General features: G+C 44.3%; 2 protein-coding genes across 4 annotated transcripts; both read right to left on the bottom strand.

Annotated features, from left to right (window-relative positions):
• Positions 1-1999: 1999 nt before the first annotated feature.
• AMOT (angiomotin) lies at positions 2000-90336 on the bottom strand. Of its 3 annotated transcripts, none has more exons than XM_045030562.1 (13): positions 90159-90336; positions 52312-52473; positions 49821-50721; positions 42376-42832; positions 35681-35825; positions 33736-33828; positions 30276-30421; positions 13620-13769; positions 9838-10028; positions 7204-7326; positions 6237-6469; positions 5398-5622; positions 2000-4882 (listed from the first exon to the last, which is right to left on the bottom strand). In XM_045030562.1, the coding sequence occupies exons 3-13, from the start codon at positions 50672-50674 to the stop codon at positions 4782-4784; spliced, it is 2718 nt and encodes a 905-aa protein (XP_044886497.1). In that variant the 5' UTR covers positions 50675-50721; positions 52312-52473; positions 90159-90336; the 3' UTR covers positions 2000-4781. The 3 variants fall into 3 exon arrangements, with proteins under 3 accessions (XP_044886497.1, XP_044886495.1, XP_044886494.1); XM_045030560.1 differs by lacking the exon at positions 90159-90336 and adding an exon at positions 66899-67843; XM_045030559.1 differs by lacking the exon at positions 90159-90336 and adding an exon at positions 66895-67843.
• Positions 90337-95441: 5105 nt separating this feature from the next.
• Positions 95442-116054, bottom strand: PGK1 (phosphoglycerate kinase 1). Its single transcript, XM_045031220.1, has 11 exons — positions 115883-116054; positions 110063-110113; positions 107955-108110; positions 107699-107843; positions 105649-105752; positions 102715-102834; positions 100545-100659; positions 99226-99405; positions 98141-98318; positions 97750-97848; positions 95442-95910 (listed from the first exon to the last, which is right to left on the bottom strand). The coding sequence occupies exons 1-11, from the start codon at positions 115945-115947 to the stop codon at positions 95870-95872; spliced, it is 1254 nt and encodes a 417-aa protein (XP_044887155.1). The 5' UTR covers positions 115948-116054; the 3' UTR covers positions 95442-95869.
• Between the last annotated feature and the right edge of the window lie 4361 nt (positions 116055-120415).

The raw sequence follows: 120415 nt of genomic DNA on the forward strand, positions 1-120415 counted from the left end.
CACACTTATCGTATTTCCATTCATGGTTTGATATTTTGGACCCTAAAGATAAGCAGCACATTGGTCAGTTTCTTCTGGCTCTTCCCTGTAGGTCACAACTCCAGGGAAAGGAAAACCAAGAGAGTATAAAATGGTAACCCATCTAACAATTACTATTCTATAAATGGAGAACTAGAATCCTGGAGAATCTCTCAGAACCACTGACGTCAATGGGAGTTTTACCATTGACTCTATGGAGAGGCAAACCTCTAAAGGTTCTGATCAGAATCGAGTTGACCTGTGGATGTTGAGTGGAACCCCAAGGGACAAGTCACCTAAGATTTATTTCAACAGTTCTGCTTCTGGTCCCAGCCAGAAAGCGGATGTGACTGAAAACTTATTTAAACATTTGAGAACTAAAACAAAAGCCCCAAAGGCTCTGCTTGAGTTAGGAGAGGGAAGGGCCTGTTATTTTAATCTAAACTCCTTAGCTCAGCACTTGTTTTACATTTACACAATAGTGCAAACAAGACGGGTTTCAATGCTTTCATGAAAGCCTAAGAAACATTACTAGAAATCAAAAACTAAAACCACCCTAGAGTAAAATCTTTTTGGGGGAGGAAAAGAAGTATTTTCTTCATAAATACAGTAGTACAATTATATTTACTGTCTTTTACTTTCTAGACATAAAATTGCTAGCTTTTAAAAAAGTTCCTATATGAATATATGAAAAGAAAACCCCCAGGCACATTCGACACGGTGTGGAGAATTACAGTAAATCCTGTGCTGGCGCTCACCAGTCCTAATGGGTGTTAAAATAAGGCCAAAAAAAGTCTGTCCATACTAAATGTGCAGCGTTACACTGCCACCATTGTAATGACCAGATAAACAACCGTCTCTTTGGTGGCTACTAGTAATAGGATTCACTGGACAAATGTCTAGAGAGACTATTGCAACACATAATTTGAGCAATGGGCTCCTGGAGCATGCAGAGTTCTTGGTAACTTTTGGGTGAATCCTGCAAACCAGCCACATGGATAGCTCTTAGGAAAACCCACTAACTCATTTAATCAACAAACAGCTGTTAGATGGGAACTATTTAAAGTCACTAGTGACATGGGGCCAGATTTGAACCAATCATCTAGTGATGAAAGTCTCTGTCTCCTATTACTCAGTCCCCTGGGCCATCAAATCTCAAGGGAGTTCCCCATGGAAAGCATTTGTGGGATTGGACACTACGTGAGCATTTAAGGGGAAGAGAAAGAGATGAAAAATGTATGCTTGTTCTGCTCTACAAAGAGGAATATGAGGTTTTCCTTACAAAAGCTGCAACTCTGCTTCTAATACCCGAGTTTAAGACAAACTCTTAGTCCAAAGTTTGGTTTGAGATTTAAGGTCATTGCAATTACTTTGAATTACAATCTTACTTCAGTAGAAAGTAGACTACAGAAAGAAAAGGACCAGGTGTGCAGTTTGACTTCTTTAAGTAGCTTCTGTTTAAAAACAAATCTGAAAAATCTGTACAGCGAAAGACTGAAAACTATATTACATGTCTCCCCCAAAGAAAGCAGCGTATTTGGATTCACATCAGGATCACTCAGGGAAGGCTTAGGGGAAAGCACATATTCCTGATGGCTCCTAGTTTGTCAGCCCAGCAAAAGGACCTCAGATCTCCAGATCACACAAGAATAATACACTTTTTTTTGCTTGCTTCCTTTTTTAAATGGCTGACTGTAATAAAAACTTAACTCATGTCATCAATGCTAGAAAACAGGGAAATTAACTAAAGCAATATGAAACTGCAGGAAATGTTTCCTTCCAAACTCATTCATGTTTGCACAGAACTGCCAAAGCCACCATGTAATACTGAAGTTTTGCATTACTTGAAACTTCTAGCCTGCATTTTTAGGAGGAGACCATTGCTGTGCAACTTTTGTGTTTCATTCAGAAAGCTTAACCCCCTATTTCTTTTCTTCATTAGAATAATTACAATGGAATTTTGTTATAAGGAATAACAAAAGGAATAACCAGTGTTGACTGGTCCATCCTAATCATCAACACACACGGACCTAGGCAAATTGGAGTTTACCCAATCAGACATATGTGCATAATTGATCCATACATTTTAGTACCAATGCAGGTCAATTGAGTTAGAATGGACTAATGGGCACAGGATGTAACATTCCTTACCTGCCTCTGAGTAGCACTCAAGAAGGTACAGTTTTTCCAACCTTTGAAAGACTAACAAAAAGACTTACCCTTCTCACACTGAATCTCTCTCACAGCTATGTTCTCAATCTCCCTAGCTGGTCACTGTATTAAACCTAGCCCACAAAATGTACAACGGGAACAATCCTATGGCAGGAATATGGATACGGTCACACAATGCTTCCAATGACTACAGAGGAGGAGAGGCATTATTTATAATCATCCAGGGTAGGCATTACTTGATGTCATGGGATGAAATGAAGCAAAAGAGAACATTAGTTATTTCCAACAGTGAGAGCTATGAGGCTGTGATGGGTATCCCCCATGGAAAGGGGTAGAACACTTGCCTGGACAAAATATAACAGAATGAACTTTAAGGAACAATTCTGCACAGGCCAAGAGGAAAGAGGAGGACCTACGTGGTAGAGATGGGCCAACTCTTAAAGTACAGCTCGGAATTACCCCACACATTGTGGGTGTCCAGTTTGGGGGGTGGATTCAGGCTGTTAGAGAAAGAGGTCAGTGGCAAAGTCACGGTATTTGCACTGGGGCCATCTCTGACCAACATACTTTGCCATCTCTAACTTTTATGGTTCTAAGATTTCTCAATGATTAAAATTAGCAAGTGGTAAACCCAACAGGACCAAGAGGAACTGACTTCCAAGAGTAAAGCGTGATCCATTCCGCTGAATGATCGCTTCGAGTAAAATACAATCTCTCTCTGAGCTGATATTCAGGCATTACAGTGTTAATTTTGGGACAGGAGGAAAATCAAGAAAGGTATCTGAGGCCTACTAATGGGAGACACCTTTCTGGGTTTTCTTCTCCCCTGTAAAATCCAGGCTGCTTCCACTGATCTGTTAAGGCCAATTACTTTGACCCTTTTAAAAGCTGATAAGCCAGAGGCTAGAAGACATAGTACCAATAGGTGATAGTGCTGCAGCCTTCCTACGCCCACTGCAATTTAGGGCCTAATGCACTAAGGTGCCAAGTGCTTTCTACTCAGTGGGAGTTAAGGGTACTAAGCCCATTGCAGGATAAGGCTTGGTGCTTTAACATGAAGCTACCTCGCTCCATGGCAAGTTTTGGCTGCTACAATGCTGTAGTGGAATTTTGGGATCAGCTGAGATGCTTTAGCAGCACTGTCTGGTAAAGACATCAAATTTAAGTAAACCAAGTGTTTTAAAACAAACTAATATTAATACAAGTGTTTTCATAAAATTAAAAAGAAAAAAAACTCAAAACAAGCCTTTTTTAAAATGTGTCTGAACATCCCCCTGCAGGATTTGCAACCCAAGCACTGCAGCATTTGGGCTAGTTCCTAAAAACCTGAAAGTGAAACTGATGATGAACAGATGTGAAACTTGCTCCCTTAAATACTTTAAAACATAGAAATGCTGCTCTCTCCAGTTAGAAGAGGGAAATATTTTGGAAGGACACAGAATTTGCCACGTGGAACTTTTGACAATAACCAACTGTACCCTTTACCTTGTGTAAGGTACTAACTTGGACACTTGCTATATGAAAAGAGAATCCATTATTTCATGGAATGAGGGACATACAAACTAGAAAGAGATTTGAAATAGAGGGAAATATACCAAAAATAATTCTCTATCAAGGTCTAATGCAGCAGATCAAGTTGCTAATATTCAAATACTACAGGGCTCAACACCTACACCGGTGGAAATTCAGAGTAATTTCGGTGAAGACAGTGGAGCTACAATGGTGAAAAACAGATGTTATTGAGATCAGGATTAGGCCCACAGTTTCTTCATATTTATTAACTTAAAACCTGAATGCAATATATTATTTTATTATCTACTGTATAAATTACTCAAAATTATATATGTATAAAGTACTGGGGACCCTCTGACACTGCTGAAAATGACAAACATGACAATCTCTGGAGCTATTAAAAACAATGTGACTGCGATAGAGTACAAAAAAACAAAAAAGTGCATGAGCACATTGTGAAAATTGAAATCATTCCAGCCCTGGAATATTGGATATCCATGTTGACTTCGTACTACTGAGGGTAATAGAGAAAAAAAGCTCCCTTGATCATCTCCTACAAATTTTACAAAGCTACTCAGAATACCTGTACTCTGGAGCCTTCAGTGACATTCGGAACAAAGCACCCCAATCTAGTTGTGATGTTACGTGGTCATTGTGTGACCTGGTGCTCAATAAATTTGCAGAGTCATTACGCCCATCTTGGCAGTGTTCAAATGAAGTTAACCAACTGCTGTGAAAGTAAGTACTACTTTTTTTTAAATACAAGGTTTTAAAAATACTGAAATTAAAAATAGAATTTAGTGCATTTAAGACCTTGGTTTTATCCAGACATTACCAGATCCAGTATTAATAACAAGCTTGGGGAAGAAGAGAGAGGAGGAAACGGCTTTCAAAGAACAAGTATTTTATAATTTAGAATAAATCATAAATTAACCTGTCCACATTTTTAAGACCTAATATACAAGAGCGAAGAGCTGAGTGTTCCTTTATTACTCAGGTACTATATTTTTTCCAATAAAAATGTCTTTTTAAAAAAAATTCTTGCTATTGTGTCCCAGCTTTGATACAAGTTCAGCCTTTCAGATAAGGTATTCCACCATTTCTGCATCAGTGAGGTCCTGCCCCAAGCTGTGAACAGGCGGTTTTCTTTCCAAAGTGCTGGAGTGGAAAACTGGCCCATCTATATCAAGAGGAGGAAACAAAACAGAAAGAATCAAGCTGTAACTCCAGTTGCCAACTACAGCTACAGTGGGGATAGGACTGGAACAAGGGAGTTTCCTGCTTATTCATAAAGGCAGTTTGTGATGGTGGCGGAAGACTGATGGCAGCTTTTTTAATTTAAAAATTCAGATTTTCTCTCTCTTTCTTTACTTTCTCTCTTTCATAGTTATGCAGTGATGTATAAATCTGCAGTGACTGCGTTAAAACCAGTATAGACACTCTGGCTATACTAACCAGTATAGTCACACCAACGTAATGGAGATCAGAATCTGTCCCTTTAGCATTAACGTTTCACCAAAGGGCTCTCTGAGACCCGGCCTTTACTGTGATAACCATCTAACTCATATCACCCTACCAACAACTAAACCCATACAATTGGCAACCCCAAAAGGCTCTGCATGACTAGCACCCTGGGAGAGCAATTACACTGACCTCGTACCAATGCCCCACTGGAGACCAGTTGGGTCTAGTTACCTGTTTTGTCTGAATTGTAGGGCACACTGGTAGTGGGGAGTCGCCCTGGTACAAGGGCCACGGCAGAGGAAGCAGCTTTATTTTGTTCACTTCCCCTATCTGTCTGCGTGCTGCAGTCTCGGCTGCCTGTTTTCGAGTGTGCAGACAGCAGCGGGGTGGAGGGAAGGACCGGTGAGGGAGTTGAAGGAATGGATTCCGAGCGACATTCTGGACCCAGCAGAACACCTTTGTGGACAGAAAGGGAAGCAGATTTGAAAGCACTTACGTATAAGGAGCACTGCAGCACTAGTTCTGCCCAGTTCACAGTTTTGCACTCCACCCACCACCCCCCTGCCACCCCTTTCAACTGCCAATCTCAAAGTGCTTTATGAAGGACTGCATTATCCCCATTTTACAGACGGGGAAAGTGAGGCACAGAGGTTGGGAAAACCAAGGTCATTCAGCACTATAAAGGTAATGTTGGAATATGTTTCATCTCCCATGCCCTATCTCCAACCACTAGACAATGCTGCTTCCCCTCTACGGCCCACTACTGTGCAGTCCTGCTCACCCTGAAGTTAATTGCAAAAAATTCCCATTTATAGCAATGGGAGTAGGTTTGGGCCCCAAGCCATCTACAGAAAAAATAACTAATAACTTGGACCAATTACAACACATTTTCTCCAAATAAAGGCTGCGAGCCCTTCAGGCCAGTGACCACATCTTTGTATCTGTTTGTAGCGCACCTAGCGCCCTCGGTCAGTTCATCGTCCTTCCATTGCTCGCACTCCCCCCGAGTGGTTTTAGACCACGCTCCCTTAACAAAGCTGGCAGTGCTTTTGTTAGGGTTACAATGTTACCTAAACTGCCCTTCCAGCTTTTGTCCTCCCTCTTCTCTTCCAATATGGGAGTGCTGCTCAGGGTTGAAGAGTGGGACAGCAAGCCTGATCCAGCATTAGAAATTGACATCAGGGACTTAGCTGGTCTCATTGAAGACAGCTGATCTGTCTTACTGGTCTCTTTCCGGGAGCGCTGCTGGAGGACTTTAATCATGGCATCCTTTTCAATGATCTGAGCATGGAGAGTCTTTATCCTGAGAGGATAACAAAAAGAACAGTATCTTCAGACTGATGCTTCAAAAGTCCACTGTGCTCTTGTAATTATCCTTGCTTTTTAGGCATTCGGGGAATTAGTGCAGCTCTTTGTTAAAGAGAATGCAACTGAACTAACTGGCTTGAATAATGGGTGCTCACTGGCTCACCGTGCCATAGGGCCAGATCATGGACAAGACTTTCTACACTTGAGAGATCTTCACTGAGCTGCCCATCTCAGGCTACTGGACACAACAACTGCAGAGGCCGTTTGAGATCCAAGAGCTGTGGCCAGACAGCAAAGGGATAAGGAAGAGGAGGGATTAATGCTCTTCAGTGAACCTGCACTGTGCCAAACACCAAGACCAACACCCCCATGGAACCACACTGTTAAGACATGATCCAAATTTCTCTGAGCTTGGTGTTAGAGGCACATGTGTGGATGAAGGTGCTGAAGAGGAACAAGAAGAGCAGACAAATAGGGACAGAACATTAAAAAAATAAATAGAATCAAAAGTCTGAGGGGCATTTTACTTATGAATCCAAACCATATCAATAGTGAAAGAAAATGCAATTGTTTTGTTCAACCAAGTGAGCACAACCTGGTATCTCTCATATTTCATTGCTATAATTGAGGCTACCATACCCCGACGGGATGATTCGCAATAGCCTGCCCCAGCCATCAACTTAAAATTACAATGCGCAAGAAGCTGTCTGAGAACGAATTGCATTTTACCTGCCCTCCATGTCAAGACACCGCCTATTGGCCATCAGGATCTCCTCTTCTTCCTTCTGAATGCGAGCTTCCAAGGAGGTGTCGTAGCTAGCATTAGGCGAATGGCTGATCACAGTTGTGTCCCTGAGAATGAGCAGCATAGCAGATAAAGGACCATACGAATCCACTGTCCTCATCCCAACAGCACACAATAATCTCTCAAAACTATTTAACAAAGATATCCACTTCTTTGAGTAAAGGCTTGTTCAAGGTCTCCATTTCTGGCTATGGACCTCGAACCAGGAAAATCCATCTCCCAGCACTAAAGAAACAACAGAGATGCCTTAAGTCACTAAAAACAAGGTCCTACTCTACACACAATCCTGCTCATCTAAAGGTGTGTTTTTAAACTGATTTAGTTAAACCCAGGCACGTTTGTGTGTAGTCAAGGACAAGGATGTAGGGGAAATGGCACTCCAGGATGAGAGGCTAGACACGTATGTTCTCTTTTAAGCTAGAATAGAGTGAATTTATGTCTGATGATTTTAGATATATAGTCCTCTCTCCTACAGGCTAGTGCTCAAATGTGTTGGGTACTGGTTGGATATGGAGCATAAACAGCCCTCTTTCACTTTAACTTCTATGCCATGCACTTAGGGTTCCCCCACTGCAGTGTTCTCAACCTACTTACCATTAGTGTGTTATGTGGGCCACATCCAATACTATCTTATGGCCCTGAGGATGTCACATGGGCCACAGCTCTGTGCTGATTGGGCCGCAGGTTGAGAACCACTGCCCCACTGCAATCTTTGCATAGTCTACTAAACCCACACCAAGCATTTAATGCTGCTATACACTTACATTTCAGATAGATTTAAAAAAAACAAACAAACACGTCCTAGGAACACAGCCTGCCATTTAGGTTAAAAACACCACACACCAAACACTCAGGCTGAGATTTTCAAAATCAGCTAGGGGATAGGGACACCAAATAGGAACTGGGCATCCAAACCCCTTAGGTGGTTTTGACAGTCTCAGTCCGAATGTTAGAGTAGGATAAGAAGAGAGTTTATGTGGATACTTTGTAGCATCCCATATTTTAAACAATGTGATGCAGGCTAATAAAACTAATACGGTAATATAACATCCCATGTTCACTTCAATACCAGTCATCACGCTATGCCATTATACCACCATGTGGGTCCTAACAATTAGAAGGCCCCGTACAACATAAATGCACATTCAAATAATGTTAAGACTGCAGCAGCCTGAGACAGGATGAGAGCTACCAAATCATTATAATGTGCCAATTTTACTTCCCACGTCTGGCAGGGTTAAGAGTGGAGTGGCCAGCATACCTCTCACTCTGCCAAGGCACGAACGGGGATGCAGTGAATGGCAAAACCCCAAAATAAGGAACACAAAGAGACTATTCAGGCAGGAAACTTAAAAATGGTGTCGCCTTGAAATGAGGAACATTTGGGAGGAATGGTGGCCAATCTTAACTTGGAATTAACTTTCTGACCGTCAGATGCTAGTGCAGTAACAGATCTGTCTCTTTAAGGACCAGCAGTTAGAAGGAAACAGGAAACTAAAATGTGGAAATGGGAGCTTTCCTGACTCTGGAAACCTTCCTTGCTTGTTTATTTAAATACAATGTCAACTGGCTTAATGTGTCCTCTCCCCATATGTGACAACCAACAGACCACACTCCTAGTCATCAGCGTGGGCTGAAAATACAACATGTCCCCTGGATACACTTTAAAGAAGCCATTTAGAGAAGCTGGAAAACACTGCACAAGAAGCATTAATACCTTGAGGTAACAGGCTGCTTCTGGAATGAGAGAAGATAACCCTTTAAATGCTAACACTGCAGATGTTGCAACTCTCCTCGCTGAACTTGGGCAAAAGTAGCAAAGGTGCAACATCTGCACTTGAATCTGGTTTACAAAATGGCCAAAAAAACCTCTTCTGTCAGGAGCCAGGCACCAGTTAGCAATAAAATCACATGTAAGCACTACCCAATTGCACCCCCTTAGCAGCACTTGCTCACCAGCTAACTGAAGCCTATTTACAGCCTATTTAGTTCTGGATAGTCGTCTTGGAATCTAAGCTGGATACCAAATTTCAGACACCATTCCCTCCCTGCCCCCACAAACGATGTCATCTCTACGCCGCCGAGCGGAATTTCTGTGTATGTGTCTCTGGTTAGCAGCCATATTGTGGACAAGACCATAAAGTAATTTGCAAAAACAGTCTGGTGAACAAGTGTGGCATTCAGGCCGAACGATGTGAATCACCAAGCTTCCCCCATCTCACGTGACGGCAGCAAGGACAGATGCTTGTAAATCTTTTTCTGCTCTACCATCTATTTTTGAGTCAGCAGCTTCCAGGAGCCATTCAGATGAATACTTGTATGAAAACACAGTTATTTCATTTGATGGAACAGTCCCTTCAAAGTTTCTAAATGCTGGCAACTACGCAGGAATCCCAGCAAAAGCAGCCAAGCTCCACCTCTATTCCAGGAGTTTTAGCTGATGATGTGTGGAGGGCAAGGGGAGGAGTCATGGAAAAGCGAGACTCAGGGTATCATTCATCGGTAGGAAATACGACATTCTACTGGAAAAATACCCTGCTATGAATAGTTTCATTTACCTCTGAGCAGCCACCGTAGCTGCCGCATCCAAAGCAAACTGTCTCATCACGCTCTCCTCCAGGTACTTCTGTTCCCATTTAGTCATGTCGGCTTCCAGGGCAAGAATTCTCTCCTCCTTCTCCCGCAGGAGTTCCATAAGTGCTGTGGCGCTGTACTCCGAGGCGCTGGCAGTCTGAGATGTACCTTGACGCTGATTTTCAAAAGAACAAAATGCATCAGAAGAGATTTGGAAGAGCCTGTTTTCACATGTGGGATGAGGAGGCTGGATTAGTTATCAGCTTAATGGAGCAATCACTGGGCAGAATTCTATGGCCTGCGTTAGGCAGGTCAGACCAGATGATCGTAATGGTCCCTTCAAGCTTTAAAATCCATAAATCACCAGTTGGGCAAATCAGCTGAGCTCCACTGAAGCCATTGAAGATATGCTGATTTACCCCAGCTAAGAGAATGTGGCCCATGAATGATTCTTTTCATGAACACTGTGACCCAATTAAAATATTAGATAATACTCCCCCCCACACACCCACCAACACTACTCTCTCTCTATACACACATACACCCCTTTACCCCAATATAACGCTGTCCTCGGGAGACAAAAAATCTCACCGCGTTATAGGTGAGACCGCGTTATATCAAACTTGCTTTGGCCCCCCCCGTCCCTTGTTCCCTGACCACCCCTTTCAGAGACCCCCATCCCTAATCACCCCCAGAACCTCACCCCCTACCCTGTCCCCAGACTGCTCCGACCCCTATCCACCACCCCGCCCCACCCCCTGACAGGCACTCACCGGCAGTGGCAGGAAGCGGAGCAGCCCGGCCCCAGCCCGCTCCACTCCGCCACCTCCCAGCCGCGGCTCTCCGCTTCCTGCTGCCGGTGAGTGCGGGGAGGTTGGGGAAAGGACGTCCCCCTGCACTCACCTGCGGCAGGAAGCGGGGTGACGCGGCCCCAGCCTGCTCTGCTTTCCTTGCCCCAGCCCCAGCTGTGTCGCTGGGGGGCGGCTGGGGAAAGGTCCTGCACTCACCTGCCTGGCGGGAAGTGGAGCGCCGCGGCTGGGAGCTGGTGGAGTGGAGCTGGCTGAGGCTCAGCCGCTCCGCTTCCCGCTGCCGGTGAGTGCGGGGAGGTTGGGGAAAGGACGCCCCCCACACTCACCTGCGGCGGGAAGCGGAGCGCTGCGGCTGGCGGACTGGAGCAGGCTGGGGCCGGGCTGCTCCGCTTCCGCTGCTGCTGGTGAGCGCGGGGGGAATCCCTTCCCCCGAGCGACACAGCTGGGGCCGGGGCGAGGGAAGCAGAACCGGCTGCTCCCGGCCCTCCGCTAATCCCCTGGGCCACTCTGAGACTCCGGGGCCCCCAAAAGTGCCCTCCCACAGCTCCTGCCCCCCAGACCCTGGGAGGGGGGGAGCCCCTGACCGCCCTCAAAACCCTCTGCCCCTTATCGAACCTCTTGGTCCCAGCCTGGCCTGGCACCCTTAACACACTGCTCAGAGCAGTGTGTCAGAGCTTTACCGCCTTGTATGCGAACCCACCTTATATCAGGTCGCATTATATTGGGGTAGAGATGTGTGTGTGTGTGTGTGTATATATATATATATATTCTGGAAAGCTGTATCATGTTACTCAGATGTGGTGCCTAAAGCCCATCCACACAGCCAAAATAATAGGGGTCCCAATTCCAGATTTACACTAATGTAAGTAATGCCTCTACCTTAAACGGAGTTACACCAGAGTAAGCAAGATCTGAATCAGGCTAAAGAGTTTAACAATCATTGGTAACGTTGTTGTGCCCACACTGAGTTATGAACAAGCTATGTGGATAAAGCCCAAGCCACATCATAACCAGGTTAAACAAATGCTTTTGCCTCTATTGAGCAGATTTCCAACACAGCTCCAATCACAAGATGCAGCATGTGATATCATTCACTTATTACGAGAAGGAATATAATTAGTTAGAAAAGCAAGCTTTGTTTATAATGCAAAGATGGAGTGTGTCTGGCCCAATGGCAAAAAGCCACTAGAGGCAAGGGAACTAGAACTAGGAGGAGACAATGTATGAGACCCCTTGTAATTTTTGCAAAATTAATCCCGGGTATTAGAAAAGAGGCTGAGATTAGACATTGTCACATATAAAGTGGGATCACATGCTATACTTGGGAACTGAGGGAGGAAAAGTAATTAAATTCTAAGAGGAGGTTTGGAACATAGATACATTTATTCCATTTGGCGCCAATAAGCCAAACAGAGGCATACCGGAAAATACAAAAAGATGTTTGAGATTTTCTATGCTAAAAGCTCAAAGAATAATATTAAACAGGAAAGTATTACAAGGAGATCTTTTCTTGGAGTGCAAGATCTTGTGCCCAGAAAGCTAGTTATGAAAAGCTCATTTATAAGAGAAGGAATCAAGCAGACAATCTAATATGTGTGGCTCAGGATTCAGGATTATTTTACATTTTCTGTTTCCTTAAGAGGAACCATGGTTTAAAGCAGAAATCTTGTTACGTCCACTTACAAGTTGTTGGTTTTAAATAACATTGGAATTTGTACACTTCAAATAATTCTAAATTATGTCAATTCAATATATTTTCTATACTAGATAGGAAGAATTTTTTAAGATCTAGAATAACATTTATATCTAGACCCATTACAGAATGTGTTAAATCTGGTCTTCTTTCAAGACAGTTTCATCAATAATATAACTTATTTCTTCCTTCATATATTTATGTTCAAACTTTTTTTTATTAATCCTATCATTAGAGTCAATCATATATCATATAATTTCTAGTAAAAAAATGGAAGTAGTTTACCATTTAATTTACTGTCTATTAGATCGTGGCATATGTTTCAGTCAACTGGATTTTTAATTGTAATCTGAGACAGCCCCCACTGTCCCCAAAAAACAGTTAACTGCAAACTATCATATTGTAGTAATTCTTCTCCCTCACTTTGGCATGTCTGCATTTGCATTGTTAGTCCTCCTTTATCTTGTGTTAATTAAAACAATTGTTAATTCTAGAGCAAATGTTTGTTCTAGGGTTTAAACATTTGTTCCTAGTCACATTTAACTCTATGTTGCAGTTAGGGCTGAACACAACTAGGAACAAATGTCTGAATCCTACTTACACCAGAATTTACAATCACATTAGTTAACGTTTGTTAACATGAGTTCAAACAGGACTAAAAATGCAAATTCAATTCATAGTATCCCCAGAAAAAATGTTTTCCTTTCTTCCCACTGTAAAAACGGGCTTGATACAAATTGTTAGAGCATATTGTATATTAGCGGTTACAAATTTCCATCAACAGCATTTATGTTATCAGGCTTCAAAAGCCTTCCAAAGAGCCTTCTGTCTGCAGGCCAATGTTTGAGGCTGTGTGAACAGATGTGACCACCCAAAAAATTGTGTGTGTGTGTGAGTGTGTGTGTGAGAGAGATTAGGGGTGTCTTAAAACCTTATTACAAATTAAAATGCAAAGCAGGATTCATTAAGAGTCCAGAACAATTTCTAGATATATGCCTGCAGCCTCCCAGATGAGGAATCAGCTATTATTTTTAATTTAAAAACTTTGGGATAGATTTAAAAGTTTACTCAATTAAGTGAAACCAATACCAACCTAGCAAGGTAATGGCAACATTTTGCAAAAGAATAGTTTTGCTATAGTTCTATACAAAAGAGGGGAAAGATCATGCTCTGCTGCATGTTTTGTGCATGGTTAGACAGGAAAACCTTACAAGAAATATATTTACATGAAAAACTGCTCAGTGCATGGACTAATCCTGGTTACCTGCTGCATCCGGAGAGACTCCAGTTCTCTCTCCAGGCGAGTTCGGAGCCGGTGCTCCAACTGTTCTCGCTTCTCACACGCTGCCTGCAGCTGAACCAATGCCTGCTGCATCTTCTCCACCTTCTCGACATAAACCTGCTTCTTTTTCAGCTGAAACAAGAGAGGACAATGATCATAATGTTAGTTCCCACCTGCTCCATGTACTTCTTTCCTCTTCTCTCATTCCCAGTCACAGGCCCTATCTAGATGCCCTCCCCATCCCATTGCCTTAGTATCGGAGCATTCACAGGCATTAACGAACATATCCTCACCACCTCCCTGTGAGGCAGGAAAGGATTATCTCCATTTTACAGATGGGGATCTGAGGCACAAAGAGGTTACGTGACTTGCCCAAAGTCGCACAGGCGGCTTATGTCAGAGCCAGGAATTACAGCTTGTCAAAAAATGCAGAAAAAGTTTTGAAAACATGGAAGTTTTTGACCAGCTCTACAAAGAATTACACCCAGAACTCCCGCGCCCCAATCCGAGGCCATAACCTTCCGAGCATGAAGAGGACCAAAAACACATTATAACTAGGTTAAGGACTCGTATTCTCTCCACACTGCAGACAGAACAGTGCTAGCAACAACTGTGTGTGGTTCTAGGCATTGTTCCTGCGGCCAGAGCGACCTAGGAAGTTCCACTCTATTCTTCTCTCTCGCTGCCCCCAAAGACTTATGCTAGCCAAACCACATTAACCTGACCTATCAAACCCATCAGGCTGGGAGACTCATTTATGAAACATTAGGGCCCCAACAGGGTTAAATCATAATTCAGACTTGTGTGATTTTGTAACCTCAATTTGGTGCTATCTCCACAAGCAAGCCCAATCTGGATGAGGGTACTACCAGGTCACAGCAGACTCCCCCAGTATGGTAGTGTTCACAGTAATGAGATGTTAAAGACTACTTTGGGGAATCAGACTATAGTCCCATCTCCAGTCTGAGATCTACCACATTTAAATACCATACTATAAACACACCCAAGGGCCGTGCTAGAATATGGTTTGGCCTTTCTCATATGGAGAGGCCCAAACCATGTGTTATCCGTGTTAAGGAACCATGGCCCAAATCTGTTTGAAGTGTTTAAACACAGTGGATACTGCAGTCCAAATGAGGCCTACAACACAGCTATAAAGAGGTTGCCAGAGGGGTAAAATACAAACACAATTATTGTTAGCTGGGTTTGGGCATCAAGAGCTGGGCAGGACCCTAAGTTATAACAACCCACTGACTACCCCTGGGAGAATTCTGCGCCCCTGCAGCACAGCAGAAAAATGCCCCCCCCCCCTCCTCCCCCGCAGATTCTCTTTGTTTCCTTGCAGAACATGGTTTCTGTGAGGAAGAAAAGAGAAGCTACGCCAGAGCTCACTCACCTCTCCCCCTAGGGGGCTTTGGGCATGGGGGGGGGGGGGTCCAGATGCACAGGGGTTGGGCGGATGGGGGAACAAGTCCCTGTACAGTGACCCTTCCCCCCTCATGCACCCCCTTTCCTTCTCTGCACCCAGAACCCCACACCAAGTCCCTGTGCATATAGATTCGCCCCCCTCAAATTGCACCCCACAGAACCCGGGTACTCTTGAGGGAATTGTGCGCCAAACAATTAAAAATTTTAATATTCTGCAAAGTTCTGCATATTTTATTTGTTAAAATAACGCAACAGAATCAGACCATTTTCAATTATTTTAGTAATTTATTTCAAAATACTTGTCAGAAAATAATTGAAAACGGTGTGATTCTATTGTGTTATTTTGACAAATAAATATGCAGAATTTTAAAATATTGTGCACAGAATTTTTAATTTTTGTACAGAATCTTTAATTTTTGGTGCAGAATTCCCTCAGGAGTAACTGACACAATAATGGCTGAAGAAGGTGGTACTTCCCGGGAGAGTCATAATCCAATTTGCAGGGAATCCTGTGTTGCAAAATTTAGATTCTCTTGATTTCACCATGTCATCCCTTCAAAAAATTCTCATCATATGCTCCTCAGTCCCTCTGCATCAAGCCACTATAGACAGTGCTTAATTTGTAATGAAAGAGATGCCGAGGCTCAAGCAATTTTTTTTACTTTCGTAACTGATGTGGCAAGCCCAGAGGTGCTGGGGCTATGAACTGCCAAGCCTAGTGGTGCAGGGGCTCAGCACTGGCACAAATTAAGTACTGACTATCGAGAACCCAGTGTGAGTAATACAGTAGGTAAGCTCCAAACAGCAACATCTTATTTTCCACCAGTCCCAAGTCTGGTATCATTTATTCCCAAACTCAGCAGACACCTAGGCCTGGTCTACACTACAATTTTAGGTCGAATTTAGCAGCGTTACCTCGATTTAACCCTGCACCCATCCACACGACAAAGCCCTTTTTTTTTACTTAAAGGGCTCTTTAAATGTGCTATGTAATGTTACCAGCAAGGTTTACCATGAAAGAGTGGTATAGACACATTGTTCTATAAAATGTGTCTTTTTAACTACCATTCTCCCTTTTTTTCCTCCACCAGATGCATATGTTTCTCCTTCCCAGAGGCTAGCAAAGATTAGAAGGCGAAAAAAAAGCACTCAGGATGAAATGTTCTCTGAGCTCATTCTGTCCCCCCACACTGACAGAGCACAGCAGAATGCATGGAGGCAGACAATGTCAGAGTGCAGGAAAGCACAATATGAACACGAGGAGAGGAGGTGGGCTGAAGAGACTAAGTTGCGGGCTGAAGAGAGTAAGTGGCAGGCTGAAGATGATAGGTGGTGTCAGCTTGCTGACAGAAGGCAGGAGTCAATGCTCAGGCTGCTGGAGCATCAAACTCATATGCTCCAGTGTATGGTTGAGCTGCAGGTGTCTGGTTGCACGTAATCAGCGGCCAGGCAATTTGCCTCAACGTCCCACCCCGCCATAAATGTCTCCCCCTTACTCTCACAGATATTGTGGAGCGCACAGCAAGCAGTAATAACAATGGTAATATTGGTTTCGCTGAGGTCTATCTGAGTCGGTAAACTGCGCCAGCGTGCTTTTAAACGTCCAAATGCACATTCTACCACCATTCTGCACTTGCTCAGCCTATAGTTGAACAGCTCCTAACTACTGTCCAGGCTGCCTGTGTACGGCTTCATGAGCCATGGGATTAAGGGGTAGGCTGGGTCCCCAAGGATTACTATAGGCATTTCAACATCCCCAATGATTATTTTCTGGTCTGGGAAGAAAGTCCCAGCTTTTGAAACAGACCAGAGTTCCTGAAGATGCGAATGTCATGTACCTTTCCTGGCCATCCCACGTTGATGTTGGTGAAATGTCCCTTGTGATCCACCAGTGCTTGCAGCACCATTGAAAAGTACCCCTTTCGGTTTATGTACTTGCTGGCTTGGTGCTCCAGTGCCAAGATAGGGGGATGGGTTCCGTCTATCGCCCCACCACAGTTAGGGAATCCCATTGCAGCAAAGCCATCCACTATGGCCTGCACATTTCCCAGAGTCACTACCCTTGATATCAGCAGCTCTTTGATTGCATTGGCTACTTGGATCACAGCAGCCCACACAGTAGATTTGCCCACTCCAAATTGATGCCCGACTGACCGGTAGCTGTCTAGCGTTGCAAGCTTCCACAGAGCTATTGCCACTCACTTCTCCACTGTGAGGGGTGCTCTCATCTTGGTATTCTGGCGCTTCAGGGCAGGGGAAAGCAAGTCACAAAGTTCCATGAAAGTGCCCTTACGCATGCGAAAGTTTCACAGCCACTAGGAATCATCCCAGACCTGCAACACTATGCGGTTCCACCAGTCTGTGCTTGTTTCCCAGGCCCAGAATCGGCGTTCCACGGCATGAACTTGCCCCATTAACACCACGATGTGCACACTGCCAGGGTCCGTACTTTGTGAGAAGTCTATGTCCACGTCTATGTCCTCATCACTCTTGTCACCGTGCTGCCGTTGCCTCCTTGTCTGGTTTCGCTTTTGTAGGTTCTGGTTCTGCATATACTGCAGGATAACGTGCGTGGTGTTTACAGTGCTCATAATTGCCGCAGTGATCTGAGTGGGCTCCATGTTCCCAGTGCTATGGCGTCTGTGCTGAAAAAAGGCGCAAAACGATTGTCTGCCGTTGCTCTGACGGAGGGAGGGGCGACTGACGACACGGCTTACAGGGAATTAAAATCAACAAAGCGGGTGGCTTTGCATCAAGGAGAAACACAAACAACTGTCACACAAAATGGCTCCCCTCAAGGATTGAACTCAAAACCCTGGGTTTAGCAGGCTGTTGATTTCATGGAGGGAGGGGGGAGCAACTGAATACAAAACAAATCTGGTCTATTTCTTGTTTTGATCCACTCCATCTATCTTATACATCTTAGGCTGGCGGCAGACAGCACAGTACGACTGCTAGCCATTGTCATCTCCTGGGTGCTCGGCAGAAGATGCTGCATTACGATTGCTAGCCATTGTCATCTCCTGGGTGCTCGGCAGAAGATGCTGCATTACGATTGCTAGCCATTGTCATCTCCTGGGTGCTCGCCAGAAGATGGTGCAGTACGACTGCTAGCCATTGTCATCTCCTGGGTGCTGGTCAAAAGACGGTGCAGTACAACTGGGGAATGACCTGTCTGAGTCACTCCCATGTCTGCTCAGGCGCCCCTGACCGACCTCACTGAGGTCGGCTAAAAGAGCACCCAGGAGAACGACAACAACAGCTACCAGTCATAATGCACCGTCTGCTGCCAAAAGGCAATGAGCTGCTGCTGTGCAGCAATGCAGTCCCACGTCTGCCAGCACCCAGGAGACGTATGGTGACGGTGAGCTGAGCGGGCTCCATGCTTGCCGTGGTATGGCTTCTGCACAGGTAACCCAGAAAAAAAGGCACGAAATGATTGTCTGCCGTTGCTTTCACGGAGGGAGGGAGGGAGAGGGGGGCCTGAAGACATGTACCCAGAACCACCTGCGACACTGTTTTTGCCCCATCAGGCATTGGGATCTCAATCCAAAATTCCATTGGGGGCGGAGACTGCAGGAACTGTGGGATAGCTACCACAGTACAACACTCCGGAAGTCGACGCTAGCCTTGGTACTGTGGACGCAGTCCGCTGAGTTAATGCACTTAAGAGCATTTGTGTGGGGACACACACAATCAACTGTATAAAAACGATTTCTAAAAAACCAACTTCTATAAATTCGATCTAATTTCGTAGTGTAGACATACCCCTAATCTCACAGCATGATGCAGAGCTGCTGCCCTAGAGGATTTTCCAGAGACAGGTATTTTATTATAAAGGTACGATAAACGGTGAGTAACCCAACCAAAGATTTCCCAAACAGGGCAGGTACAGTAAGTAGGTATTTTTACCTCTCCATTGCTCAAGATTTCACATTTATTTGGATCTGGAGATGCAAGAACATTTGAATGCAATTTTACATTAAACTCTTGCTATTGAAAAGATTGATTTAAAAAAAATGATGATAGGAAGATAGCGCTATTCATCCAACGATCTCAAAGTGCTTTACAAAGATTAAACTAACCCTTTTAATTCCCCAGTAAGGTGGATATTACTGTGCCCGTTCTACAGTTGAGTTAATGGAGGCTTAGAGCAGTTAAGTGACTGCCAAAGCTCATATGCAGTGCGTCAGCAGTAGAGCCAAGAAGAGAACCCAGGAGTTTCTGGTTTCTAGTCCCTTGTTTTTGCACAGAGGTCACACTTCCTGTACAAATGCAGGGTACAACATGATAAAGTGCTTGGGAAAATGCAAAAAGAGTAATTCATGCAGGAAAATTAGCAATGATCAGGATCTCTCTAACTCTCTTATGCATGAAATAAACCAAGGATCTTGGGGCTCCCAGTGCTATCCAATGAGTTACTATATTTCCAAAATTTTATAAAGCACAATTAAAAAAAAAAAAAAAAGCAGCTGATCACCTGCTAAAAGAAAAAACATTGACTAGTTTTATAATGAAATAAATGCGAGAATGTGTGTGGATTATGTTTTTGGCCTACAGACAACAAATACCAAAAGCCCAGACAAAAAAAGAATTAGGCCACAGAAATTCAACTGAAATTTTCACTTTGAAAATGCTCCCAGCAGCCGAACCTGCAGGTGAAATGTTGTAACACAGGTGATTGCCCAACATAGTAGCACTGCCTGCACATGTTTAACTAAATGTACCAAACCTAAGGTACAGGCATGGCTTGTTCAGTGGCTTTTCGTAAAGTCAGATTTATTTTTCTCTAAAAAAACCCTGGTTATCCTTTCCATGTCAAGCAGCATTAGGTACATAAAAAATAAGTTTAAAAGGGGCTTTAGTACAGAAGCACTTTAACTCATCTTTGTTCAACTAAATTAAAAGATGGGTAAATTTAACATCCCTTTGGGTACGTCTGCACTGCAAGCAAAGCACAGCGTGGGGTAAGCATACACCCATGCTAACTTTAATCTAGCTAGCATAGGTAACAATAATACAAAGTTGTGACAACACTGGTCAGCAGTGGCTACCAACCTGACTATAGAATCTAGAAATGTAGGGTTGGAAAGGACTTCAAGAAGTCATCAGGTCCAGCCCCTTGCGCTGAGGCAGGGCCAAGTACACCTAGACCATCCCTGACGGGTGTTTGTCCCTGTTTTTAAAAATCTCCAATGACAGGGATTCCCAAACCTCCCTTGGAAGCCTGTTCCTGATCTTAAATACCCTTATAGTTAGAAACTCTTTCCTACTACCTAAACTAAATCTCCCTTGCTGCAGATTAAGCCCATTACTTCTTGTCCTACCTTCAGTGAACATGGAGAATAATTGATCACAGTCCTCTTTATAAGAGCCCTTAACGTATCTGAAGACTATTATCAGAGATGGGAAAAATACCACTTCATTGTATAACTTTGCCATATAGAATATACTGTGTGTGGATTGAGTACAATAATTGTAAGAGGTAACGTGGTATCTTGGAGGTACTTCAGGGAAATCAAATTTTCTGACTTCTTCACTACTATGACGATCAGCTTGGAGGAATAAACTGTGAACCTGGATTCATCAGCTGAAGTCTTATTGCAGAAGTTTAGTTCTATTTTATCTTCTGGATGGATTTGTCCTCAATATAAAAAGGCCCAGGAATATTGCAGCCAAGCACAGAGGGATTTTATTAACATAAATCAAGAATATGAGTATGTTTTCCTAAGACTGGAATTGGAAACAGCGTTTCTTGAACACTGCCAACATGCTGCAGGCAAAATAGAAAAAAAGAAAGCAGCAAGCTGAGGCTTGTTCTTTGTTAACTGTCATGGTTCCCCCCCAACAAGAAAACAAAACTGGCTGCTCCACGCTGATGGCCATAACAACATCTGCCAGTTGGAGAGGCGGCAGCAGTGGATGCTTGAGTCCTTCTGTAACTGGCCTCTCAGTCAACAGGTGTTCCACTTAACTGCTCTCTCTTGCTCATTTATGAAGATGTAGAGAGCAGTATCTGTCTCCTGTTCCTTCCCTTCCAGCAAGATCTGGAAACTCTGGCGACTAAGCGGCTGCAACTTTGGACCAGTAACACCTGCAAGTCAAGAAGAGCCTGCAGGGAACCACTGTATGTTCAACATGCCCTTTCCCATCCCCAACAGCCTGACGGTTCCAATTTCTGCTCCAACCACGCCTGGCTTCTAGACTATTTCTTAACATTTTCCCCAAGACCACCGAACTATTTAACTCCCAGATGCAAATTCTAACCGATTTGGATGCTTTGGTTGCTAGCTTCATTCTATTTCTTTGCATTATGATATGCATTTATCCAACATAAACCCATATGTTAATCTTTTTTCTTAGCATGGTATCAAATTAAGTTTAAATCCTGTGTGCTTTACTGTGATTTATTTGTAAAAAACAGATTGAGAACGATATTTTTTTAAAAACACAAACATAACAAAATGGCAGATTTTTAAATGATACTGAATGTAATTGGGTAATAAATTAATGTTCACATTACTTATAGTAACATCTTTTTGGGGCATGCTTTGACGTTGCAAAGTACTCTATCCTATTAATATTCTTACATTAATATAGCACCTTTTAAAATCCAAAGATCCCAAAAGACTTCAACTATGCTCATTCATGGCTGGGAGGCTGCCAGCTATTGCACAGCATTCCAGCACAACCATGCTGGGGGACAGAACATTTTCTACAGTACCTGGTGCAATTCTAACAGCACAGGGCTACATACATACATACACATCCTTTTAACTTCACTGCCTGGCTACTTTGCAAAGTTCGTTTCCAGATACCTAGGGTGTCGTTTTAATTCTGTCAGACACGTTAATTGTAGCAACAATACTGAATTTAACCATTTAAAAGAGATGCTGTCATTTTTCCAGGAAAAATTCCACTCTCCCTTCTAAAATATTCCTCCCGAAGTCCTGCCACACAGTTTTACACAGATATCAAAGTGTGACATAATGGGTAATGGGAATAATTTGCACAACATTAAAATCAGTCAGTGAAGTGCCCCAAAAAGATTCCTTGGTCTCCTGATCAAGTAGTTAGTTCATTCTTCTTCTTTTACTGTGACGACCGTTTCTGCAGTCAAGAGATTTCTGGTAGGTTTCAGTGCAATAAAGAGCAGCAAGACAGGGAAGGGATTCTAAGGCTACATTGTTCAAGAGAGTTCTGGCTGACCTGAGCAGTTCTTTGTTTCCAAGTTAGTCAGAAAGGTTTTATTGCTTAAAAACGACTGCACATTGAAATCCATGAACTGCAAGGCTCCCAGCAAATGGAAATAAATCCATCTCTCTAAGTACATAGGAATGAAATAATTAAACAAATACATTCACTGAGCTGTGGCGAGCAGGAACTAGCTCTTTACAGGGGAACATACTTAAAACACCCACTTCCCAGAACAATGCAGAGAATTCCGTAGCAATTCGAACCACCAGGCTACCTGAGATATTCTTTACCACATGGAGCATCTGATCAGACGTGCAGAACTACTGGTCCAAAAATCAGTTATAGCAAAGAACAACGTGTTCCCATCTAGATACGGGCAGCTGAATAGTATTACGTTGCTCACCAAAAGAGACTGATTGGTAAAACTCCAAGAGCCAAAATAATACAGTTCATCCATTTTATTAAGCTCTTTAGAGACAAATCCTGCAATATCCTCCCGGGCTCCAGAATTCTTGTAGTTAAACTAGTGCCATTCTGTGGGGCAAGGCAGTGGGGTGCGGAAAGACAGAGGAGGTCACACCCATCCAGTGAGGAGCCCTGCTCTGCCAGGGGTTTCAGGTGGGGGGAACAAAGGCAGTCAGGGCAGAAGACCCTTCCCTATACAGGTCCTTAGCAGCAAGGGGAGCACTATGGACACAGAGGCTGCTGCAGCCTTCAGGCTGGAGTAGCCTCCATGGAGCAAATTCAGCCCAGAAAGCAATGACAGGAGAAAAGGGGGGAAATTCCTCCCCTTCCAAGAGGTGTATAGCTCCAAATGAGTTACTCAGCAAGGATTTTTGGGAGAGGACATCTTGCGTAACCAGCAATGATTCAGAAACCCTCCCAGCCATTATCCTCTTTGTTTTGGATAGCACTATTGCAGCAAATTGGTAACACTTGTCAGCCTCTGCCTCCCACCCGCCACTTTTTGAGATCGTCAGCGTATTTTTTTAAATCTATCTAGTGTGTTTTGATTCTATAATGGGTTTATCCTAAATCTGAATCAGTTCAGACGCAGCTGAAAATGTATTTCCCCACAGGGATTTGCTCACTATTGCCGAAACATACTAAGAAAAGAGTGCAAGCACATTTAACCCGTATTTAATGTATATAACTGTCTCTCTGCTGTTGGAATATATTCCTGTAAAATTCCTGTGAACCCTCAGTTTGATTAATTCAGTTCCAGTAAGACGCCACTGGCCTCAGCAAGAGCTCATGCTGAAGCAATTTGGTAATACTATCCTCTTACTAGGGAGCAGGGTTTGCTGCATGGGAAGGTCATAATATTGTCTCTCCATTTGTTTGGGTTAGAGCCTCAAAGCCACCTCTGGAAAATTACTAACAGGCAGAAACAGAGTTGGAAATGCAGCAGTAAAAAAAGCCATTTCTGCATCATTACAGAACAACGGGTCATTAAAGACGTGCATACACTACTTAGGGGGAAAAAATGTAAAAGCACCTTCCTCTCCTCCCATTGCCATACACAGATGCATGAACAATGTTTGCAAATAAAATATTTCCTTTAAAAGTGATTGTTATGAATGACATCTCGGATACAGCATATAAGATACAGTAGACACCATTAAGAAGTCAACATTTCAACATCTGCCTACAGATAAACCTCATAGTGTAACCAGAAATATCACATTATTCCCCTACACTGTAGATAAACCAGAAAAAAATGCACTACCTTAGCTCTGGTAGCTGGTTTATGTTCACATTTTATGGCTGTAATGTCTTATGTCTTCTAGAAGCTTCCTTTGCAAAGAATATTTCCTTCAAAATTTCTTTCCAGGGTTTTTCCCAATGTGCTTTATACATGTGGGAGGAGGTCGTTTTCCTTTACATTGTGAGTTGCACGTGTGATATCTATTAATCTGTACTTTTAGTGGCAATTGCTTTACTTTGAGACTGTGGTACCTGGAACGCTTGGGCGGCACCAAAAGGATGAAAGGTATACTCAGATAAAGTTGCATTTTGGGGAAAATGCGGCAGCCTGGTTGAAGTTCGGCCCTCCATCAAGAAGATGTTAAGAGTCGACTGGCTTAAGGAGAAATTGAGTTTAAAATCGTCTTTTTAAAATACGACTTCTAAAAGCAGTGCTGATGACCCTTTCCTCCATTATCACCTGCTGTGGCTGGGTACTGCACTAGGCACCCATGACAAATTCCTTTGCCATATGGAAAGCCTGGTATTCAGAGTCAATGGGTCTGGTCAGTATGGCCAGTTCTGTAGATTCTGCAACTCCATTAACATTAACTTAGCCAGATTAGTATGTGCTACCTACAGACACAGTGTCTTGCCCACTGTAGACTCTTAAAACCTGTTAGTTAGCATGTAACCCAACACATGCTAATCTTACCATTTTAAATCCTAGGCCAGACAAGACCTATATTGGAACAAATCCTAGAACCCTAGCATCTTCCTGCATGCTGTACACCAAGACCACTCAAACCGTTGCAATGCAATTGAGGACAGAAGGGCAATCCATGCTCCAAAACTACTGGCTCCTACAACAGGGGCTGAAGAAAAGTCTGCATTAGTTGCCAGGAGTATTAAGGAGTCAGGAGTTGCCAGGAGTCCATAGCACACAATTAACCAGTTGGGATTGCAAGATATTTTACAGCCAGCATGTATTTTAGTTCTGGTATATAGAATTCATGTAAACTATGTTTTAGTTATATAGACAATCAGGGTTTTTAACTGAGGAGGAAAAGGCTAAATATTGCCCTAGAAATGGATTTGGTATGACACTGTCATCACTCAACTGTTACTGTGAAGCTGTGGCACTTAGTAATGAGACCTAAAGTAGAAGGGAGACGGAAACTGACTAGACATGTATTACCTACTTTATATAAAAATGTTGCCCCTACATATGCAGCATACATGAAGTCAACCCATGCTAACGCTAAAATACTTGCACTTCAATAGCACCTTTTAACTCAAAGAGCTTTAAACCACTCAAGCCCACAACACTTCTATGAGATGGTAAGTACTATACCAGTGGTTCTCAGGCTTTCGTACTGGGGACCCCTTTCACACAGCAAGCCTCTGAGTGTGACCCTCCCCTTATAAATTAAAAACACTTTATAATATAATTAACACCATTATAAATGCTGGAGGCAAACCAGGTTTGGGGTGTAGGCTGACAGCTTGCGACCCTCCATGTAATAACCTCATGACCCCCTGAGAGGTCCTGACCCCCAGTTTGAGAACCCCTGTACTACACCCTACTTTGCTCAGATGAGAAATCGATGCAATGGGGGAAATTTAAGTACTTGGCCCAAGGTCACACAAAGTCAGTGGCACAGCCAGTAGCAGAACCCAGGAGTCCAGGCGCCTGCTCCAATTGCCAGACCAAATTGTCTCCCTGTCTGACCTACACTGTGCATTCCTGACATGCTAGAAAAAATAATACAGCATAGCAATGGTTAACAATTCCCTCAGCAGCCTCTCGGATACTCATTCAAGCAAAGGAAAGAACTAGACTAAGAGGCATATGCCAGCTATTCTGCAGCCAGCCCATTCTTCTTTAAATTCAACATCTCAAAAAAGCCAGCAATTTTTCCCATGATCCCAGAGGCAGCCACCAAAATAGCTGTCCTCTTGATCAGCCTGAGCCAACATGAGGAAGAAGATTCATTGGCCTGGATTGTTGGCATTAGTGCCAGCCATTTCCTTAACTACATTAAGTAAATTTTCTCCTTAATGAGACTGCCATGGCCACAGGAAAACACAGAGGTTCTTTGATCGGGAGTTTAACAAGTGGTTACTAATTTGCACCTACAGCCTAAACAAGACACATTTTGCTGCAAACTATAAGCCAGGTTTCCAAAGAGCTCAGCTCCCATTCAGGCACCTCAATGAAGAGGACAGAATTTCAAGTGATCTGCACCCAGCAGCTCCCACTGAGAACCAGCAAGAGCTGAACTCATCTCAAAACTTGCCCTGGTGAGTCAATTGGTCTTCTCTTACCATGGATTGCTAAGCAGGAGTCCCCACTGAAATCAATGAGGTATGATATGAGGCAAAAACAGCATGATGTGGTCCTAATACAACAAGATTTCTCCCAGATACATTCTTGAGTAGTAACATTTTATTTTTAAATGCACATAGTCCTTAACTACCAATGAGTAGTTATAAACACCTAAGATAAACACACAGAAAGATGGGGTTCTGTTTTTTCTCCTCGGGTTACTGATCTTGTTATATACATGCCCCTGGCCTACTGCATGTTGAGAAACATAAGTGCAGGGCTTCTAGTCAGGCCTGCATCTCATACATAGCAGTGCAGAGCTACTGCTGGCTCAGCTGTTGGTGAGCATCAGGAGGTAAAGCCGCAGTTCACATTACAGCTTCAAGCTGCTACTCAGCTCCTCCCTCAAGATCTTACCAAGGCCCCCTGGCAAAGGGAGGACAACAAAACCCTCATTATTTCTGAAGAGGAAAAAAACATATGGATGATAAACACCACCTGAAATCATTTTTAAAGCACAGATAAACAGTTAAGGGCAAACATTATATGATACACACAGACATATACTGGGTACCTGTAGACATATTTGCTTTGAGTTCCCTTCAAGTATCCATGATCATGCCCCTACTATTGCCCAGAAATAAACCAACCTCATCTAATTTTAATTTCAATTGCACCTTATATTTTACACTTTTATTTAAAGAAACATTTAATCTATTAACAGTGTAGGAAAATACTCGGTGAGCGTCCCTTTCTCCTACTCGAGCAGGAGAATGCCACAATGTTTGGAGAACTCCAAGGAGGCTGCTTTCTCAGTATTACTAGTACTTATATAACCCTTTCACCTGCCACCAAGACCTCAGAATACAGAATATTAATTAGGACTCAGAACATTCCGACGAGATAGGCAAGAAGTTTTATCCCCAGGTTTTAGAAGAGGAATATACAGGCTCAGAAAGTTAGGTGACTTGCCGAAGTCTGTGAGTCAGTAACAGAGCTGAGAAAAGAATCCCTTCATCCTGATTACAAATCAAATCTTTAAGTTCAGTGTGACGAAGTGGGACTGGTCTTACTGGGGGCTGGGTACAGAAACTAAGTTCCAGCAGCACAAATGCCTGACACTCTGTCTCCTAGCAACTGATGGCCGGGCCCCTCCCTGCAAAGGTGCATCTAAAGGTGTGGGAGACAAAGGGGTCAGGTGACCTCCTGGCCCGGGAAGGAAGCGGAGGAGAGAGGAGGGGCCGGAGGGGGTGTTGCAGACTTTGGTTGGCTGGGGAAACAGGGGAGCAGGGAGAAAGGGCTCTGATCCCCGAGGGGGGCTGTAAGGCGCCCAAAATGGACCTAACCGGGGGGCTCCTGTTATCTGTGCCTGCAAAACCTGTGTTGGACTGTGTTCCTGTCGTCTAAATAAACCTCCTGCTTTACTGGCTGGCTGAGAGTCCTGGTGAATCGGCAGGGAGCCTGGGGGTGCAGGACCTGACTCCCCTACACTTTCAGCGGCACATCATTTCTAGCTCTGATATAAACTAGAATAAATTCTGTTTTTTTAAAGGATCTGCTAGATATCAAACAGGATGAGAATCTGCTGAGTAGGAAGTCAAAGAGGAAGAAAAAAAACCCCAACCACACAATACAGGATGCAACAACTGAAATACACATATATACACAGAGCATCCCTCAGGCCTTGAACCAGGGACACTGCCAAGTGTTAACATAACTAACTCCACCCTCTTCTTCAGCACTAATTTGGAAATTCCTGACAATTAAGGGGACTGCCTATTCGGGTAAAGCACGCAGGAATCAAAGAAATCATTGACAAATTGTTCAGATATCTTGGTCACTGGATACCACTAAATCATAGCCTGACATTTAGAGTCCTTTTCAAATTGTTACTCTGAGCACTGAACTGTTTCCTGTGCCTTCTTTTGGAAACTTACCGAAAGAGCAGATCAAGGATTTGAGAAGCCCTCACAGTTTAGTGCCAATGAGGCAACAAATCCTTCATGATCTTAAATATTTTAATGAAAAGTGATTTGGGAGACCTGGAAAGACTGGTCATTTTTTCTCCATTCTCCCCATGCCTCCATTAATGACTGCAACCCTGACAGTTAATTTCTGCTCACTCGCTGAGAAGTGTCCGTATTTATCTGCAACAGGAAAGGTGGCACTTCCTGTGGGCCCTAGATTCAAGTAACGGCTGGATAAGAACCACCACAATCATACACTATAGTGCATTTGACCTAAGAACAGGGATTATTAAGTATAGCCCATGTTTTATTTAAAAACATAAGTCTATTGGCAGAATATTTATAAGACCGCAGCATACCACAAATCTCTTACTAGTACAAGATGGACTTTTAGAAATACAACATGTGGATGTTTATATATTACTAATCTTCAGGAATTCAGATGCTACAGTGATGGAAGCAGTGTCAGAATCTAAATAGGAGCTCAAACCTGCCAGGACTATACACATGCTTAAAGTTAAGCACGTGCTGAAGTGCTTTGCTGGATCAGGGCCAAAGCGATCGAGTCCTAGAATAGTCTGCGTCATAAAACTGCATTACCTCTCATTTTAAAAGCCTACACCTGACAACTCTTTACTCTCCTGAGCATACACAAGGCCCAGTTCAGCCTAGGCATAAACTGCTGCAGCTCTTCTGAAGTCAATGGAGTTGTGTCAGCTGCAACCAGGGCTGAACTTGCCTCCTGGTCTTCAACAACCTCTCAGTCCTCCAGCTTCAGAAAGTCCCCACCCCCTCTCAGGCCCACTTCCTCTGGTATCTTGAGGAGCAAAGTCAAGTCTCCCACACAGCTGTGCCCAGCATTATACCTGGAGCAGCTCAAATATTCTGCAGCATTAGTGTGACACTGTGCTGGTGAAAGATGCTAAAGGTCAACAGGTGAACTCTGCTTACCTCCAGAACAGGCAGCAGCAGGGCCAGCTCCCCGCACACAGGCACTTCCACCCTAACGTGCAAGAACCCCTCGTGTGTTCAGAGGGGAGTTCATAATCCATATCCACTCAATCCTTAACCTCTCTAATTCGGTGTAAAGCTGACGTTCCATTTCTCCAAATGACTCCTCATCCATCTCTCTCTCAGCCCTCTTCTCCTCCCACAACTCTAGAATTTGCGAAAGTCTTTCCCCAGACATCCCACTTTGATTGCTTAAACTACTTGCATCTTCATACCTTCTGTCTCAGACATGTCAATCCTCTCCTCTGAGAAGAGCCTGAAAACCCTCCCATTCCACTGCAACAACCACATAGCACGTGCATGGCTCCTGTTTATATTGTACTTTAGTCTGTAGTTCCTTTTGGCTGGCACACACACAAATGATAAGGGGATGTACACCGACCAAGCAGCACTGTATAAATGGGATTGTAACAGTCTGCAAAGACTGCCATTTGCCAATCATCATGGGGGGTTTTAATAACACGGGCGTGTTTCCACTGGGAAACAGAATGTCGATTCTTTGCTTATTAAAAAAAAATTGTTAATTCAAATTATGCTTTAAAAACTGTTTGCCTTTATTAACTCCTCTTCAACTCCACCCAGTGCAATATGAGTAAGGAATACAAAGTGATCAGCATAGCTCTGTACCAGAACACCACCATAGAGTTAGTGGACAATGGGGTGAGCGGAGTTTCTTCACTATTAGTTAAAAGCCCATCCTGACTTGAGTTCCCCCAAAATTCTGGGGGTGTTTGGATTTGAGGTTTCAGTTCAAGCCCATCTTTATCATCATTTAAAACAGGAGGAAAATGAAATGTTGCTGCTCAAAGGATGAAAGCCCTTAAAGGAAATGCAGGCTTATGACTTATATACACTCTGTTTTTGCACCAATTTAATTAACCGACACAAGCTGAACAGATACAAACAGCTTTAAAGATAGCAGATTTCCTACCTAGTTTGTAAAAGGCAAATCACTGCCACATTCACTTTTGTTAACAAGTACCTGGAGCTACTCCAATTTCTCTCTACCACTGACCTTACCTCTTCCTCCAGTTTCACCACCTTGGCCTGAGCATTGTTTAAGGCCTGATCACGGATCTCAATGTGCCTTCGCTGATCCTCATTGTTGGAGCGTGCAGCAGCTAGTTCTATTTCCAGTTTCTCCTTCTCCCTCTGTGTTTCTTTATCTATAGAAATAAAGTGGGAAATGTAAAATGGATGGAGCTTTCCTTGACAGACTTCCAGGAGTGGGGCATTCCCCTAAATTCTACCAGTGATCAAGAAGGAGGGGGTCTTTGCTGACAGCTGCTTGCTCTCCAAAGACGGCAAAGGGCAGACATCTGTCTATATACAGAGGGACAGAAATAATGGATTGCCGAGAAAAATATGTTAAATTAGGTCGTTGATCTTACCCTGATTAAATAGATGGCTAAGAGGACGGAGCACCTTTTATGTCTAGCTCACTGGTTTAAAATCAGAAAACAAGCTAACCTGGTAACATCACTGCTTGCTGGCTGGGTGATGGCAGGGGTGCAAAGGGGAGCTGTCCGGCTTAGGGCCAGAATGTAACCTTTGCTTTTGTGACTCCCTGTTCTGTGATGAGCACATTTTAAAATTTATCTGTAAATACAGAAATATAAATAAATACCGTGGCAGCTCACGGACCTCAGTTCAGTTCCTGAAGGGCAAGTGTCTTCACTATTGAAGCCCCACCCCAGCAGCCCCCTTTTTTGCTGGCATTTTCAGAGGGGCCAGGAAATGAATGAGCAATGAATGCTCATCTCTTCTCTGTCACCCTTAAAAGGGACACCCCTGGTGGGGACTGGGGCACGTTGGCCTGCACTGTCGCTGGTCCAATTGTACCCGTGCTTTGGTTACATAAGGAATTCACCCTGTAAGGCATCACCTGGCACCATTTGCCAGCACTGTATGCACCTGCCAGTTGTTTACATTGGATGAAGAACTGATGCTTGATGCAGGAATTACTGGGTGAGGTTCTAAAGCCTGTGTTGCACAGGAGGTCAGACTAGAAGATCATAATGATCCTTTCTGGCCTTAAAATCTATTAAATTGTTTGGATTTCATATTTACCGTTGCTATTTGATGGTGTCTCATCTCTTGATGCAGGGATTAGTTGGCTCAGATAACGCTGCTAGCGATGAGGCACACAGATGGCAAGCTTGGACTTCAGGTTTTTAAATCTTTTCCGGAAGCAGATTCACTTGGGCTATTGGTATAATTTTTTACACGTTTGCTTCCTCTGCCCTCTAAAGTGTTTGTTTCAGTCCTGACTGTATTTCCCTTCGCAGTCAATTCTAACCTCAGCAGGTCCAATTCATACGGTGAGAACCCAAGCCAAGCTACTGGTGTCTCAGCTGGACAATGGGTGGTGTCCAGATTTACACACCCCCACAAATGCCAGAAGCAAACGCACACACTGTCATCCTACCATGGAAACAGCCAAGTCAAGACAAGATCGACTGGAATCTACTCCGTGCTCACTGACTGCTCCAGTTAGGTTGCCATCCATCAAGAGCTGAACTTCACGAATGCCTCAGAATCCGTGCAGTTACACTGCATGTTCATTCACAGAAGTAGTAAACAGGACAAAATCAGGGCCAGGGGAAATATAATGCAAGTGTGTAAAGCAACCCTATAAATGAGCAAAGCAAGAGTGCTGAGTGGATGTGCTTTCTGCAGAGTCACTGAAGTCCTCAGCAGAAGCCAATTACTTGCACCGGTAACATTAATTCAACTTCAGAATGCATCCCTGCAGCAATCTACATTCGGCACTGAGGACCCCAGAGAAACTGCATTCCAAAAACTAATATCCCACGCAAAGGAATGAGGACAAGCGGTGGATGTTTTTGAAAAACAGATGCCAGCCCTTAGCTGTTAGTATAGACAGTGTGTGGTGTACACCAGCGTATAAATATATCTACAGGTGCAGAGCGGTTCCCATTCTTCCACCAGAAAAGAGCCAAGTGTGGAGTGTTAGCAGCACAGAGCGGCTACAAACTCCCTTCTGTGAGGGGACCAGAGCAGCCCAAAAAATGGTTGCTGTGGCAGGGAGGGAGCATGGCCAGGGCAGCCAAGAAGCAGCATGCCAATGCAGCACATTCCCCGTGGGCGCAGCCTCTAAAGTGAGGCTGTTATGGATCTCCGATTGCAACCTTAAGCGGGCTTCTGCAGGCAGAAACAAGTGGGACAATAGGTGGCAGCAACACCACCTGCCCTTCCATAGGTAATTCTTTCCTACAGCCCAAGGATCGCACCAGCCGGTACTGCAGGTTTAAATCACAGCCTGGAGGATTGTAACCTACATATTCACACATACAGGGCCCAATTCTGCTCCCAAAGTCAATGGCAGTTTTGCTGCTGACTTCAGTGAGAACAGGATCCAGCCTGTACAATTTATGCAGACCAGACATCTCACATGACCTACACCTCTATATATCAAGCAATAAAACACAGCATTTCTCTTCTCTTGTACTTTTATCTCAACATCTATTAATCTAGTTTAGTTTGTTTTTTAAACTGATCTCACAACTAAGTAGACTTCCCAATACCATCTTCAGGGATTTACATGGACAGCTAAGCCCTGTGACTTCAAAGCCGCATACTCACAACATGAATGGCTAAGTGAACAGAGGTAGACTGAGGACAGCACAAGGGAGGGATTTCAACTCCGCAAAGAAGGAGAAGCAGAGTGGATTGCACCACAGCAAATCCTCTTTATTTTGCAATTTTATCTCTCTCTCTTTTTTTTTTTTTTTTAAATGCATTATATAACACAACTGGAAAGAAGCAAGCATTGTCAGAAGGGTGGAGTGCACCATGGAATTAGGAGGAAAGTTGACTCACTGCCATAAGCCTCAAGATATTTCAGTACGGGGAAAAGGCAAAATTTCACACCTGCAATTTTGGTTTGCCCTGTGATGGATCCACTGCTCTGGACATAAGTCATGACCCTTGGGTATCTCTGCCCAGCCCAGCAAAATAAAGGCAGAGCTCGTCTTTTTTATTCTTTTAGACTGAAAGTTCTCCCTGCCAGCGTCTTTGCTAAACTGATCATGCCAATGACCAACTGTCTGGGAAACAGCTGGGGGATCCACAGCCCTGGATCTCAACTTAGCTCCTCGTCTGCCCTCACCTCCTTCCAAGCCCTTGCCCATGTGAGGTATCAGAATTCCACCCTTTGCATGGAAGCACACTGATGTTAAGGACCCTCACCACCCAGTTGATAGGATTTACCCTGTAAGCAGGTTGCTTTGTGTTTGTAGGTTAGCAGATGTATTTTATGTGCTGACAGGAGAAACCTGAATTCAACAACTTCTTGCACTGGTAGTTTCAGAGACTCTCTAATGTGCCCTACATCACACTAATATCTGAGTGCATGACAAGACAGACTGATATGGAGTACATGACACCGCCTGAGTGGAGGATTTTTCCCAGCCTGAATGGCACATTTTTCCTAGACCACAGTAAACCACTGACTCACTTTGTGCAAAGAGCTGAGAGATGGTTTTCCGATTGTCCTCAGATCCCTCAAATTCCTTCTCTGCAAGCTGCTTGTTGGCTGTCTCCATACGCTCTGCAGAATTTTTTTTTGAAGAGGAGAAACAACAAGAGAATGAAAAACGTTCAGAAATGCTCTTAGAATCACTAAGTGAGTTGCAGCTACTCTGGACATGTGTAAAAACAAGTTCTATGCAAAGGACTCCTGGTTCTAAACAATCTGAAACAAAAGGCTGGATCAGAAACTGAAGGGGCAGTTGCTTTTGCAACACGTACAGATGCTGATGAAATATTTCTATCTACAACACTCTTGGGGAATATTTTAGAGAATTCAATGGGGGATGAAGCTAACAGAATTCTATAGAAATTACTCTAAAAATCTATGCTGCACTGCAGTGTTGGTCCCAGGATATTAGAGAGACTGGGTGGGTGAGATAATATCTTTTATTGGACCAACTTCTGTTGGGGAGAGAGATAACTTTCAAGCTTACACTGAGCTCCTCCTCAGGTCTCTCTCTCAGATCACCTCACCCACCTTGTCTCACTAAAGATCTATAACATGTAAGAGTTTAGAAAAGTTAAAAAAAAAATCACAAGTGTGTTGAACCATCCTATGGAATTTTATCCCAGGGATATAGTTTTCTTTTAAGTAACACAGGATGACTCCAAACACCTATAAGAAAGGATATCATTTTTTAAAATTAACTTCCGCAATGCTATGTAATTCTCTCGCAATCCTCCACTAAATCTTCTGGGCAGAAGTTGGAAAACTATAAGCTCTAGTGGCCTGATCTCTGATTACCCGACTTTCCAGAAAAATGAACAGCCCTAATAGTAAGTGTATCAACATTTGTCTCTTGAAACAGCAGAGCAGACAAAAGGCTGTATCATTCTTAGGACAAGTATATTAATTGCTTATGATGTCTGATTTGCTGGGAAAAGAGGTTAGTTTATTTATTACAAGCTTCTGTATGTCACCCTCCGCTGTGGTACTGGGCACTATGCATTTTAAAACCTACACCGATGAGTCTCAGTCTCGTGCTACAGCACTAAAACCAGCCGTGTAGAGGTTTGAGCTCGGGTTCCGAAGCCTAGGGAAGCCTTCAGAACCCAAGCTCCAGCTCGAGATGCAACCCAGGCTCTGATGTGGGTTTTTAAAACAACAGTGTAGACATACCCTCCGTGACTTTAGACCGAGACAAACTATTTCCCATTCTCTCAAGTTGCCTGGCTTTAAATGGTTAGAGACCATGAGGACAGCGACAGCAGATAACACACAGGGGAACCAGAAAGCTTTTATAGAAAAGGCTGAACTAGTTAAAACTATTCAGAGTTTATGTTTCTAAAACCACAAGCCGTTTTCTCCCTTTGAAAATTAAATGCTTAACCATTGCCAATCTAGGCTTGAACACCATTTGCTGACAGCCTCGATTCCAGCCACGGTACTGCTGCAACTTCTTACCAAGAGCCAGACACTACTAAGGAAACACAGACAAAATCTTGCCCTGGAAGGGAAAGGGGAGTCTGCAGGAAGAGCTGCCTGGATTGATAAGGAATGTTAAGTGCAAAGGGGTCACTGGACAGGACATGAATGTCAGCATCCACAGTTTCACACTGGCACTTGAATAAAATGTTTTTAGAATACAACGTGAGAAATAGCCCCAGAATTATATCCTGGGATAGAGTTTTGGCTTGTCCCTATCTTTCTGTTTCCTTAATGATTAACAGGCTGGAAGTTGGATATTGCAGTAATCAACCGAACCTCACCTTTCTACACTCCCAGCACTCTGCTGACAACACTAGACAGTTGAGAATACCTGGAGTATCACGTCATGCTCCGTAAGCGGATCAGCCATAACAAGGGAATCACAAAGGAAAACAGACCGGTATAAAAGAATTTATTTAAATAGACATTTTTAATGTTTTACCTCTCAAATCCCTGTTGAAATCATGAAGCCTACGAATTTCTCCTTCCAGCTTATTTCTCATAGCCTTTTCCAGGGCATCCCGCTTAGAGGAGGACTTCTCCAGGTTTTTATATGCTTCCGAAACTTGCTGAATTTCTGTTTCCAGCTGCAGAGCAAATGAAAGCATCCATCTCCTTTAGCATTAACAATGCCTGGCACTTAGGTAGCATCTTTCTTCTGAGGTTCTCAAAGAGCTTTATTGAACAAAGATTTATTAAGCCTCGAGTGCAGGAAAGTATTACAGCCATGGTACAGGTGGGTAAAAGTGCGACACAAAGTAGTTGTGACGTACCACAGGTCACACAGGGAGTCAGTAGCTCAGCTAGACATAAAGAGCTGGAGTCCTGTCTTCCAGGCCCTTGCTCTTGATTACAACAGTCAGTGTGTGTGGAAACAGTTACTTGAAAAGACAGAAACGCCCTTTTGCAGGTGTTGATGCTGGAGCCTGGGACCAGGGGCACAACTACCCACCATGAGCTTGGTCAAAAAGCAATTTCACAGAAGGACTTTGATGCAGACGGGAAAAAAAATAAAGCCAAAGAACAAGCAAAATGGATAAATAAAATTATATTTAAAAATATTAATACCAAACTGTAAATTACTGATGTGCTTTGCAGATTTGTATTTATTTACGGGATAACAATCCACAGCAGGTACTAAACCCTTCTATTTTGTATGTTCTACTTACAAATCTTCAACCTAATTAATAAACAACAACAATACCCAACTCATAGATAGTGTTTTCATCAGTAGATCTCCAAGAGATTGACAATGGAGATCAGTATCCTTATCCGCATTTTACAGATGGGGAAATGGAGGCACAGAGCGGTGACGTGACTTGCCCAAGGTCCCCCAGCAAGCCAGTGGCAGAGCAGAGAACACAGTCCAGGTCTCCTGAATCCCAGTCTAGTATCCTATCCGCTAAGGACATGTCTACAGTGGCACTTTGTCCGCAAAACTTTTGTTGTTCAGGCGTGTTAAAAAAAAAAAAAAAAATCACTCTCCGGACGACAAAAATTTTACTGATGAAATGCATCGGTATATACAGCACTTTGTTGGCAGGAGCACCTGCCGACAAAGTCGCTGCCACTCATGGGGGGTGGAAGGTTTTTGTTGACAGGAGAGCGCTCTCCTGCCGACAAACAGCAGCTACACTGTGGCTTTTAGCGGAACAGGGGTGGGCAAACTATGGCCCACGGGCCACATCCGCCCACAAGCCATTTTAACCAGCCCACTCCGGCTGGGGCGCTGAGTTGGGGGCCAGACCATACAGCTAGGCCCTGCCCCAGCTGGGGTGCTGGGTCGAGGGCCAGACCACGCAGCTCAGCCCTGCTCCGGCCAGGCCGCTGGGTCCAGGGCTGCCCCGTTCTGGTGCTCCAGCTGGGGTGCTGGGTTGAGGGCTGGACCATGAGGCTTGGCCCCGCTCTGGCTGGGGTGCTTGGTCCAGGGTGGCCCTGCTCTGGCCAGGACGCTGGGTCCGGGACCGCACCACACGACTCGGCCCCACTCCAGACAGGGTGCAGGGTCAGAGGCCGCACCACGCAGCTCCTGGAAGCCTTGGCATGGCCCCGCTCTGGCTCCTATGTGCTCCAATGGGAGCTGCAGGGGTGGTGCCTGCGGACGGGGCAGCATGCAGAGCCGCCTGGCCGCGCCTTCACATAGGAGCCGGAGAAGGGACATGCCGCTGCTTCCGGGAGCTGCTTCAGGTAAGCGCCGCTCAGTACCTGCACCCCTGAGCCTTTCCCCATGTCCCTACCCCCTGCCCCAGCCCTGATCCCCCTCCCACTCTCCAAACCCCTTGATCCCAGCCCCACCCCAGAGCCCGCACCCCCAGCCAGAACCTGCACCCCTTCCAACACCCCTGCCGCAGCCGTGATCCCCCTCCTGCCCTCCAAACCCCTCAGTCCCAGCCCAGAGCAGCCTCCTACACCCCAAACTCCTCATCCCTAGCCCCACTCCAGAGCCCGCACCCCAACCCTAATTTTGTGAGCATTCATGGTCCGCCATACAGTTTCTAATCCCAGATGTGGCCTTCAGGCCAAAAAGTTTGCCAACCCCTGTGCTAAAAGTTGTGTAGTGTAGCCACAGCCTAGGAGACAGAGCTCTGAGAAGAAACCAGACTATTTGGTTAGTCGCCACTTAATTTCAATGTACAGTGTCTTGAAGCCACAGTCATTTAAACAGTAAAATATGGCTTTCCCCATCCCCTCTCACTGTACAGCCTCTTGGTTTGATGTCTAAGCAGGGAACTGCTCACCAGAGACAGAAGCCAATGCATTTCCAGTTCTCCAAAGCAGGCAGGACATGTTAATCTCACTTTGGCATTAACAATCCACCAAACCGCAGACCTCACCAGACCTCCCTGGGCAAGAAGTTGATTGGAGGGATGGGGGAGGGGAGGAAAGAGAATTCCTTTATCCCTTGTTATCAGGAAGCTGTCAAACACTTCACTAAAACACTTCCCTCACTGGAACCTCCCTAAAACCGAACAACCCAACCTGGGCAGAAGTCATGTTGGGAATAAGCAGCTGTGGGCAGAAACAGCAAACACAGGAACTCAGACATGGTGCAAGAAACAAGAACTAGGTAAGAGTTACAACAGCCAGACACTTCAAGGGCCTTGCAGGCTGTTCAGGGGCCAAAGTGCAGTTCACGGCCCAAAAAGAGGTTTGCAGAGTCCTGAACTGCAGCCAGTGCTCACCTTCTCTCTACATCTGCAGGGTAAAGGGAGAGCTGACTGACCAGCTGCAGGTTCTAACCGCTGGGGAATTCAGTAACCAACAAGCAATTTATCTTTGTTTGTCTATCAGGCGAGCACAATTACAAACACACACTACCGACACTTCTTTTAGGAATTATAAAATCCATACGTGGCAGTGTGATGGCGAGGGCTGTCTCTCATACTCTGCCAATCCCTGCTGTATAAAGCAACAGTGAGGCTACTAGAATTCCACGTGACTTGTGTTATGTTGGGGATTTAAGCGGATTTATAGTGGCAGAGAGAAGAGCTGGCTTGACAGCCCTGTAGGTCCAAACTTCTTTATTTACCCACAGCTCGGGGTATACACAGCATGGATAGCAGCTGTGCAAGCTTCTCTCACAAAGCCTGTCAGGTAGTTTTGGTGGGACCATTTCCAGGGGCAAAAAGGTAGTTCAGTCCCCTTGACTGACTTAGTCTCTGGCCTATGTAATCTCAGGTATTTCTGGAGAACCCACCATTATAATTCCTAAGCCTTCTCCACATCTAACAGGAAGATCATACCAGCTGCAGCCTCCATGTTATTAGCACTGGCTTTAAGTAACTGAGCTAATCAGTCAAGCAACCCGCCTCTCTGAGATTCGCACCCTTATTGGCAACTGGAACAGGCACAATCGTTTGCTAGGTGCAGAAATAAGGCCACCAACTCATCACACGTAGATCAACAAAACGCCAGCAGACGATAATGCATAGGCACTACCAACATGGGCAGGTTCCAAACTGGGTATGGAGATGAAAGGCTACAGAACAGATAACCAATCCCCGGAACCACGAGCAGTGGATCTAATGGGCCAGAACCCTCAGTTGCCGGTTTCCACAGGAGGATGTTTTTATTACGTGCTATGCAGGTTCTGGGGTGGCTGAGGCGGCCCCGGAAGCTGCATAGTGCATATGAAGCTGAGAGGCAGCTCCAACCTGCCCACCGCTGCCTGGCTGCTCTTCTCCTCCCCAGTGGCCTCCCCGCCGCCAGTGACAGTACCCCTTCCCCAGGATCTGGACACCTTTCTGTCCTCAGACAGGTACACTGGCCTCTGTGCACCATGCTCCCTTAATGTGGGGAGATGAAGCTGCCCCTGCCCAGAGGACGTGGCGCCCCCAAGGGGCAGGTTCCAGGGCAGGGGGGCTGCAGTGCAATGGGACTGGCACCTCGCTAGGACCCAGGAGGAGCTGGTTGGGAAGAATGGCTGGACTCCCTGCCTCCGGGCAGCAGTAGCAGGAAGTGATTGTGAATCGCACTCCCACCCTGTTGTGTGCAGTGACTCGGGATCACAGGCTCCTTGCCAGGTCCCTGAGCCTTGGAGCTGCCCCTGCTGGGGACCCCTGAGCCATGGCTGCAGCTGGTAGAGGTGAATCTTGAGCAGTAACATTCCTGTTGCTCCTCAGGAGCCTCTCCCAGTGCAGAGACCTCAGCCTACCTAGGGGGGTGTCCTAGGGCCCAACCCCTGCCCCCAGGGAGGGCACCGCTTGGATGGAAGGTAAAGGAGACAGACACACACACACACACACACACACACCACCCCCTGGTTCTACCCTGGCTGCAGGGGGAGGGTTTGGCCCCAGGCTGCTCCGAGCTGGGCTCACTGTGATTCCCTCCCTTGTGGCCAGGAAAGCTGCCTCCGGGCCAGCTCCCATTCTCTGCAGGGTGCGTGAAGCCAGCCCGCGGTGAGCTGAGGGCTGGGACAGTGACATGTGCGGGAACAAAGAAGGGAGAGCGTGCAGCTGCAAGGGAGCACTGTGCGCCTTCTGCGCACACATGGGGTTACTTGCATGCCCCTCGCCTCGCAGCCTCAGCTATACCTGCAGACGTGCATGCCGCTCCTCTGCAGTCAGCGCAGTCTTGCACATGCCTGCCCGCCTCCCTACCATCTGAGCGGTCCTCATTACTTGCTACGAGATCAGAGCACTAACGGCTTGGACAGCGCAGTGCAGTATTTGTGCACAATTACCCTTCCTGTGCCATTTAAAGCAAGAAACCAATAATGTTCCTTTCTCACAGTTTTACCGCCCCGCCCAACACCCCCCATATCTATTAGGACAGTGGCTTTATTGGGTTAGGGGAGGAGACTCTAACTGAAGAGATTACTCCTAGGTATCAGTTTTCCTGAGGAGACTTTAATTTCCTCCACCAAACCCCCTTGCTCTGAATCTAAAGGAAAAGTTGCTGCTGCTTTTCTAAGTGGTATTCTTGAGTGCAATATAAGCCCCATAAACGGAGAAGGCTCAAGTGTGCTTGGAAGCAGGGCAGCCCCGTTTATCTCTTGCAGGTGCAATCCGCACAGCAGCTGTTCGGGGGTGTGGGCAAGAGAGGATTGTGACAGTGTACCCCATAAGGCTTTATGGGGGGAGGGTGCTCATAAATGTATGTATGATATAACTGGAATAGGGTTTTGCTACATATGCCATTGTAACATACCTGTGTAAAGGTTATGACCTACTGGTTATGTTCATCCCAGTTGTATGCAGGCACCATTTGTGTGTTCAAAGTTATGAACATTGGCTGTATAATTGCTTGATTTCTAAGTAGCCTTAATTAGAACAGTTGGTCAGTTCTTGGGAAAGGAATGTGCAAATTAAGTGCTCAATCAGGAAGCACTTAATAGACAAAAGAGCTTTGCAGACTCCAATCCACATAAGAAGTCTACCTGAGGACGTTCAAAGTAGCATGTGGGTAATGGCTGCTACCTGCAAGTCCTGAGTCATGCATGGGCATGTGACTTGCCCATGTGATTCCGAATCTCCATTTTGTGAGTGGATTCTACAGCAGGTGAGGAGGACAAGAGAAAGTGTATTTAAGCCCCTGGGAGACCCCTCCATTTTGTCTTCAGCTGGCTAAAGAAGGAGGGAACACGAACACACACACACACACTCTCTCTCTCTCTCTCTCCTTGAAAGAAACTAGAACAAAGGACAGTATCTACAGGGGGTGTGAGTGGAGCATTCTGGAACTGGTAAGGATCTTATCTGTATTTCGTTTGATTACACTTAGATTTGCGCATTTTATTTTATTTTGCTTGGCCACTTACCTTGTTCTATCTCTTACTGCTTGGGACAAATTAAATCCTACTTTCTATATTTGATAAAATCACTTTTTACTTATTAATTAACTCAGAGTATGTATTAATACCTGGGGGAGCAAACAACTGTGTATCTCTCTCTATCAGTGTTATAGTGGGCAAACAATTTATGAGTTTACCCTGCATAAGCTTTATACAGGGTAAAACAGATTTATTTGGGTTTAGACCCCATTGGGAGTTGGGCATCTGGGTGTTAAAGACAAGCACACTTCTGTGAGCTGTTTTCAGGTAAACCTGCAGCTTTGGGGCAAGTAATTCAGACCCTGGGTCTTTGTTGGAGCAGACGGGAGTGTCTGGCTCAGCAAGACAGGGTGCTGGAGTCCTGAGCTGGCAGGAAAAGCAAGGGGCAGAGGTAGTCTTGGCACATCAGGTGGCTGCTCCCAAGGGGGTTTCTGTGATCCAACCCGTCACAGGGATTGAAAGGGAAACAGGGATGTGTGAAGGGACAGGAGGCAGGTGGAGGGAGATGCAGGGAGCAAGATGGAATGGGCATGGGGGCAATGGGTGCACTGCATGGAGGATGGGGCAATACAGGGGAATCGGGGAGAATTGTGGAGCTCTGGTAGGAGGAGGAATGCGGGGAGGGGGTGCGAGCAGAGGTGGGGAAGGAGAGGAGGGACCAGTGAGTGGGGACGGGGTGGGGCCTGAGGCAGAGCGTGGGCGGGACCATAGGTGGAGGAGGTGGGAAAGAGCACTAGCCTCCCCAAAGGGAAGCGTCATGCACCGCCCATGTCCTGAACCATCCAGCCCACATTTGTTTTGCTGTCATTTTAACTACAGAGAATATTAGACAAGGGAGAAGGTCAGTTCCATTCAACACCCACCTTCTGTAACCTTGCCACTTTCTCATAGCACCCATCCAACTCCTGTCGTAAGGATCGGTTCTCCTCTGACAGGATCTCCACCATCTGCTGGGCCCTGGAAACAATAGCAAAAGGATCTACTTGCATCTGCTGATAAGGAGATGGTATCTGCTGAGCTCTTGGCATTAACATGTAGGAATCTCCTTGCTGCTGTTGCTGCTGGCCTAGACCGGGCTGGCATAGTCGGTAGAAATCTCCCTGATGGACCTGGTTTGACAGGAACAGCTGCTGGGTCCGCGGTAGAAAGCATGGGTCTCCCTGATTTGGAGTCAGGGGTTGCTGATGCTGGGAAGGAGACAATCTGGATGGTGGTGGAGACTGCAGTAAGGTCAAAGATCCCAAGGACGTTAAGGAGGAAGTTGGGCTGTGATGGTGAGGGGGTCTCTGCTGTAACTGCAGGTGTAGATCAGGGTTTTGCCTGTAAAACAATAAGAGCAAATTCAGCTGAAGTTCTGCAGAGCATCACACATCAACCAAACCGTACGGCAAGGTGCTGAATGCGAGTACATGTAACAGCTGCTACTGGCAGGATGTTCCATGCATAAGACTTTAATGCAAATATGTTAAGTATGAAAAATCATGTAAAGAAGCACTTCAAAACCACTTACCAGCTGTGTGGAAAAAATCCCAAACATAACGACTGTCCTAAGCTCATGAGTATGTTTGTACAGAGATGGCATAACTACCTTGAGATCCACTCTGTCAACCACTCCAGAATAGGGCTATTGTAATTCAGAATACACTGGCAATATATTTATTAAAAATCAAATCTGCACTGTTGAAAGAGGAGAACTATTTCACGTGTTTACACTTTTACTAACTTTACATGGGTAAAATATTAAACTAAGGACAGTTGAGCCAGTCCTGTACTGAATTGCATAGGCTCTGTTGCAAAGGTCCTGCCAACAAAGAATATCCTTGTGCAATTCAGGATACAGATTTAAAAAGGAACAGGCTATGGTCTCGTTTATTACTGTGCCAGCTGCAGTTGGCTCAAGTACACTGAAATACCTACTAATGAGCCACAGCACTGCCAGTGGAGAGAGTTAAAAGGAGGTGATAGCCAACTTGACAGTTGGGATCAGAATTTGGGTCTAGAGGCTTCCTCAGTCCCAGCACAACAGGTATTTTACAGATCATCTCTGTACCCGATATGCAGAGGATAAGAGTCTGTTACAGACCCGTCTAAACAACTTTAACTCAAGCTGTAGCAGCTCATGCATGCAGCTCTGGAGGTCCCCAGCTCACATCCCAGTGTATTGGTCAAGATGGCGGCTGTCACTTGAGCACTTCACACATCTAATAGACTGTTCAGCCTTAGGGGAAGGAGTGTCAGAGCTCTTCCCTCCAGAGACTCCCTCTGGTTGATGTGTGGAACAGCACTGTCAGCCTGCTTGGGGAGCCATGGCCAGCCCTGGAGGGAAAAAACTCTCATACTGTTGTGGGAAGGAGCAAAAGATGAGGAACCTTGAGGATCTCTCTCTCCCCATCCCACCATACATTTCCCACGCACATATGCCCACCTCCTTTAAAAAAAAGTTCAGTTTGGTGAAGTTCTGAGGACATATTTTATTTAACAGTCTAGTTCTCTAAACAGTGTCCAATCCCTTCTTAAAAGTTATCCTGGTACAGGGCAAATTTGGTATTTCTCATTCTGTAAAACATTCCTGTTCTGCTGCTGTAACTTCTTACCCTTTGGCTGCTGCTCAAATTCACAGGTGGAATGCACTCGCAACCCTGTATCAGGTATGGCCAGGAGGAATGACACCTATTGTGCTGCTCGGCACTGCTGAACGTACCAAGTACATCCAGTGGAATACACCTACTGGGCTTCTCTGCGGAACGTACCAGGGACGTTAGGTGGAACACACCTGCTGCGCTGCAGAATTCCCCAGGTACATCCTTCCATTCCATCCAGTGAAACATTAATTAATGATTGCAAGTGCTTAGGTGGATTAGTAGCTAAAGGGTTACATGAAATATTTGTCAGAGGATGTTTGAGCACTTAGAATCGCCTTCCTGTACTGTACAACGCTCATGCATCAATTTTTCATACACATCCAAAGAGGAAACATCTGCGTTAATCACATCTTGTTACCAAGATATTTTAGAGGTCATATATTCTGAGCTTCTGCATGGGATATACTACCTCGGGTTACATGTCCTATGCCTTATTTAACATAAATGCATGCCACTGTATCCAACATGTGGTTGTTACTTTTAACTGGCCTTCTTCTGGTCAAAGCCACCCCTGTTTACATGGAACAAGTTACATCTGTTGTCTCTCATTACTAGGAACATAGGGTAGAAATCCCCACTCTAGCTCTCACGTTCCCTAGCAGGCTAACAAACGCAGCCAGAGAGGCAACTCACTGTCACTAAGTACTGGTCTGATTATTGTCCATATCATTACTACCCTCTAATGACTGTGGTCCTTACCGTTTGCTAGCAACATTATTTCAATGAATGCATTTCCCTAGGAAAGATCAGATGCAGCATGTGGTTTTCAGGGATTGGGGAAAGAAAGAGAAGATGTGCAATTAATTTCCTCAGCAATGTTCAGCTCAGATGTAACATCTGGTTATTTCTCTACTGGGAGGTCACTGCTTTATACCCTTTTTTTTTAAAGCCAATATTGGAGACTGAGGCAAAAAGGTCAAGAGACTTGCTCAAGGTCAATGCTTCAACCAGGAGAGGAATCCTGAGTCTTCCTGACACCCAACCCTTTCCTCTAACCATAAACCCTAAAAGAGAACTTGCCCCTAACATTCCACCTTAAATGGCCCCAAATGCCTCACAGAAACCTCTGAAAAAATATCCCAATTAGAAAAAATTCTGCAGATGAAGCTAATCTTGAGCTATTTTATTAAATCATCAAGGAAAGTTAGAAGAAAAGTTAGACTTTTGCTTCTTCAGAATTCACTGGCTCCTGGAGTTTATTCCAAAGTGACATCATAATCCTCTGTGTGATGTCAATCATTTCCATAATAACCTGACCATGATGTCAAACACTGCACTATGTTGACCGACGTTGGTCCCATCAGTTTCTGCATGAATTTACATTTTAAATAAATAAGTTTCCAACCCTTATGTTTCCAAGAAAACCTTCCAGACATGAACTGATGTACTCTCTGTCCGAGTATGCAGTAGACAGCCTGAAGCAATAACCAACACAGGTCAAATGCCTCCATTAATCTAAATGGTTTGTTAACAAACACTGTAAGCCTAAGAAGGATCATTTAAACGTCAACATTATTTACTACTTCAATACAGATCATTTTAGTGGAAGTATTTTGTTACTCTGCAATGGTGAGTAAAGTTTGGGAAGAGTATTATTCTCTCCACCTCTTCACCTGATTGCAGGTGAAGAAAAAGCAGAAGGAGCAGGTAAGTATTGAAGGGAGGTATCAGGAATACATGCACGAAAATGCTAACAGTAATAATTTAAAAAAAATTTTAGTGGAAAAAAAAGTAGATATTGAAAAACCACAGCTGAGCTATTGCTAAACAGAATACATTTCCCAGATTGCCAAGAGACCCAGAGTCTCAGAGCTCACCTACACTGCATCTCACCTTTTACAATTAGTCGGTTCCAGCACTGACCTGAGAACCAGGACTCCTTAGTGCTACTGCCAGTTCTGACACTAGCTAGATGTCTGATCTTGGGCAAGCCACAAATTCTAAATGCCTTTACTTTCCCCACTTGTAAAATGGGGGTAATACCATCACCTTTTAAAAACACCCTGAAATCTTCAATTTGCAAAGTTCAATATACGAGTTCAAATTGTTATTCAGTGTTGTTAACTCCTGGAATTTTCTCGTGTGGTAGTTGGTGGTTCTCTCAAAGCCCCAGCTCCTGGATTCTTCTGATAATGAGAGAATTACAACTGTCACCTTATTTTAATATAGCATGTTTCTAACCCTCATAGGTATGGAGAAGAGCTTGAGAATATGACCTTAGTGAACCACAGAGACTCAGAAACCAGAAGACAAATAAAATGAACCCAAAACGTTTTGTGATTTTTGTTTTGTTTGTTTGTATTTGACTTCAGGATTTTTAAGCCAATCTCATTATGTTTGAGGCCCAACTCATTATTTTTGAGCAAATGGGTTTGGCAAGTTACTAACCAATTCAACAAATCCTTCACTCTGTGAAAGACAATGGCTATCCATAACTTGACATTTTATGCACAGTTTAAAAATACATATTTTTTATTTACAGTTCTGCTCACTACGTGCTAGACATTATCCAAACACACAAGAAAAAGCTCACCATCTATGTAAAATAAATATATATATTATCTATTAAATCTGTTCCAGTGTACAACTGAGCAACAAGCTATACTGGATGGGGACATCAGAAATTCTAACTGCAGAAGAAATTAGAGCAATAATTTTAATTCGAGTGTTTCCCAAATTGGGAACACCAACTCCTAAGGGGCCTCTTCACTTTCAAGACTGCATCTTGAGAGAATTCCTGCTTCCTTTCCTCTCCCTGGTGCATCTCTGTGCAGCATACAACATGGAGCGGTGCAGATTACGTACTTGGATTTGTGGTTTTGCCCACTAAAACAGAAAGTAGGTATTTTAGCTGTGAGGGCAGAGACATTGGAAAATACTACATGGTAATAAGAACACCAAGCAAAACAATGTAGATTCCTGCATTAGAAGCCCTGAATGTTGCATGCACTGCACACATCACATAATGCACAAAATCACCAGGTGGAAATAAAAAGAGCAGAGAAGGTGCCTGGTTTATTAAAAACTCTCAGTCTCCCCTTCATGCTCAAGCAGTTATACTTCCCCTTTCTCCTACAAACTTCTCCCGTCCCAAACTTGGAAACATTAACCACCAAAGTGAGCAGTCTTCACATGATCAAACAGACAGCTGAAATCTAACTGAAGAATTTTCATTCTGCTTCCTATTCATACCTGATTATCATCTATTTTGACACAGCTCAGGCTGCAGAGGGGAAAACAGTATGCCAAAAAAATACTAATTATGGGCCTAATTCTGCAGCACTCATACACAAGTGCAGTCCCACTGCAGGCAACAGAAGTATTCCCCCACGCACGAGCTGATGGATCAGGCCCTAAATGGGGCTGGAACTTGAACTATTCATCATGAACACTGAAGTGCAACAGGCAGATACTAGGGAGAGAATCAGGCCTGTGAAGCTTCACACTCATCTTACTCGTATTAAATTATTTTTAAAATTTCTAAAAGTGCCAAGTAATAACATGGATGTGTCAGCCTGAATCCCTGGCTGGCCTGATATTTCCATGAATCCAATGTCATTATGAACATACACATGTTCCCAAACTACCACCATCTAGAAGCAGGTGAGGCAGACAGTTTGCAGTTGGTGGGTTAAACTTACTCCACCAACCATTCTTTTCCCAGACTCAGAAGAGTGAATCATGAGAATGCAGTGAATTCCCTAGTGTTTATCTTGCTCAACCAGTTTTCATTTAACTGGGTTGTTAGGTCACCCTCAAATTCCACTGAACAATGAGGGGGAAAAACCCTCAGAAGTGGGTGTGGTTTCAACAGCAGAAAAGAAAGGTCTTTATTTCCTTTATGTGCAGTTAAAAAAAATTATTTATCAGGATTCGTTTGGGTTTTCAAATATAAACAGCCCCAGTGCATGGACAAGAGAGAATTTTGAAGATTTTTAGCATTCCAGACGAGGCTGCAAAGCCATTCACTGCCCTTCCCTGACTCTCAGAAAGTGTCCCCCTTTTAAAAGTTGTGTACTTTTAAAATGCTCAGTCCATTACCCAGCTGCACCTTTAGCAGCACAGAAGGTTTATTGTTTTAATGACAGTAGGTTTAAGGAGGGAGGGGGGATGGGTTTTGCTATGCTGCTCTGTAATTTATGGATTAGGAGTTAACAGTTTAGTCTTCTAATTGTTCCACCATTTCAGCAGTTGCTTCCAAAGGAAACCTCTGCCCTGTACATCTATGCAGGTTAAAAAATAACCTCGGTAGATGCACAATGCTTTGAAGACAAATTTAAGTTGCTTCCCGACACCTGAAAACTTGCCAGCTGAATCTCCTTCTCTCTGAATACATTCTAGTGCCCAGGCTCCACCAATACAGACAAATAGGCTGTTGGTGTGGTTTCAAATGCCTCTCTTTGTACACAGAAAACTGGCTAAGTCTCTGATACAAACAATATTCCCAATGAGGGATAATCGTTAAAGGTCTCTTGCCATTTTCAGCTTGCATAGCAATTTGTGGCCTTGCCTATGGATTTTGTGAACCATTTGCAACCAACTTCTGCAGTCATTAGTCACATTGGGGAAAAAAACAAACAAAAAAACCCGCCTCCTCCTTTCCTGGCTTATATATTATTTATGTAGATAGATCAAAGGGCCTTCTCACCAGGCCCGTTTGCTGCAGAAAGCATTTCGGATCATGAACAATGGCGAATGAAGCCTGAAAATAGCTTCCAATAGGGCTGGAAAGGATCCACATAGATTCAGATTCTCCAGAGCTCTGAATCTATTCCAAAAACATTGGTTCTCCTCTTTCTCCCACCCCACTCTTTAGACACAAATACACACAACCTCCCCCGCCTACGTTCGTAATACTTCACTGACCTCATGTTTCTGCTTTAGAGCATTTTCCAGCCACAAAACAAGGCAGAAATTATTACACTGATGTCCACTATCTTGAAACATTTTAAGTGGGTTTCCACTTGGTTTAAGAGAGAAATCTGATCCACCCGGGGCTGGGTCGTAAAGTTAGGTAGGACAAAAGAAAATGTAGGTTAGAGCCAGGTTGCATTCCAGTTTAATAAACTTGATCTGATTCACCCACCCAGGATTCAGTATTGACCCCAGATCAGATCCAGCTCCTGAACTAGAGCAAACTAGAACCGGTCAGGATCTCAGTTAATTCAAGGAAAAAAATAATGGCTGCTAAACAAACAAGTCTGGGATGGTGCACTTTCCCCTTTCCTAAGTGATCTCATATAAAAACATTTAGGTGTGGTTTATACCCTAATAATCTATTGTCCTGGCAGATCCAATTAAAGCCTGGCTTAGCCTTGCAGCAAGAGACTGCATGTTTCAACAGTGAATCATGCTACAGCTTTGGCTTTTTAGCAGAGTGGTAGCATGGCTCAGGAACCTGGATAAAACTCAGTATGGACCCATCTATGCTGCAAGATCAAACTTTATTTTTTAAACAGCGTTAGGCCACTACGACAAGGAATTTGGCCCCTAACACCTGGGATACAGTCCTACCATACTACAGCTATAGCCTAACAAAACAGAGACGGGATCTTCGTTCAAACACAACCGGCATTGGGAAGCTGAGTTTTGCCCCTTCTTTGCTTCCTACAAAGATAAAAACCACCGAGTCGGGAAGGTGACTAAGCAGTTAAGGGGCTGCTTACCTGACTGATCCATACTCAGGAGGATGCTGATATCTCATCATAGGCCCATCAGATCTACTCTGCTGGCTCATGCGATGATCACCATAGAAATGTCCAGGGTCCTGAGGTTTGCAGTTCATGGGTGGGGTGGACATGTTTTTGTAAGGGTACTCTGGCGGAGGGCCCCGGTGCTCTATCGCTTTCATATTCGGCTGGGGAGGCGTGGGCACTGAGTTTTTATAGAAATCATTGGAACCGGAGTTTTTGTAAAGGTCATTTGGCTGCTGGGGGGAAAGTGGAGCACTCGTGACGGGTGCGTGGGCCTTGACACCACTAGTGGCCAACGACAGCTGCATCAGCCTCTCACTAAGAGAGCGAACATGTCCTTGCTTGAGGTCCTTAAGTCCTTCATCCTGATGGACTTTCCCAGGGTTCACTCGCTGAACCGTAGGCCGCCCTTCAGTCCTCATCTTTTGATTGGTTACCCCCGTCACATAAAACGCTGCCCCAACGCTAGCATGCGGCTGGCCCCTGAAATACTGCGACTGGACTTTGGCTTCTTCGTACGTTGGGAGGTCTTCACTGTTCTGAAGTCTTGGAGAGAGCTGCTTCTCCATGATGCTATTGTCCACTTGAATCTCCTGGCCCTGGGGCTCTTGGCGGGCAGCATGAGTCACAAGCTGATGGTCCTGGGTGCTCAGCCCTTCGTTCTGAGACCCTGGACTCCCACTGCTGTTGAAAGGGGGTGCATTTCCTGTGGCTTGTTGATGTAAGGCAAGGAGGTTGCGGTTGTCATTTGGGTTTCCGTATCGGAGCTGCTCCTGCAGCAGACGCTGTAAAACTGTCGTAGCTGTTTGCTCTTCTGAATTCCTCATCTCAAACTGTGGTGCCTTTGGGGTGGAATGCAAAAGCTGCCGTTGACCTAAGGAGAGGAGACATGGTTAGCAACTCTTCATTGGCCACGGAAGGGACCGTTTAGGACCAATGGCTTGAAACTGAGGAAAAATATAAGTTAGATATAAAGGATTACAATGAGGGTCATTAAGATTGTCCAACACTGGAAGGACCAGCCTAAAACGGTGGCGAAGACTCCATTGGCTGCAGGCGGCAGGGCTATGGACGGGAAGGCTGATCACTGGCAAAAAGGAGACCTACAATTCACAACACGGTGGTAAAAATGACTGAGCCCTGTCTACACTGTACCCATCCCTGCCAATGGTGAATTACAGTTCCCATTTTTGCCACGTAAACAAGGACCAAGACGAAAATAGGGAACTCAGCACATAATCTGTTAAATTTAAGAAGAAAACAAGAGATACACCAAATAAGTTATATGCTTAGAGTGAAAAAGGAGAATCCCCATCACTTGGGTCATTTAAAGTAAACTAATGAACACCTGACTAAATGGTTATTTTTTAGAGTAGCTGTAGTTTTGGGGGCAGATTTTTAAAGCCCAGTCTCCCTTTTTCACCCACTACTATATACTGGTTTAAGTGATGTCATTTAGACATCTAACTTCCTGACATCCAGGCATAGTAAAGTATTTAGACATCTAAATGACATCAGTTGCAACCACACAACTACAGGGGAGGGAGGGCGCACTGGAGAAGAGGAGGAATCATCAGATTGAGGCCCACAAAATCCAGACTCTGAGTTCGAGTTTGAGTTTGAAAGGAAAAACATTGTGAACGTCATTTCCGAAGTTCATAGATTAATGTTGAGTACATAACTAAGGCCTTGTCTACACTAAAGGGAAAAGTCAATCTAAGCTACGCAATTTGAGTCACGTGAATAGTGTAACTCAAATTGACGTCACTTAGATCTACTTAGTGCGGGGTCCACACTATACGAGATTGACAGGAGACACTCTCCCGTCAACTCCCCTTACTCTTCTTGATCAGGTGGAGTACAGGAGTGGAAGGGGGAGCGATCAGCAGTAGATTTAGCAAGTCTTCACTAGACCCGCTAAATCAACCGCTGATGCATCAATGTAGACAAGCCCTAAGTAAGGGCTCGATGGTCAGTGAGCCAAAGTTGTCAGACAGGGGACTAAGCCACTGAGTTGCCCATTAGAGTTGCAAGTACTCAGCACTTTTGAAAACCAGGCCCAACACGTCCCTTATTGGGCATGCAATGCAAAATGACCCAAAATCTAGAGTCGTTTTTGAAAGTGTGAGCAAAAATAGTTTGCCCCAAGTGACAGACTGTGGCAGAGTCCAGGATAGAATCCAGGTCTCCTGACTCTTCTGAAGTCTTCTTCATTATGTGTCTTAATTGCACGTCCATCCAGCCTTCTCTACTCTGTCATGACAACTTACAGTGTAGATATATCAGCCACAAACTACTGCCTATGATGTACTGTCAAGAGAGAAGGCTCTTCTTCAGAGTCTGCTAGAGAAAAAATTAGAACACACCCTATTCCACAAAGCCTTTTCAACAATCTGGGAATTCAGATACTGAACCATGCCCTGGAATTTCACTTCTTTGAAATCATATCTACTATGGCATGTACCTTATTTCCGTCACTTTGACTTCCTCAGTCAGGAGGAGCAGTACTGATACATGAGGGGACACCTGGCCTTCCGCCTGCAAGTCCAAAATCTCCACTCAGAAATGGTTTCAGTCCCTTCAGTAATTGGGATCACTTGATGCTCTCTTCACTCCTCAACAAATTCTGAAAAAGAGAAAACATTTTAACCAGCAGTTAGGAGGACACCAGGAGTTACAAAATTTGGTCAATATTTCATGCTCCCTAACCCTTCACCTACTCCCCACTTTTCCCGAACTTAAGGATTTCAGTTCCTATGAGATGAACAAATCCTACTGCCCAACGTCCAACTCCAGGCACTTCTTAGCCATTACAGTTTTCTGCCTTGAGAACAACTGTTGCCAAATCATGCTCTGTCTTATTTGTGCCTCCAAGAGAAACAGTGATAAAAACTCCCTAATTCTTTAAATCCATTGGTTTCCTTTTTGGTAGCAATGAAAGCTGCACTGCTGAAGATGCCTGACGGCTGCCTTTCAATGATACCATGTATATACACATCACTAATAAATATAGTACCTTCCATCAGAAGATCTCAAAGCACTTTACAAACATCAATAAATTAGGCATCATAACATCCCTGTGAGGCAAGTATGAATTATCCCAATATTTAGATGGCAAAAATGAGGAACAGTTGCCACAGGTCTTGCAGAAGTACAGTCGAACCCATTTATCTCGACCTCGGTTAACTTGCCAATCCTATTAAGTCGACGTTTTACAAGTGGAACCGCCAAACTCCCTCTTTGTCTTATGGGTTTCTCATCCGTTATGTCGATCCTGGTCGCTTTGCCTGCCGCCCGCCCGGCTCCGCTTCGCCGGTCCCCGCTTCGCCGCCCGCCCAGCTCCGCTTCGCCGCCTGGCCCCGCATACCCGGTCCCTGCCCGTCCCCGCCCGGCCTCGCATCCCCGCTCCCGGCCCGGCCCCGCCCGGCCCCGCATACCTGGTCCCCGCCTTGCCTGCCGCCCGCCCGGCTCCGCTTCGCCGGTCCCCGCTTCGCCGCCCGCCCATCCGCCTGGCTCCGCTTCGCCGCCCGCCCGCCCCCGCATACCCGGTCCCTGCCCGTCCCCGCCCGCCCGCCCGGCCCCGCATACCTGGTCCCCGCTTCGCCTGCCGCCCGGCCCGCTTACCGGGTCCCGCTTCGCCTGCCGCCCGGCCCGCTTACCGGGTCCCGCTTCTTTGGCTGCCTGGCTCCGGGTCCCCGTCCACGGCCGCCCGGCCCCGCTTCCCCGTCCCGCTTCGCCGGATCCTGCCACGTGCAGGCACCGCGGTAAGGGGGCAGGGAGGGGGTGTTGGAGAGAGGGCAGGGGAGTTCAGGGGTGGGGGGGTGGATAGGGGTTTATCTCGATCATCGGTTATCTCGACGCTTTTTGGCAAACCCCTAGGCCGGCGACATAACAGGGTTCAACTGTATATTGCAGAGCCCAGATCTACCTCCCAAATCCTGTTCTTTAGCATCCTCCTTTGCCCTTTAGGATGAAAAGCACTACAGCAATTTAAAATAATATTTTAATATCTTTGAAACTAGAGGGAGACAAATCAGATCAAACTTCTACATCTATATAAAAATCCCCCTATCTATAAACAAATTCCTAGGTGTGTTCTTGACTCTCTCAAACAGAGATGTTAAATCTACTACTAAACTAGGTTCTCTGAAGAGGGAGTGAATCATGCAAAGGAAGTGGAACATACTAATATATACAGCACTTACGCATTTTAAGAACAGACAATTATAACAAAACAAATAAAGCAAGCAAAAAAACCCAAAATTAGTCACTGAGGTGTATAATTTAACATGATTTCCTGGAATGTTGCAAAAAATAAAGTCAACAGATGCAGTGAAGGAATGCAGACATGAATGCTTCTGTCTCAGTCTTATTACGGCACACATCCACACCCAAAGAAATGATCTCAGGTCTGCAAGTTAACTACTTAGGGTGTCATCAGCAATTTCAATACACATGAACAATATCTAACTATGGAACAAGCCTGTGTTGTGTGGTGCGCTATATGCAAGATGGTGGCTAAGAACTAACACCTAATGTCAAATTCTTAACAAGTGACTTAACTTGAGAGGGATATATTGAAAACAGCTGCCAAAAATATGCAGCAAGAGATCTTTTAAACCCAGGCTTTAAGATAGCAGATAACTAGAGTAATTTCCAGCCTCTTTTCCCAATATTGCACAACTTAAGTTCAAGGATCCTTAGTACCACTCGTATCAATATCGTTTATTCACTTTTTACAAAGTTGCCCAAAACAACCTTTTTTATGAAAGCACAAAAACGCTTTAATCATATAATATGATATTGTCTTTCCACCCAACTAACTTCTTTGGTGTCAAGTGGGCAAATGAGGATTGTATCTTCCTGTTAAAATGCAAAGTCATTTGAGGGAGAATTCCATAAATCCTCAGTTTAAAAGATATCTCAACAGAGCAATTCAATCTGTGTGTGTGTCTAACACCCTCTAATATTCCTAAAACAGTAAAGAAGCACTAAGTATCACCGCAGTTATTTCACACATTCTTTTACATCAACACAGCACTAACTTCTTGCATTGATCCAATAGAAGAAAAGACCACATCCCACTGCAAAAAAAACTACCAGCTGTGATTAAGGAACACTAAATAATCCACCTGTACTTTCGGCCCAAATTAGGAACCATCCCTGGAAAACTGGGACAAGAGGCGAATCCAGTTATACTATGGGAATGCTCTAGCCAATGGATCCTGCTTTCTTGAAACTCCAGTTGTTAGCTATGTTATTGCTAACTCAACTTTGTTAGCTACGCCTTATTTAATTATCACTCACAAAGACGGCCTTGTGCAACTTGCTTCTGTGGCAAGATCCTTGTATTCTGCAGCGCTCTTGTGCAGAATGCTGGAAATTCTACGGCAGATTCATTTAAATGGAGGTTTTTATGTAATTAAACATGAAAATGATCCATACAATCAGTACTGCAGCTTATGTGTTATTTATTTGGATACTAAGTTCTATTTATGCTCTCCCAATATTTTTAGTTTTCAATGTGCCAAAGATTTCTCCATTGAAAACATAGAAGTGCATTGCCAGTTGTCATGGGGAGGTTGGAGGTTTTGGCACCTGGAAAGGCATGGGAGGCTGGGCATAATCACATTATATGGTACCTATGCCAAAATGATTGGCAGTGAACTAGTTCATGCTGCCACTTAAATGGTCAACTTTAGGTTTCAGGCTTAACCATTAAGATGAATGGGGCCACTCAGCTCTACTGTTTCAGACAGCCTGCAAAGTCGTTTTCTTCCCAACCACAAAGGCTAGAAACCCTTTTTACAAAGAAAGATTCAATTCTAGAGTACAATTCTGCGGCAAGGGGCCAATCAGAGGTGAACTTCATGGGCTGCATCTATGCTGACAATTTTTAGCAGTTCTCTCACCACAGTCCAGCACCAGTGAAAGCCCTAGTGTAGGAATTTAAACACCATGGTGACATCTAACCATGCTCAGACACACATTCATGATAAAGCAACAGTGGGAGGAAAATATTAAAAATTCTCAATGAAGACAAAGCCCATGTGTGCCTGGCACTTTGCAGACACACAAAAACAAAGCTCCCCCACCTCAAAGACCAAACAATTATACCATAGGAGTCCCTTGTCAGTCACTCATTTCACTCGGATTTAGAGAAGAATTTAAAATGATCAAATGGGTTGGCTATCAGAAAACATAGCAGTACATTTCTGTGCATCACACACATTTGCCTGCATTATGAAAATAAACTAACAAATGAAATACTCACCACTCTTGATGAATGACTATGATGATATAGCTAATTACCCTGCATGGAGTGACTGCAGCAGGAAGAAGAACACAGGTGAAAGGACACATCTCTTTTCTGCTTGTGAAAGTAAGTGGAATGTAAGATTCCCGGTGAATGCAGCCTGTACATACTTGCCCTGAAATACTGCTTAGCCAAGAAGCTAATTAGCTAACACATCAGGTGGGATAAGAACAGGTTCACCTCCTCCTCCTCAGAAGGGCTGAAGTACAGTTAAGCACGTTCAGCTTTAATACTCAGTCCTGTACCATCCATACAAATAAAATATAATCCAATGGCTTTATGGACTCACAAGCTCCATACTTCCAGCCACTTCGAAGTGGAGAATAACAGCATTCCCAAGTAGCTTAATGGCTTTGCTGGCTGGTGCTATGGTCTATTTCTTTAGAAATGTAGATATGATCCAGACCCTCCCCCAGGCTGGCAGGAGCAGATACAGTTTGGCTCTCTGTCAAACACACTTTAATAGGCAGCTGAAAAGTTCTGCGGCATCAGAGGTCTTTGTTTGCCCTTGTCGGGCTCCAGGAGAATGGTGAGGAGATGCTTAGTGTGAAGGTGACGGTCTTGGACCGTGTCAGAAATTAAAAGGTATCTCTAGAAGTGCTTAGATAAAGGGGAGACCATGAAGCATAATCGATACCTTAGACAGGACTGGGTAAAAGCACAGAGACTAGCTCACATTCTGAGTGATCTGTAGCGAAGAAAGCAAGCTTCCCCCTACCATACAGCCTAGATATGGCCCCAATCCTGCAATCGCTTATTCACGTGAGTAGCCCTCACAATCTTCAGGCCACTTGGAAATGCAGCTGCTGCGCACGCGTACACACACAAACACACTCTTTGAAGTGGCTGGAAAGTATGGGTTCATGAGGGTGAGGACACAGAGTCATTTAATGACTGATGCAGGTCAGGGTGCCAGAACAGGGGGGGCCACGGCCCCCCACTTTTTAACATGGGCATCCTTTGGGGGTAGGGAGCCACGTTGCCCACCCCAATCTGCAAGCCTTGGGCAGGCACAGAGCGGTGCAGTCAGGGGGTGCTGCGTTTAGTGCTGGAGGAGCTGATCAGGTCCCCTGCCGCAAAGCGCTGTCCCTGCCCACAGCGCCAGCCTCCTCCTGGTGCAGGCCCCTCCCAGTGGCCCCACTCCTGCTCCTCTTAGCCCCAAGGCCCCACCCACTGGCCAGGTCAGAAAGCCCGGGACGCTGCGGGGAGCCCTGGACCTTCCACCTGTCCTGGACGGCACACTCTGGGTCCAGGTGGCAGGGACAAGGGCTGGGGGCTGCTCTCGGGGCCCCGGCCCAGGACAACTGGAGGGTCCCCAAGATTACCACCACCTGGCTCCAGCTTTTTTCAGCCTGGCCAGGGAGCAGGGCCTCTGGGGGAAGAGGAGGAGCAGGAAATGGGACCACGGAGAAGGCGGGGCCACAGGGCAGGGTCTCAAGCCCCGCTCCTCTCACTTCTACCAAGGTTCCAGCACTCCTGATGCCATTTATAACTAAGCATTCTTAATTGTACTCCAACCCTTCCCAAGGAGGAGAGAGGAGACTATATGGAAGGATCGCCCTTGAGAATAAAGGTTTTGGAGGTGTGCATGCCCTTTGGCTCCAACACCCAAAACCCCAGGGGCATGCACGCACAAGTCCCCAGAGTTCTGATAATACTTTACCATCTGCATCTGTTCCCAATTAAATTTCAAAGTACAGAGCCCACAGGTAAACGCCATCAAAGCCAATTTGTTGCCTCATATGTGCTTCCCTAGCTTAGATTCAATTATCCCTTTCACAGTTACTTGTGTTTGCTGACTGTGTCTCAGGTGATCTTGCAGGTGTGGCACCCAGCAGGTGCATGTCTCAGTGCCAGCATTACACATCTTCATACCAAAGAGATAGAGTCATCACATGAAAGAGGAAAACTTCCTCCTTTTTGCTAAAACTAAGTAGCGCCACTTGGAATCATGCAAATTGCACACATGCTTTTAGCATTAGATCATCAGGCACTCTACTGCAGTGAGGGGCTCAGGAACCTAGGTAGATCGATCATAGTTCTAGTAACTGATACTACTCTCGGGTACCATCCTGGCAAGGATCATACAGTGGCTAAATACCCTCCCGACCTGCTCACCATATTGGAAGCGGATCAGAGGGAAATAAAGGAAAGCTTGGCAAGCCTGAACTGAAAGCACTGAATGAAAACCTTACTTGCACTGACCTAATAAAAGTTGAGTCATATCATCAGTAAGGGTAAAAGAATCCTCAGGAGCCTGAAGGAGAGGTGAAAAGACCTTGCCCATACTTCCAACTCCTGTTCTTCCATCATAATGAAAGTATCCGTTTCTTTATGAGCACCCTATCAAGTAATTTTAGCCCAATATAATTTAGGTTTTTTATTGCAAAAAGGACGCAGGAAATGCTTTACAAAATCCAGTATAAATGGAAATGTTTCCTGGGCTTGTTTTTAAATATTTCAGTAAAAAGAGGTGTTAAGGGATTTAAAGGTTCTCCAGCAGTACTGTACTGGAAACCCAAATTCAACAGTGTTGATTAAATGGGTAAGGCGCATTATTCCTGATATCTTGGTCAAATTGCAAGATCTACTGACTTAAAATTTATCCAGCTGTTTTAGGACAAGACGTGAAGAATATCACATCCACTGGAACTATTATACAAAGTTGGTGTGTGCTCTTACACAGCTGCTGCAATGGACTTCAGAGGAGACTATTGTTTAGCAAGAGACATAGTAATTCCTGGACATTTAGGGTGAAATCCTGACTCCACTGAAGTCAATGGGAATTTTACTGTTGACTTGCATAGGGCCAGGATTTGACCATAGATGTTTGCATGATATAACTAGATCAATTTTGAATAGACTTAGTTATACTAGAATGTGCGAGTTTTCTAATACAGACCAGGCCTTACACCACATTAAGGTCATTGGTGAATTTTTATCAATATATATTAGGCCAAATTCATTCTTGCTGAACTTCACTGACTTCAACAATTCTTCAGTTTTTTAGAGCAGCTTTGTGAATTGTCAAACCCAAACAGCCTTTTGAATTCAACATTCAGTTTTGTTTTTACAGACACTTGACTCCTTACTGCTGCTAGTACTCAGGCAGCGCTGGGCTTCTGTTGTCAGCAGCCCCATCCCACAAATATCCCAAGTATGCGTCAGCCGCATTTTCATTTCATTGTGTGGTTTCTCCATTCCTTTGCTGATTTAGTCCAGGCCTCTCTTTTGCATTCTCAGATAATGAAAACCATGTGAGGTTAAAATAAAATCTTCAAACATGTAAATCAGTTTCATCTGCATTATCGAGACTGAGCAAAATGTTTAGGGCGGTTCATTTGTCCCTATAAATAGGATCAAAATGTTAAGCTGTGCATTAGATAAAAAGGTCAGACTCAACTTCTACATTTTAAAAAGCAGAATTAATTCCTACAGCATAAGACATAGTGACCATGGAAATGCATTACCTAGCCAGAGATTTATGTTACATGTTATTCTTAGGTAGTTTTTGCTGATATGTCAGTTATGACATACCAAAAAAATTCACTTAGTGCAGATCTCTAATATTAATAAAAACTGGCAGTGGATAAGGGGGAAAAAAAACAAATCTTTACCATGGCCTGATGTTAGCATAGAATTAATTCCCTGGATTTTGCCCATATATCTCAGCTCTAACCTTGTTTAGGGTCAGATTCTAAAAGCCCTTTTCAGGCGGAGAGGCACTTTATTCCACAAACAGTCACGAAGTGAAATGGCTACTGGCAGAGTGTGGGTATCAGAATCTGGCCCTTCATTTTTTCAGGTTTTTATTTGTAGAAAGAAGCCAAGTCAATACATATTTTTCTATCCACTGGCTAAGTATAGACAACTTTTTAATTATTCATGAGCCTCACAGACTATAAATATCTCCTTCTGAGCAACTATGACCCAATCCTCCTCCTGAGGGACTATGCCCAGGCTCGGTTGTGGTAGTATTGAGGCAATCCTATGTCACAGACAGGCCTATTATGTGGTACCAGTGGTATGAGATGAACTGCAAAGCTTTTTTTTTTTAAATGAAAGCTGGCTCAAGATCCTGTGTAATTAATGTTTAAAAAGTCAGAGCCGTTTAAAACTGATATGCATTATTCTTTCATCATAATGACGTGTGATTTGCATTTTTAAGTACTTTATGAATATTAAGTCTCAAAACCCCTGGGAAAGGGAATATTATTGAACCTATTTTACAGATGGGTAAACAGCAGTACTGAGTGGTTAGGGCTGATCTACACTTAAATATTTTGCCAGCATAGCTGTGCCAGTTAGGGGAGTCATTTTTTTTTTTAAACAATATATAGCTATGCTGGCAAAAGCCCTAGAGAGGATACAGTTATACCAGCAAAAACTTGCTTTTGCTTGTATACTTATTTTGCTCAGGGAACTGATATAAGCTATGTTGGCAAAAGGATTTGTTTGTTGGTTTAGGCTGCATCTACACTAGGAAGTTTAGCCAGTATAGTTATACCAACAAACCTTTTGAACTTAGATCTGGCCTAGGTGACTTTGCTCAAGGACACAGGAAATCAGAGACCTTGTTTACACACAAAACTTGTACCAGTTTAATTAGAATTGGTTATTAAAATCAGTTTGGTATAAACAGTGCAAATACTGATGAAGTGACTATTAAATCATATTGCACCTGGTTTATATCCATTTGCTTAAGGTCCATAATTTACCAACACAACTTAAAGCAAGAGGTAAACTGATTTAAGTGTCTTCATATTAAGGGCTTGCACCAGTTTGACTAGATAGATTTTTAAATCAACTTAGTTAAATCAGTGTACTTATCTAGTATAAGCAACATCCTAGTTTTATGTTCTAACCATTACTGGTGTATTATATGCATTAACAATGGTTGCAGGGAAAACAACCAACAAATATTCCAAGCTCCCCACGATTTTCACATATTTTGTTCTAAAATATAATTGTGATTTAAGCTTATATGCATATGTCACTAATGATTCAGAATCTCAGACAGTATTAAAGAGCTTCTTTTGTTTTTTAACCAGAAGCTTGCTATTCAGAGATAAATTAGACAAGAGTCATTCTGGGAACTAGAAGTTTAAAAAAAAAAAAAAAGGCTACTGAGATCTGAATGGCGGTGCTTATTTCTGAGCATCCTCTGCAGGACAGCGAATGCAGAACTCTTTGGGCCATTAAGGAAAACACGTGAAGATCTGGCTGTTATAAACAGGGAGAGGGCACTTGTGTTTTCATCACCAAACTGGCAATACATGACTTGCTCACCACAGCATGACACGTTAGATTTTATTACGGGTGGCTAACTAGCATTGACTTCCTGCGCTACATCACTGTGCAAGACTCCAGCACGCAGGCCTGGCTTGCTTAAAATCACTGCAGCAAACACCACATTTAATACATGATTTTAGAAACAAACTTCAAGGCAGTCTATATTTCTCCACTGCTCAGGGCAAGGGTTGTTTGTTTATTTATTATTTATTTTTAAAATATATCACTCATCAACTCTACCAGATCAGAGCCACTCATTCATTCCTCATTCTCTGATCTCTCACTTAAGTCAACTGTTTGGTTCGCACTTTAATGGCCATCAACATACACAACACATTTATACAGATCAGATTTAATAAGTTATTATTTAGAAAATACATCTGGGTGTCTAGTAAAGAAAAATTACAACAGCTTTGCAAAACTCCTCTTGCTTGGAGGGGTTTAACAGACAAGAAAAGTAAATATTATACTGCAGTAATTGGTCTTATGATTCTTTTGCTTTATTGTTTCCTGTCATCCCATGGTGGGGATTGGGAAATCTTTGCTTGAGCTGTTAAAGTTTCATGACAGTTTTGCAAGGCTGAGTTATATGCAAATTACAGAAATATTATGGTTTTATGGTGTCTTCTAATACACTTAACTGCAACATTTTCATACAGTCAAATTGTCAATCTAAGTGGTAAATCCAGTCTAGAGATACTTGAAGCATGAACCAAATATTTTTACAAGAACTGAAACTATCTCCATGGCACTGGGCCTGCAATAGATTCACTCTATGTGGCTGGCTGGCAGGCACTGCATTCCATAGCAGCTTTGGGATGCGCTCTCTTTTTCTCTGAATAGGAATTTAACAAATTAGTGAATCATGCCGCCAATCTGGATTCATAAGAAAGCCATTTGCCTCCTCTCTCATAAAAGACAATGATCTAAAGAAGCAGTTCTCAAACTGTGGGTCGTGATCCCATTTTAATGGGATCACCAGGGCTGGCTTAGACTTGCTGAGGCCCAGGGCTGAAGCCCAAGTCCCACCGCCCGGGGCCGAAAGCTGAAGCCCGAGGGCTTCAGCCCTGGGTGGCAGGGCTCAGGTTACAGCCCCTCTGCCTGGGGCTGAAGGCCTCGGGCTTCAGCTATGGCCCCTTTACCCAGAGCAGTGGGGCTTGGGCTTTGCCCCACCCCCCAGGGCAGCGGGGCTCGGGCGGGCTCAGGCATCTGTCCCCCCTCCTGGGGTCATGTAGTAATTTTTCTGGTCAGAAGTGGGTTGCGGTGCAATGAAGTTTGAGAACGGCTCATCTAAAGCAGTGATACTCAAACCTCAGCGGTTCAGGAGCCAAATTAGCAATCAACATTACCCAAAAGAGCCAGAGCCGTGTGAATTCATTGTTTCATTTACTATATATATTATTCTCACAGCAAAATGACTGACCAGTATTATTATTTTATTAACTATAATTGGTCAATAACAGAGTAAAAGCATCTTGACTGGTTAATAATTAAATCACGGTGTTTTAATACCATGTGCTGCCAAGAGCCCCAGGAGACACATTAAAGAGCCACTTGTGGCTCCCGAGCCTCAATCTGAGTATCACTGATCTAAAGACAGTGTTCAGCTGATTAGATTAATATTGGGGGGGGAGGGAAGAGGGGAATTCAGCACCTTGTGGAGAAGCTCAACCTCAAAAGTGATAATTCCCTACAGGGGGGAAAGCAAGTAAGAAAGAGAGATGAAAGTCCACCTGAGAAAATAACCACAAATTGGACCAACTAAGACACATGAAAAATTCTTGGTAACACAAAACTTGCCAATTTGCAGAAGCATCGTGGCCCAGATGTATAACACAATGGCACAGATGCTGGAACTAGAGGTGCTAACCGCACCCCGTGTCTTGAAGAGGTTTCCATTATATACTGGGTTTACAGTTTGGTTCAATGGCTCTCAGCATCCCTACTATACAAATTGTTCCAGCGCCCCTGCACAATGGATTGAATTGTTTTGGCAAATCCTCTACTGCTTACTGGCACTTCGTACCTACAGCAATGGGCACTTTGGAACACTTATCTGAACAGCCAAGAGAGTCAGATCCTCATTATATTCCAACTGGCTATAAGGAGAGAAAGAGCCTTCTTCTACCTTATTGCCAGTCACTAAGCATGGCTGTTCTTACAATATTACAAACACTTCGTCTCCATGGAAGGAGCATACCTAGTAGCAAACACTAGCAACAGAGAACATTCCACTCCCATCCACATCATCCACAATAAGAGAAAAATTCTGTAAGACTATTACTCTTAGAAAATCTTCCAAGAGACTTCCCCACTCAATGAATATCTACCCTTAGCACCAAAAGTCCATGAAAACAGGATGTACCCTTAAAGTTCTGGAGGGGCAAGGGTGTCAAAAGAGGGTCTCCTGCTTATTTTTAAATTATTATTTAAAGAGGGAACATAATCCAAGAGACGTAATGTCTAACAAGCCTAGAACCTTATGCCAAGAACAAGGATGTGCTTTTCCTTTATAAATTAAAGCCTCGCCCAAAGTCAAACAGCATTCTGCTCCAGATCCAAAATCCCTGCGTTCACGGGTGTTCAGACTCAGGTTTTTTGATTTAGACCGAATTCTAATGCAAAATCTTAACATTGAGGAACAGCTGTACTTTCATTGGGGTAAAATCAATGGCCCCTTTAAAAGCCATCAACATAACTGAATGAAGAATTGAGAGCCAGCAGTGTGCCCTAAAAAGGTATCAACAGGTAGGTACACTCACAGCTGAACAATATTTTCACATTAGCGGACAAAAGGTAATTTCCCATTGAACTGTCAACTTCTGTCAATTATCGGGAGTAAAGCAGCATTGCTATTTTTTTAAAGATATCAGTGCCCTGAATCAATGTCAAATATTTCCCAATGTTAAAAAAAATGGAAGTCTCATTGAGGAGTAGAAGTTTTACATATTTATTATTATTTTGTGAAAGTTGTGAAATGTTTAAGTTCTACTTTATTATTTATTTTGTGCTAGGCACTGTACAAATACAGAGCATAGGGACCCATTAAAACATCCCCATTGAGAAACTCATCATTTCTAGAGCTGCTTAGCAGAGGGAAAAAATGGGATGTGAAAATTTGCAATCCAAAAATCATCAATTTCACTAGCATTGTACGGAATGCTTGGCAATGAAACACTGCAGCCCTACTATTAAGTACGAAATGAAAACGGTCAGTCCGTTTATATGGAATGTGGGGAATGGGGAAGAGGAAAAATATTTAATTCTCTGTACTCCCACTCAGTCTTAATATTCTTTTACAAGGTGAATGGCTTGCGTTAGTCAGGGTACATCTGAAAGTACATAATTCAAGCCTTTATTTACAATCATAAATCTTCTTTATTCTGGAAAGATCCCTACCAGGTGGCAATGAGTGCATAAATTGTTAAAGCCAACATTAAGTGCCTGTGCATCATAAGCCATTTGCAATTAAAAACATTAGTGCCCTTGACTATTAACATGGATGGCATATACACCATCATGGGAACTCAATGTACCACAGAAGTGTTGCCATATAACCCACTTCAGCATAAAGAAGCTGTAAAAAGACAATTCTCCAAAGGCACTTTCACTATATAATATTTTTGGAAGGTGGCGGGGCAGAGATAAAAGTACTTATCAACTATTTCCATATGGATCCAACATTCATGCTATAGCCTCTTCAGGCACTCCAGCCTAGTAACCTATGGAATGTGATTGTCTAACCTTAAGTACTTCCAAATCTGCGGCCTTTTAAGTACACTATATACTAGTGAGATTTTATACATTCAAATTGAAAGTAAGAGGATGGTCTGCTGGCTCAGATCTCATGTTCTACACTACATGTGGACCACAGATTCAATTCACAGTCACTAGACTGCCAGCCAGGCTGGCAAAGAGCAATAGTCTTTGCTCCATTTCCATGAGCAGAAAGAGCCAACCAGGTCACTTCCCACTTGGGAAATGAAAGCAGCACCAGCTCTATAACATGCTTCCTGGGCCCTGACTCCGGGCTCTGGGGGTGGGGAGCCTTGGTCACCAAAATAAATAGGTGGTGGCAGAAGTGGAGCAAAGCAACAGTCACGCTCTGCAGTGTGCTCCCCTCTGCACCCCACAGATCTGCAACTGAATTTCCAGTCAGGCATCGATGCTGCTTCCTTGAAAAGCCAGGTCTGCTAAGGTGAAGGGACAACAGGGTAACTAAGCAGAGACACAAGGCCTCTGCATATCTCAGGAGATCCACCAATTTAGAGGACACTGACAATTGCCCATTCCATGGTAGTGGAATAGGAGGTCTTTTCACTCCCAATCCACACCCCACCCCTCCAGAAAGAAGGGGACATTGTGAAAGAAATGTTGCAAGCCAAAACTTGGAATTTCCTGCGTTATCCTCAGGGAAAATCCACACCGTGGGGAAGAACCTGGCACTGAGACAGGGAATGCCACAGAAGCAGCCAGAACTGTCCTATGGAGACATTTCAACATGGAACAAGAACCCTCCATGGATAAGAGCAGTCCTGGTATAGTGCGGGTGGAATCTCAGAGCCTTCTGTGGCCATGACACGGAGTTTTGGAGGAAGTGAAGGTGGGTGTAGCGGGGAGAGAGAAGAAAAATTAGAAGCATGTAAAACAGTTCTCACAGACGTGCACTGTGGATTAACACTAACCCACTAAAGAAAACAACATGCCCCAAAAAAGTATGTTGCCCTGCTATGAGACTGGGCTCTCATCCGGTCATTCTCTGCGCATGCCCATACAGAATTGTTCATCTTACTTAGAATAAAACCTCTGAGAGGCACGGCTGCCAACTACCTATAGGTTCAGTACAGAGCCAAATTCACCCACCACGCTCACTAAATAATACATCGCACACGCACTCTGTGCTTTGGTGACAGACATTTTTATATTTGATCAGCACAACAGAGAATAAAACACATTAATTAAACATTTCATAGATAACTGCAGCTTCAATGCAGCAAGAAATCTTGATAAAGTATGGAAGCCAAGATTACACACACACACACACTGAGCCCTTGATATTTCTCTGTAAAACAGGAAAAGCAGAAAATCTTGAAATGCAGATTGAGATTTTAACTTTTTCCACACAAGCGGAAGAAAAGGAGAAAGACCACTGCCACTAACCAGAGCAGCGTGCAAACTCACTCAAGCCAGCCTAGCAAAATTCTACTTGCCCAGGCACCCAGGGCAAGCAAAATGTCACTGGTGCACTTTTAATGACAGTTTTGCAAGGCTAAGCTTAAATATCAGCAGGAGGTGAAGGTTCAAAAAAAATGACCCCAGGTTCTGATACCACAGTGATGGGCGAAGGAACTATCCAGAAGAGAGGAGAGCAAATCTAACCCCGAGGTTTATGCTATCACACATAATGCGGGCTCCACTGTGCCTAAACACTTCGCTTACCTACTTTTGAGCTGGAGACAAAAGGATTTTCTTCTTTTTTTTCCCCAAACGGACTGGACTCTTGAAGCTTTTTGGGCCAGCTCCACAAAGGACGCCTTGCTGCCAACCGTATTTTCTCTTTGTGCTCCTTTTACCCCAGGGAGTAAAGGGCAAAACACTGGATTCAGGAGGGCCGGTGGCTGCAGTACACGACGCAACAGGCTGGCTTCACAGGCACGGGCAGAGAAGTTGCACTTCAGTGAGCTTTCACTGCAAATCCTTCCTTCATTCTCAGTGTCGAGAAAACAGGCGGGAGGGGGGTAGACTTTTGTAAATTGTAAAACTAATAGTTTGATTTGCGGGGGATTCTGTGGGCCGAATTTATGGCTCGACTTTTTTTTAATACAAGCAATCGAGATCGAGGTATAAAAAAAAAATCCAACTGCAGTCAGATCAGACGTGCCTGGTTTTCCTGGAAGAAAGAACGTGGCTTATATAAAAATGGCAAAAAGGAGAACAGAACTTTAAAAGTTTCCTCCGTCCCAGTGCAACCTGCTAAGTACAAATTCTGCTTGTCACTCCCAGAACTGCACAGGAAACTCCAGTCCCCCTCTGCCCAGGGTGGGGAAAGCGGCCATCCAACCACTGCATTCCGGCCTCGGAGGAAAGTTACTGATCTCAGTGGCCTGCTCTCCCACCACGAAGTATTTCTTCTTTAAAAATTTGCCTTGTGCAAAATCAGGGTCGTGCGCTCCCCAGACCTCAGGGGCGGATCTCCCATTCATGCAGGAGAATATCCTGCAAAACGAGATCAAGCCCCAGCAAAGCAGCTTCTCTCTTCCCTTTTCCTTCTTCCGACTGACTCTGTCTCTCCCCCCAGCTTGGCTCCCCGCTGGGACTGTGTGAGTCTGTTATGAGAAGAATGCGGGAAGCACACCTCCTCCCCCTCCCCCTGGCAGGAGCCCTCCTAAGCCACGCCGCAGCCCTGCTGCTGGAGCCGCAGCATCAAGCCACCCCAAAGGAAACCCCTCCGAAAGTTTAGCTGAACAGAGTCCAGGCTGGAAAGAGCATTTTCAGCGTGGTGTAGAACGGCAGGCGGAGGCAGGAGAGAAGGAAGCCTTCCCAGCCACTCTTTTTAGGTCTATTGGACAGCTCCAGCTTCGGTGCCGTTTTCTGTTGGCTGACTGGCTTGTCAGTCATGCCACACAGGTTTAAAAAAACAACAACAAAAAACCCAGAAACCCAAGACAAGCTTCTATTGTATTCTTGCTGGGGCAGCAGGGAGCCTTAACTCTGAACCTCTAGCCTCAGGAGAGGCGTAACCAGGACTTAGTGCCCCTGCAGGAAATACGGTAAGGAAAATGACATCTAGGGAAGAACTACAGCCCCCAGAAGAAGCTAAAAGCCTGTTTTAATCTTGAGGAGGAAGGGGAAAAAATAGAGCGAACCGTCTCTCCTGAATTCCTTAAAATACCTTTCCACAAGTTGGAAGCAGAAGCACCAGAGATCGGATAGCTTGTTTCACCTTGGTCACCTGAATCACCGTGCGCAATTCTCCTGAAGAAAATCAAGTTAAATGTGTGCACAAACTTTATAGTGTAATAGCTGGCCCTTTATCTGTAGTGGCTAATTGGTTCATATTGGTAAAGGGCTTTGAAGGTGAAAAGCACTGTGAGCTATCATTGTGCACCGCTCATGCACACTCTGGTGCTACGATTTCTATAGAAATATGAGTCTATAGACACAATCCTACTTAGATACTAAGATATCTATTTTAAGCTGTAAAATAGTTTGACAACTTGATACTTGTAAAAGCACTTTGAGACCACTGGATGAAAAACACAATGATTATAAAGCATTTTTCATCCAATGATCTCAAAATGCTTTTACAAATATCAAGCTGTAAACAGCTTGAAGCATATATCTGAATATATAAATGATTTATATATAAATATGACTATATTCATAACATTTTATTATATATACTTGTTTACATATACAAAAGACATTGTATGTAAAATTATATAATAATAAATAAAAATAGTAATTGCACTTTTCATCCAATGATCTCAAAGTGCTTTTATAAATATTACTTTAAGCTTCATAACATCCATGCAAAGTAGGTAAGTAATTGTGATGTTATAAAAACGAGGGATGTTCTTCCGTATATTCATTTGTGCAGTTCTTACTCACTGATATTTAATAAATAATGAAATAATAATAAGTGTGTGTGTATATATATATATATATATATATATATATATATATATATATATATATAATGATCTTGGTTCATTAGGCCTAATCTAGCCTTACTTCAGTGCAGAAGGAAAATCAGCATGAATTCAGTGGGACAAGTCCCTGGGATGAAGTCAGTCATATGCGTAAGTGTTTGCAGGATAAGGCCCCACATTTTTAAAACACCAGCCAATTCAGCATGACTAAATGGGATAACTCCAATTTACACCACATGCAGAAAATAACTGAAAGCGTGGAAAAAATAGATGACTAAATACATGAAAATCAGGTAAGTGCATTTAAGCAGGACATTTTAAAGGAGTCGTCCCCTGTACTAAATGTTTTACTCAAAAATAAAACTATTAAACATTCTTCCAGAGCCCAAACCTGCAAGTTCTGCGCATCTAAAACCCCCACTGCCCTCCCAGAATTGCACCTGAATGATAGATTTGAGATGAGGGTATGCTCCATGCCTTCTCTAGACTTGAATATTTATCTCAAATACAACCACAATATTGTCAACTCTCACGATTTTACAAAGTCTCATGATTTGTTTTTTCTTAAAATCTCAGCTCCTAGAATCATGTGATTAACTTAAAAAAAAAACAAAAAGGAAAGGTGAAATTCGAAGGAAGCTTAGCTCTGCTGGTTGCAGAGTTAAACTTAAAAACACAACCCTTGCCATGCCTTTCAAAAACAGAAGACAAAGAAAAAGAACCCAAAATGTAATATTTCCAAATCTCATGATTTTTAATCCAATCTCATCATTTTGCGGGCCCTGCCTCATGGTTTTTCAACACTCGGAATTGGCAATGCCACAACCATTGGTGTAGTTGTAATTGTGCAAACCTCTAGCACAGTCGGGCAAAACTGCTTTCTGCACCAGTGCTGGAGCTTGAAACGGGTAAGCTCCACTGGTGCAAATAGCAGCTTCATCTGTCTATGCTAGGGGTACACTGCACCCCTTCCCTGTAATCAGGGCAAATCCCCAATCCAAACAGAGTCTGAGATAACAATTTGGCCCCTCCTCTTAAAGGGACCTTTTGGGTAGCAGAATATTTATATACAAACTATTTCCTTGCCTTTCCCACAATTCACCTCCTCCTTTGTTTACATACAATAAACTCTAATCCTTTGTTTGCCACATCGCCTCTCTGTGAGGTCATTTCATTGTCTGCAAAAGCAGGATGGAGATTACTGGGGTGACAGTGTTTATTTGTTTTGTGACTATCTCTTTCAGTAACTTGCAACTTCAAGAAAGAATCAGATGAAAAAGAAAAGTGGGAAGAGGTCTATCCCCCATGGCAATTCATCTCCCTGATTTTTCAGGTTTATATTTGCACCACTGAGTAGCTTCATTTAATTTGCAGGATCAGGCCCTAAAGTAACACCAATTTCCAGAACTATTCAGCAAGCAGCAATTTCTATTGGCCACTGGTAAAACCATGCTGCTTGCATTATAAAATTTGTCCAGTAAAAGATATTACCGCATTAGGGTTGCCAGGCGTCCGGCTTTCGACCGGGACCCTAGCAGCTCCGGTCAGCACCGTTGACCAGGCCGTTAAAGCTCCAGGGTAGGCAGGGAGCCTGCCTTAGCACCGCTGCACCACCAACCGGGAGCCACCTTAGGTAAGTGCCACCCGGCCTGAACCTGAACCCCAAACACCCTGCCCCAGGTCGGAATCCCCTCCCGTACCCTAACTCCCTCCCAGACCTGCACTCCCTCCCACACCCCAACCCCCTGTCCCAGCCCTGAGCCCCCTCTCACACCCAGAACCCCTCATTTCAGGCCCCACCCCAGAGTCCACACCCCCAGCTGGAGCCCTCACCCCCTCCTGCACCCCAACCCCCTGCCCAGCCCAGTGAAAGTGAGTGATGGTGCGGGAGAGTGAGCCACGGATGGAGGGGGGCTGGAGCAAGTGAGGGGTGGTGCCTCAGAGAAGGTGCAGGGCCTTGGGCAAGGGGAGGGGCAGGCGTGTTCCATTTTGTTCAATTAGAAAGTGGGCAGCCCTATACCTCATCCACCTTGTCTTGGCCTATTCAGGTCAGTTCAGTGGGACTATTATTGTGAGGAAGGACGGCCTGATGTGGCCCTTCACCTTTTAATTGCTTTACCCACAAGACTGTTATTTACATATGTTCACAAATCTACTATAAAAATAATCTGGAGACAATTTCAGGAAAATAAAGAAACCCTCCCCCAGAAATTCCAAACGCCTGCACGTCTAAACACACAATCTTTTTTCTGTAACTGATGCTCATTTGCTGGAAAATTTTAGCAAAAACAAATGTACAAACACATGTAAACAATTCATTAACATTCCCACAACATTACAGCCAGAACAGGTAAACACAGGACAATATATGCCAGAAGTTATGGTGAGGAGTGTGATGAAATATATAGCTATAGCTGGATTAAAGACTTATAAATACCCCTGAAATATATGATCCCACCACATAACTGCCTCCCTTCCGCATCCCAAAAGAAAACTTGTGGCGTGGCAAATGGAGGTTCATCAACAAAGCAAAATATTTTTAATTCACACTGTGAAAAATGGCTTGCCTTGCCCAATGCATATTAACCTCAAGCCATCTTCCTCTGTTTATTCAAAAGAACATTAGTGCAGCGCTTTTTTAAAGCAATCAGAGATAACAGCTTTATCTGAACAGGAAAAGAACAAAGAGAGATGCATGAAATCCAAATTCTCCTCAGAAAATGTTCTTCCTTTGCATCCTCGCTCCCCCACCCCTCCAGCTAGCGCAGTACTCGTGAGCTATGGCACACACTGACTCAAGTGCTGCCAGGCGAAGGAAGCTAGCAGTTTTCCACACAGAGATCACATTATAATGTGGGAATTCAGGAAACAGCACAAGAAAGAAGTTCCTAATAACCACGCCAGCGTTCTCAGGCCAAGTTATGCAATCAGGCAAAGGTTACATTAGGTGTATTCAAGGCAGAGAAGATAAATATCACGGTGGAAACAATTTAGAAGTAGAAAAATAAATCTTGAGCCCATCCTACTCCTAGAATACTACTTGATAACCTGGGATCCCCCAACCTATGATTTTTGAGGGGTGCTGCTCTTTGCATTCTTTAACATTACTCCATTTAAAATTTCTCCCTTCAGTAATCACTGCAGCTTTGTTCTCTTTTCTCCTCAGCAGCTGGAGTTTAGGAAGCTGCTCATATCACCCTTGCTAAATGGGACAGAGACCCAGCTGAGCCTAATGTCCACTAAATACAGCTGCGGGGGTGTAAATGCTGCAACACCAGTGCCACCCCCATCCCTGGCATAGAAAGAGTATTGCTGGTAAGGGCCCCTGGGGCCATTATGTCAGCTGAGACTACCAGGGGAGGCTCCAGGCACCAGGGGGCGGCCTGCCGGTCGCCGTGAGGGCGGCAGTCAGGCTGCCTTCAGCGGCATGCCTGCAGGAAATCCGCCGGTCCCGCGGCTTCGGCGGCAATTCGGCGGCAGGTACACTGAAGGCGCGGGACCAGCGGACCTCTCGCAGGCATGCCGCCAAAAGCCACCTGACTGCCATGCTTAGGGTGGCAAAATAGATAGAGCCGCCTCTGGAGACTACACAGATCATAGCAGCCCTGGGGCCATTCACCCTTTTGCCCCAGCCCCCCATCTATACTGAAGGCTCCAGGGGCAGTGGTTATACTGGCTCCCCAATGCCTGTGAGTTCCCCACTGTGTGAGTGGCACAAAGTTGCCAGAGAAAAGAAGAGAATATGGCCCCACACACTCATTTCACTCAGATTTATGGAATTTCAAGAAAAAGGCTAAAGCTGCAGACTGAGTTAAATAATGGCTTAATATGAAAAGACCACGCAATCAATAGAAAAATACAGGATGGAACCAGAGAAAAAGATGTGGCTAGGAAGTTTACTAAAGGTAGAGGAGCCAGAGAACAGATAGTTATGAGAGAGGATATTTCCTTGTCTTGCTCTCCCCACAGAAATAAGAATTAACATGAAGGGCTTTATTCTGGGTGAGTGCAGTGGTTAAAAAGGAATTATAATAATATTCTGTTTTTATTTTTGTCCGCAGATCCCAAAATCCTACAAAGTTGGCTAAGAATCATTATTGCTGCTTTATAGAGAAGGGACTTGAGGTGCAGAGGGGATAAGTGATTTGCCCAGCGTCAGTGAGTCAAAGGATGAGCCAGGAATAGAACCCAAGAGACTCATGATGCCTTTCCAATCGTGTATCCAGTGGATAACACTACCTACAAGAAAAGCCTCCTTAAAGCTTCCCCTCAGGTGAGAATGGGGTAAACTGCACCTTGTGAAAAGAGAAATGTCAATCCACTTGTCCCAGCAGAAGTGAGGATGAGGCATAAATTCAATGTGAAACAGATCGTCGTACACCATGAGATGGTAATGATGGGTATTTGCATACCAATGATATTAAAAATTACTACTGTAAAACCTAGCATGTTTGGGGTTATTAGGAAAATTCTGCCTTCCAGAATACAGACATTTGAACAGTTATGGGCCATATCTAATGGAGAGCTCCTCTCTCTCACCAGCAGAAGTTGATCCAATAAAAGATTTTGCCTCACCCACCTCTTCTCTCTCATGGGCGGTACAGTCTTGTTTCACCCTCTCAGTGCTCACGGTGTCTTTCTGCAGCAGTTTATTAATCTGCTAATTCTACACAATAAAATTTTAATGACCGTGTAATTTAGCAAACTGCTGTGGGGAAAGTAATTACTGTAGAAAACGTGTACATAGGCCTGGTCTACATTACAAAGTTAGGTTGACATAAGCCACCTTGCATCTACCTAGCTGTGCGTGTGTCTACACTTAAATTGGTCTCTTATCCATGTACGTACCCCATTACAGCAACGCAGTAACACCTTCCTGAGCACCACTGAGCCATGGTCTATGTACTGAGGTTGACGCAGCGCAAATGTAGCCACTGCATTACTTATGCCAAACCTAACAGTCCTCCAGCAGCTGTCCCACAATGCCACACACTGCCCGCTCTGATCACAATTGTGAACTCTGCTGCCCAGGGGTCACAGAGACTAGAAGGCCCCCCTCCCCTTTAAAGCCATGGGAATTTTTCAAATGCCTTTTCCTGACTGTCCAGCTTGGCAAGCATACCTAGCTGCTCTCTACTGTTGTGTGCAACTGTCCAGCTGACCATGCCAGCTACACGCTCCAGATGTGCTCCAGTTTGGAGTAGAAGGAGATATTCGATCTCCTGGGCCTATGAGGAGACGAGAGCATGCAAGCACATATGGACTGGCTGTAGAAACATTGACATCTACAAGCAGATTGCCAGGGGGATGCAGGAGAAGGGGTATGATGGAGATCAGCAGCAGAAAGCCAAGGAGGCCAATAGTTCATCTGGTGCCGAGCCACAGACCTGCCAGTTTTACGAAGAGCTGCATCCCATACTGGGTAGAGACACTGCAGGCCACCATGGATTCTTTCAAGGAGCCCGAGACACAAGCCCCTAGTCAGTACCGGATTTACCATGGCGCCAGGCCCACGATCCAAAGGGGCCTCGGCCCAGCCCACTCTTCTCTGCTCCCACCCACCGCTCTCTGCTGCGGGGGCAGCGGGCAGAAGCTTGGCCCTGCTGGCTCCTGCTGCAGGGCAGGATCCGCTGGCAGCCAAGCTCCCCACTCCCCCGCCTCTTCCTCGGAGTGTGCTGTGTCCCGTCCCCCCACCCGCGCTTCCCCCGGTCACCGAACAGCAGTTTGCTGGCGAGAGGGAGGGGGAGGAGCGGAGCCACAGTGTGCTCGCCGCTCAGGGGGAGGAGGCAGGGCCTTGGAGAAGGGGGTGGAATCAGGGCACACCTCCTCTAGCCCCCTGCCATGAGCCGCTCAGGGCAGGGGGCTGAGAGCACCCCCATGACCCCAGCCCACACCCCCAGCCCTCTGCCCTGACTCCTGCACCCCCCCACAACCCCAGCCCTGACTTCTGCACTCCCCACACATCCCCACCCCCACCAGACCCCATGCCCTGACTCCTGCCCCCCCACCCTGAGCACCAAATGGGAGCGCCTGCAAACCCCCCCCCCATTCCCACCTGCACCCCTCGCACCAAATGGGAGCTGCCCCAGATAAACACTCCACACCCCAACCCTGAGCCTCCTCCCTTATCCTAGCTCCTGGCCAGACCCTGCACCCCAACCCCCAGCCTGCTCCTGCAACCTAACTCCCTCCCAGACCCTGCACCCCCAGCCCTGTGCTCAGTGCGCCTCCACCCTCAGCTCAGCGCAGAGACAAAGAGAATGGGCTAGAACCAGGGAGAAGGTAGGTACCCGCTCTATGTGGGCAGGAGTGGGGGGCATCCTGTTTACCCCCCAGCCCCTCCCTTGCTCCAGGGACCAACCCTAGCTCCCCCACACAGCCCCTGCCTTGCTCCAGTCAGCAGGGAATAATCCTCCCCCCCATGCCCCGCTGTGCTCTTGCCCCTGGCTCCTGCCTTGCTCCGGCTGGGGACCAATCCTTCCCCCCCCATCCCCACATGCCCTGCTGTCAGGGTGGATAAAAATCAATGACTTTTTAAAAAAAAATCAAAACGAGATTTTTTTTAAATTTAAATCGAATTTTTGAGGAAAAAACGTATCTAAAGGTAGTCTAATTAAGATACATTAGGGATTATAAATTCTAATTCTATAGTTTGAGACAATATATTCATGTAAAGTTTAAGAAAAGTTTTGTAAATGAGTTCTAATAGTTCATGGATTAGGGACCCAATCTTATGGGGTTCCACAGGCTTCTGTATAGACTATTTAGGTTAATCTTTCTATCCACCCAATGGGACTCAGTGCTCAAAGATACCATCAGAGATGCTTAGTTTTGCAGTTCTCAAACTGTGGATTTGTGTCTCCAGAGGTAACGTACTTGTTAACAGCAAAAATGTTTTAAAATAAAATAAATAAATAAAAATATATATAGGTGAGAAATAACAGACCTCAACTCTATTGTCCCTCTGCAAATTTGTGTACACGGAGTCAATCCCTTACCTCTCTTTAAAAGTGAAAAGTTTCAAAAAGTTCAGTGAATAGAAGATTGTTGGGGGTGGAATAGATCTGGACAAGGAGAAGAAGTTTGGAGAGAAATGTGAGAAGCAAGGGACATATGCTTTTTTGTTAAAATATTATATGTTTGCTGTTGAAGAAAAAAATCCAGGTTGTTGTTTTTAGTTAAATAAAACAATTTAAATGAATGTCTGGTGATGTTCTCCTAATACAGTCTGGCAAGAAAATCCTGTAAATATTAATGATTAACCTGTTGAATTGGCGATAGTTCCCCTCCCAGTGACTTCAAAAATATCTCCTTCAATTATCTTTAGTAAATGAAATAACCAAACAATCATTCATTTTCTGACACAGCTGTAAAATTCATCTGAAAAGTTTTCAAAATAAATCACTGTTTAAAAATGTATATAGTGTGTACCTTCTAAAAATGAAACCTACATCTATCTCTGAGTTATGAAGAATATGTATTAAGGTTACAACAACCAACAAAAATGCACTTTTATGTAGAAAACCATGATTAAATCGAGTCTTCCTGACTAATGATTTAAATCATGATTTAAATCAAATCCGCCCTGCCCGCTGTGCTCTTGCTCCTGGCCCCTTCATTCCCCAGGGGACTCACAATTATGTTTGGTGCCAGGCCCACAAAAAATTAATCCAGCCCTGCCCCTAGTGTAAATAGTGAGGACGAGGAGGAGGAGGAAAGAAAGAGGATGGGGAACATGTGACCGGGTGGTCCAGCTATGCCATAAACCAGGACCTGTTTGAGATTCCACCGCAGACCAATCAGTCCCGACAGTTGAGCATGGGTAAGCCCGATGCAGGGTTAGGAACCTTGGGTAAGCGTATAAATGTGTTTCCCATTACAGAGAAGTTCTGATGGTGCTCCAACTTAACAGGTCACCGCCCCTAACTTTTCATTCATTTACTCTCACTAGAAGAGGTAGCGGTTTGTTTATGTATACAATGATGACCCTTGAATCCTCCTGAGATGTACTCTGCAATCCTCTGTCAAAGGTTTCTATGGATGGCAGCTCTATTTATTCCTCCGCGGTAGGACATCTTCCCACGCCAGTCAGCAATAACTTCGGCAGACACCATTGCAGCACACAAACTAGCAGCATTTGGGCCCAGGCGGCTTTTGGGACGCCAGCAGCAGCTGTGCTCTCTGTGTCTTTGTTACCCTCAGGAGAGAGATATCAGCTAAAATCACCACTGGCTATGGAAAACGTTGCCAGTATTTAGAGCCAACACTGATGTCGTTGAAGTGTCCCTGATGATTCACCAACACTTGCATAACCATAGAAAAGTAGCCCTTTCTGTTGATGTACTTGGAGGCAAGTTGGTCTGGTGCCAAAATAGGGATGTGTGCTGTCTATTGCGCCACCACAGTTCGGGAACCCCATTGCTGCGAATCCATCCCTTACATCCTGCACATTGCCAAACGTCACAGTGCTGCTCAGCAGGAGACAATTAATGGCCCTGCAAGCTTACATGACAACAGCCCCCACAGTGGATTTTCCAATTCCAAAATGATTTCCCTTCCCACTGACTGGCAGCAACCCAGTGCTGCAAGTTTCCACAGTGAGAGCGCCACTCGCTTCTCCACCTTCAGTGCAGCACTCATTTTGGTGTCCTCCCGCTGGAGTCCTGGGCTGAGCTTGGCACACAGATCCAGGAATGTAGCCTTGTGCACCTGAAAGTTCTGCAGTCACTGCTCATCATCCCAAGCCTGCATTACAGTGCAATCCCACCAGTAAGTGCCTGTTTCTGAGGCCTAGAAGCAGCGTTCCACCATCTCCAGCTGCTCCATGAATGCCACCCACAACCTTGAACTGGTTCTCACTATGTTCCATAACAATCTGCCCTCCAAGAAATCATCATGTTCCCCGCTGATGTGGTTCTTCTTACAGCTCTGCAAATACCACTGAATGCTTACTGTTAGGAGTGTTGCACGTCAGAGCTGTGTCATGCCACACGCTTCTGTCAGAGATGGTTGACTGGGAGGGGGGCTGCGTAGGTTCATGAGATTTTTAAAAAGACAAAAATTATGGGATGGAGAGAGTTGCATGCTGGGATATTGACCCTTTGCTCACAGCCACCCCTCATTTCTGTCCCACCATGGACTGCCAAAACTTCCCCAAAGATAGTGCGCTGAACAATGGTGAGTTTCACACTGGGATACCTACCACACTGTTCACTGACACAATCACTCCTGGTGAGTACATGCAGCCAAGTACACATGCTGCCCACAAGCATTATACTAACTGTGGCGGCTTTATGCCAACGTAACTTGCGTCGACCAAAATGTGTAGTGTAGACATGGCCATAGATGGCCTCAGACCCTGTCTATCCCAGGCTTTACACTGAATTGAGGAACATGGTTCCAGCTAATACTAGCACTGGCAGTTTAAACACAGTTCCTTAACCCAGTTCCCAGCCCAGTCCCAGAGAAGTTGGGACTTCAGTGTGAGCAATGGAACAAAAGCAGCAGCCTCACCCACTGAAAATGGAAAATAAAACGAGCGACAATGTTTCTACCATTAATCCCTTTCGGTTACAGCCTGTAAGGGAAGTGCTATAATAAGCAAGCACAGGCCCCCTTTTACAGAGCAATTCGGAAGAAATAGTTAAAATACTGCTAAGCAATCACCAACTACAGAAAATTAAATTAAATGTATTGGCTTCACTCTGGCTGCCTATATCCAAGCCCAACTCCCATGGACTTACATGGGAGTTTTGCCTGAGTAAGGGCTTCAAGATCAGATTCTTAAGGAGGGATTTGATTGACTCATCTCTAAACCAAGTATATTAATAAGGACCTATCTCACAGAGGACCTGTGAGCACGCTGAGATCTTTGGGTATAAAAAGCTATTACTGAAGTGTTTTAGGATTTAAAAGTTTACTGCTTGTCTCCACATAGGATCTGATCTAAAGCCCACTGGAGTCAATGGAAAGACTTCCACTGATTCCAGTGGGCTTTGGATCAGATCCACAGTGGACTGTGTGTTATAAAGCTCTGTATAAAAAGGCACTGCAGTGCCGGAGCAGCTTTCCATGCACTTCAACACAATGATCATTTGATCAAATTAGTTCGTATTCATCAATGAATATTTAAACATGGGACTGTCGATCACAAACACCATTACCAGTGATATCAGTAATTATTTGTATTAATATTACTCTATTGATCTCCCCTCCCCCCCAATGTCGACACATTATTATGGAAAGGTGCCACAATAAAAACTGATAGAGGACATGGAATTCCAGTATAATCAATACTTCACCACAAGGAAAATTATACATAGGCTTCTTTATTCTTCCCAACCAGAATTAATGCCTCTGTTCTAGACTACAGTTTACTTGTCTTAAAGGTCACTTACAAAGAAAAATATTAGACTCGTGCATCTCTTTTTTTCCTCTTTGTGTTGTATAAAGAAAGCCATATCATATATAAACAAATTTTTTTGCATTTGAAATTAGAACTAACAATATGATGACACCACAAAAGAATGAACGTTTAGCAAGTGAGAGGGAAAAGGCTGTTTAGTCAGACAGTGTATTGTTTGTGTTGTTAACAGCTATTTAACGGCAGTGATTACTGAACATTTTGAAGAAAGGAAGTCTTTGCTAATATTTCAATACCAAGTTCTAAGAACTCATAATAGAACATGTTCTGAGACATTCAGCAGACTTCATATTCTTGATATTTCTAAGGCTAAAAAAAAAGCAAATTTTCTTCTCTGAAAAAAGAAAAATCTCTCAGGCCCTCTTTATACATCATAAAGAAGCAAAGCAACAACAAAACACACACAAAAAAAGAAAAAGAAAAAGAACACAAGCTCATTTGTATTTAAGTCCTTTGCAGCTCACTTTTAATATTAGGGTCACAGAATTGAGAGCTGAAAGAGACCTATTCAGATCTTTTTATCCATCCCACTGCAAGAATAAGAGTATAGTCTCAATCCTACAATGAGCTCCACACACACAGACACCTCCTGCTCCCTTCATACCTGAGTAGAACTAATTACAGGGTCAGCCTATATCCTCCCAATAAAAGCTGCATTAAATATTAAACTGATTCTAAATATTAATTCTGACCCCCAAAAAATTAAAAAGAAGCAGTGAAATGAGAATACATTATCTAAAAAGGAGGATAATCTCTGCTGAGGACAAAACACATGAAACTCTATTCAAAGGGTTAGAGAGAGAGAGAGCAAAAAAAGACAACCAACATCAAGGTTTTTTTTAAGCAAATGGATAATTTTTAGAAGAAATACATTTCTCCTTTGATGGAACTAAGTACAGCAAGGCAGTGAGTATCAGATAATTGATTCAAACTTTATTTTCCTAAAATAAAAAAAGTACAGATTTGATCACGGAAGGTCTGATCAGATTTTTCCAATCAATTTGAGAGGCTGGTTCTGAGTTTTGACAGAGCTCCAGCACCCTCTGCTGGTGATACCAAGTTTAATAGCCCATTTAGAGGGAAAATGAACAAAGAAAATCAATTTCTGTTTTAAAAACACAAAAAATGCATTTTTTGTTTTAAATGGGCTACAAATTGGACCCATTTCAACTTAAACAACAGCAACACTAAACAGCTTGCTAAACTTTGGCAGACGGAACAGTCACTTTTAAGAGACCAGATCATGCTAGCAGATCATTATGTTTGGTATCTTTGCCTGCTCAGAAACCATTGTTTATAATTTAGTCAATACTGGAATAAATTTAACTGTTGCAGGTAGTAAACATCCATTTTTATTGCTGTTCACAGTAGAAAGCACCTGTTATGCACTACTGAATAGTCCAGACGCAGTCTGGCAGAACAGGGCTTCCATAATGCTGAATCTTCCAGCTATCCCTACAGTGATGGCATTTCATCAATTTCATTGCTGCTGTGACAAGTAACAGCAGCACATTAAAGGTGCATCTACACCACACTGTTTTTCCTTAACACTTCCCACTGTAGCACTGGCATGGGTGCAGCGGTGCCAGTGGTATCAACAGCAGAACGGCTAGTGTAGGCTTGCCGCTGGCTTTTTAACTAAAGTGCAGTCCAGACCTGCTCTTAGCCCTATCTACACTAGAACTTCCAACATGAAGCTGCAACAGCGGTGTATCACAAGTCCTAATTTTCCTGGTGTACACATAAGCCTTGTCTACACACAAAAGTTATATAGTTAAAATATAGTATAGTTAAAGTGGTACAGCCCCCCTAGTGCAGACTCAATTATACTGGTATTTATACAGGTAGTATTGCATCCACACTAGGGGTTGCGTCGGTATAACTGTATCGGTGAAAAATAAAAATCACACCCCACCCCAACATAGTTATACCAGAACAAAAACTGTATGTGGAGCAGACCTCAGTCACAAGGGTTAAGACTGGCAAACTGAATCTGTGTGCAGCTCATGAGTGTGGGGGAAACAAAAGAGACAATGTGAGTTCAGGACAGAGTATTCATTAGCCTTAGGATTGAGTTTCCTGGCTTTTGCCAGTTTGTTTCCCATTGAACACTTTTCAAAAGTAGCTTTTTGTTCTTCTGATTTCCTTCTTAATATATAGTAATGGAAAGCCATGATATTCAAATTATTTCTTGGAGACTCGTCTCTTCAATAAATACACATTAAGCTGCTTAAAATTGTTTTGTTTTTGAAAACAGGAACGGGAATCTTTTGATCGATTGTAATGGGCTTCAGCTCAAACCCTTATATAATATACTTGACCCAAAGATCTCAAAAGCCCTCACAAATGTCGGCCCAAGGTATTAAACACATACATCAAGAAATTAATTATTTTTAAATATGTGGGGCTTTGGCATGTGTCTCCATCAATTCAACGGTACGAGCCGAACTACAGACCTGCTGCGGGAGTTTTTACCACTGTGTCATCTAACCCTTGTCTCTGTCTCAAGAGCTCTTTCTTATTGGCAACATTTAATGAGGCGGCACAGGCTGCAATTTATTCACCAGGCTGAGGACACCCAGCTTCACAGCTGACCCAGCCACAGCAGTGGAACAAATTACCCAGTACTTCTGGGTGGAATTTTCAGGAGTTCAGCACCCAACACACTGAGGTCTTTTGAAAATTGGCCGTAGCATCACAATGGGAGCTGCTGGATGCCAAGCACTTTTGAAGATATGTCCCTTAATTAGGTGCCTAAATAGGAGTGGAGCTCTTTTGAAAAATCTAACCCTCATTGTGGATGCTTGAGCACTCCAAAATCTGGCTTGGGCTCTTTTATATATCACCCTATATAACCATGGGACTAGGTGAGGGCTAACGGTTTGCTACTTAATCCAGATAAAACTGAGACAAGGGCAGTGGTTTGGAGAAAGCAGCCAGAACAGTCGGCAGATGTTGGGGAGGGATTGGACTGAGGGCTGCAGGGGGTTGGGTCTATTTTACCATTCTCATCTTAGCTGGTAGATATTTACGGTATGTGCATGGCAAGGTGTGGTAAGTAGTCCTTTATAGTGTATTTTGTATTGTGTATTTTAATTTATGGGATGGCCATAAAGACAGTAGGACGGACACCTACAGAGAGTTTTATAAACCTAAAACAAATAAAATTATGAGGGCTACCAAGAATAAATAAATAAATAAATAATGATGATGATGATGATGATAATCAATAGTACAACACAAATAGATAAGATTCAACATATAGCATGGTCCATTTCAACAGCAATTGGTCCAATGCATTCTGGTTCTGGAGAGCTTCATCCTAATAACAACACTTTACACTTGCATATAATCCCAAAGCACTTTTTAACCATACAGTAACCAGTGAGATGCAGTTAACTCGGAGATGGAGAGTGACAGCCAAATGACACACAGCACGTTGCACAAACCATGTGGGGAACAAAGGCTCCTGAGAAGGCAACCAAAGCGAACTCCCACTCTTACTCAAAGTGCCAGGTGGTTTCAAACCTGAGGCGCGACGCTTTTCAACACACTGATACTCAGGTCCATGGCAGGTATACACGAAGAGATCACTGCAATATTAGAAGGTGCTAAAAGCAGGAGTCCTAAGAATTTGAAAGGAATTGCGACACCAGTACAGGACATTTATACCACAGAAAGTATGGACACTTCTCCCTTTTATTAGCTGTGTTGTACATGCTGGGCTGCTCGAACACCCCTCTCCCCATACTCACACTAACCCTCGCCTCAGTCAGAAATATGAATTCAGTAGTCAGGTCTGGCCCTTGATCATGAACGCAGACTCCTAGGCTTCAGACATCAAATGCAAACACACGTAAGAGTCACTGTAACAGGACTGAAGCAGCACAACAGCCTCCCTGTAAAGGAATCTGAATCTTCTATTTGATCACACTGTGCAAATATCTAGTTCTACCAAGACTTGGAAATTCAGTGAATTATAGAGTTAATAAGAGAACCCAATAGTGCCCCACTGACTTTCGCTGTCCAAACACTGGCAAATGAAAGGAAATGGAAGTGTCTCCTGGGGTCAGGGGGAAGCAGTGAGCTCTCTGCAGACATGCAGTGGAAGAAACTAAAGGCTTCACTGTGTGAACATGTTTTCTACCGGGAATCATCTTCCCTCCTCCTCCTCCTCCTCTCTCCCATAGGTGACATTTTAGAGTGTGCTGGAGGACACACAGGGATGCTTGGTGTGACACACGGCCACAGTCACCTCCATAATGCTCACCAAACAATCCAGCACTCTGCTTATTCCCCAGTCTCCTTCCAGCCCATCTCTTCCCCTCCCATTTCTCTGCAATTCATATAGTCCAGTAGTTCTCAAACTTTTGTACTGGTGACCCCTTTCACACAGGAAGCCTCTGAGTGTGACCCCCCCCCTTATAAATTAAAAACACTTGTTTATATATTTAACACCATTATAAATGCTGGAGGCAAAGCAGTGTTTGGGGCGGAGGCTGACAGCTCGTGACCCCTCATGTAATAACCTCATGACCCCCTGAGGGGTCCCGACCCCCAGTTTGAGAACCCCGATCCCCAGTTTGAGAACCCCGATATAGTCCCATACTCTCAGCCCTGGTCTTCACTTAACATTTAGATTGACCTAACTATGTCGCCCAGGGGTGTGAAAAGCTGACCTAACCCCCAGTGTAGACACAGCTAGGTCAATGGAAGAATTGTTCCATCAACATAGTTGCCACCACTCAGGGAGGTAGATTACCTACATCGGTATAGGAAACATCTATGCTATGGTGCTACAGTGCCCATAGTTTACACATGTCCTGAGTTTCTGTGTTACCATTTCACTTCCTTTGTCTCCTCCTCACTGCTTTCTCTTCCTCCATTCCCTACCTCCCTGCTTCTCTCCATTCCCTCTCTTCCCTCCATAGGTCAATTCTCTCAGGCATTTACAATACACCCAATATTACAGTATGTACGTAGTTGAATAATACTTTAAACTTTAATCATGCCTTACATTCACAGCGGCTTTACAGATTTAAATCAAGGTTTCCTGCTTGCTGATTTAAATCACGATTAAAATCAGTGATTTAAATTGCTTTGATTTGAAACAATCCAACCTGCGGTGGGCATACATTACGCTGCTTAAATCTTGACACCCACTGCCTAGCTCATGCCTAAGTCCAGCCAGATCCTCAAACTAGGGGTTCCCTCAAAAATCTCACCTGCAGAGCCCAGGTCAGTAAGTGTTCTCAGAGGCCACCTACCGGACCAGGCCATAGCTGTGGTGATGGGACCTAATAGCCCAGGGGATAGAGCACCACTCAGAAAGTAGAAGTCCTGGGTTCAACCCCCCAGTCAACCTCTTGGGGAGCAGGGACTTGCAAGCAGGTCTCTCATGTCCCAGGCGAGTGTCCTGATCAGTGGGCTCGAAGGTATCCTGAGGAAGGCTACTCTCAATCTCTCCTGTTGTAGCTATTCCACTTTGTATAAATAATTAAATACTCATTGGAACAGCAAAGAATCCTGTGGCACCTTATAGACTAACAGACGTTTTGCAGCATGAGCTTTCGTGGGTGAATACCCACTTCTTCGGATGCAAGTTCATTGGATGCATGTTCATTGGAACAGCAACTTGAACTTGGGTCTACCACATCCCTGGTGAGCGCCTTAATCACTGGGCAATAAAATTATTCTCACTCACTCTCCCTGGCCCAACAAACATTGAAGCATTTCATACAAAGTGGAACAGCTCCACCAGGAGAAACTCCCACCCCCGATTACCCCAGCCCACGGGATGCTAAATTCACATGGGAAACCTGGGTACAACCCCCTGTTCCACATCAGGCAAAGTGGGGATTTAAACCTAGGTCTCCCACATCCTCCACCACCTTTGTGAAAGGGCTAACCTAGCACAGGCAGCTAACTTCAGGAAAGGAGTCGTGGCTTATATTCTGAGTAGAGGGAGGCACCTCCCTCTGGCCCAGAGTTAGGAGCCCAACTCCTTTTGAGGGGCAAGACTTGGGCCCTACCTTTCTCTTCAGCATTTCCCACTGGCTAGCTTAGGCAGCTCCCAGCTCGGTTTGGTGAATCCCATTCTTAGGTGCCTAACTCTCCCAGGCATTGTACAGGAAACCTGGTCACCTAATTCAGAGCTGTGGATTCAATTAGGAGGCACAACACCTAAAAATTAGGTGCTGTTATGCTGAGTCTACGTCTCCTTTGCAGATCTAGCTGTAATTCTGTAGTAGCACCAGGAATGGCACCTAGACCATTATTCCTTTCTCTTTAGTGTCACCTAATATTTGAGGCTCCTTCTATACTGGCAATTTTCAAGTATTTTCCCACCCTTGTACTAGCACTAGTGCAATTCCACGGTGGTAGCAATGGTGGGAAAGCTAGACCAGACACAGGCATTTTTACCTCCATTATCTACACCTGCTCAGAGAAGGGTTAGACACCAGGACTCTAGCCAAGGTCTTTAGATGTATTAATCAGCCTTATAACAGCTCATTAAATAATGCAGTGAAGTGACAGCACTGATGGCGCACTGTATTGTGAGGCAATGATCTCTTCGGTGAGAAGACAAACCAAGAGGCCATAATCAAGTACTTTTCCTACACAGTGAGAGTGCTGCAATTAGGTCATCATTGAGCATTATCATCACAATCCAGGGCAGACACATTCCTAGAGAATAACTATGACATGACATCAAGCATTCAGACTGTGGAAGAGGATATTGTCTGTAGTGGTACTCAAAGTGAACAATGTAGGGAAACATCAATCCTGGGGTGTTCTATTTCCAATAGGCAGAGGAAGAGGACAATATAGAGAGAGAGAGATCTGGTTTAGCACTAGGATAGGATTCAGAGTTTGTGTTTGAGGCTGACACAGGAGAATTCAGATCCATTTATAACAAAGCAGCAAAGAATCCTGTGGCACCTTATAGACTAACAGATGTTTTGCAGCATGAGCTTTCGTGGGTGAATACCCACTTCTTCGGATGCAATTCACCCACGAAAGCTCATGCTGCAAAACGTCTGTTAGTCTATAAGGTGCCACAGGATTCTTTGCTGCTTCTACAGAACCAGACTAACACGGCTACCCCTCTGATACTTGATTTATAACAAAGTGTCACATGCTGACCTTACAAAATTTTGGCCCAGCATTCTTCACAAAGTTTCCCTCATCTTAGAATCATAGAATATGAGGGTTGGAAGAGACCTCAGGAGGTCATCTAGTCCAACTGCCTGCTCAAAGCAGGACCAACACCAACTAAATCATCCCAGCCAAGGGCCAGGCCTTAACAACCTCTAAGGATGGAGATTCCACCACCTCCCTAGGTAACCCATTCCAGTGCTTCGCCACCCTCCTAGTGAAATCTTAGGAGTCATGTAAACTGAATTTAGATTCTGAGTTCCAGTTCTGGGCAATCTCTAATTTTGAATGACTCTTTCTCTTCTATTAATAGACTGAAGTAGATCCAGAGCCATCTCTGATAGGTTCAGACTCCAACTTTGAATAAGCTCCCTAACATTCAGATACTTATTCGAATGACAGAGCTTGGATAAGGGACCAACTGACAGAATATTCTCCATGAGGCCCCTCAACCATGGAATTCACTCCCCAACTCCCTTTCCTTTGGTCTGTAATAACCTAAATACGTTGATCTACAAGACACACCACAAAGCCCTTTGATTTGAGCAGGTGCTTGAGGAGAATTGAGATTTGAGAGCTAATAGGGTCTGGAGTTTTATTTGATGTGGAAATTGTGGTTTTGCGGAATGCCTTCCTGTGTGTGGGAAAAGGTAATTGGTTTGTCACTGCTGCTTTCATTAATTGGATTGTATTCTTAATTATCTATGGAGGGTACCAGAGCCTGCAACAGGCATCCTTAATGTGGATAATAATACTTACCTGTTTTGTAAAGCACTTTGAGATCTACTGATGAAAAGTGCTAAGTAAACACTAGGTATTATTATATATTGGAATCAAAATAAAATTAAAGCAAAGCTCTCCTTCCTTGAACAAGTCGTATCTCCTGCTTCTATCACACCGCCTTGGGACCAAAACCAGGATCTTTGCCAGAATTAAGCCACTAATTTTATGTGAAGTGACAGTTAGTGCCAGAACTTTGGTCCCTGCTGTGGCCCCTTTGAGACACCCTAACCAAGCAGCTGAGGATTCCTCCAGCATAGGAAGCAGCAGGAGGAAGGGGCATTCCTGAAGAGCCTTGTGCTGCAGGCATCCTGGGCTAGCAGAACCACCCTTAGGAAGCCACCGCTGTGGGAACCTTGGGCTGCTCCAATTTATGTGGAGGGGTCTATCAGCTCTTGGCTGCCCCCAAGAGAACAAAGGAGGTTTAAACCCACCTTGGGTCCAATTTATATGCTATGCTTCATCAGTACCCAAAATCTAGCTTTTACTGCCCAATCTTTCAGCCCTTACATAGGTAAATACAGGACCGGCTCTAGGCACCAGCAAAGCAAGCACATGCTTGGGGCGGAACAATTCCAGGGGCGGCATTCTGGTCATTTTTTGCTTGGGCAGTTGTGCTCTCAGTGGTTGGGATGGCAAATTTTTTGCTTGGGGTGGCAAAAAAACCTAGAGCTGGCCCTGGTTAAGTAGCCCACTGAAATTAATAGGATTTATTCCCTGCAGGGTCAGGCTCAGAGTGGATATTTAATAAGTTTAACAAAGACAGAATCCCAACCTACATATTCTCCCAATTTGCCATCACCTCAGTGCCTGGCCTCAAAGATCATTAGGCCCAGACCCTGCCCCAGGCTTCAGTGATTATCAGGATCCTGACACTTATTCAAGAACAAAGAACTGAAATAAATTTATGGAGCTAAATGTGATTTGCAGGAAGTGGCACAAAACTATAACTACTGACTCTGCCGGGATTATTGCAAACTGAGTGAAAAACTTGTTCTCTTGACACATCCCAGCTGGTGGGTATGGATTCACTTTCCCGCTTTCGAATTTAAAGAGGCCATAGGGGACGGATGGAAAAAGAGAGCAGAATCTTTATGTAGATGCTATAATAAAACTATAATAAAGAACAATATTGTCAGACATATAGATGAACATAATTTGTTGAGGAAGAGTCAACATGGTTTTAGTAAAGGGAAATCATGCCTCACCAATCTACTAGAATTCTTTGAGGCGGTCAACAAGCATGTGGACCAAGGGGATCCAGTGGATATAGTGTACTTAGATTTTCAGAAAGACTTTAACAAGGATGCTCACCAAGGCTCTTACGCAAAGTAAGCTGCCACGGGATAAGAGGGAAGGTCCTCCCATGAATTGGTAACTGGTTAAAAGATAGGAAACACAGGCTAGGTATAAATGGTCAGTTTTCAGAATGGAGAGAGGTAAATAGTGGTTCCCCCCCACCCCCCAGGGTCCAGTCCTATTCAACATATTCATAAATTATCTGGAAAAAGGGGTAAACAGTGAGGTGGCAAAATCTGCAGATGATACAAAACTATTCAAGATAATTAAGACCCAGGCAGACTGCAAAGAGCTACAAAAGGATCTCACAAAACTCGGTGACTGGGCAACAAAATGATGGGGTCTAAATTAGCTGTTACCACTCAAGAAAGAGATTTTGGAGTCATTGTGGATAATTCTCTGAAAACATCCACTCAATGTGCAGCAGCAGTCAAAAAAGCAAACAGAATGTTGGGAATAATTAGGAAAGGGAAAGATAATAGGACAGAAAATATCATGTTGCCTCTATATAAATCCATGGTATGCCCACATCTTGAATACTGTGTGCAGATGTGGTCACCCCATCTCAAATATATATATATTGTAATTGGAAAAGGTTCAGAAAAGGGCAATAAAAATGATTAGGGGTATGGAATGGCTTCCGAATGAGGAGAGATTAATAAGACTGGGACTTTTTAGCTTGGAAAAGAGACAGCTACGGGGAGATACGATAGAGGTCTATAAAATCATGACTGGTATAGAGAAAGCAGATAAGGAAATGTTGTTTACTACTTCGCATAACACAAGAACTAGGGGTCACCAAATGAAATAAATAGGCAGCAGGTTTAAAACAAATAAAAGGAAGTATTTTTTCACACAATGCACAGTCAACCCGTGGAACTCCTTGCCAGAGGATGTTGTGAAGGCCAAGACCATAATAGGGTGCAAAAAAGTAGTAAATTCATGGAGGATGGGTCCATCAACGGCTTTTAGCCAGGATGGGCAGGAATGGTGTCCTTAGCCTCTGTTTGCCAGAAGCTGGGAATGGGTGACAGGGGATGGATCACTTGATGATTACCTGTTCTGTTCATTCCCTCTGGGGCACCTGGCATTGGCCACTGTCAGAAGCCAGGATACTGGGCTAGATGGGCCTGTGGTCTGACCCTTTGTTGGCGGACACAAAGCAGTTCAAAGGGCAGCAGCGGGAAAGCGATGGCGGATCCTGCTTCCTCCGCCTGGGCTGCCGGGAGGGAGCCGCTCAACCCGAGCCTGCCGCAGCCGCACAGCCCGGGCGCCACCGGCCAGCCGGGCACGCAGCCCCCGCGGCGCAGCTGGGTGTAGCCAGGCACGGAACCGCGCACGCTCGTGTGCCGGGAGATCCCCGCCCGGGGGGCAGCGCCCCAGCGGCTTACCCCGCGGGCACCTGCCCCAGCGGCCGCCCCCGCCTCAGCCATCTTCCGCCGCCGCGTCCCCCGGGCGTGACGGAGCCGGAGCCGGAGCCGGCAGGAGAATGAGACACACCGAGGCGCTCTGGGACCTGCCTGCCGCCGCTTCGGTGATTAACTTTCACCAGGCACCTCCAACTACGACTCCCGGCATGCCCCACGGTGGGAACCCGCTGCAAAGCCTGCTGGGAAGCGTAGTTCTCTCACCCTTACGCGCCCCCAAACGGTCCCCAGGGAAGCCGTGAGTCCCCAGCCCTGCTGCACCCCAGTGCGGTGTGAGCCGTAGGGAAAATAACCACCGCCCTTATGCGTCTGTCTATACACAAAGCAAACCTTTTGTTTGAATGACTTATGCAGAGGCTGTCCAATTGACTCTTGGTGAGCTAGCTGTCCTACTAACTGCTTCTTTAGGCATGTGTGTAATATTATATACAGTACCCCTACAGCCATACAGAGAGAGGAGAGTATTCACCATAAAGACATGTTCCCTTCCCCAGATTTTATCCAATAAGCTACAACCACAAAAGACTGAGATTTGTAAGGAGTAGATTGCATATGAAGTCTAAATATTTACAAAAAGAACAGGAGTACTGGTGGCACCTTAGAGACTAACACATTTATTTGAGCATAAGCTTTTGTGGGCTACAGCTCACTTCATCGGATGTATAGAATGGAACATATAGTTGCACTGGGCAACTCCCACCTTTTCACGTTCTCTGTATGTGTATATATATCTCCTTACTATATGTTCCATTCTATGCATCCGATGAAGTGGGCTGTAGCCCACAAAAGCTTATGCTCAAATAAATGTGTTAGTCTCTAAGGTGCCACAAGTACTCCTGTTCTTTTTGCGGATACCGACTAACACGGCTGCTACTCTGAAACCTCTACATATTTATTACTTTTTACATTTGAGACTGACTGTGGAAGCTAGTGTGAGACTGGGGGAGAAAAGAAACTAAAAATAGCTTTTTAAAAAAAAAATTAATTTAGCTTCCTCTGACCATGTATGAATAATTACGTGGATTTTTGCAGGTCTGCCTTCTAGCTGTTGTTCATGTTTTGTAGGCAGCTGCATTCTGCCATGTTTTATAACAGCCCTGTCTCATTCATCCAGCCCTATGGACAACACAATTCACTGATGTGCCACTCTTGTTCTTTTATGCCACTGGATTGTGGGGGACCAATAACAAACTCTCCTTATGTAGCTGCTTTCTCAGTATTTCCAGTAAGAGGTCAGTGTGTGCCTATTATTAATACTAACAGCATTTTCTTCATCAGCAGTGCCATAAAAATTGTTCAGACTCAAATGTGATTAAGGGCAGCATCCATGCACAGTGATTTCTATTAACAGCATTTTTTTGTTGCCTGATTCTGGAACTTGCTACTCACATTTAAAAAGTTTCAGTTTCAATATCACTTATCTGAATTAGTTTAGCTTTCAAACCTATGAAACTCACTGCCCCCAAATGATCCCAAGCCTTCACAATGGGATTTGAGAACTCTCTCTTTACATGTGCCATCCCATGACAACAGGGCCAAAGATATACAGTAAAAGGGGAACATTCCAAAATGAGCATACAAGATATCCACATACTATCTGTTGATATTTGTATTAGTAGGCAGTATAGTTCCCAGCTATTTAACATTTTATGCAACCCTTAATTTTGTTTTAGCACCTAGATACCAGTGTGATTAACTACTTTATAAATATCTTGATAGACCACTTTAATGGCTATTTCTTATACATTGCTGGATTTGCATTTTTTTAGATAAACCTTGCATAGTTTTAAATGATACTCTTGTAGGTATGATTTTATTATTCTGCTTTTATGTTTTAATTGTATTTGTTTAGAATTTGGTTGGGAGGGAGAGAGAAATGAAAAACAAAGGTTATCTCCATACTATATTAGTTATAAATCATCCTATAATGGAAGTGTGGTGCTAGAACACAGGAAAAAATATGAGCTGATGGCAAATTGTACAGAATAATATATTTAGCAAGTGAAGAGTAACAAAAATATAGACGCAAGGAAGAACTTCAGCCCTTGCAGCTGGGAGTTAAACATTTTGTGTGTGAATTTAGTCCTGCTGCTAAGTATCACATTCACAGCAACTGAGTGAAGCCTTTCATTTATGCACAGAACCAATATGCTACATTACAGCACAAGCCATTTAAAAATCATCATCTACAGTATAATTTAAAAAAAAAAGTCATGAGCCACCGCAGTACTTCATCAGCCCTGTGAATTCCATCAATCCTAACTTGGAAAGACCATCTTTAGAGGTGTGGGGGCCATACCTCATTCAGTCCTCTGTCAGCTGAATCTAACGGGGCATATTCCTGTCAAGTGTGGCAGTTGTGGTGTAACAGTTGTTGATTGCCAACTGTTAGAGTTTTATTATCCCTTTTCTTGCATTTCTAAGGCATCTGCATGTATGCAAGAGCAGCAGCAGCCATTTCCTCACAACTGATGCAGCATGTCAGAGAGACACTGTCCTTAGAGACATTACTTTTGCTCTTCCTTGTTTTATTTCTCTCAATCTAGGGTTTCCTCAAACTTGTTCATAATCCAGGCCATATTTTAACATTTTCATGGATGGTGCCCTTGTTATTTACAAGCACATTATATTCTTGTGGCAACTACCGCAATTGCTTGCATGAAATAGTGATGTTACAACAAAGTTTTTAATGTAGTTGTCTTTAAGTGGATCCAGAAGCTGAAAAGGAGCAGACTGGGGTGGAGGCAGAGGCGTAGGGTTGCATTTATAAATGCAAGCATTAGAGGTGTTCAAAAAACAAAAGGCAATTTTTTCATAACCAGCTCTCCCAAAGCATATGTGAAATTAACTCAGCCCAGCTGTAAAAAAAAAATTTTCTTGTCTGTGTAGACTAGGGGTCAGCAACCTTTCAGAAGTGGTGCGCCGAGTCTTCATTTATTCACTCTAATTTAAGGCTTCGTGTGCCAGTTATACATTTTAACATTTTTAGAAGGTCTCTTTCTATAAGTCTATAATATATAACTAAACTATTGTTGTATGTAAAGTCAATATGGTTTTTAAAATGTTTAAGCAGCTTCATTTAAAATTAAATTAAAATATAGAGCCCCCCGGACCGGTGGCCAGGACCTGGGCAATGCGAGTGCTACTGAAAACCAGCTCGCGTGCCACCTTCGGCACCCGTGCCATAGGTTACCTACCCCTGGTGTAGACAGTGTCAGAGGACAGTGTTTTAGGCCCAAGTACCTACACCTGCAAAAACTTGTTTTGTTCACATGGATAAGAGAAAGCCATGTTAGATCACCTTTACCTCACAGTAATGTTTCACAAGTTACTGCTATAGCACCTACAGTCTGAACAATCCATGAAGAGTCCAGTAGGAGTCAGTCTAGTAAGAAGCTAATTAGAGGTTTGCTTACAGCATTTACATTTCAGAACGAAAGACACAAAAAAGGTAATAAGCTCCCACATCTCACTGATACAAGATGTGTCCCAGAAGCCAGAGCATAGGCCACCTCCCTTCCGCCCAGTATTTTATTTTTTTTTTCTGTTGAAGACTGGATATTTTAGAACACAGTCGCTAAATTTCCTGTACTGGGAAGCTATTAAGAGTTTCCTCAGCTGCTACATCCTGTTATATAACACAGTTCTCAAAACTTTAGCAACTCAAGGATCCCCATTTTGATTTAAAATTTCCAGGGTCCCCCAAGCCCGGTCACTCAGCCCTTGCCCTGTCCCCCTTCCCTGATACCATGCCCCTGCCCCACCTCTTCTCTGAAGCACTGCCCCCTGCTCACTCCATCCCCCCCTCCCTCCGTCGTTCGCTCTCCCCCACCCTCACTTGCTTTCATCACATTAGGGCGGGGGGCTGGGGCGCAGGAGTGGGTGCAGGCTCTGGGCTGGGGCATGGGCTCCAGCCAGGCAGTGCTTACCTCAGGTGGCTCCCGAAAGCCTCCAGCACATCCCTTTGGCAGCGGCTCCTAGGCAGGGGGGGCCAGGGGTCTCCGCACACGCTGCTCCTACCCGTAGGCACTGTCCTGTAGCTCCCATGGGCCACAGTTCCCGGCCAATAGGAGCTAAAGTGACCAGACAGCAAATATGAAAAATCGGGACGGGCGTAGGGGAGGGTAATAGGAGCCTATACAAGAAAAAGACCCCAAATCAGGACTGTCCCTATAAAATCAGGACATCTGGTCACCCTAATGGGAGCTGTGGAGTCAGTACTTGGGGTGGGGAGGCCGCACATGGAGGCCCCCTACTCTGCCCCTCAGGGACAAGCTGGCTGCTTCCAGGAGCAGCACGGAACTGGCGCAGGCAGGGAGCCTACCTTAGCCCCGCTGCGCCACCAGACTTTTAGCATGCAGGAGGTGCTGAGAGGGAAGAGTTGATCAGTGGGGCTCGCAGACCTCCAGGGGTACCCTCGGGAACCCCCAGGGGTCCACAGACCTCAGTTTGTTAAATGCTGATATAACAGGTTTAGAACAAGCGGGGATGGAGGAAGGGTTCTTTTATTTTAAATGTATTCTCTTTAAAATGCAGTTTCTATGATTGCTACCCAGTTACCCTCTAGCCATGGTTATAGGATCTCGGCTTAGAGTGTCAGCTAAGCCACATTTAGTGCACACCTTAGAGCTTTTATAATTGCTTCCCATAAGAGTTTGAAAGGAGGTTAATTTTTTGAAGTTGATTCTCAGAGTGAGCCAAGAGAGTACCCAATTCTTCCTTTGTTTCACTTGTGTTTGCATGCAGGAGGGGGAAGAGAATGCTTATTCAAATTCCATCTACCTAACTTTCAGGGATTCCTAGATTTCTAGTATATCCAAACTGGATTTATCAATCATATCAGCTACATGAGCTGATTTTTCAGATTTGCAAGTGCTTATCTAAATCTGAAATTTTCATCCTAATCCGTTATCTGAAATTAATTTTAGCTCTAATCTTATCAAATAGTGCAGGAGTTCTGGCATACCAGTATATATGCTGATTTTTTAGGGTAAGGTCCTGTTGTTGCCCTGATATCATCTGGCATCTGCAAGTGCTTCAAAGCAATGAGCATCATGCCATGAAAATCAGTTTCAGGAGTATATATTAGGATGCATATAATTTCAAACACTTGGGCAGCCTGAAAATGCATTTAATACGATTACAATGCATTAGCACAAAAGGGAAAAAACCCAAACATATGAAGCATAGCTTTAGATGAGTGCGTTCTTGTGCAGGTGACTATGTGAAGGAAGGAACACATACCAATTGGTTAGCACTGACATTTATTCAGCAGCTATTACAGTCAATCTCAAAAACAAATTGTTTTTGAACTGTGTCAAGTGACAAAAAACAGCTGCTAAAACACACTGATAAAGCTTAACGCAGCAATCTATTTTGAGAAACAGACATTTAATAAGGGTTAATCTCTTTAAAAGGCAAAATATAAATATATACACTCTAAATTAACGCCACCAATTTAACGCACTACATTAGTTCAAGTGGGATAACAGTGGACAAATCCACATCATGTAAACTGTAGACTCAAGCCATCTCGGTTGTCATCTTCTCATAATACCATCTAATTCTGGTTTACATTCTGTGATCTGCCTCTTGCAGAGCTGAGATACAGAAGCGCAGCAGTGTTGATGGTTAGGGGCTGTGCACAGGAACATACTGGGGAAGTGTTCTGTCCATTACACATTGCTCAGAGCATTCACACCAGGAAGAACTTTACCTGTTAGCAATTTAAAAACCCAAAAGGAAAAAAAGGTTAGGTTTACTAAAAATATAAATAAAAAAATCCTAGGTTTAACCTAGTATCTTGCAACATTTTAACAATCAGTCACAATTGAGCTGCAAGAGGACACTAACCCCACAACCCCTGTTAATTTTTGTAGCTATTAGTATTATGCTTAGCTGCTTTATATGAGCAAACACATATTAAAGCGCCAATGAACATTTGATACACAACTGTATTCATATGAAAACTTTACATGAAAGTTAAAAAGTCAAGATTCCTCTGCACAATTAACATGGCTTGTACAATTCTATCCAAGTCCCTCTTGCGGACTAATCCAAAGCCCACTGAATTCAATGGAAAAAGACTCCCATTGACTGCAATGGGCTTTGGATCTGGCTGTTATTGCTGTTCCATATTTTTGAATCATAGGTGACCTGTAGACCTGGAAATGGAAAGGGATTTTGTGAGGAGTTAATATTATAAGCCTTTAAAAAAAAAAAAAAAAAAAACAGATTGAAGTACAGGATTTCCCCCCCCCTCCCAAAATCTAATTTTTCATTGTTTATGCCATTTTACTCCTGCACCTCATTCGGTTTGGATGATGAAAATAGGCTGTTTTCACTTTTGTTGAGTCAGTCTTATTCTTATGCTGTAGTACAATGCTGCAATAGAGCTCACTAGTGTTCCCAGTGCAAAAGTTACTTTAATTTTGGAAAAATATTTCTAATCAGTTAGGTGTTTATTAAGTTTAAAGAGACTGTACACACAAAACCTACATTTGGGCCAAAACTAAAACAACTTTGTCCTTTCAAGTCAGCCAGCTGCATAGTGCCCCTTCCAGCAGTTTGCATTTTTTCCCTTCACCATTACTCCCTAGGCAACAGAAACAAAAGCCCTGTCTAGCATACAACTGCTAGGGTGACCAGACAGCAAGTGTGAAAAATCGGGACAGGGGTGGGGGGTAATAGGAGCCTATATAAGAAAAAAAAGACCCAAAAATCGGGACTGTCCCTATAAAATCAGGACATCTGGTCACCCTAACAACTGCTGAACTGCACTACTGTCTATTGTGGCTTCTCTTTTATACAGTATGTGACAGCACTAGAGAATTTACACATTTGGAAAACAGCTAATTATCAGAGGAAATGAAAACCCATTTACAGTACAATTCAGCCCCCATAAAATTCTCACTATTTTAAAAACTTTCAAATCTACTAGTGTAGAGGTATAAGTGACCACTAGAGGGCACCTTAAAACTAGTGGATAGTTTAAAAGGATGTTCTAAAACTACTGTAAATTTTGGCTAGAAGTACAGACTATTCAGCCTTTTTACACAGGTTGCTTTATGAAACCCTTTAAAGAACTATTACAAGGATTAACTAACTATTCTTGGTGTTAACATCTGAGACAAAGCCTCTTAGTATGTTTAAATTTTCCTTTTTTTTTTTTAAATGGGGGTGTCTGCGGGGGTGGGAAGCAAAGTCATGGCAGGGAGTTTAAAAAAACAAGGCCAGCACTTAAAATAGTCTGTTCTAGTTTCTACTGATCCATTTCTGCCCCTTCTGGAATGAGAAACTCTGTTTTTGGAATAGTACTGGAAGAAAAGAGGAAAGGAAAGGGAGTAGAGTAAGGAAGGAAAGAATTATTTAAAATACAAGTCACTAGGTATCTCAAAGGTAGTGACAAAGCACGTCCTATGGCTGGTGAAATACAAGGGACACATTACACTACTGTGCCACCACAAAGTAAGCCCCAGCCTAGCTGATAACAGCCAGATCTACTCCCTCCCCCCCCTCAGTTTCTGAACTAGATTAACAGAAGGAAAGAAGTTACCCTCTAGAAGTTCCAAGCTGGCACCACCACCGGTGCTGACATGGCTGACTTTATCCTCTGTGTTCCATTTAGCACAGGCAGTAGCAGTGTCTCCACCACCTGTTAAACAAAAGCAAATTAATTATAGATAGAAGGAAATTTAAGTTCATCCAACTAAGAGAAAGCTTGCAATGAAGACCGTGCTCTTCCTTGCAAGGCTATGTGTCAGCTGAGTCCATCGCAGAAGTGTGCGCAGCATCCTTCAAGGCCATGCTTGCTGCCAGAGCAGACCTGAACATTCCCTTAAGGAAGGGCATGAGATTTTACGATCACTTTACAACTTGATGCCAGCAAGCAGCGGCTTTTCCATCTGAATTTAAGAGGGGAAAAATTTATCTCCACAAAATCTTACCAATAATGCTGATGCAACCCTGGCCAGTAACTTCCACCACTTTATCCATCAGTGCTTTGGTTGCTTTGGCAAACTTGTCCCACTCAAATACGCCAACTGGACCATTCCACACAATTTGCTTGGCCCTGCCCACAGCTTCCACAAACTTCTTAATACTTTCAGGACCGCAATCCAAGCCCTAACACAGGTAAGAAAACATGGATGCAATTACTGTACAGCTTCATCAGAAATCACCCACATATAGATGGCTTGTTTAAAAAAAAAAAACCATTAACTAAATCAGAGATTCCTGCACCACCTCTCAGTCACGTCAACCTGACAGGTGCTAGTCACATCTGATCTGTATCAGTCTGAAAGACACTGTCACCTCCTTGGGACAAGGACTAGTGGACTTATTTATAATGCAGTAAGCTCACCGTTGGTGCAGGAACAGCAACAGATTGGATAAGAGGTGAGAGCTTTTTTCCCCTCCCCATGCAGTGAATATTGAACTAGGAGGGAACTGCTAGCTGTTGCTGCTATATGGTGAAGCCTGCTGTGGTATCTCTCTTATTATGAACAGTCATTTTAAAAGACAGTTAAAGCACTCAGAGCCTTGGAGATGAGCTTTGCCATTCAGAGTAAGTCTAAATACAGAAATTGCTCAACCCCTATGCTATGCAGAACCCTTCTGATCTGAAATCAGAAGGTTTTAAAGGGAATTTTATTTTTTAATCTTAGTATCAGAAAAGTTACTCAAGATTTATACTTAAAAATGCAAGACAAGCAACGCCACATATTTTCACAACTTAGTCAGTCAATATACACTACACGGCTGAGTACCTGCACAAGCTTCCTACACAGAATCTTAGACAAGATGCTCATCCTCTCCCCAGTGTACTTTCCCTAGTCTTTATTTCTTAGTGAAACTGAAAACAAGGTGTACATTTTTAACAGGGCGGTTACTTAATGATTAAAAAAAAATGCTCCAGTTCAAAAAGGAATTATTGGGGGAAGATTTATGGCTTGTGCTATACAGGAGGTCAGACTAGATGATTACGATGGTCCCTTCTGGCCTTGGAATCTATGAATCTTATTACACCTACCATCCAGCCAGCAGGGATCCCTGAGGCCACAGTGGCTTCCCCACTTTGTGCATTCTCATCAAATTTATCTGCAGTAATAAAGTCAACGGGCAGAGTGATCTTCACACCATTCTTCTCAGCCTTGGCCATCAGGTCCTTGATGATCTTTGATCCCTCTTCATCAAACAGAGAATTGCCAATCTAGAGGAGGAAGAGCGCAGTGGGATATTTGAAAAGAATTTCTTTCAGCTTTCAACGAGTATGGAGGGGTTGCTATGGGTTTACCAATCTGAATCAACATGGAAAGCTTGTTTTGAGGCTCCAAGGGGCTATCTACACTATGATAAAAAAACTTGTGGCACCAAGTCTCAGAGCCCAGGCCAACTGATTTGGGCTCAGGGATAAAAATAGCAGTGTGGCCACCTGGGCTCATGCTGGAGCCCAGGCTCTGAGATCCTCCCCGCTCATGGAGTCTCAGAGCCCAGGCTTCAGACCGAGCTCAAGGTGTCTAAACTGCAATTGTATAGCCCAATACCCCGAGTCCCACAAGCCCAAGTCAACTGACCCAGGCTAGGCATAGCAGTGCCATGGGTCTTTTATTGCAGTGGAGATATACCCCTTTATATGCACTTTAAGAGAGAAATTCACCCCAGGCAGAGGGTCAGCACGAGTCCCATGCCCCACAGAATTCCTTTTCTGAAGGCCGACACTTGATACCTAGCCCTTGTTGCTGGCTTTCTGTACAGGGCTGAGCTTTGCCCGAGGTCTAAAGTACTTACTTTCAAAACGTTACTCATTCCCCGACAGCATCCAAACTTCAGTGATTGCCAGCATTATGGGTGCCTGATTGAGACCACTCAGTATTACATTTGTTCTCGAGTTAGATCAGGGTTTCTCAAACAGGGGTCGCCGCTTGTGTAGGAAAAGCCCTCGGCGGGCCAGGCCGGTGTGTTTACCTGCCCCATCCGCAGGTCTGGCCATCGCGGCTCCCACTGGCCGCGGATCACTGCTCCGGACCAATGGGAGCTGCTGGAGGCGGCGGCCAGTAAGTCCCTCGGCCCGCGCCGCTTCCAGCAACTCCCATTGGTCCGGAGCAGCGATCCGCGGCCAGTGGGAGCCGCGATCGGCCGGACCTGCGGACGGGGCAGGTAAACACACCAGCCCAACCTGCCAGGGCCTTTCCCTACACAAGCGACGACCCCTGTTTGAGAAACCCTGAGTTAGATTATGAACTTTCAGTTCTGAACTCCAGGAGAAGGGATAGAGAATGATCTAGTGCAAGCACCTTTACACCTGGCCTCCCTCCTGCTCCCCCTAAAACAGAACTGCTGGTTTCATACCTCCATGTTGTTGAGTACTTTGAGGAAAGTGAAAGCCATTCCACCACCAATGATCATCTCATTGACTTGATCCAACATGTTATTGATGAGCTGAATCTTATCTTGAACTTTAGCTCTGGTGGGAGGAGAGAGGAAGAGAAAGCAAGTAATATAGACAGATATAACACTATTTGAGCAGGATTTATTTGATTTAAGCTGGATCTTTGTACCTTTCAAGAGGTGACAACCTGCAAGGCAGAGCCATTTTAGCCACCTAAGAATTGCAACACTCAGCCTGATATGCTCCAGGCTTTACATCTCAAGGTGGTCTTGCAACAGCTGATATAATAAAAAAATCAGGAAGTAATACAGCAGCAGCACTGGCAGCAACTCCTAGGAGATATTCAGCACTTAATATTTTCATATTGCTGTATAAATGTCACCTATTCAAGCCTCACCACACCCATGTAGCAGCTACAATTCCCATTTTACAAATGGGGGAGAAACAGTGACACTTGCCAGGCTTCCCAGCAAGATAGCACAGGAGCTGCATGAGTTGCCTCTGAGCCAGGCACACCGGCCAACACAGAAGTCTCAGAATCTGTGACCTCCATGACAAACTCACAGCCTTAGCTATTAGCCAAGACAGTCTGGGATGCAACCCCATGCTGTGGGTTCCCCTAAGCCTCTGCCTGCCAGACACTGGGACTGGATGACAGGAGATGGATCACTTGATGACTTCTCTGTTCTGTTGGTTTCCTTGAAAGCATCTGGCATCAACCACTGTCAGAAGACAGGACCCTGGGCTACATGGACCGTTAGTGTGACCCAGTACGGCCATTCTTATGGTCTTATTTGCAGTGTGATCTCTGACTTCACCAACAACCTTGATGTTCTGATAATTCGGCCATTCAAGATGCTCCTCGAGCAGGAGCCTCCACTAGAGAAGTAAAGCGCTGCTCCCTTTAATTCTGAAAGAACCATTCAGGCCAAACGTTGCCATTGATGCTGTGCATGCAGCTCCTGCCAGTCTAGGAGAGAGCTATGTGCATATAACAGAAGGCAAGATGTGACTCTAAGATCTGAATGGTGTCAATAAAGGCAGCATTGCGGAGTGTCGTGAAGCCCAGGTCATGTTATGAAGAATGAACAATGGAAGTTTGAGCTTTTTATATTCTATAAATAAAACAAACTGAGAATTTCTTAGGTAACAGGTTACACTTATGGAAAGAACAAGGAGAAGGAATAAGTCATATTCTCTTCTGAGATTACAGTGTTCATGTTACTTAATAATCATGTCTTACTGGACCACAAGAGGCTACGCAGAGTCCAAGCCTCATATCACTTAGCCAGGTGTCTACATTATGTTTTTATTCATTCCTCAGAGTCAAAGGGACTCTGACAGAGCCACCATGCCAGTCTGAGAAGCACGCACACATACCACAAGAATGAGCAGCACATGGGGAGATTACTCCTAGTTACTCAACAGACTTCCCCCCAGGGAAGTCTTTGTACATTAATCGCCTGTAAAGAGCTGAAGTGAATCTAGCTACAGTAGGTCACAGTTGCATAATGACAGGTAGTGTCAACTTACATGGAGATATGTTGAGTTTGCATTAGGTTTGTACTCTGAACCCGAGTAGAAAGGTCGCTGACTGACAGCCTTCTGTATAACGGTCACTGTTTACAACTAAAAGCGCTTCTGGTTCCTTTCTAAGGCTGCATCTACACTGCCACTTTCAGCGCTAAAACTTTAGTCACACAGGGGTGTAAAAAAACACTCGAGTGACAAAAAACGTAGCGCTAAAAGCGCCAGTATAGACAGCGCTTTACCCCTTTATCGGGGTGGTGGGCTTTTTTAAAAAATCGCGTGGGAGAAAGCATGTCTACGCTGCCCACATCACAGCACGGCCACAGCCGCACTGTAATGTGGGCAGTGCAGACATACCCCTACACTGATTAGGGCAGCTAAAAAACTAGCATAGTAGTAAAACAGAGCCTGCCAGCAACACTGGAGTAGAGAGGGCCAGTGAATTACGTGGGACTCAAGATTTGCATACCATTCTTTGGTTAGGAAGAAAACAATTCTTGTTCACAACACAAACTCGTAGAACTGTTCATTCACTCTAACACTGAAGTGGGTGTATGTTAAAAGGAAACAGTGCACGTAAGATACACTCTTGGCTCTTACCCTCCAAGGATTGCTAAGAAGGGCCTCTCTGGACTCTCCAGAGCCTTTGCAAAGTAATCCAGTTCTTTCTTCATCAGGAAGCCAGAAGCTTTCTGAGGCAGATTAACGCCTACCATGGAGCTGTGGAATCAAAAAGGGGGAAAAGAGTTCTGTAATCTGTATCAGAGCCATCCAACAGCAAAATCCGAACATTCCTAGTGCCAGGGGACCTCTAATGGTCACAGCAGCATACGTTAACCCTTTACTCAGATGCAATAATAATAGCAACAGCAGCAAGAGATCTGTATGAAAACAATGACCACACATGCATCTAATCTTACTATGTTTAGTGTTCTGTAGATAGCTCAGGGAATTTTTGCACAGACAGTTTGACATGCAAGGGCCAACGCCTGAAATTCTGGGGTGGGAATAACAAAAAAACAAAACAAAAAAAAAGCAGCTTCATCTTCACATAGCCCTGGCTTATGAAATAAAGCCCAGCAAGCAGGCCCTCCCTGGAGTTTGTGCATGTATATATGCACACCCCACACGTGGATGTCTGCTAAACTAAGTTTAAACCTTTAGGGCAGAGGATAACAACCTGTAATTACAGAGTTGTTTGCCTGATAGTCTAGAGAAGTCCTAGCCAAGTGATTTTAACTCTCTGTCTGATCTTTCACTACTTGTCTTCAAGGGAAACTTGTACAACACTTTCAAAAGGATAGCCTGGGAACTTAAATAAGTCTGCTAGAGACCAAAACACCATGGACTTAACAGGGACACTGATTTTTGGCTCATTACAAAAATTTGTAACACACACACTGCCTGTTACCCTTAAATTGCCCACTTCAAACTCTTTATGCATAACAATCTAACCCCCAATTGCTCACTCCATTTCAAGTGACCATTTCCAACATGCATTATCCCTTTTGCTTAATCTGTCTGAACTTTTATTTGGCCAGACCCTCCACTTCCTTCTCCAGACCTTAAGAAGAGCTCTCAAAAGCTTGTACCTTCCACTAACAGAAGTTGGTCCAATAAAAGGCCTCACCCATTTTGTCTCTCAAGTGATTTAAGTTTCAATAGTCTAAAAGTCAGTTCAAAGTTCATATGCTTGCCAATTCTTATAAGAGGTAAACGCTAAACTACAAAAGGAACAGGATTCGACTATACTTTAGCTAGGTTAAATTCAGCCATTTGCTCAGAAAGGGTGCATGGTTATGGGTAAAAGCTCCATGGACTATGTCATTCAAGACTAAACTTAGTTAGCCGACAATTGAACTGGGGATTTCTCAGCATACATCCAAAAATAATGTCACAAGGCTATTGAAGGTAAAACTGTATGTACATTTCCCATGTGGTGGGAAGCTCAAGTTAACAGGTCTTTGGTACCTGGAAAGATATGGGAGCAAATTATTAAACAATGAATTTGTAAGCACCTAGAGGATAATAGGGTTACAAGGAATAGCCAGCATGGATTTGTCAAGAACAAAACATGCGAACCTAATTTCCTTCTTTGAGAGGATTACTGGTCTAGTGGATAAGGAGGAAGGAGTAGAGCTATCTTGATTTTAGTAAGGCTTTTGACATGTCCCATATGACATTCTCATAAGCAAAACAAAAAAATGCAGTCCAGATGAAATTACTATAAGGTGAGTACGCAACTGGGTGAAAGACCATGCTCAATGGTTCACTGTCAAACGGGGAAAACATATCAAGTGGGGTTCTACAGGGGTCAGTCCTGGGTCAAGTACAGTCAATATTTAAACTTAGATAATGGAGAGGAGAGTATGCTTATAAGATATATGGATGACACCGAGCTGGGAGAGATTGCAAGTACTCTGGAGGATAGGGCTAGAATTTAAAACAAACTTGACAAACTGGAGAACTGAAATCAACAAGACAAAATTCAATGAAGACAATCACAAAGTACTTCACTTTGGAAGGGGAAAAAAATCAATACACAAACACAAAAATGGGGAATACCTGGTTATGCAGTAATATTACTGAACAAGATCTGGGGGTTATACTGGATCACAAATTGAATATGAATCAGTGTGATGCAGATATAAAAAAGGCGAATATCATTCTGGAGTGCACTAACAGAAGTGTTGTGTGTAAGACACAGGAGATAATTGTTCTGCTCTACTAGGTACTGGTGAGGCCTCAGCTGGAGTACTGTGTTCAATTCTGGGTGCCTCACTTTAAGATGTCAAATTGGGCAGAGTCCATAGGAGTGCAACAAAAATGAGAAAAGCTTTAGAAAAATCTGACCTATGGGGAAAGGTTAAAAAACTGGGCATGTTTAATCCTGAGAATAGAAGACTGTAGGGCATCCTGATAACCGTCTTCAGGTATGTTAAGGGCTGTTATAAAGAGAACTGCTCTCCATGTCCACTGAAAATAGGGCAGGTAATACTGGGCTGAATCTGCAGTAAGGGAGATTTAGGTTAGATATTAGGAAAAACTTTCTAGCTATTAGGGTAGTTAAGCACTGGAATAAGCTTCCAAAGGAGGTTGTGGAATCCCCATCTTTGGAGGTTTTAAATAATAGGTTAGACAAACATTTGTCAAGGGCAGGCTAGATTTACTGGGTCCTGCCTCAGCACAGGAGGCTGGACTTGACTTCTCAAGATCCCTTTCAGCCTTACATTTCTATGACTCTATATTTGGATCCCCCCCTAATCACATCCCCAGCAGGCTTCATTTCCCTGAAGATTTATATCCATTTTTGAACCACTGGGGGTACTCAACATGCAAATGTCAAACTCGTTGATTTCAGCAAGAACTGTATCAGAGTTGAGTTGCAGTTGCTAATCTGAAAATCCTTTGCAGTGCTGTTCAGGATACCTTGCTAGAACAGAAGACCAGGACTAAGCTAACTTGCATATGGAGAGCGAATCCAAAGGACAGACATCGTTCTGTAACACTGCCTGTAGAAGGTGGTTAACATACCTGTGAGCTCGGTGGGCAGTTCCAAAAGCATCATTGACATAAACATCTCCCAGTTTAGAAAGAGATGCTCTGAAAGCATCCACCTTTGCAGGCTCAGCCTTGATCTGAGGGGATAGAGAGACAAGTTTGTGTTACTTAGTTACAATATGAACCAGTAGTTCTGCAACAAATAATTGCAAAGCAGACTCAATTGTTCATTTTGGGTCTACAAATCCAACTACTGAAAGTAGGGATCATCTGAGAAGCTTGTTAGTACCCATGACCTAGAAGACAGCTTTTTGATACTGGTCAGGACTTATCTCATAGCCTCTTTTCCAACTCAACCACTGGCAACAAGAGATTTAAACTGAATTTAGTATTCATGACAGACACACCATTTTGCTCTTGTGGGCTGAGAAGAAGGGAAGCCAAAAAATAATTTCAGAATTTAGATGAATGCTATCAGTAGCCCCCTAGTCAAGCAATTTAAGTGCTTTTCTCAGAGCCAATAATAGCTAGAAGCAGAACAGGAGATGGATCTAGATGTAGGTATCACTGCGGAGTGATGGGCTTAATAAACTTCAGAGATTTCCCATCATGTTCAGTGTGCACCAGAAATTATCATTAGCTCCACAGGGCCACAGATTAGTAATATCACTGTTACTGCAGCATCTATTTTCATTCAGTTGGGACAAAAACCAAGCCTGCCACATCCTCCTTTACTGTCACACTCCATTGTCTGTGCCCCTGTTGATATGCTACAGCATGTAGTCAGCCAGTTAGAGACCTGAGAGTAAGTCGGAACAAGTACAGACAATTATTTCTTTAGGAAGGAAATGAGTCTGTCCTCTCAGTATAAGGCATATTGTCGTCTTCCAACAGTTAGGTTGTAGCAAGAAATACCAGCCGTTCATGGTTTCTTAGTACCCATAACAGGAGCACCCTCTCTTCAGAGACTCGCCCTCCAGGCTATTTTTTCTAAGCTACAGAGTCTTGTGTGTCAGGCTATAAAGGGCACCGTACTGTACATCAGCATTCCACTCCATGCACTGTATCTGAAGGGAGCCAAAGCCTGCCTGGCTAACGGGGTCACCAATGCTAAGAAAAGAAACCATCTGAGAGCAAGTGTTCTCCCTGACCTTCAAGAAATGTCAGAGGTAAAAGGCAGCACAGCCTCTGTATGGCTGCTGATGGGAAAGCAGCCTTATTCAAGGTATTTCAGAGTGCTGGTACAATATAGTGGTTAAACATCCCATTAGTACGCCCTAGAAATAAGACTGAGATGGACACATGGTTCTCAAAGTTGCAAAGAGGCAATAAATTATCTCCTTCAATACTATATTGTCTCCCGTTCACATTCCAAAATAAAAACCCTTCATCTGCAGCCAGTAGCCTCCCCACAATCCTTTGCTCCACCCCTCCCTTTATAACAGTGCCAGCTACTGCACCTTCATCCCGAGCTCCTGGCATCAACAGCATCATCTTTCAACTTTTTACCTGTCAATATGGTCACTCAATATCAAAATGTTTACATATGAGCAGTGTGTGCACGCGCGCGAAGGAAGTTGTGTCATTTTTTGCCCTAGTCATCAGATGCTTTTAACTTGCCAGAAAGTTGTCAGATTAGCTAGTAATATTAAAGCAATACACAAACATGTCCAATCATTTCAGATGAGTGGATTATTTTATTCCAAACAGTAAAAAAAACAACTCTTCTGTCCATCAAGCAAGCTTCAGGACCAGAAGGCAAGTTTTTACGCCACACCCATCACCACAATATGCAGTGGCAAATCCAGAATACAGCTACTAACCAAGCATCTAATCATTCTCCTACTAAATTCTTTTGCATTTCCACAGTGGCCTCAACAGCAATCAAAGCCACATAGTGTTTTATGTGGCATCGTATTAGTGCCTTTCACACAGACATTTGGAGAGTAAATGCTGCCAGCTATATCAGAGTCTTTCTAAACACATTCTATAAAATATCTCATACAGCCCCATGTCACATCTGCTTGCCCTACAATAGCGAATAAGGGAGAGACACAACTGAGTTAGAAATGAGATGGCTCACCTTGTTCCCTGAAGCATCTTTCCCTTTCCCTTCTTCTTCTACATGGAATCGGAGGTTTTCCAAGAGGATGATGGAGCCAGTTGGGGGATCAGCACAGGCCTTCTCCACCTCTGGACCGACACAGTCTTTCAGAAACAAGACCTTCCTGGAAGCACGAGTCAAGACACACAGATGCATCTAACGTCAACATCATCTTTTCTTATAAGATCTATTTATAGTGAGAGTCTGCATAAACTGAACAGCTACTATACTTTACCTGCCAATCAATGCTTCAAGTTCTCCAACCACTGGTGCCAAGGAGAATTTGTCAGGCATAGGGACTCCATCAGGTCGACCCAGATGACTCATCAGAACCACAGATTTGGCGCCATGATCCAAGCAGTGCTTGATGCTAGGGATAGCTGCCTTGATTCTGTAACCACAAAGAAAATGACAGAAGAGAAGTTGGTAAGGGGTTCAATTTGAGCTCCCAGAGAACTGGGCTTGTTGGCCATTAAGCACGGGAAGCAGACTCTTCGAGGCATATCTGCTAGGAATCATCTCTAACAGAAATAAGGGCAAGCCGAAGAGAGAAACAGCAGAAATAGGTTCTCATCTGAACAACTTGCAAGACATTATTAATGAGGGGGAAGTCCACCACAGTTTTCCCTCAGATATTTGTAAAATCCACCCTTATTCTCAAAACACAGCACAGCAGTACCAACAATCCTAAGCCACATGGGATATCAAGCCCCTCCATAGGTCTGCAACAGGCACTGGTTATAATGATTGGTATGGTGGATGTTAACATCCAGGAGCCCATAAGATAGAGCTTTGCACGTGGAGATTATCCAGTAGCATGCACTCAACAGCAGCAATGGCACTGTGGGGAGCTTCAGGAGTCCCAGAGTCCACTGGTATAACTCTGCCGTGTTCATACTCAATTCATCTTGCAACCAAACGGCTTCAAAAACAGTAAGTACATATGCACTACTAGATTTCCTACCCATTTTTCAGTAGCTGAACTGCTGCTATCTTCTACTGTAGACAGGGCACGGGAGTTTTATATACACACACACACACCATCAAACCCTGATAGTTGTTCACGGTTAGAACACCAGCAGACACTGCACCTTACAGAAACTAGCACCCACCAGACTGTTGCCCTAGAAGCTGAACCAAGAGAGTCACAGAGTTTAAGGCCAAAAGGGACCAACAGATCATTTAGTTTAGCCTGACCTCCGGTATGTCACTGGACCCTACATCACATTAACTCCAACAACTGAAATGTGACCAAAGTATTACAGCCCACAGGAAACTATGATGTGCCCCCAACGGAAAATAGGAGGGACCGAGGTACAGCAGAGCCCAAGGCCACCACAGTGGCAGAGAAATGATTAGGCAAGGTATGCCCAGATAATCCTGGCAAGTGACCTGAACCCACACACTACTGGGGGGTTTTACCTTCCTCAAGGTCCCTGTCAATCTGAACTGGGGAAAATTCCTTCTGACCCCACACATACTGATCAGTTAGACCCTGAGCATGTGAGCAAGAGCCAATGGCCAAACACCTGAAAAAGAGGATACTTGGGCCCATCTCCAGCCATGGCTATCCTGATGCTTCAGAGGAAGGGATTCTCCCTTCCCCCACAAATACATTGTGGGGTGGATCCCTTCCTAATCCCTGCAGGTGGCCAGTAGTAATGGTGGGAAATTTTAGCAGAAATATACTTGTGTAAACAAGGCTAGTATCTGTCTATAGGTGCTGGAACAGTTACAAGGACAAGTGAAACAACTAGCCATTTGATCTTAATGTCCCTAACAACTGTTTCCCTGATTAGAACTAAGATCCCATCTGCACCAATTGGGGTGGACCAAAATGACATACGGCACATTTTGCACATAGGTTATCCCCTTCTATATCCGCAAAATAATCATTTTCAAAACCCTGATGGGGTGCCAAAGGCACCACTCCTCTCTCACAACCCCATGTCAACTCTAGCAGATTCTCACATGAGGATGCAGCCAGGGAAAACACAATTTCTTGACAGTCATAACATTGCAACCATGCTTAGCATGAAAGCAAAGGCTTTGGTCTCTGCTAGGGAAATTTTTTTATGAATGTCCCACCATTGCTAACACCAACAGTGGCTAATCTGATCTCTAGTACAGATGGTTTGCTGACAGCCACAGGCATTTTTAATAATGTTTTGGAGTTAGACTTTCTCCGGGACAATTTAGATGACATGGTGGTAGCAGCTGGTGGCCTAAGCACACTAACACGTTAACAATGATGGACACCACTGGAGCTGAACCGTATAGAATATGTCCTTAGTATAGACAGGGCCATTAGGGCTTCTACTTGTATTTTAAGAGGAGTCTTACCTTTGGTTGTTCGTTATTTTGTTGTTCTTCATTGGAACATTGAAATCAACCCTAAACGGGGAGGGAAAAAAAAAGTTTTAAGCTCACTTGCAAAGACTGATTTCCTTTAAAAAGAGGTTGGGAACTTGCTGATCAAGGGGCTGATTAGGAAAACAATTCTGGAGCTCACTGAAGTTGATGCAAGGTTTTCAGTTCTACCCTAATATACAGCAAGTCCCAACATGAAACTGGTATGTGATTGAAAACATGGAACAGTGAGGTCACAGTAGCCAGGATGTAGAAGGCAGGAAGGGAACAGAAAAAAAGCTACATTAAATCTCTTCTTATGGAGTCAATGGATGTTGCCACTTGTGAATAAACATTAGTATCCATGAAAATTACATTGTTGTAAGAGAAAGAAAAAGAGCATGGAAGCTTAAGGTAAATTAAAGCATGTCATTTACAAAGGGAGGGAAGAGAAGCATGGTGTTTAGTTATAAAAAATCATGAACATTGTTAAAAGAACTATGCAATGTGACTACAGAAAGGCATGACCACATCTGAGCCATGAAAAAAAAAGTACAGCAAAATTATGCAATATTTAAAACTTTGCATTGACTGTCTTGCCGCATTAGAGCCAAACCGCAAGCCTTCCATAAATCAAACTCCCATAGGTCTGATGGCTTGATATCAACAAGAGTACTATATGCACAATCAGGCCCCATGATATGAAACCCCAATGACACAGTTTATTCTCAATGGGTAGGAAAAAGCTTTATGAAATATCAGCGAGTTTCTTGCTCTTTGGACGTCACTATGCAGACTCCTCCACTTCAGTAGAGGAAGGCACAAGTAAAGAGGGAGATGTTCAAAGACAAATGGCAAGTTAGGTGCCTAGCTTCCAATGACTTTCAGTGGAAATTAGGAGCCTTTGAAAATTGCTCTAAGAACTCCACTTCTCCAGCAGGATGCCAAGATTTACTTTCCACTTCTCTCAGAATCTTCCAGACATGGGGTCAGCAATCTTTCAGAAGTGGTGTGCCAAGTCTTCATTTAGTCACTCTCATTTAAGGTTTCGTGTGCCAGTAATACATTTTAACGTTTTTAGAAGGTCTCTTTCTATAAGTCTATAATATATAACTAAACTATTGTTGTATGTAAATAAGGTTTTAAAAATGTTTAAGAAGCTTCATTTAAAATTAAATTACAATGCAGAGCCCTCCCCCCCCCCCCCCCGACCGGTGGCCAGGACCCGGGCAATGTGAGTGCCACTGAAAATCAGCTTGTGTGCCGCCTTCGGCGCCCGTGCCATAGGTTGCCTACTCCTGTTCCAGACCCACCAGTTAGTCATAAAGCATCTTCTTTTAAATGTAAAAAACACTTATTTATTATCTCTGCCTGTGTCTGCAGTCATCCTGAAATAGCAGCTTTGAATGGTGTGTCCTTCCCCATTCATTTCAGTGTGTTAACTTTAACGCCTATTGTTTACATTTATGTGGTAAACACTGCTTACAATTTTATTACTGCTCAAATCACACAACAGTCATCCCTCCTTTTTACTAGGACCCGCGTTTTGTAAGTAGCATCACGTTTTGGTAACGCAACTGGGCAGGGCTTGGAAGAATACCCATTACTTTCCCCTCCCTGCCCAATTTAGATTCTTGCTCTGGCATCTGCTGAAAAGGTAAGTTGATGCTCAGCTAGTGAGCTGCTGTGAAAGATGAACTGGCTCTGCAGACTGCAGTTCTCCAGCTAAGTCAGCAGCAAAGATAAAACATCTTTAGGAAACCACATCCCCAGAACAGTTATGACCAGAGGCCTTAATACTGCAGGGTAAAGAGAAGAAAGAAAATAAAACAATCCTGGTTACTCCATCAGGGTGAGTAGTGGAAAGCAGGATTCCATCAGGTATTCCAGATATTGCCAGCAACTCTGATCTCTTCCATTTATTCTGTATGCACTCATGTCTTTCAATCACAGAATTTTCAAAGCAGAAACTTGTGATTGTTGTTGGTCCTCTTGGTGAACTGTACTGTGCACTTATTTTTTATTTATAAGCTCCTTAATTATCCCTAGTCTCTCTGTGGATTTGGAGGGTAATTTCTCAGCAGCACATTAGCCAGGTGGTGTGAGGAAAGGGAGGAGTTTCTGCCATTTCTGTCTAGCATACTAGTACCCATAAGCTAAGGCGTGACAGGAAGTTGTGTTGCATAATAACTGAAGGCAGAACTTACTCACAGGATGCCAGAATGACAGAGAACGTTAGAACTCAATGAGACCGACCCTCTCTTTGCTTTTACTTTGACCAATTCTGATAGGAAAATGTTGCTGAAGCATGACAACTAATGAGCAAAGCCTTTTAATTTGGGGGAAAACAGTAACTTTTACTCTGACTGTATCCCAGCATCTGGATGAGTAAATGAGATATTACCCTGGAGTGTGTGTGTCATAAGAACATGAAAAAGTCCCAAAATCCAACAGGCTGCCTGCATTTTTCTCTGCAGTATGCTTAGTAAAAATGCATGAGGCCAGAGTTTTAAAAGCTGCCAGCAAAATAGGAGTAGCTGAGCAGAAAGAATTGAACTGGCAGCCCATGGCACAAAAGACTAATTAAAAAAACAAAACAAAAGAAAATGTAAAACAGTGACAGTGTTATGGTGCAATCATGAGGCAAATGAACAAATTTGCTTAGCAAGGCATCCAGTCCACCCTTGCCTCCCTCTGCAGCCTTACAGCTAATAAACAAAGAAACCCGATTTATTCCATTTAAGAAGCAATGTAAAAATAATGGAAGTCACTAAACCACCAGTTTTGCTTATGCCCCCTGCTCTTTGGCATTAGCACTGAAAAATAGGTGGGATATATATATATATATATATAAATTTTGTGTGTGTATATATCATCTGAGTGAACAGGAGTAATTCTTTTCAGGGAAATGGGCTTCAGACAAAAAACATCTTGGCTGCAATTTTGTATTTCCGTTTAGCAGCCTACGTTATGGTAGAGCTACATTTCAAAAATTAGCAGCAATACTGTGTCAGAAGGATGGTAATCAAGCAAAAACTAAAGCAAGTTTAGGAGCTATTTGGGTGATTTGAAATATTTCACCTCAGATGATGAATGCATATCACTCAGCAGACTTTGGACAGTAGATCAATTGTATTGACCCCAAAATTCAGAGGGGAGAGAAGTAGGAAAGACATTTAAAGCCTTTGGTGGACATAGATAGGAGAGACAAAGTACCAAGATAAATTGGTAAACATGCAAGCCTTTGATCAAATGAGTCAATTTTCTTCATAAGGCACCAATTGAACCACTTTTAAAATAACATTATTTCTCAAATCACAGCAGTTAATAATGGAGACCCTCTGATTTTACTAGATTCTATCACCCAGTCCATCTTTGGCCAATGCAGGGTTGTTCCCTAAAACACGTCACAGGAAGAACTGGTCAAAGTAGTTAAAGAGATAAAAAATGAAATTCTTGTTCTTCTGTATTTGGGAAATGAACCAGGATGCATTTTGGGTCATTTAAGGATTTTCTCTGGTTGAGTTTCTTCTGTCCACCTGGCAATACCTGACTCCCGATAACCAAAACCTTGCTGAATTACTTCAGAGGGAAAAAAAATCATTTACACAGATTAGGAGCAGGCACAAAGGAAGTTAGTGGTATGGCCATTACATTACACCTGCCACTCATGCACCAAATTAAGTGGTATGCACTTGTTATGTTGAGATGACCTTGGGAAAGGCCTTTGCCCTAGAAAGAACAAAATCTAAAGCTTATGTGCATGCAGATGTGCCTCAAAGCACTAGTGCACCAAAAGAGTTCACAGTGCCTCGTGTACCAATTCCCAAGTCAGACTTAAAATTGAATTCTATAAAGGCCAACTGAATTTCATGTTTAAGAGTCTGCTATTGGGAGGTGCAATGCACCAACAATTCAATGAGACTCTCTAGTTGTGCTAACGGGAATCACCCTTATTCAGTTAATAGCAATTAATTTATTTTCAGTTGTTTATTGGAACAATTGGTCCAGTTTAAGGGGGGGTGTATTAGGTAAATAGCAGTACATTTATAGCCTGAAATTTCAGTCCCCTGGGTAAGTAGGGCAAGATCTATACATGTTCCTATGTCAGAATGGATATTCAGAGCCATCAGAGGACTATCCCATAAACTTTTGGCAGGTGAACTCACATCCTTGCCTGTCAATCATAAACTTTCCCAAAAGAAAAGATCTATTTCATTCCATCTTATTCAGATTAGAATTCACAGTATTCCACTGCCAGGCTGATAAAGTGCATTTAAAGAAAAGCCACAGAAAAGAGTGTGTTGGACTAATTTAAAAAAAAAAGTGTGCAGATGATTGCCTGCTGGTTACACGGGATACATTTTTAAGACAACAAAGAATCCTGTGGCACCTTATAGACTAACAGACGTTTTGCAGCATGAGCTTTCGTGGGTGAATACCCACTTCTTCAGATGCAAGGGGTATTCATGAGTGTCCAGCTTGGGCTCATAGAGATTCTGTACTTTCTTTTTGTTCTCTTAATAAATTCTTTTCTATTAAGGACTTGTTGGTCTTTCCTTGGGTGGATTTTGGGGAAGGACTGTGTCTCAATCCACATTTCATGATTGAGTGGTGGCAGCGACAAGGAGACCAGGTGCCACAGGATTCTTTGTTGCTTTTACAGATCCAGACTAACACGGCTACCCCTCTGATACTTGATTTTTAAGACAGACCAGTGCAATGTATGTCAAACCCCCAGGAACAGTCTGAGTGAAAATTAGATCTAATTTTATTTTTCAAAAATGCCCTCATACAATTAGAATTGTATCCAGGAGGCATTTCAAACAGGGAAGGAAAAAGAAAAAAAAAAGATAGGGTATCTGCCTTTTCTAAAGCCGATCCCATTGGGTGTGTGTCACAATCACAGACACACACCACACCGCATGCCCTGGAGAGGAGCCTGCTCACTGATGCATCACTCACACAAGCTGCGGCAGTTTGATGAAGCTGGGGGCAAGAAAAATATGAAGCAACACGTGGTTGCCAGATTTGGGGGGGGGGGGGGGCTGGGATTTTTTTTTTTAATGTCCTGCCTTTTTAGGAACGCATACTGAGATCATTAGAATAAATCCCTGAAATTTACTGGGTCGCTAATTGGAGCCATAACCTCATTCTCCATCACGCACAGACCTTTTAGATTTTTTGGCACACTCATGAGGGTAACATTAAAAAAAAAGGAGCATGAAGAACGACTCGCTGTTGCCAACTCTTGTGCTAATTGATGCCTTACGTAAAGCTCCAGCTGCTGGAGCCCTAAGATTCTCACTTTAATTAAAAAAAGAGAGAGAGAGAATTTCTGGCCCTCGTGGCTGTGGAGAAAACCCGGAAAACGTGCCCCGAGCCCGTGTGAAACGCTGAAACACCGGAACCCAAACGGAAAAATAATCCGGACTCTGTATTTCAGAGGCTCATTATTTTTTACCCAATCTCACGGGGGAGGGGGGCGGTTGACTCCGGGTTTTTGAGCGCCCGGCTGGGCCTGGTGAGTGACATTACCAGGGCTGCTCCTGCCCGAAGGCAGCCACCGGGAAAGGCCGGCCGCGGTCCCCTGCCCGGGGGCACCTGCCTCACACCTGGGCCGGCCCCTTCCCGGGGCTGGGCTGGCAGGCGGCGCGTACAGCGGTTCTCCCTCACCCAAGCGGGCCCCGCTCGCTCCCTGCCCCCCGAGCCGGCTGCAGCCCGGGCAGGGCCCTGTGCTGGAGGCAGCCGGCTGCGAGGCCAGGCCCAGCGCACGAGCACCGGGGCGGCGCCCCGCTCCGCTCCTCACCTCACCTCATGATCACCCGCTTGCCCTTCACGTCCACCTTGTCCAAGGTGAGCTTGGTGGAGAGAGACATGGTGCCCGCAGCCGGCTCCGTCCTGCCCAACGCGCCCGAGATCCGCCGCTGCTCTCCCTGCCGCAGCCCCGCTCTGCTCGGCGCCTAGGTCACCCCGGCGCGGCGGCACAACCGGCCCGGCCCCCGCCCGCAGCCCATTGGGCCCCAGGTCGCGCCGAGTCAGGCCAATGGCCGGGCCGCCCGTCAATCGCGGAGAAGCGCCCGCCTCCCCGGGAGGCTGGGCGGTCACGTCCCGCACGGCGCGCTGGCTCACCGGGGGCGGGGCCAGGGGTGCCTGAGGGGCGGGGCGCGGGGTCGGGTTCTCAGTGACGCGGGCTGTCGCCCCTCCGCCCCCGCTGCGCGTGCCCGAGGGGCTCGCAGGGGCCTGTGGGGGGAGGGGCTGGGAGAGCAGCAGGTCTGGCCTAGGGCAGGAGCAGGCAGGGCTGTTACCAGGGCCGGATTCACCTTCTGTGGGCCCGGCCCCAAACATTGTGGTGGGCCCCCCATGGAGGCAATGGCGCATGGCGCGGGGAGGTCAGTCCCCAGAGCCAGGGGCCAGCCAGAGGCCATGGGGCATTGCATGGCAGGGGCAGCCCCGCTGCACCCAGCCCATTTACAAACCGGCAGTTGCCATAAGAACATATAAGAACATAAGAACGGCCGTACCGGGTCAGACCAAAGGTCCATCTAGCCCAGTATCTGTCTACCGACAGTGGCCAATGCCAGGTGCCCCTGAGGGAGTGAACCTAAAAGGCAACGATCAAGTGATCTCTCTCCTGCCATCCATCTCCATCCTCTGACGAACAGAGGCTAGGGACACCATTCTTACCCATCCTGGCTAATAGCCATTTATGGACTTAGCCACCATGAATTTATCCAGTTCCCTTTTAAACATTGTTATAGTCCTAGCCTTCACAACCTCCTCAGGTAAGGAGTTCCACAAGTTGACTGTGCGCTGCGTGAAGAAGAACTTCCTTTTATTTGTTTTAAACCTGCTGCCTATTAATTTCATTTGGTGACCCCTAGTTCTTGTATTATGGGAATAAGTAAATAACTTTTCCTTATCCACTTTCTCAACATCACTCATGATTTTATATACCTCTATCATGTCCCCCCTTAGTCTTCAGACACACAGTGCCCACCCGGGCCTGTGCTGCCAGCATGTCCCTTCTCCTTGGGGGCAAGCCCATGCCACACCACACAGCCCTTCCCTGCCCAACACTCCCCAACTCCCTGTTGTATCGGGAAACAGAGACGAGACAAGGCTGCAGTGAGGCGTCTCAGGATAGTCCCGGACCGCTGCTTTTATTCTCTTTCTTACAGACTGGTTACTCAGTATTACATGATTGACATCACACAGGTTACTTATTACTATATGATTGATACACCTGTTTACTTCATTCTGATTGGTTAAGGCTGGTTTCCCTCACCGGGCCATTGTCTTGTGTGACTAAGCTAGCATAGCAGAAAGTGCATACTATACTGTGCTAATGTATGGTTCAGTGCAGGGACAATGTGGCTTGCCAACATTTGTACCTACACTGTACCTACAACTCCCTATGGCCAGAGGCCCCCTGCACCCACTATGTCCATTCCCCCCAACCCATCCACAAATGCACAGCATCCTGCACACCACCACCCCTTCCCACAGCCCCCCCAACTGCCAAGCACCCCCCACAGAACCCCACTTCCTAGTGCCCCAACAGAGATCCTCCCCGCCCTTCACTGCCCAGCACCCTCCCCCAGCCCAGGTGACCAGACAGCAAGTGTGAAAAATTGGGATGGGGGAGGGGAGAAATAGGCACCCATATAAGAAAAAGCCCCAAATATCGGGACTGTCCCTATAAAATTGGGACATCCGGTCACCCTACCCCCAGCCCTGGCTCTCCGCTGCACGCACTGGCCCTGCGAGGAGGTGACTGCGTCTGCTAGGCTGAGCCAGCAGCGCAACCAGGGCTGGGAATCGCTCTGGCCCCTCTGGAGTGGTGTGATCAGCCAGGGCAAGGCCTGCCCTGGCCAGGGTCCCTTAAGACACACTTGCCTGGAGGGGCCCAGGCCAGCTCTCCACCCTGTTTCCCCCCACTCACACATCAGGCTGAAACTGGCCAGGCTGAAAGGAGCAAGTGGTGGGCAGGGGGAGCTAGCCCGGTCTCAGGACACAGTGCAAGCAGAGCAGGCTGAGGACTCTTCTGAGCATGGGCCTGGCTCCATGGAGCCACTGTAAACCTGGCACTGGCTGTTAGGCCCAGGCTGGGGAGAGACAATGTGAGTGAGGTAATATCCCGCATTGGACCAGCATCACAGATCACTTGTCCAGCTCTGAGAAAGTCGAGTGGGCAGCTTGTGGCTATCACCAGAGACGTTGGTCCTGAGATATTAGCTTGCCCACTTTGTAAGAAGCTGGAAGCAGGAGCTTTGGGAAAATGGGGCTTGAAGTGCACCCCGTGGCAGCCTAGTCTATGTACTGCTAGGCCTGGACCCCTTGCGACATCCCCATGCACATACTGGTGGATACACAGTTACATGCCGCCATGCGTTTCATCTCTGCCACCCTGTGTCTGACTCCACTCCCATGGCTTCCAGTTCTGAGCAATATTGATCATCCTCCTATCAGATGAGAGGTTGCCAGTAGCAGGTTACTAGAGAAAGTATGCGCCAACTCAAGCCTGCTGCTGCACAATGACCTTTTTAAACCGCCGGCTACGTATTTGCCATCACATTGCCCATTATGGTCTCATCTGTCACCAGGATGTTAGGGGGGAAACACTCTGGCAAGAGGAATGGATGTTTTATAATCCCCAACCAGTCCCTTGGCACCAATCCCACAATTTGTCCACCTGGTTTTGACCTGCCCCATCACCAATGGTCCCTGTTCTGAACTAGACAAGGTCTCTGTGCAGCCAACTAGCATCACTGGGGCCTTCATTACAGCCCTTTGTATAGCTACAGCGCTACACAGCCGACGACGTACATTGTCAATAAGTGCCTGCCGACTAGGTTCAGCAGTGTCCTAGAAGAACTGCAGAATGCCACTGAAGATGCCATTGCTTGGCTGGATGCCTATGCACACACTAAATGAAAATAGTGCACTAAACACCGGTGACAGGTGGAGGTAGGGGTGTTCTGCTCAGGATAATGAGTTTGTAAAGACTCTCTTCTTTCACCAGAGAGACCACAGGCACACAGACCCCACTCTGAAACATTTAGTTCTAGCCCATTTGATGTTCCATGCTGTGTGTGTGAGAACTCAATAGAACTAATTCTGCCACTTCTTTTTAACACTGTCACAGCCTGTGTAAAAAGTATTAATACATAATAAATGCATTTAGATAGGGTGAGACAAGGTGGTCTATCTTTTACTAGACTAACTTCTGTTAGTGAAAGAGACAAGATTTCAAGCTTCAGGGAGCTCTTCTGCAGGTCTTTAGTAGAGGTGTTCATGTGCAAAACTAGTCCTAGTGTATTACACATTAATATGTCCACAGCACTGGAGCTAGAGTTGAAAACATATATACTCTGAGAAGCTTGCCTTCTGTTCAAGTCACATTTCTAAGTACTGTATTATCTAAATATACATGTTCAAAGCCCTGTCCAAATATGCACACAGTGATCCACTGCTTACATGCTCTGTTCTCTGTGTTAGACAGCAGTTTCTGGAGCACCTAGTGTTCATTTATTTTTAGAATTCTAAACACTGTAAAAATCATGTTCTTCCAGTCTTCGGGTAGAAACTAAGATGAATTAGCAGAGAACACTGATCGTGGATGCTGACTCCTTTTACCACGTGGGGGCTGATGACGCACACAGCCAGTCCTGTCTATGGAACATCACAAGAAAAAAATATACAGTAACATTCAAGGATGTCAGTACCCATTTGAAACGTGTGCGCACACATTTTCCAACCACACTCACCCTATACCTAGACCCTCCCAAGGAGAGATCTGACTCCTTACAATATGATCATAAGCCACAGTAGATTTCCTTAGTGATGCATCTATATCCAGAGCTCAATTCTGTATGATAAAGGCATTTTATAAGGGTTTCAGTACCTTATGGAAAGCTTGCAAAGGCTCATCCATCTCTCTGACCACTACTCCATGGTAATCATCAACATCCAAATCATCCACTAATAATACTTCCAAGGACGATACTGAGCAGATCAGCAGTGAGTGCAGGGTTTTGGGAGCAAAAGTGAAGGAATTGGGGCACAGGTTTTTTCTCCCCATCCATCCTCCCCGTTGAGGATAAGGGCCCATGCAGTTGGTGTAGACAGGAGCGCTTTGGCTTCCTTGATAGTAGGATTCTGTTCTGAGAAAACTGACTGCTGGGAAGAGACAAGGTCCACCTGACCAAGAAAGGGATGAGCATCTTCAATCACCTACTCACCAACTGAGTGAGGACGACTTTAAACTAGGTTCAAAGGGGGAAGATGACAAAAGCCCACACACAGGTATTAAAAAAGGTGACCATAACACAGGGGTAGATGTTG

The sequence above is a fragment of the Mauremys mutica genome, chromosome 9, assembly GCF_020497125.1.
Source record: "Mauremys mutica isolate MM-2020 ecotype Southern chromosome 9, ASM2049712v1, whole genome shotgun sequence".
Lineage (NCBI taxonomy): Eukaryota > Metazoa > Chordata > Testudines > Geoemydidae > Mauremys > Mauremys mutica.

Coding starts and splice junctions, on each gene's coding strand:
- AMOT (XM_045030562.1), bottom strand. CDS start 50,674: ATGAGGAATTCAGAAGAGCAAACAGCTACGACAGTTTTACAGCGTCTG. Junction 33,829..35,680: donor TTTCAACAGGGATTTGAGAG/GTAAAACATTAA, acceptor AAAATTCTGCAG/AGCGTATGGAGACAGCCAAC. Junction 4,883..5,397: donor CTACAATTCAGACAAAACAG/GTAACTAGACCC, acceptor CTCTTGATATAG/ATGGGCCAGTTTTCCACTCC.
- PGK1 (XM_045031220.1), bottom strand. CDS start 115,947: ATGTCTCTCTCCACCAAGCTCACCTTGGACAAGGTGGACGTGAAGGGC. Junction 110,114..115,882: donor GGCAAGCGGGTGATCATGAG/GTGAGGTGAGGA, acceptor CTCCCCGTTTAG/GGTTGATTTCAATGTTCCAA. Junction 107,844..107,954: donor CTTGAAGCATTGATTGGCAG/GTAAAGTATAGT, acceptor TCGTGCTTCCAG/GAAGGTCTTGTTTCTGAAAG.